The sequence below is a fragment of the Saccostrea cucullata genome, unplaced genomic scaffold (assembly GCF_032062105.1).
Source record: "Saccostrea cucullata isolate Sc308-1 unplaced genomic scaffold, CSIRO_AGI_Scuc_v1 ctg203, whole genome shotgun sequence".
NCBI classification, from domain to species: domain Eukaryota; kingdom Metazoa; phylum Mollusca; class Bivalvia; order Ostreida; family Ostreidae; genus Saccostrea; species Saccostrea cuccullata.
This window is the reverse complement of record NW_026925998.1, coordinates 417,493-554,267: the sequence shown is the minus strand read 5'-3', so window position 1 is coordinate 554,267 and position 136,775 is coordinate 417,493. Positions and strand designations below refer to the sequence as shown.

The window sequence follows — 136,775 nt, the reverse complement described above, 5'->3', positions numbered from 1 at the left end:
TGAAAAGTAGATGAAAATGTGAAAAGTTTACGACAACAACGACAGACAAATTTCGATCAAAATTTTAAGCTCACTTGAGCCTTTGGCTTAGGTGAGCTAAAAAGGCCGCTTCGTGAACCATAACCATCTTTCACTGAATAGAACCAGGTATTCAAAAGACAGCATTTAAAAAAAATAATCATATAGAAACTCATTAAATAAACAAAATCTTTCATAAATTTTGTCAATAAATATATAAATTTATAACCCTTGGTATAGTTTACATGTATACCGGCCACTTCTTACTGATATACTTTACTTGTGTACTTGTGCGCCAAGTCGCCCGCATGGCTTAATGGTTATAGAGCGTCTGCTCTAGAGTCGGGAAGTAAGGAGTTGATACTTATGTCGCGGGTTTGAATTCTACTGCGGGACGTGGAGACCGGTCCTTCGGATGAGACCATATAAAGCGAGGTCCTATGTCGCAGTAGACGCTGGCACGAAAAAGGTTCCTCCTGCTCAATGGACCTGAGTGACGAGTATCGGACAAAATTTGCATTTTGGGGGGGGGGGGGGGGGGGGGGTCTGAAATTCTTGAAAGATGGACGATTGTCATCTTAAATTATCCTATGTAAGTTCTGCCGGAAATTACCGGGGGTATATGCACACTAATTTTTAAAGTTCTATTATTTATGATTAATATGAAAATTTCAATTCTCCGACAACATTTAAGTTTGTTTTCATATATCAAATGCACTTTTCCAAATAAAATATTTCGACATTTTCCTGGTGTTTATTATGCAATGTTAAGAATATATCAAATTAAGATAACTTTGAAAAGAATCATCAACATGCATGGTTTCACATGTGGTCGATTATTATCATTACATAGACCATGCAATTAAATAATCAGAATGCACATGTTAACCGATTTCTGTAATACGTGCACAAAAGAGCTAAATATAAAAACATGAATGGTATATACAAATGTACAATAAAATTCCCTATTCATCGATCATCATCTCCAAGCAGTGGGTTGATTTTTGTTGACATTGTTGATTCATCATCTCAGATAATATTTTCACATCAAGAATTATAACTGACAAACAAATATTATTTTCGCGAGTTTCATCGATATTTTAATCATTTACGTATGAACACGTTCTATATAACCTTTAACAATTCTGGGTCAACTTATCCATTGAAAATTTAATTGCAAAACCTTAACCCATGTGAGCCATTTATTTGTGTAGCATTGCATTACAATACCATAATGTTAGTCAAATGGTAAATTAGTGAGCATTAATGCTTACTACGGGTAAGTCTTTTAGTAATTCTTGGAGGACTAGGTCTGGTCATATCTAAAAGTTCACTACAAAAAAAATTAACAATCTTAAACACAATCGGGCGTTATTCTTGGTGAGCTTACCCGAATTTACTAGGGGGAGGTAAATGCAATATTTACAAAGTGATCTAAAATTTTGCATTTACCTCCCCGGGGTAAGTTTCGGTGGTAAATTCGGTAGAATTATAACAAGGCAAATTAAGAAGAAGAAAAAAATATGTATATATATGAGCTGATGATATAATTTAAGTTTATATTTTAACATATATGACTGGCAATTATATTTAAGGAATCACTGTCTAGTTAGGAGGGTATGTCAGGGCATCAACAATAGAGATTGTTCTATCTGACGTATCCGTATCCGTAAACGTATCCGTATCCGTATCGAGATATGAAAGGCATCTCGATCCCGATGTCTCAACCATTTAATACAATTTCCATCTCTGTTTGTGGTTAAATAAGCCACAGTCATGCATTGGAAAATAGCAGATGGCAATTTTTCTATTAAAAATACTAAACTGCTGTAAACCTCTATCATTTCCTACAAAAATATGTATTAAAAAATAAAAGAAAATGAATTCAAGTATAAAATATTTCATTTTAATTATTTTGTTTTAGAATAAATTCATTTTGTTTCATAATATTTGTAGGAAATCCCCTTTCTCTTTTTCCTCTCGCTTAATATCAGGATATTTTATTGATATATTCTGTATTTTTCATATACCTTTACACGGTATAACGGTATACCCCCCCCCCCCCCCACACACACACTGAAATACAAAATACATTATCATCAACGCGATTGATAAAACACTGTAGCCGTTTTAAAAGAGACTTTTCAAACTGATTTCATAATTCGCTTCAGGACCGTTACAAGTATTGAGTATATGTATTGAAGAGCCTGTTCAACTCCCTCCTTTCCCCTCCCCTCACATTGGCGTCAGAAGTAGGTGGGGTGGGCTAATTGAAAGAGAAAAAATATAAGCCCTGAAAAACCCTGACATGCAAAAAAAGTACTTTAACACTTTTGTCTGTGTGTGTGTTGGGGGTGGGGTGGGGTGGGAGGGGGTCGAACTTTTTTCATTGCCATTTTTTTAACACTACCACTTACTCTTTTTTGACTGCAATACAACATGCCTGTTGAAAGTGGAAAGGGAGCTTATCCTACGCCTGCAGCCCCCCCCCCCCCCCTCAACAAGTTCCGGCATCTGTGCCTCACCATGTGCACACACGACATTTGATAACGTCTTTTGACTATCATTCATTATCATCATTTGTGGTTTGATATAAAAACTATTTCAGAATATGGTATTCAATAAATATTATCTCAACTCTCTTTTTTTGCTAAGATTAAAATAAATATGGCTCAAAATTTTCAAAATGATACATCTTATTTCGCTAAGTCTACTTGTCCATCGTACTAATTTTCTTCTCTTTTTTATCCAACTTTCTTTTTTATATATACAATTTGGCCGAGATCGAGATCATTGTGCACAAATTATAGGATAGAAGAGAAGAAACTGCTTCAATGTAGCCAAGAAAAAAATCATTCATTTAAAGAAAAATTACAGTGATGAAATACTTGTATCAAAGTTTTTCAGAGCTTGCTTTGTTCACTATAAACTCGATCATGTAACTTTCATAAAAAGAAGTTAATATGCAAATAGAATAGTTTAAGAAAGGAAGATCATCATAATCTAACATTTATTTTTCTCCCCCTTTATCGACAAGTGTTAAATCAATTGAGTACTACATATACTGCGTTTAATCGCAACACTGTCGGAAATTGTACATATTCAATTCTCAATCTCCTTGAAACCGTGGATAGGCATAGGCGTCAGAACGGGGGGCACTTTCTTGCAAAGATAGACATAATATAGGCATTTAAAAGTGGGGTTTACCTATTTTGTTGGTTCAGCCCCCCCCCCCTTTCAATTAACGCCTCCCACTATTTGCCTGCGCCGCCCATGATACGGCCATCGACCTACAATTTAGGGAGTGTATTCAAACCGCCCCAGAATTACCAGATATCCAATTTTTTTCTGGAGAACTATGACCATCAAATACGTGATAATGAATGGCATAGAAGATGATAAAAAGGAAAAGAGGTTGGACGTTTTCAATAAATCCCCCATACACATTTGTTTTGCAATATGGTTAAATCTTTCCCAGTTTATGTACAATTACATGTTTTTACAATCAATTTACAAGTTTGAGATAAAGAGGTTTAACTGTATATATAATTATATATTATTGGGATATGTCGTGTAAAATTCTTGTAAATGTTAATTTTAGAATGAAGAATGAATACCCTGAGAGAGAGAGAGAGAGAGAGAGAGAGAGAGAGAGATTTTCGTACAATTTTCTACACATTTAAATAATTAAAATCATGCTTGTTTTTCTAATTTTATTTTTAAACTTTTACCCCTCCCCCTCTCCCCCCAAAAACACGAACATAAGGCGTATACAGCAATCGGTATGTTTTTTATTAAAAATATCACACTACATATTATTTTTTAGTGAATGAGGCTAAAAATCAAACATAAAACGAATGAAATGTAACCAGATTGTTTAGACATCGGGATCGAGATGCCTTTCATATCTCGATACGGATACGGATACGTATACGGATACGGATACGTCAGATAGAACAATCTCTAATAGTGGGAAACATGGAATAATTTGCATAACGGGCGAAGCCCGTTATGCTTAAGGATGTACAACACACCTACCCCAAAAAATTCCTGTCGTTTAATTTTCGTTATTTTTGTATATTTAGTACATGACTACAATGAAGCGCATTGAAGTGGTAAAATTTCCCGTTTGAATGGAACGTTTTGAGCTATCTTTAGAACGTTGATTGTCATACAATGACACGCCCATTTCTTTACAAAAGAAAAATCGGTCAAATGATTCATTCGAATACCTGTAGAACAGGTATTCTATAAATATAATATCCAATCAAATTGACGGTTACATAAACATAGAGTAAGCACGTGTTCGACCAATACATGTATTATGGCGACTCCAGTAAGCATGGTAAATTCATAATTATGTAAATTTCGTTGCAATATATGTTTTACAGAAGCTGGAACTCTCTTAATCTCTCTTATAACTTTAAAAATCTCCATTTCAGTGAAACTCCTGTTGCTTGTCGCAATGAGTGGGGTGTAGCAATTCTTCCTAAAAATAAAAATACAACATTGTAAGGTCAAATGTCATTTTTCTTTATTCTATCTTCATACAATGGTATATTCAAAATAAAATTTGACTAAACACTTTCTAGATTTCATAAAATCAAGTGACAGATAGAGCCTACCTCAGACAGCGATGTGTGTCCCAAGGGAAAGATAAATTGTGAGTTAGGAAGGATAACTCCTATCTATAACCCGTTTCCTTGTATAAGTGTAGCATAACATAGAACATGAAAAAAGTGGGATGCATTTAAATTCAACGTATTCACTATATCACTATATTAGAATCATTCTTAAGCAAATGTTGTCATAATTTTACTTAATGAAACTACATAGAACATGCCTACCATGAAAATATATGACGTACGTAGAACAAAACTATAAACAACAGGGAGGTAATAAAACGTCTAAACATCACCACTTCAATATGCTTAAAAAATTGTTGGCAAAAAGTGCTGCCTCTGTTCAAACTGTAATTTTGCATAAAAATATCTAAACATATTTTGCACTTTTTAATTGATGGGTTGGCATAGGTTAGGCAGAAATACCTTTGTAAATAATTTTTTTTCTAGTTGACAAATTCATAACACGTGCGTTTAGAATGGTTTTTGTTAACATTTCAAGTTGTAACACAGGTACTTGTGGACAGGACCCCCCCCCCCCCCCCCGATATTCAACCCCGGGGCTTATTGGACATTTTTTTCACAAATTATATTTATTACACTTATTCATCATGTGTACAATATGAAAAAATCCTCAAAACCCCAAGATAATCGCTCCTCAAAAAAAAATACCCCACTATACATTATAAGAGAGAAAGGTATGCAACTCCCGTTTGTTTACGTTGTACCCCCACTGGTCTTTCTGGGTTTAAAACATGTATTTATTTTATTTCAACCTGAAATGTCGATTCACACCGTCTCTACATATATTTCTGTCATAGTCCATGCTATCGGATTGACTCTGCATCTCGTAAAAATCCCACAATATCTTATTAAACAGCATTCCAGTCAGAACGTTGAAATTTCCTTAGGTAATCGCAACGGAAGTGCATAGAGAATGTTTCACTTATTAGGATAACGTCCGAGAGAGTTTTGGCCTGACGTAATAATTCCTCTCGGGTGTTATCATATATTCTTTATGCACTTCCGTTGCTTTTACTAAGGGAAATTTCAACGTTCTGACTGTAATGCTGTCTAAGGAGATATTGTGGGATTTTTACGAGATGCAGAGTCAATCCGATAGCATGGACTATGACAGAAATATATGTAGAGACGGTGTGAATCGACATTTCAGGTTGAAATAAAATAAATACATGTTTTAAACCCAGAAAGACCAGTGGGGGTACAACGTAAACAAACGGGAGTTGCATACCTTTCTCTCTTATAATGTATAGTGGGGTATTTTTTTGAGGAGCGATTATCTTGGGGTTTTGAGGATTTTTTCATATTGTACACATGATGAATAAGTGTAATAAATATAATTTGTGAAAAAAATGTCCAATAAGCCCCGGGGTTGAATGGGGGGGGGGTCCTGTCCACAAGTACCTGTGGTTGTAACAGATAAAAACTGAGTAAGAATAGCTTGCTATGAACCTACAAAAATTATATTTACCTTGTTCAGACAATGTCATACGCCAGGGAAGTATTCCAAGTAGAACTCACTACCTGATGTTTTGTTTGTCTATTCAAGAGCACTATCAACAATTCAGAACTTGGGGTTATCGTTCTTTATCTCCCCCTAGCGGCCAGCAGAAATGCTATGGGGTGTCCTTAAACATTGCGACAAATATTTCTTGTTCGTTTCTAAAGAAATGGGCGTGCCATTCTGTAAAAATAGATGTTCAAAACATGACTCAGAACGTTTCATCCAAACGGAAAATTTTACCACTTCAATGCGCTTCATTGTATATCTACTGCATGTATGCACATTTTGGACAAAATCGTTCGAGTGGTTTTTGGACAGGAACTTCTAAAAGTTACCCCCCTTTAGTTGTTTACAAGGAGAGAAAATTTTTAATCAATGAACTACTTAACCTTGATTTTCAAAAAAGCCAGGTTAGATATAAATGTCAAATTTCATTGGCTTATTCCCTTATTACCATTTAACACAAAAACATAGTCATCTTTTTGATATACATATCATCAAAATAATTTTTAAAGACCTTAAACTGAAAAACTATGAATTATCTAAGCCTTGAAAATTGCGTATTTTTCAAATTCAAAATTTTTTTTGTGAAAAAACCTGTCGTTTAATTTTGGTAAAAAACTTTCTTTAGGTAGCTGGTAGTAAAAATAATCTTCATAATTTTTTGTATAATTTTTGTACGACCAGTTTTGATTTAATAGCGGAAAATTACCCCCTCCCCCCTTCTCAATAAATCACGTTCCCTCGCGTCTTTCAGACGGGGGTCGATCACTTTGTTATATGAATCTACAAATACATATTAAAAAAATTAAATTGGAATATTGCTTTTGCTTCAAAAATATATTAATTTACAAATTTAAAAGTTCTCATATGTAAAGCGTATTTAAATGTAGATTTTTAGGCAATTTTTGAATACCCCTATCACCCCCACCCCTTCCTATTTTGCGTCGCAGACCATTAGCGTTTGACGAAACGTCGTTTACAGTGCAAATATACTGGTATTTCGTCATTTGAATCCCGGAGGTATGCATTAGTTTTAAAATTCATGAATGCAGAATAAATATTTACTACTCTTTTTATATGTATCAGGAAAAAATTACTGAAGGATTTGTGTTTAGTCCATATATGTATGCGTTATGCATTCCATATCACATGAAACCTGGATACGAATGCAAGTTTTGTTGAACTTGAATATGTTGATTTTTAATTTTATTTCTTTAATTTTATTCATTAAAAAAAAGGTGTATGTTCGACTCTCCTGTGATATAAATTGAATAATTGTAGTTTCTTTCATGTCATTATTTCAAACGAGACAGTATGTGGCCGTGGGGGTACATCGACATTTGCAGACTGTGGACAAAAGTATCGGAACGATTTACGACGTCGTGTAATATTTGGAAAATATTTGATTGGATGCTCAAAATAGCCATATTACGTAACAACTAAGAAAAATAAATTACATCATTTGAAAGATGAGACAATTTTGCATTTACCTGACAAAAAATAAAGCTTATTTATTAAAACTTACCTTAATATTTTGTGATGTATCCTTTGGCCCTACGTACCGCGGCGATTCTTGAGGGGAGAGATCGATATAAATTTTGAATTGTTACGCAGTCAAAACTTGTCCAAATCGAAAATATTTTATTATATAATTGTTCCACAGAAGTAATTTCATGCATGGATTGTTCTATTCTTCTTTTAATCTTTAACCATAAATTTTCTATGATGTTAATATCGGGGCTTTGCGCTGGCCACTCCATTGTATTGATATGGCTGTTTTCCATAAAAGCTTTCGTTGCCCTAGAACGATGAACTGGCGCATTATCATCTTGAAAAACGTATCTATTGTCTGGAAAGTGTCTTGCTATCACTGGCCATAGATTGTCATCTATAATTCGAATATATTTATCTGAATTTATGTTTCCCTCCACACGTGTTAATGTCCCGACGCCATGATAGGTTATGCAACCCCAAACCATTACGGAAAGTTTTTTGTTTTTTATTGGTGAAATGCATTCTGGTCTAAATGCCTCATCACTTTTTCTCCAGATATAAACTTTATTGTCACTGCCAATAACAACTTGACTCTCGTCTGAAAAAATTACCTTTTTCCAGTCATCGTCTGTCCATGTTGATTTCGCACGACACCATGCTACTCTCCGCTGTCTGTTTACAGGGGATATCCTTATTTTTTTCTTACAGACACAGCGATGATATTTTTGATCCTTTAAAAAACGCCACACTGTCTTTTTAGACACATTTCTGTTTTCATTTTTGTTGAATGTTTCTGTCAAATCAGCCAGCGGAGTTTTCCTGTTACTTTTCACTTGTCGCAAAATTTTTCTCCCGTCACGATCGCTCAAACTTTTTTTCCTACCTGTTTTCGGGGCAGTTTTAACAGTTCCTCGTTCACAAAAATTTCTATAAATTCGGTGCACAGTTGTTTTAGACATATTAAGCATATCTGCAACTTTTTGAAAAGAATTTCCATTTTGAACTAATAAAACAACAGAATTTTTAAGACCATCCGATGCATAATGACGATTCTCAGCCATGATTTTTGTGGACAGATTTAACCTACTTTTAGATTGCAGACGATAAATAATGACGTAGTTAATGTAAACAGGAAGTAGTCATCAATCTAAAAATACCCAAGGTGTAACATCAAATCGTGTCTACACCGAAAATGCCAGCTATAAATAACGCGAACATTTGCATCAATATATAAACTAACGTAAATCGTTCCGATACTTTTGTCCACAGTCTGTAGATGTACACCCCTCACGATATTGTACGCATTTCTTTCAATGTCGTCGCTTCTAAAGTTAAAATGAAAATTCCGTATTCGTCCACATTAACTTCAAAATATCAAACACGAAACTCTTCATCTATTTCAATTTTTATCAAATCGCACTTTGATATTTTTAAAAATCTTACAGGCTACGTTTTGTTTTGACTCGAGGAAATGCGAACCGACATTGTTGACAGAAAGTCAAACGATTTGCGGCAATAGGATATTCATAAATGCAGATAATTTTAGTACAAATGAACAATGCTTTTCAATTCTATACTTACATTGTGTATATGAGGTCTATAGTATTCAATTCTTGGATTTTTCAGGTCTTGCTGTAAATGTATCTGATTCCGTGGAAAACCGTGAATAAAGGGAGGAAAATAAACATCTCCTACATTTTCAGAGTTGTTCCTCTTTGATCAGTAAGGGTCTGAGAACAACATCGATTTTACATTGTAAAAAAGTTTTTTTGTTTATTTATTGCTGTTTTATTTAATTAAAGAAGAAAAACAATATTTATATCGTAGATGCACAAATTGTAATGAAGACCATTAATCGGAATGCTATATAGCCAATTGTACATAATGAGAATTTCGGCAATGTAAAATAAAATTTTCAGAATAAAAAATATGCTGCGCTGCAAATGATCAAAAATACAATTTATTGTATATGAAATGAAATTAAATAAACATTAAGGGATGGTATTTTATGTCTTGCTTTTTACGGAGTTTAATCGGGTTAATTAAAAAATACTTATTGATTGAGTATGGTACGCACAATCACAGCCAAGCCCCATATCCCAATTTTCTTTCATGATTGATATACATCGGGATCGTTTTACTCGTCGTTTTGACGCTTTATTTTTGACGTTAAATTTGACGTCACGTCAAACGTTCAATTGAAATCGCAAGAGTTATCTCCCCCAGTGTGTTGAACGTCTTTAAATTATCCCATGTTTCCCACTATTGTTGATGTCCCTGACATACCCTCCTAACTAGACAGTGATTCCTTATATTTCCATTTCATTGTGAAATAAAATTGTAGATTTAGACTTTAAAAATGTAGAAAATTAGATTTAAATCACATGATGACTTCTATGCCAATTTCAATAGTCCTCGCCAACCGACGTCAAACACAAAGGCAGCCGCACGAGATTTACATGCATATTTTGCCTCTTTAGCGTCAGACACAGAGACAGATGCGCAAGAGAATTGCATGCGTATTAGGCCTCCTTAGCTCCCGACCTATCGACCTGCCTAATTTACATTCCGGCAGAATTATCAAGAAATAAACTACCCATAACTTTCAAAGAGTTATCACAGAGAAAAAAAATCAGAAATGGAAATATTAAGAATTAATAAGAAAACATAAATAGGCTTTGGTTCTGTGGTTTGACAATTGAAAAACAAGAGCAGATAAAATATCATGCAAATCACTTTGTAGTTGCAATAAATTCTTGAACAAGTTTAAATATTGCAATATTTTGGTTGTATGTAAGACTATTGTCTCCATTTAAAATACCTTTGACCTTGACCTTAGAGTTTGACCTGCTTTTTAAAAAATTTTTAACATTGGCAATAACATTTAAGGGTTAGGGCTAGGACTTCAATGTTTCACATATGTATTTTTTGTGGCATGACCTTTCATTGGATACCAATTCAATTGACCACACTTTTGACCTTAACCTTAGAGATTTCCGTACTTAGGAAAAAACTTTCACCTTGGCCATATCTTTTGAGGTCTAGTGATCTCATACTTTACATATATTATCCTTGTGAGAAGACCCTTCATTGGATACCAAGAACTTTGACCCTTTGACCCTGACCTTGGAGTTTGACCTACTTTTAAAAAGCAAACCTTGACCATAACTTATAGAGGGTTAGGGCTAGTGCTTTAATACATTATATATTTAATCCTTGTGACAAGACCTTTCATTAGGTAGCAAGTCCTTTGACCGTTTGACCTTGAAGTTTGACCTGCTTTTTAAAATTTTTAACATTGGCCATAACGTTTGAAGGGTTAGGGCTAGGGCTTCCATTCTTCACATAAGTATTTTTTGTGGCAAGACCTTTCATTGGATACAGTACCAATTAAATTGATCTTCTGACCTTGACCTTTTAGATTTCCGTGCTTATGAAAAAACTTTAACTTTGGCCTACTTTCATATTTCACAATTGTATTTCAAGTAAGAATACCCTACTTTTGGTACAAATATATTAAATTTGCATTTAAGAAAAGTTTAATCTGCGCTATGTTGCCATACGGGGGCATCTGTTTTTCACAAACACATCTTGGTTTTTTTTTTTTTTTTTTTTTTTTGAAGCGCATAGGGCATCCCCTGAATTTAATGTAAAAAATTTTCCACTATGAATTAGATTTTGAGAATTCCAATTGATGAAAACCATCAGGCGGATGTCGTTTCATCCTGTGCTAACAGGAAAAAACCTTTGAATGAACTATACAAGTCATGAATTGATAGCTTTGATTACTCATCAACTATTTTTCATTTCTTTGGTATTACGTGTGGGTTGCCTTGTGTTGATGTAGTCGATTTTTGGTCATTAGATTCCTTAATTGCAAAGCATTGATGACAATTATTGAATTAAGACAGGTTGTCTACGGAATCGAGGTCTTGCATCAGTTTTGTTAATAAGTTCTGGTCGAGCCTTTTCATGATAATGTTGGGTAAAGAGATTCAAATGATAATTCCTTGGAGGGGGGGACATGCTTAAGTCACAGATGACATAATTCAAACTTACAATGTAAAAGACAAATAAACTGCATGAACTTTAATAAATTTCAGAGCATTCTTTGTGTATATTAGCAATTAAGGAATGTTGAATAAAATGTCTACAATGCTAAAATTTACAAATTGCCTGGACATCGACTTATATTTTAAAAGCAAAATTATAAACAAGAAGAAAATGTTATTATAAAACCATTCTCTGGTGTCAGTATCTAAGGTATCTAATTAGAATTATTTACAAGTAGATGGCCAACGTTAAAACATTTTTCAAATAAATTCATACTGTGGAAAAAAAAAAAAAAAAACTTTGTTGAATGAAAATTGCTCGGTTATTAAGATGATGCTCCCATTTAACAAGTATTTAATGCGAACATACCAGAATTAAGCATTTGGTGGAAGTTTTAATTTTTTTTTCTGTCGTTATGAAGGCACGGTTTATCCCCACTTTGTTTTACTTATATGTTGAAGAATATTTAACGTCAAAACCATGTCTGCGTCTCTTCGTAACTTGATAATATTCAGATTAAGTATTTTTCTAGACATGCTTTTAAAGGGGCCTTCACAAAAAAAGAAGAGGTTTAATTTCTTATGGAATTTTCAGTTTAAAATCATGACTTGCGTTGCCAGAAAACTTTAAAGAAGAAACTTCTTTTATCTTTTTTAAAAATTACGAATCTCGGGACGCGTTTGATTGACATACATCCTTGCCTTATTTTGTTAACTTTTTTTTTTAAATATTAGTATGAAAAGTGAAAGATCTGTGTGTTTTAATGTAAAACACTAAATTACAATCTAGAAAAATCAGAGTAGAAATATGAGAGAGCAAAACCAACTCACCAGCATTGTCAGTCCGTGCTTTTTAATGTGTTCAGGGTAAACAAAGTAAACACACCCGGTTAAACATCAATATACACTCAAGAATGAGTTTTCTTTAGAAATTTGACGTGAACATTCCTCAAACCCTAGAGCATATCTCAATTAGTAAACCTAATTTTTGGAGAAAATTAAAGAAAGTAAACTTTTATAAATATATCATGTATCACTTGATGGGAGTGAAGGTCCTATATATTTGTGTAGAATTAGAAATTAAGGATACTTAACCTGATAACTACGTAAATTTATAAACTATCGATACAACGCCATTAAGTAATGATTATATGGATAGTATCTATAACAATATACTAATAAAAAAATCGGCCGATGAGCGAGTAACAGATGATGCTGTGTACATAATAATGTGTGTGAAGATGTTTGAATGCTTAACTAGACCCCCGGAGGTTGTTCAGACCATCAAGCTGTTGTAAGCTTATATTTCAGCTTCTGTTTGTTTAGCTAAAGCTGTTTGTGAAATCTATAATATCATGTTTAGATATAAATTTTATCGAGAAAAAAGATACGCTTTATTTGTCAAAATCAAACATAAGATCGAGATTATTGACGTGTTGTTGAAATATAAGTAAAGAAAGACAACCGCTACTTTGTGAAAACATCTTGGCTCGACTCTGTGATTTAGCCACATCTATACTATAACATTCGAGACAATACATATATCTAGATATAAACTCTCTATAAAAATCTATAAAACCCGCCTAAAAATCGCACAGATTCCTATTTAGATATGGCTAACTGTTTTATAGGTCAGTGGGTAATGTCTATAATTTCTAAGTGTCATTTTACAAATGACAATTACTAGTACTTCACTCATGGTTTGTTAATTGAATTCTGTGATGTCAATATCCCAATAGATTTCATTCCAGTGAAACTTAATTCTTATAATACAGATTAATTATGAGCTCAGTTATTTGGTTGAACTAAAAAATATGAGTGTCCGAGTGAGAAGATCCCCATTAGTTTGGGTAGAGTCTGTCTTCGGGTTTTTCTGTTTTCTGTACAGCTCAAAATAATGAGTAACAGTATGTTTCATTCAGGTCTCTCCTACCTACAAAGTGGCATAATATTGACAGTAACGTGATTGTATTTTGTCAGTCTCCAATGTTGTAGTTTAAAAAAAAATAATAAGTCAAAATTCACCTTAGTCAGAAAAAATAAAAACAAATTTTCAAACAAGTGTCACAGGGTGACAATTACTTGTTTTTATTTTATTTAGTATAATTATTTAGTACAGCTGGTATAGTAAGTCAGTATAGTAGATAGCTGTAGTAAATTCCTTCATTCATTCATTCATAACTGGTCATTCATTGTCATCGTGTTTGTATTGTATTCTGGTTTGTCCGGTGTTCCGTGTCACGTGAGTGTTTGGTTGTCACGTGATTGTCTTGTGGTTTATTTTTATCATAGGTGTGAGTTGTAAAACCAGTATGTATGGGGTGTGGTAGTTATGTACGCATGTGTGAGTCCTGGTATATATACTTATGCACGGACTATTCCTTTTGAATCTTGACGATACATTATAGATGTTCTCCTGCGAGAAATCTATGTTATATTAGCAGTTTACCTAAGAAATTCCTTACGGAACCTTAGTACCATGGTGTAACTGGTCACCTTCATTCGTTTGTTCGTTTATACTTCATCATCGTAATTGTCATCAAATAAATATATGAACCTTTATTGAGGAACTGTGTTTGCATTATTATTCCCTGAGATTGGGAGACCCGTGACAATGGCGCCCAACGCTGGTTTAACTTAGGAACCAGGCTGAATCCTAAGAAGAAGGTCTTTGAACTGTTAAAGGTGACCAGGCCATTTCTACAAGATTTTATACGAACTACAAGTAAGCGGTTTTCAGAGAACAAGTGAAGTGCTTTTGTGTTATGAAAATTTGTGAAAATTTATCTTCAGTGTGCATATATGAAACAGAGCTCTATGTAATATCCATTCAATCCTGAGAAATTCAGCGCTGGAAACACTGAACTCCCGTGTCGGCAGTTCCGAGCTACACAGGGACTACTTTTACACCGAGCGCTTCGAGTAAGCAGTGTGACGTCACAACTATTCATGGATACCTCATGTGGCCGAGACGAGCGATGTTTTGGTGGATTATCCATTTAATTAACATTCGTGCCAAGAACTGTGTGTGCTGGACGATTCCTGTTAACGGATAGACGCGGCCTATTCTTGGACTAACTGGAAATCGTGGTGGACTTTTCTATTTTGACTGCTGTTGACTGTGTGTGTCAGATGTTCTATTTTTAAACATTTCTATTTTCACTTTGTAGATTATTGTTATTTTGTATGTAATGTTTGTTTCATTTGTCATTTGATTGTATAATTCATTCATGTGAGTCAGCATAGCGAGATCGAGAGTGTGTAAAACAGCCTCAAAAGTTTAAAATTCCTAAATAATTGAAAAAAAGTCAAGGAAAGTAGGTAAATCAGTGGGATTTATAGTAAGACATAGTACAGAGACTTATCTTCTCTACTAACATTTTATTTGCACTTGGTATTAAATTTGTGTGAAAAAGCAGAGAGAAATAGTTGTGAGACAGAACCTTAATCTATTTTCGTTTCAGAATAATCAATTTGGTTTAAATTTACAAGTTTCAGGGTTGACAAGTTTTGTGTTCTGGAGGTTGTGTTGAGTGTCATCTTTGTGTTTCAGGATTCATCAAACTCATTATTTCATACCCCATCATTATTATAGATGTAGATTTAAGATTTATTAGTGTAGTTATTTAGAGCAAGATTTAGAGAATTTAGGCTCGATCTTTATCTAGAGAATTACAGGATTCGTGGGAAGTTATACTGATACTTGAAGTGTAAGTGACACTGTTAGAAAAATGTAGTGGTATTGATCATTAGTTTGAGATATAACTTTGTAGATTATTTTTTTTTACAGGGTTTATTACATTGAACTTGGTTGTATAATCTATGAAGATCTGCTTTACTTTTCTAGTCACAACAGTGTTTATTATAACAATGGCTACAGGTGGAAAGAAAGCATCAGATCATGAGTCCTGGGAAGAGGAGATTGAAAAGGGTGAACAAGATCAGGAAAAGCTCATACATGATGTAGGTAAGATTGACCCAAAATATAAAGTCATTACAAAAGAAGAGTACGATTATTTCATGGCTATGAAAACCAGTACACCTCTGACAGGTCCAGGAAAAGGTTTTCCATTTCCAAGTTCTCCAATACCAGGTAAATTTCAACCTGCATTAAACCCCTCATTCAATATGTCAACTTTGCAGAGTAATTTCAATACGACTCCAAAGCTTCCGACATTTAGTGGCAGTGAGGAACTTCAAAAAGGGGAAGTGACCTATGAAGTCTGGAGTTTCGAGGTAAGGTGCCTTAGAAATTCACAGGTGTTGCCTGATGCTGTATTACTTCAGACAATTAGAAATTCCCTCAAGGGAACTGCAAGGTCAATGCTGATTTCACTCGGTGAATCAGCTACAGCAAGTCAAATTTTGGAGAAATTAGAAGGGTTTTATGGAATGGTAAGTAGTAGTGAAACTCTAATGCAACAGTTCTATAACGACTGTCAGAAAGAAAATGAGAGTATTGTGGCTTTCGGTTCTAGGTTAGAATCTACGCTATGTAAAGCAATCAAACAGGGCCACATAGATGACATTGCAAAAGATACAATGCTATGTAGTAAATTTTGGACTGGATTGAGAAGTAAGTCATTAAGAAATTCTACTAGATATATCTATGCAAATATAACAGAATTTCAGGTTTTGCTCAGAGAAATCAGGAAAGTAGAGCAAGAAGAGATCAACATGGAGACTGTGAACGAAGATGCCAAGTCTGCAGCTCTCCATAGCAGATCAACAGAAGCTAGCAGAGATACAACAAATCAAGAACTTCTCAAAGCGATTAAAGGTATTGAGAGAAGACTGGAAAACTTGGAAAAGAAACAAGGTAATGTAAACAATTTTCAGTTTGTGGGGAGAGGAAGGTCCTCACAAAGAGGATTTTACAGAGGACAAAGTAGAGGTAGAGGTTGGTCTAACAGGGGTAAGTACACAGATCAATCAAATCAAGGTTACCCAAAAGAGTAGTCTCTTCTGTTGTGGGGCGAACGGGAGAGAGTACTGATTTATGCCCTAAAGAGTTACAGGATAGGATGATAGGTCCAACAAATGAAGCATATGTCAAAATTTGTGGGAAGGAGGTTTCAAGTCTGATAGATAGTGGTTCGATGGTTACAACCATTTCAGAGTCATTTTATAATTCTCTGGAGAACAAACCAAGTCTACATGAAATATCTGAATTTAAATTAGATGTTTATGGTGCAAATGGGGACAGTTTGCCCTATTTGGGATATGTAGAAGCGGAAATTGAAGTTCCATTCATGCAAGAACCATTATTTATTCCAGCATTGATAACTCGGGATTCAAGCTTCAATAGTAGAGTTCCGGTTATTATTGGGACAAATGTTATTAGACTTTGTGTAGATTTTACAGGTGAGTGTGAAGAAGCATGGCAAACGGCTATTAACACTATGTGTGTTAATTGCTGTGTACCTGTTAAGACAACTAATAAATATCCTATACATTTAGCTCCCAATGAAGTGAAATACATTAGAGGAATGGTAAGAAACATGGAAGGGACAGTGAAGTCCTTAATAACAGAACAACTGGAGAACAGTCAGGCCGGAGTGGTAGTGTGCCCTCGACTGGTTATGTCCAGTAGTACAGGGAAAAACAAAAGGGTCACAGTTAAGGTATGTAATATCTCGGCTAGTGCTGTTAAGATACCACCCAAGACGAACATCTGTAGTGTGAGTCAGGTAAGAGTAGTAGACACCTGGAATCCACAGCATGCAGAGACCAAACCAGTCAAGAAGAAGGATTCCACTACCAGATCATTAGCAGATTTAGGGGTGAAGGTCAACACTGACAAACTCTCTAAGGGGGAGGTAAGAGAAGCTTTGCATATGATTGGAAAATGGCAACACTTATTCTCTACATCTCCTACAGACCTAGGGAGGACAGATGTGGTCAAACATGAGATAAACCTAACCACAGAAATACCTTTCAAGGAACCATACAGACGCATTCCCCCTGGTATGATTGAGGAAGTTAGGCAGACATTGAAAGAGATGTTGGAGGCAGGGGCCATCAGGAAGTCAAACAGTCCCTACTGTTCTAACGTGGTTCTATGTAGAAAGTCAGACGGATCCTTGAGATTTTGTATAGACCTGAAGAAGCTTAACAACAGGACAATCAAGGATGCGTATACTCTACCCAGAATTGAGGACACTTTAGATAGATTAGACGGATCAAGGTATTTCAGTAAATTAGATTTAAAATCAGGCTACTGGCAGGTCGAGATTCGTGAGGAAGACAAGAAAAAGACGGCCTTTACGGTAGGTCCATTAGGGTTCTTTGAATGTAACAGGATGCCGTTTGGTCTCACCAATGCTCCTGCGACATTCCAAAGACTAATGGAAATGTGTATGGGTGATATGAACCTAAAAGAATGTTTACTTTTTCTCGATGATATTCTAATTTTCTCGAGTACATTTCAGGAACATCTGGTGAGGTTGGAATCAGTTTTTCAGAGATTACATGACTACAAGTTGAAATTGAATCCAAAGAAATGTGAATTCTTCAAAAGTCAAGTTCGCTATTTGGGTCATGTAGTTTCTGAGAAAGGGATTATGACTGATCCAGAGAAAACATCAGCTTTAGAAAATTGGCCTGTTCCATGTAATGTAAAGTCATTAAGATCTTTCTTAGGGTTTACAGGGTATTATCGCAGATTCATTAAAGACTATGCAAGGATTGTAAAGCCCTTGAATGATCTGCTGATTGGACAACCTACCAACAAAGCAGCAAAGAAAAACAGAAAGAGAAAGAAAGCTGAGTGGAAATGGGGTGAGTCAGAACAACAATCTTTTGAACTCATTATTCAGAAGCTTACACATCCTCCTATTCTTGCTTTTGCCAATTTCTCTAAGCCATTTATTTTGAACATAGATGCAAGTGTTAATGGTTTAGGGGCAGTTCTGTATCAAGAGCAGGATGGTAAGGAGCGTGTTATTGCATATGCAAGTAGGGGTTTACGGCAATCTGAGAAACATTATCCAGCACATAAGCTTGAATTTCTGTGTTTGAAATGGGCTGTTGTAGATAAATATCATGATTATTTGTATGGCAATCATTTTGATGTAAGGACAGACAATAATCCTCTTACGTATGTCACCACAACAGCCAAACTGGACGCAACATCACATCGCTGGTTGGCATCATTATCAGCATATGATTTTAAGATAACTTACAGATCAGGTAAGCTCAACAGAGACGCTGATGGGTTATCAAGAAATCCCCCTAAACAAAAACTGTTTTCAGATGTGGTTAAAGCTATTTCTCAGGCAGCATTGGTAAAGGTAAATCCCCTAGCAGAGAGTTGTGTTATTGGTAAGTCACTAGAGCCTGACAGTGCTGAGAGAGCTGAGACATCACAGAAACTAAGCACTGTGAATTGGGAACTGGAACAAGGTAACGATTCTGTTATAAGTAGGGTCAAGGATCTACTTCGAAGAGGAATCAAACCAACTGGAAAAGACCTACAAGAGGAATCAAATTCAGTCAAGTTACTCTTAAGGGAATGGAAGCAACTGGTGATTGACAGAGGAATCTTGTTTAGAAAAACTACTGTTGCTGGAGAGGAGATACGCCAGTTAGTTTTACCAAGTAAGTATAAAGACAGTGTACTCATAGGACTTCATGAGGATATGGGTCACCAAGGACGAGACCGAACGTACTGGTTGGTACAGCAGAGATTCTACTGGCCAAACATGTATACAGATGTAGTGGAAAAGGTAGAGAACTGTGACAGGTGTGTGAGGTTTAAGGCGAGAGAAGTACCAAGGACAGGATTGGTTTCCATTTTTACATCAAGACCTATGGAACTGGTTTGTATGGACTTTCTGACTCTTGAGAAGTCTAAAGGTGGGTATGAGAACATACTAGTCATTACTGACCACTTTACGAGGTATGCAGTGGCTGTTCCTACCAGGAACCAATTAGCATCTACTACGGCTAAGGTACTTTACGAACATTTCATCTGCCATTACAGTTTCCCTGAGCGTATACATTCGGACCAGGGTAGGAACTTTGAAAGTTCAGTTATCAAGGAACTCTGTAAGATTGCTGGAGTAAAGAAGAGCAGAACAACTCCATACCACCCTATGGGAAATGGGCAAGTTGAAAGGTTCAACCAGACATTGCTGAAGATGTTAGGGACATTAGACAGTGAACAGAAGCACGATTGGAAAACTTATGTTTTACCTTTAGTCAACGCCTACAACTCAACAAAGCACGAAACGACGGGATTTTCGCCTCATTACCTGATGTTTGGGTGGAACCCTAGATTAGCGATTGATGCATATCTTGGATTGGAAGAAACACCACAAAAGACCAGAAGTAGGGAGAATTATGCACAGAAGCTGAAGAAAAGACTAAACTATGCATACAAGATGGCCAGAGGTAACATTGGTAGAAACAATGCAAGGTATAAACAAGGTTATGACAGGCAGGTCCGTTTTGAAAAATTAGAAGTTGGAGATAGGGTTTTGGTGAGAACATTAGTATTTTCTGGTAGATCAAAATTAGCTGATAAGTGGGAGAGAGATCCCTACATGGTAATAGAACAGCCTGTTTCAAACATCCCAGTCTATAGAGTCAAAAATGAAATATCAGGAAAAATTAGAACATTACATAGGAATCTTTTATTACCTTTTATGTGCATTACAAAATCTTCGAATTTAGATCAACATTCAGATAACAGGGTCCCGAACGCAGTACCAGACCAGGAAGTTGCAGAATCAGAGACAGAGTCCGAATCTGAGGATGAGGAAGTTTTGGTAAGGCATAAAAGAGTCAAACCTAAACAGTATATATCTAGTGTTTCAGATAGGTCAAGGTCATCCAAGTCACTATCAAATAGAGAAGCATCGACTAGAGAAAATACAACACTGAACCGCACAGAGCCATCAACTAGGGAGACTTCAACAAGCGAAAGTATAAAGTTAACCCACATGGAACCATCTATTCCAGCTAATGTAGTAGCAGAGCCCCGCAGGTCTGCCAGAATCAAGAAAGTACCAGATAGGTATGGTTCCTGGGTGTCTCCCATAGAGACACAAGTGTGGTATGTATAAATGGGGAGAACGTCACAGGTAATCAGGATGTGTGTATATGGATTTAATATGTTGTTTTTATGTTATGTTTTTATTTCATCTTGGATAGAACTACTATGATTTAACTTAAGATTTCACTTACAGTGACTTAGTTAATTATGTATGGTGTATATTGTAGTTCATAATTTTATGATTAGTCATTAAGTCTTATTATTTGATAGTTACTTAGTGTTGATAAGACTTAAGTTAGTGTAGATAAGTTTAGTAGTAGAGTATTCTCTTTAAGAAATGTCAGGAGACATTTTATTAAAGAGGGGGAGAATGTCACAGGGTGACAATTACTTGTTTTTATTTTATTTAGTATAATTATTTAGTACAGCTGGTATAGTAAGTCAGTATAGTAGATAGCTGTAGTAAATTCCTTCATTCATTCATTCATAACTGGTCATTCATTGTCATCGTGTTTGTATTGTATTCTGATTTGTCCGGTGTTCCGTGTCACGTGAGTGTTTGGTTGTCACGTGATTGTCTTGTGGTTTATTTTTATCATAGGTGTGAGTTGTAAAACCAGTATGTATGGGGTGTGGTAGTTATGTACGCATGTGTGAGTCCTGGTATATATACTTATGCACGGACTATTCCTTTTGAATCTTGACGATACATTATAGATGTTCTCCTGCGAGAAATCTATGTTATATTAGCAGTTTACCTAAGAAATTCCTTACGGAACCTTAGTACCATGGTGTAACTGGTCACCTTCATTCGTTTGTTCGTTTATACTTCATCATCGTAATTGTCATCAAATAAATATATGAACCTTTATTGAGGAACTGTGTTTGCATTATTATTCCCTGAGATTGGGAGACCCGTGACACAAGAATAAAAAGATTCACATATATATGAAATAGACTAAGTATACATGAATTTTTACTATCAGGGGGAAAGTGAAATCATTGCAAAATCAGAAATAATTAAGAAAAAAAATCTTGAAAGTTGTAACAATATTTAATTCCAATATAAAATACATGTTAATGTCAGTTTTTAAACAAAAATAAATAAAGGAATCATAAGAATATCACAGACACTAGGAGAGTGTGTCCACATTGTTAGTCTGTCTGTCTGTCGTACGGGTGATGGTCCATCAGAGCTATTCCTCACATGCAGTCTATTCACAGTTTTTTGTAGGTAACAGCCTCCGGGGAATCTGATTTCAGTAACTGACCAGGCTGGTGAATTAAATCCACCAAAAAGCAACAGGGTGGAAATTTCTGTCCTCCAGGCTAAAATAATTCAAAAACAGAGTTAGATTCCCAACAACTGGATGGAATATTATTCCTCTATCTAAATTAATTAAGAAATTAAAAATATGACCCTCGAGATAAAACTCTATCCCCCGCCTATACTGACCTGTTCTTGGGTCTCGGGTAACATGACCTCATTCCAAGCTCTGTTGTAATCTCCTCTCGTCAGGGAACAAGGGAGAGCAATCCTGTCTGCCAGGGCCTGTAGAGGTAAAGGTGTTTATAATTACTGTACTTATCTAATTCTTTCAGTCTGAAGAATTTTTTTATATATTGTGACAGACAATTGATGAAATGGATTTCTTTAATTAGAAGTCAAAAATTTTTGTTTTAAATTGTCAACCATAATTTGACCAAGTAAATAATATGTATTATCCCATGTTTAACCCTTTATCCCGTTGATATAGCTCATGTGATATCATTTTTGTATCACACAGTTGTGACGTCACAATGAATTTTGCGATAGAGTGATGAAGTAAAATGAAGTGGAGTCCTATTTAAAAACAGTGCTAAACATCGTTTGTGGTGTAAAAAACATGGGATAAAAAGAATCTCACATGATTTGTAGTTAGATATGATTTTTATCCAACGAGTTGTGTGTTTTTCCCCTCGCCAAGGCTCGGGGATAAAATCCACACAACTCGTTGGATAAAAATCATATCTAACTACAAATCATGTGAGATCCTAGATTCACCACAACTTCCAAAAATGTTGCATAAGCAACTAAAAAATAATCAAAGCCTCTTTATTTTGAATAAGGCAATTTTCTTTTGTCTCATACCTTGAATAACAGAGCTCTGTGGACATGAATTCCAGCTTTGATTTTTCCAATAGGGACAACATTAGATTTCAACTCAAACTTCACTTGACTAAGAGGAAGTTCCCAGCTGAAGTTTGGCAGTTGTCCTTTCTCAATAGGTCCTCCCATTTTGTCAGCAACAAATCTAAAAATAAACACATTTAAACTTAAAAATAACATTCTGCACATTTAATATCTCAGAAAAAATAATATACAGTCAAAAGCTATATCAAGGCAAATTACTGTTTACTAAATCTTTAACTTTGTAGCTTTGAGTGTGAACTGTTCACATTAATTTTCTCAGACCTTACTTCAGTGTTAATAGCTGAGTGTTGACTTATTTTGAAGTTATCTATGACTAACTTAGCCTTGACTTGTATCTGAGCTGCTGACAACTTACTGAGCAGAGAGCTTGACTTGTATTTGAAGTAGATATATTTTCAACTAAGTGAGCTTGAGCTTGACTTGTACATGAACTTCTGATTACTTCCTAAGCTAGAGCCTTGACTTGAACTGCTGTCGACTTACTTAGCTTAAGTCTCAAATGTTACATGAACCATTGACAATTTACTTATTTAGAACTGCTGATAACTTTCTGAGCTAGATCATTGACTTTAACACTGAAGCTTACTGAGCTAGCACCTTTACTTGTATCTGCACCATTGACAACTAACTGAGCTAGTGCCTTGACTTGTATCTGAACCACTGACAACTTAATGAGCTAGCACCTTTATTTGTATCTGAACCACTGACAACTTAATGAGCTAGCACCTTTATTTGTATCTGAACCACTGACAACTTACTGAGTAGCGCCTTGACTTGTATCTAAATTATGCTGGGTATTGGCCGAAGATTTCGTATTGCGATATATCTAACTGCATTGCGATATGTATTGCAATATTTTAAACGTTATAAAAATAGCATTTTTGTATAATATTAACTTTAATTTACATGCAAAATGTACATAACTATGATAAGTAAGCAAAATGGGAAAAAATCTTGTTGATTTTATTAGATTTCTGCTTTGAAATGCACCCGTAAAACAGCTTCTGCCTTACAGTTTGACTTAATAACAACCGTTCATACATTTATTTTTATAATTGGTGATAAAATTCCTTAGTCTAAGCATTTTGCCAATATATTGATATTTCAAAAATGTATTGCAATATGATATTTTTATCACTGTATTGCAATATACCAAAATATCAATATTTTTGCCCAGCCCTATATCTAAACCACTGACAACTTACTGAGCTAGCGCCTTGACTTGTATCTAAACCACTGACAACTTACTGAGCTAGTGCCATGACTTGTATCTGAACCACTGACAAATTACAGAGCTAGCACCTTGATTTGTGCCACAGACATCTAACTGTCTTTAAGCCTTGACTTGAACCACTGACAACTTACTGAGCTAGATCCTTGACTTGAACCACTGACAACTTACTGAACTAGAGCCTTGACTTGAACCACTGACAACTTACTGAGTTAGTGCCTTGACTTGTATCTGAACCACTGACAACTTACTGAGCTAGCAGCTTGATTTGTACCACAGACAACTAACTGACATTGAGCCTTGACTTGAACCACTGACAACTTACTGAGCTAGAGCCTTGGCTTGAACCACTGACAACTTACTGAGCTAGAGCCTTGACTTGAACACTGACAACTTACTGAGCTAGAGCCTTGACCAGAACCACTGACAACTTTCTGAGCTTGAGTCTTGATTCGATCCACTGACAACTTACTGAGCTAGCACCTTGATCTGAACCACTGACAACTTACTGAGCTTGAGCCTTGACTTGAACCACTGACAACTTACTGAGCTTGAGCCTTGACTTGAACCACTGACAACTTACAGAGATAGTGCCCTTACTTGAACCACTGACAACTTACTGAGCTAGTGCCTTGACTTGAACCACTGACAACTTACTAAGCTAGAGCCTTGACTTTGACCACTGACTATTTACTAATCTAGTGCCTTATTGTATCTGAACCACTGGCAACTTACAGAGCTAGAGCCTTGACTTGTATCAGAACCACTGACAGCTTACTGAGTTAGTGCCTTGACTTGAACCACTGATGACTTACTGAGCTAGTGCCTTGACTTGTACCTGAAGACTTGACATGTACCTGAACCACCGATAACTTACTGAGCTAGAGCCTAGACAAGTATCTGAACCACTGAGGACTTACTGAGCTAACGCCTTGATTTGATCCACTGATAACTTAATAAGCTAGCACCTTGACTTGTATCTGAACCACTGATGACTTACTGAGCTAGTGCCTTGACTTGTACCCGAACCACCGATAACTTAATGAGCTAGACCTTGATTTGTGTCTAACCCTCTGAAGACTTACTGAGCTAGTGCCTTCACTTGATCAGTAGCTGTAGCCAGAGGGAGAATTCTTTCTGTCACCTCCTCTATGTATTTCACCAGGTTAGAGTCAGTAGGTGGGTTGACTGGCTGGTTCTCTGAGTTAGCTAGTGCCTCAGCCTCTTTCTGAAGCTGAGCCTGGAGTTCTTCCTCTTTCTGTTTCTCTTCCTTTTCTTTTTGTTTAGATTTCCTTAAATTAAAATATTGTACAGAAATTGACAAACTGATCATGATTCATCTCTATGACATTTAGTTAGGGTTGGCAAATTAAGCGTATCAATTTGAATTTGCTGAAACTAAAAACATATCAAAAATTTTAATAAATTGACTTCAATTCTAAAATCATTCCAAGCTTGTATATTGACAAGGTTTGAACTGGCATGCTCATGCATAAAACTCTTTGAAAATAAATCATTATACAAATATTTCAAACAATAATACTTTAATTTATTTTTTGTTAGAATGCATGCAATACTTAAAAATGAAAAAAAAAAATTCGAAGAAGAAAAGGGAAGATTTACGGGGTACTTGTTTTGCCATTACGATAGAGGAAATAAATCTATTAAAATGTTTACATTGAATACATAAATTGAACAGAAGATATCATCTGAAAGGAAGTTAGTTATTGACAGTTTTTGTAAGTGGAGAAGAAAATTATCTTTTATACAGATTAATTAATTTATGATGTTAATCATAAAATACTCGAGGGAATCTACCAGTACCTCATGCCTATCATAAAAAATCAAATTTCTAGCATTCTATATGAGCTTAATAGTAACAATTATACAGATAAATTCCATCCCCATATTGTGCAGTATATACTCACTTTGAGTTACAATACTTGTATCATTTTACATAGGCCTATATATTATGATCATATAAACTACAAAATAGCACATGTAATCTGAAAACTGTAGATTTTTTTTTACAAGATTACTTTGATATGTATCAAAGATTTGGCACTTATTTATACATTATATACATTATAATTCAGCAATAAATAATAATTTGTTTTATTTTATTAATCACTTTCTGAACCATAATTCTGTATATCCATCACAGTGCTGTAATAAATCAATGTAATGATATTGTAGAACAGGCAAAAATAAAACAACAGTGCTACAAAGGACCACTGAAGCAGCTAAACAAGCAATGACTACACCCAGTTACCATGGCGACACAATCGTGTCTGGATAACTGACCTATCAACATCATCTGGAATCATGGAGGCTCGACGTCTACCCCTAGAAACAAAGTCTAGAACTAAGTCTGGAATCATGCTGGACAATATGTTACAGTACAACTAGTACACGTCCAGGACTCAGAAAGAGAGTACATCTAAGGTTTTATTTAGAATAAATACTTATCCAGGACAAAAAGAAACGAGGCAAATGAGGAACTGATGGCTTACAGGACAATAAAGAATAAAATCATACATGCTAGGGCCTACATCAGTCAAGACCAAATAAAGTTTGCATGCACATCAATGGGAATAGGAAGTTATATTAAGATTTAAGAACAATAGGCCCATGGGCCATGTTTGACAGGTATAACATTGGTCCAGTGGATCACAGAATTTGAAAATATGACAATTTTAAACAACACATACTATAATCATAAAAGTTCACTGAAGTCTTGGACTAAGCAAAGTATCTCCGAGTTAACTAAAGTGCTTATTACATTTATGTTTAAAAGAAATTAAATATGTAGAATTAACTTTTGAGAAAAAAAAAAACAAAACTTTTTCATAGGTACAATATAAGTTAAAAAAAATTACTCTTACATGTTTTGTAATCACAAAACATATTTGATGATTGTTGGATTAACTTTAGTTTGAATGAACAGTACAGTGAATAAATAATCAAACAAATACCTTTACCAGTTAATGTAATCCCTACCACACCCACAAAGAATGTCAAATGTGTTCCAAGACACAAAAAATACAAAATGGTTGCAAAATGCAGCCATGTTTGTTGTGAAACTATACTACTGCACATAAATCTAGACTTCATTTTTAGTGTACACATAACACATTTCTATACATGCATTGTGAACAATGCAATGACTTTAGAAACCAAACTAAGTTTCTCCTTTAGCTAGACTTTTCTATAAAAAAAAAAAATCAAATTTTACAATTTTTAAAATCATGCTCAGACACCAGAAATTGAAAATGAGACAGCATGCTCTACACTATATTACATCTTTGATTATTAATACCCAATATTGTTAATGCCAGCTTTTGTGGGTAAGACTAAACTAGATTTTTAAATATTTTTTTTTTGTCTGCATGTTCAATGAATTTAAAACAAAAATGAATCAGTGTCAGATAATTGGGCATTGCTGACCTTCTCAATAAAATATCCTACGAAATCAATGGTCACAATACATGCTTTTTTGGTAAAAACACTTGTCTTGTAAATAAAACATGCACAAAACTTAAATTCAAACTGTGTGATTGTGAAAATTAAACTTTTGCCCTGATTAAATCAATATGAACTCAGTGCTACTTACGGTGAGGTAGGACTAGAGAGGGAAAACACAGGAAGGTTTTATATCAATGAGTGTGCTGGTAAACATATTAACAGAATTATCTCAGAAACCCAGGAATGGTTCATCAAAGAAAGGGTTAGTAAAGACTGAGGATTTGTGCTATTTTATGTGCAGGGATTATTAAGTTTTAGTGAAATCAAAGTTTCATATACAAAGAATTTGAAATGTTTAATGCTATCATATTTTACTGTTAAAGCTTTCCAGTAATACTTCACACTTACAAATGACTTTTCCTGTTAATTATCAATTACTTTAAATATATTCAGCTTACAATGCATAAGTAACTGCCTTTAGATAAATACTTCTTACGCACAGTTATAGTCAAATCTGAGTAGTTTTTGAATCATCTGCTGTAATGTCTGAAATGAATTGTACACAAACAACGATGCTGGGGAGAAGGACACGGAGTTACCTACCCTTTTCCCTCCCGTCCTGTTCGTGAGGATTTTCCGGACACATTCGTCTTAGAATTCTCCTTTGCCTCCATCTCGGGATTTGATGTAGACTGTGTGGTTACAGGGCTGAAATTCACAAGTTAACTTCAAAATCTTGGGAATGTGCAGCATGTATTGGTAAATGAATCTGTATCTGGTGTGTTGAAAATCCCCATTATCCATTACTGTTTCATATATACTAAATGTGTAATTCATATCTGGTTATTTATGTGTAGATAGTGTGCAAATTTTATAATAACACTATAAACAGGACTCCCTTTCAAAAGACAGGAATTTCAGGAACTGTTTTGCAGATTTTTGCATGTTATTTTAGCAAAAAGTGACCTACTCAGCCTTGGCATTTATAAAAAGAACTGGCCGCTTGTCATTTAACTCCTGTTTGCAGTAATCTTCTATTGACATAAACTTTGTGTTGGGTCGGATTTGTCCAGCATCATAAAAACCATCCTCTATTAGATTTGTAGAACCTGAAAAAGTAAAAGTACCTCAACTATATTTCAGTGAAATAAGCCCTTAACATGGCTGTGCACCTCAAACTGGGAGAAGTTTTATTTTATTCAAAATTTTATGCAAACTGTGGTGATGTGATTTACAAAAGTTGAAGCAATTCAGCTTCATTTTTAAGAAAACAACTGTAATTGATATATGAGAGCATACTTAGTTGTCCAGTCAGTGCATATTTAGCAGACAGGTTTGCGTCCAGCAATCTTTCAAGGGCAACCTCTGCAAATGGATTTTTTCTGGTGCCTGATACCTGGATTTCTTGTAGAAGATCCATTCCACTACAATACCAAAGACAAACATATATATACAGTAACAGAATTTCAGTGCAGCTTTATGATTCAATAATGGATCGAAATATTTTTTACAATCACATTGTTAAGTAGCCTTACCCTAGTTTACAGATCTCAACGGCAGTAGGTTCATCTACTGCACAAACTGCCAAGGCCCAGGCTGCATTACGCCTCACCTCATCATTCCCAGAATGCAACAGCTGGATCAAACTCTCCAGGCCTCCCGCATTCCTGAACTGGAAGTAGAAACAGAAAAGTAATGTACTCCTGTACAGTGTACAATTTAAAGAAACACAACTTCCAAATTACCATTCTACTTCTTTTAGATAACATCCATTCATTTCATTTACCTCTGATCTGGAATCAGCATCACACACATAAGCAGCCACTGCCAAAGATGATTTAGCCTGAACTCTTGTGTTCCTGAAACAGTAAAAGATTCAATAGAAATTTATGCTTAAAATTTTGAAAAATTTACTGAATTTATATGTAAAAATTTACTGAATTTATATGTAAAAATACCCAACAAATTAGAAATCAATTGCAAAATAAGCATCAATTAACAAAGATTCAGTATGTACAAGACAGTTTGTATTTTACACTGACTGTGATTTGAGAGGTTCCAGGAGGGCTGTGACGATTCCTTTCCCCTGGGCCTCAGTCCTCAGTGCCTCCTCTGTAGCCATGTTTGTCAGAACACAACAAGTGTTGGCCACTGCCTCATCTCGGGGGTCAGCCAGTAGGTGGATCAAGGTCTCCACCCCATTCAAGTTACTAACCTCCCTAAACAGAACAAAGGGGAGGATCTCACACAGGTGTATGCGATGATCAAAAACTATAACAAATGTTTTTCTTCTAATATCTGCTATTCATTTAAGTAGAAATAAAAGTCTGCATATTCTGTCGCTTATGGATCTGTAGATTCTTTCATTTTAAAATTGACAACAATCCATGTATGTTTGTAGCTGTCACTTACTGGCAGTTAGTGGAGTTTCCGGTGGTAAGGTTGGCCAAGGCTAAGGTAACAGCCTCCTTAACATCTCCATTATCAGAGTTACACAGCTTTATCAGGGGCTGCATGCCTTCTGTTCATAAAAAATAACACTAAATTCATCAAATGTTCTTTGCAATAAATCAAAATATAAAAATGCTTGCCACATTTGCATCAGATGAAATCCATCTTTGTACAACAAGGTAATTATTTGACCTATAGTTATGTTTTTTTCAATTTAATTAGACTTACCCCACTCCCTGATGGAGTCCTTGCTGAGCAGGTTCTCGGACATGATCCCCAGGGCCTGGGCCGCGGCTGTCTGGACGTCCGTCGACTCGTGACTCAGAAGGTGAATCAACATCTTCTCTGCCTCCTGCTCATGCAGGATTTTTCTGTTCTCAGCTACCAGGTAAAAAGCACATGTGTTATCACAAACAGTGTACATATTATTGTCAAATTTTTGAAGATCTGCATTGATTTTACTCCTATGTTTACATGTGTTTGGATTATGATTTACATGTGATATGTTTTGTTTGGATTTGATTTTCATGTGTTTGTATATGATTTACATGTGTTTGGATATGATTTATATGTTTTTTGATATCATTTATATGTATTGTATGGATATGATATAAAAATTACCACTTCTGGCTGATCTTGCGATGGCCTTAGCAGCACTCATCTTGACGTCAGGGAGGGTGGGGATGATGGCTTCTCCCGGGGGTGGTTCTTCTTTCTCAGACTCCTCTTTCTTACCTGAGGAAGAATGAATTAGTATCATTTTAATAGGTATTGCACAATTTAATGCCTATTAATATAGCATGAATACTTTTAATGTGTAATAACTCAAAGACTAGAGATTGTAGGAATATATAGAATTCACTTGTTGACTGTTGATTTAGAGTTTTTAGATGAAGATCAGTAATATTAAAATAAATGAAGTTTTTATTATGTGAGTGTTTCTCTTCCCAAATGTATGCAATTTTTGAATTCCTGGCTTATGTTTAGGAATTTATAACTTTTTAAAAAGATGTGAAAACTGCAACCAGAAATCTGGCATTCAACACCAATAACCAAAGCAATTATAAATTAACAAAAAAAAAGCCAGTGTTCATGCAAATCCATCAAAATCTTTGAATTTCATGCATTTCATTTCTTACCTTGAAACCAAACAGTATTGTTAGTATTTAAAACACACAAACAACATTCACCTGACTTACTTCCCTTGGCGGATTTTTTGGCCGCGCGTGACCCCGCCTTCTTCTCCCCCTTCCCTGTGCCAGCTTTAGGCTCCTCCTCAGGAGGGACCTGGTCTGTTATTAATGCTACAAGACGTTTCAGGCCCCCTGTCTCCTTCACAAGCTATAATTCATCATGTATTTTAATTAATGAGATCATGGCAAAATACATGTACCAGCAACATGTTATAACGTACAGTGATGTAAAGATTGTAACAATGACTTATAACACAGATTATTTTTTTGTATGACCTTTCTCTCTGGTAAACTGAATCACATACCTCTAAGCTCTCTAGATCTTCCAGGAGGTTGGAGAGGACCATAACAGCCATAACATGGAGATCATTCCATTCAGGATGTGCCACAAAGTCCACCAGTTTTGTCATGGCTTCTAATTCACGCAGTGCAGATCTATTCTCAGCTGCCAGGAAATTTACATTATAATTATTCACCCAAAAAGATTTTAAAAATTTCTAAATCTGTATTACATCTAACAAATGTGGACTGAATTAAACAATATCTTACAATCTTGTGAGGCTCTATCCAAGGCCAGAAGAGAGAGTTTCTGTATGATAGCAAACTCAGACTTGAGCAATTCTAGCAATGGGTTTAGTCCATCAGCATCACGAATGGCAGCCCGGGATTGATAGTCCTAGAAAATAAAATAATCATATAAAGTTATAAAATACTACTCATTTTACATAAAGTAAAAAAACTAAACATACATACAGCATTATTTGTTTTATATTTAGTTTGATGTTAACTTACAAGCAGTAGTTGTGCCAGAGCCTCTACACTGTTTTTCTGGACATCAGGGTCACTAGAACCTAGACATTTTACAAGGGCATCAACTCCTCCAGACTCAAATATTGTTGCCTTACTGCTGAACTCTGTAGCCATATTGGATAAACCAAGGCCTGCAAACTCATGTACAACCGTATCCTCTGAAAAAAGTTATAGCAAAAGCATAACAAAGACAAAATCAAGTGAATTACTCTACGAAAGATGGATTTGTGCATCTTTAGTCTGTATATTATTGAGAAACCCTGCAGGACATCTGACTTATGATATTGCTCACCTTCTGGTGCTAGTAGTTGGATAAATGCAGGTATTGACTCTTCCCTTTTCCTGAGGAACTTTCTAACATCAGCTGAAGAGATATAAATTAATCTTCATTACTCAAAACAATAGTTTTCTTTTTAAATTTAATAATGAAGCAAAATAAGAAATGGAATTTTAACACTGTAAAACCTACGGTTGGCGGTCATGACACCTAGCGCCATGCAGGCATTTCTTCTGACTATGCGGTCCTCACTCTGCATCAACTTTAACAAAGCTTCTCCAGCACCCAGATCCAGCAGCTGCTTCTTGTTCTCATCACCTACAATAGTTTCAGTTTAAAGGTATTACAATTCCCAAATCTTCATCAAAACAAGAAGAATATTTTTTTCAAGGCTTATAATTAAATAGATAAACTTGAAAATGTGAATATTTTATGCAAATTTTTAAAGGAATCTTTACATACTATAAATGTAGAAATTCTTTGGGAGCTGCTTTTTCGAATAATAAAAAAAAACAAAGTACACTAACATTTGTCAACAAATTTGTAGATTGCCTCGCAGGCTTTAGACTGGACATCTTCCTCTGGGCTGCTCAGCATCAGTACCACAGTCCCAGCCTGTCTGCTCTCCACAGAGAGGGTGTCAAACTAAAACATTCAGACATGTGATGTATTTGTATTGATTGACTTTGCAGTACTTATAACAATAACATTTCAAAATATTAGAATATTACCTAGTCCCATTGATTGAAAAAAAAAGAATTTAACTCAGATAAATTATTTATCTATTCACTTTTATTTACTTATTGTGATATATAGGTCAAGAAAAAGAAATACTGACCACATCATCTGGAGGTGGTTTCTTGTCTTCCTTGACTTTCTTTCCCATTTTTATATCTAAATAGTGAAACACATCATTTTATGAATTCATCCATTCATTTTTTTACCCTTAATATTTAAAAGTTAAATGTTTTGGGCGTGGATATAGGCCTGGGTAGCTCAGTCAGTAGAGCACCTGACTAGTGATGCAGGGGTCCCGGGTTCGGTTCTAGGTCCAGCCGAACATTTTCTCCTTTCCTGTTACAGATTTGGTACCATCTTGCATGTGAAAGTCCTGCTAGGGGCTAAAAAGGACTTGAATTGTGTCTTTGAGGGCAAAGATAAACAAAGGAAATAAGAATGCAATGGTTTGGGCCTTGGATATCACTCATATCAGTCTGGGTAGCTCAGTCCGTAGAGCACTGCACCTAGCTGTTACTAGTGATGCAGGGTTGTGGGTTCGATTCTAGATCCAACCATACATTTAATTCCTCCTTCCCTGTTACAGGTGCTTATATATTTCAAAGTTTTTTTGTTCTTGATCCCATCAAGATAACGATTTTGACTACATTTCAAATACACGATTACAGCAATTGCTGCAAATGCAGTGTACATAATCAAATTATTACAATGACATCCAGTTATCTGCTTAAATTCATGTTAAAACTTGGTAAGTAAATGACATGCTATTCAATTTGTTAAATACTTAACAATTCAGTCACTTTGTTTTAAAATGGACTTTTATAGAGGAAATCCGTTGCAAACAACATGAACAAGTAGGCCTATAATTTCTATTATCAAAAAACGTCTGTAGTTGACTGTTGCTGTCTCTGTAAAAACAAAGAGACATGGAAGAATAATTCTGAAGAATATAAGGGAATGAGTTGTGGTGAAAAAAAAATCACAGAAAACGTTATTTGTGATATCTAGCGAATGCTCAAAAGGAATGATTTCAACAATTTACACAGATTTTTAAGATGTTTTAACTATAATAAATATATCCTTGTGAATAAATCACAACAAAATTTACGATATGTATATTCTAACCTTTGTATTATCGTTAAAACAGCTGCTGTATGATTATTTTGCTAGGCCTCGATTTACATGTCCACCATTGTGCTTTTGTGTTGTTGCTAATTGACGTCACGGTTTTCTGTGTACAATTCGAGCTGACATTTGGCGGGCAAGTTGTACGTGGTTGGGATCCCTATGGAATGGCTAATCACTTGAATCTTGATGATGTAAATTTTACAGTTGTGTGAAAATTACTAGTGTGAATCTGTGTAAAATTTTTCTTTGAAATGAAACGTTTTGGACATTATTTGCAATGATGCAAAGTTTTACAAGTACAAGTATCAAGAGAGATTGGTCGAGACTCGGAACCTAAAAGTCAGCTATGATCAGTAACTTTTACATTGTTATCTCGTCACAGTCGACGAATCTCCCTGAGATTATTTTACAGAGAACTTCACGACATATATTCTAAATGAAACATCAAAAGTTATATAACAGCTCTGACATACATCTAGCTCAGCTCATTCTCTTGATTTAATACAACTAGCTTTTATGATAATAACACTTTATGTAAGTTTATGTACTGATAATACAGAGTGAAAGATTTACTTTACCATGTTTACGTAATGTTTTTTTTCTGCTCAGCATGCCCCAGCAATGGCAACCCTTGTTGTTTTTGTCCACCTCAGAAATTGTTTGATATGGAAGAAAGTAATTTCTCTCTAGTGTAAATTAAATGAGTTATCTTTCTTAGTTTATGTTGGGACGTGAATGAGAGTAGATAGAATGAAGGCAAAAGTAAAACAAACCTTCCTGCATCATTGGAAACCCATGGTCATGCAGTCTCGCATAACAGTGACATTGACCATGGGTTTCAGATGATAACCTTTGATCTTGCAGACAAAAAAGCACAAAAAAGAAATATGGTCTAATTTACAGGATTAGCTATTAAGTTTCACAAGCATTTGGGTTATTTTTTTCCAAAAAAACAAAAATGACTATGAAAACATTTAATATTTGACACATTTGGATATGGTTATATGACACACATGTCAGAAATTAATTAAAACTGAATTTATTTACACTATAACTTTGGTTTTGCTTTGTTCACAGCATGATGGGAACTTGTTGTACAACTTGGAAACATTTTTATTTGGCACTTTTCTCAAGCTAATTTCCACTTTGAAGTCTGTTTTTGAGTAATTAAGCATTTGGTAAAAATATGCTGCTGTGGTTATAACTGTACCATGGCATTTGATATCAGCCACACAGAAACATTGATTTAACACATAAAGCTAACTGTACTGTCGCTTTTATGCTTTAGGTATATAGAGTAGAATGATAATGTAAAAAATTTTAAAAAGTTTTTTTTTTTAACTAAAAATGTGCCAAAGTCAGTGACTGTGTGGTCTTATGTAAAGCTGCAATTAGTATGCATAAAATCTGTATGTGTAAAAGTTGCTCCCTAATATGAAATATTACTGTAAAATTATTGCTGTCAAATTTTATTTAATTGTCTTGCACCCTTAAAATCCTATCAATGCAGCATGTTTAGAAAAATATACAAGTGTTAAATATGAGTTACTATTATAATCCTTAAAAAAGTATTCCTTTAATATTTTGTGTCTGTTTTGAACAGTTGAAACAAAATTATTTAAAACTACTTTGTGCAATATTGATAAGTGCTTCTTTCTTCTTACAGGAATCAGATAAATGACCAAATGAAAGTACAGCATTTTCAAGTTTTATCGGATCATTAGAAGAAAAGAATGGCAATGACTGGTTTGTATGTTATGTATGGTATGTTGGGTATTGTACTTGTAATTTGACACAATACCAGTGATGTCATTTGAAAATAATAAATGGATAGAAAACCCATTTACACATTTTAATGGGAGTAAGGAAGAGGGTAGTTACTTGTAAACATGAAACATACAGAATCAGTGGGTGGGCTATAATCAATATGTGCATGGTCACTTTTAATTTTGGGGTTTTTTTCGTTACTTTTTTAAAAAATATGTTAATCTTTGAGTTGCTTATATTGAATTTAAAGAATGAATATAAAACTAAAGACTTCTTATCATGAATCCAACCTTGAAAATGATATTTAAACTTTAAAGGTCACAGATTCTCCTAAAGATTCATAAATTATTGTGTCATCTTCTCCCCTTTAAGTATGTCTGTCTCCCTTATTTCAAGTTAAATTCTGTGCCATCATGAATTTAATATTTTACATTCATATTTTTTGGCTTCCATTCATGCTTAGCCTTTTGAATAATTGTTTTGACCTGGACCAGACAGTAACAAGATAATATGTGGGAGGGGATGTTTAATAGTCTAAGAGGATTTTGAAGTTTTATCAGAATCTATAAAGGATTCTTGACATCTAAGGCATCGCTGTCATATTTTTCTTTTTAATGTGTAGCATATGATATCATATATATACAATCTTAAAATTGTCTTCTACCTATCTGTCTGTCATTAATTTAAGAGTTACAAGAGCTCCTGAGCCAAAACCAGTGTCAATTAAAGTATTGTGTCTGTGCTACTAGATTTAGAATCCGGTATTTGTTAGGACTTCTCTGCACTTTGAGGTATAGAAACTTGGAACCCCAGTTATCATTAGAGGCAATCTGAGAGGGTATTTACTTAATCTTTCGAATGTTTACATCAGTTTAATAGGATTTGCTCATCTCATTGGCAATATGGCATAATGAAGATTTACAGCAGCTCTGTGTTTATATATAACACAATTTAGTCCCCCAGCACCCCCTCCTTCACCCCTAGCCACTTGATGTTGGCGACAGAGTGATTTTGTCCTCGGGTCAGTTGCCTTGTGACACAAGATTAGTAACATATGGTGCACTTGATCTTGCTCTATAATTCGCTGACAAAAAGTGCAATAAAGATTTCATTCAGTAATAAATCTTGAAATAATATTTTGTTATTTAACAGGTAAATTAATTAGTATAACCACCTTCTCCTTTATCCTGTGTGTAATGCTGAACTAGAGAAGGAGGAAAATCACACAATGAAGCATAACTTACAGGTAAATGTCAAAGGTCATACTGATAGCTTTGTGAATAAAGCCCTCTATAATTTATAAAATGGAGCATTGGTCATGTACTATTATTATTTAATTAGTATATATTACAAGACCTTGACATTTAAAAGACTGAGTTTACTTCATATATAATTTAAAAATTTACTCCAGACCTTCTTATTCATTACAAACTTGTACCGGTAGATGATATTAGATTTGAATATAGTTGACATCAACATTCATAAATATATTTCATTCATATTTACTAGATATTCTGAGTGTAAAAATACATCATGGGTGATGTATTTTTAGAGAAGCTAGTATAAACAGATATACATAAAAAAAATCTACCAGGATAAAAAAAAATTGTGGTTTCTTTATCTGAACATCTTTCACCTTGCACAGTTGGAAACTTGTCTGATATTGGATGAAAATGAAGATTAAAAAAATCTTCCCAATCTCCTCCAAATATTCCAGCAGCAACAGATTGCAGCCATAAAATGATTGGCAGAGATTGGGGATTTGTTTGGTCAAGTGCTTTATGATATATATCCTGGTTCTGAGAAGCAGGTGCCCCCACTGTAAGCAATGGTGAAGCATCGGCTCTCCAAATGAAAAACTTAGTCTGGCATGAAGTTTGTGCTGAAGCAATAAGCAGCTGTATGGTTTTGTCTAATTTGAGGCTGTAGTTGGTGGTGTTTTATGAGATAAGGAGGGTAAGGTTAGAAGCTTGGGATCAGTAGGTGGTGATTGACACATTGTCAAGTAGCACCACTTCCCTGTCTTCTGTGTACCAAGAACAGGTGTGTTAATCTAATAGTGGATCTTGTGTGGCACTTTTTTGCAATTGAACAGCTTGTGAATCAGGATTATTAAGAATTTTAGAGTGAGGAGTTGAATTTGAACAACAGACTACTACATACATCTTAAAAAGCTGCTGGACTAAATGAAGAGGTCATTGATGGTGCTGCCTGAGTTTATCTAATAGGTATGCCACTAGAATGATAGGATGAGTCCTTTCTGATATATACATAATGTGTTTGAGTGTGTTGGGAGGGGGGGATATGAGGTAATAAAGTATTGAGAAAATCTGTCAATTCTTCCAAAAATAATAATGTGTATAAATCCAGTGACAAACTGGCTTGAGTAATTTACTAATACTGTGAAATCACTAAATTTCATGGGAGTTTAATTTTCGTTGTTTTTGAGGTATGGAGGGACCCACCAATTTATGACCACCATGAACTGTAAAGTCCATATGCATTATTGCTAAACAGTTTCCAACCACGATTTTAAAATCCCCACAAACCAAATTTTTTCCTCAAACCTCGAAAATTTGACCCCACAAAAATATATAATTTTACAGTATGATTGTACATGACCTACAACATATTTTACTAAATGGCTGATTATGTCTTTTAATATTTGAATTTATTTCTTCATGATATATATAGAACTTTTATATTTTTCTCAATTTATCAATTATTCAATTTGTGAATTAATTATTTGTTTAATTTTTCATTTGAATCTGACATGGGTACATGAAAGATCTATAAATACATAGAATTCTTTGATTATTGTACTGGTAATGTAGCTTTAGTGTTGTTTATTGAATTTTTTTTGTGTCTAATGTGTCTCAGTAGTTTTGCTGTATTAACAAGGATTGAATCTGATAACTTAATATAAACTAATGCCAAGTAAAACATATTGAATTTTTGTGCCTCACTAATGGTTTCTTTCATTCAGTTTATGTTAATCAATTATTAAGCATTAGCCAGAGAAAAGAATCAGGTAGTTTGCTAGTTGATGATCTATGCTGAATGTATTTTTTGTAAAGTTAATGCATCAATTTATTGCTTAGTTGCCTCACAGTGGCACTATAGAAAGATAAAGATCTTTAGGAGTTTTGTTTTACAGAGTCAAGGAAAAAATGTTAAATGCATGGCTGTTCTGTCTTATAGAGAGATTTCATGACAGTCAGTTTATCTCTCTAATCTTTTTGAAGTTTTTTTAAGTGACTTTAAATGATTTCCTTCCCAGGGGTTAAATAATTTCAGTTTCATTGTCTTTTCTAGGTCCCATCAGATATTGCAGTATGTAGATTTTGGGAAAGAAAAAAGATCGTGTCTGCATTGAGGAGGTAAATTCTAAGAATATTTGTAAACAAAATATATGATTTGTAAATTTGATTTCAAAGACTGGTAGGAAATAAAATGAAGATTGGCTTTTTAAAAGGATATATCACCCTGTGTGAATAATCAGTATATTTGGAGGTAATGCCAGAGTTGTAGGAAATAGTCCTCAGAGGTGCCGCGGGCCTGATATCTACCAGGCAGTGTTGGCGTCCCTCTTTGGATTGTTTGTACTGTTTTAATCATTTAATTCCCAATACTGATAAGTTAGACAGTGGACAATCAAACTGACCTTTACTATTTCTCAGAGAGAGGATTCCATGGTGATATGATTTGTGGGTAAAATTGTTCTCTTTCTTAACATCTGACTTACGGATTACTGTGCTCGTTACACAAATTTACCTGGAAAGTAAGTAACACGTAAGTGTGTGCTTTTTGGAAATACTCTCCCATGGATACACTTCTGTAGTGTTAAAGAACAAGGTCAGATTCTAATTTAATTAGGCTGTTTTTCAAATATGTGTAAAGGTAGGTATATGCCTAATTATCCCCGTTCCTTAGCATCTGTGAAGTGTTGGAAGCCTTGGAGCGTATTGATCAGTTGCAGGGAAAAAAACCTTCAAACTTGATCAAGCCGTGCTGTGTTTGACAAGCACTTCTTCTTCTGAGGGGAGTTATTTTATAGAAATTAGAAGAAAATTGATTTTCAAGTGTGGCCTTTGCTAGGACAGGAACATCTGTCTTTGTTGTGGCAAGTGTCCATTATAACCATTGTCCAGCCAATGATGGCCTTATTAACTTCTAACTAGGCTGCGGGTCTTACTGTCAACATATAGGTACAGTGTCAGGCCTGGTCAGTGCATGTTATGTAATGCAGTGGCAGAGATACATTTTGATGTAGCCCAATGTAAACATGACTTAGGTGGAGTCAATTTTGTTTAAATTGCAGAAATGATTGGAGTTCTTGAAATCAATTGCACAGACTGTTTACTGTGTAGAATCAAGTTTGTAAAGTTTTTAATGAAATTCTATCTCTTTCTGCAGGTGCCCTTCAACCAATATGGATTAATCAACCAAGAAGAACTTTGTGCTTTTAATTTTTTTGTGCTGTTGAACTCTGTAACTGGACTAAGTTGGATTTGCTGAAGAAAAGTACACAGGTTAGAAGTTGGCATGATTTCATAAAAATTTCAAAATTAAAATAAGTGTTTAAATTTTCCCCAGCATTGAATTGATGAGAACAGTATGTTAAATTTCTGGAAATCATTGAAAGAAATTATGTACAAGAAATAATGAATGTTTCAACTTGAATTTTCCCATCTATAATATGTATTTCATGACAATTTTCATTAGATTTCTTTCATCTTAGATTTACATTATTCTTGTAAGATGAATTCAGTAGATATACTTATGGGAAGTGATCTAATTGGTCATTTCCTGACTTGTATCAAGTGTGTAGTCAGGTTTTGATAATAACTGTAGCAAGTGCAGGTCTCTCTATTTCAATCTGCATGTCGTTTGATCAAAATCGCTAATACAAACAAGGCAGCATTCATTCTGATAGCCCCGTTATGAGAGTTCCCAGGACTTTGGAAACATTTTTGGAATTTTCATTTCCAGATGTGAAAACTCTTGACTTAAAGAGCATCTAATTTTTTGTCCTTGAAAAAGCATTACCAGTATTTAATTATGTAAGCCTCCTAGCCCATGTACTTAATTAAGGGATGTAGTACAACAAGTAGTTATACATCATTTGATATCAATAGTGGAAAAATACTAGCAGATTTTGCAAGAGAATAATTTTTTCTCATTTTTGAATAACGTTCATAATTAATTTGAAAAAAATATTTGCCCGTTTAAAGATGGTATAAAAGTTAGACTGTTACTTTGTGAATGTGCACTTAATTTTTTAATCTTCGGACTTAGGAAGTTGTCCAATGGAATTAAATTTTTCTTTGACGAAGGCAGGTGAAGCAGACACCTGTAATCCCTGGTGGTTCCATATGGTTCTGTCATAAAGCCAGCAAAGTACTTAATATTGCATGCCAAAACAACTGTTCCTCTCTATTATAGGTTCATGTGTGAAAGAAAGCAATTATAAACTTGGCGTATGTAAGAAAATGAATCACAGGTATTTAGAACAGGTTAATCAACCTTCAGTAAGAGGGGGTTTCTGTTTCCAGCCACATCTCTTTGATTTAATTTGAGTGACCATGCAGGTAGGTGAAAGGGGGTCAGACTCCAGTTAACACCTGTAATTAAGGTAACAGATCAGGTGAAAACTGTGTGGATTTAGGCTGCTGGTACAGGTAGATTTATTTGATACATGACGTGTCATATTTCCCATTTCATGTGACATTTGTCGTTAGTATTTTTCCTTTACTTTTATAACCACTTATGATGAAATATAGCTGTACTCCCAGCTGTTGGTAAACAGCTAGAAATTAAGACTTAATTAATGGCCATTAGTTTCATGCTGCTTTATGGAGCGACTGACCATTACAATGCATTATCAGTGAGAAATGATAATGTATGTTGGATTCTCTGCTTCCTTAACAATTAAGACAAATTGAGATGGACATTCCTTTGTTTGGCAGCTCTGACTAAAAGTAAGTACAGTATTGTCTAGCATAAGGTAAAAACAGTATCAATCTTCACTTTAGATCTGGTCAAGGCAAGAAAAGTCAATGTTTTCCAATAAACAGTTAGGCGACACTTTCTATATAAAGGTCTTGTGTGGTGGGCATTTAAGTCTTGGACATTTATCTGATCATTAAACTTGAATGACCACACGATGTCAAACGTAAACTATCTCAGATTGGGTCTTAATGGAGGCAGAATGCTGTTTGTCTGATAAACATTCTTACACCTCAAGTTTGATAAATATCTGATAGCTGTGGACATTTTGTCTGAGTCTGTGACTAAGCTTTTACTAGGTGTCCATTCTATTGAGTAAATACATGGATATCTGGAAACTGGCCATTATAAAGTCTGCATTTAGTTGATTGGTGTCGTAAAACCATTGGTCTTTATCACCAATTTTGTAAATATACATGTAAGTAAGAAACCTATAAGGTCAAGGCCATTCAGGTAGATAAAGGGGGCCCTAAAGTCAGGATTTGATGTAATTAATTTGTGCTGACCCAGTGCCTATAGCTTGGTGATCCATTGTCAACAGTGTACCTTAGGGACCTCCTAGTCAAGAAATGGATTAAACATTTTCTATTCCATGCTCTGTAAGTATCTAACTCTATTACAGTACAGTATCATAGTATTTAGAGGAGACACTGTTTTGGAGAACATTGAACATTACACTTATATGTATAAAGAAGGATAATATTTCTTTTTCTCAATGAAGAAGGCAAGCTTATGCACTCTTCCTTTACTGACAGATGAACTTGATAGTTTTGTATGTGCATGTGGGTTGCATTTCAGTTAACCTTCAGTTCAGTGATCGAGTTGTCAAAATTAGCCAAGGGCAATACTGGCATGGAACATACTGCATTTATTTGTTATACTTGAGCTGAAGGTCTGGTTAGAATTGTTTTCTTTTGAAATGTTAAATTGAACTATTTGGTATAATTTTGCTATTTGGGTCATTTTCAAAAAAAGTCTATTTTTTGAATGACATATTTTTGAAAAATGAAAGTGGTTTTACTATAATTTTTTCAACTTTATTTGAATAATATAGTAGTAAACTCCTAAAATCCACTGCATTGCATAAAAGAAAATATTTCTTTTTAAAAATATTGACATTTTATCTTAGTCACTTAAATTTTAATGTCCTTCCTGTTACTTTCATAAAAAGAGCTGTAAAACTCTATTTCAAAATTTTTATCAAATAATCTTTTGTATATCATTAAAAAATAAAAAAAAATATCATTAAATGCCAAGATGTTTGACATTCATCTAATATATGAGCGTTTAAAAGCATGTCAAACTACCATATACCAAACAGAAGCAAAATATATGGGTTTTTCTTCATGAAAAGCCTTATGGTGAATATCTATATGCTATAGTTGAAAAAAAACATTCTTGTACATTATTTTTGTGATTAGAATAAACAGTTACATAAAGTTATTTAAACAGGTGCTCTGCCAAAGCAATTTAACCTAGGAAAATATACTGGTAACAGTAAGGACTCGGGTAACAGGAAGGACAAAACAGTAACAGGATGGACAAATCAGTGTAACAGGATGGACAATGAAATCTACATTTTAAATAAAAATTGACTTTTTTTAACTTTATTGTTTAGGGAAAGAGAAATAAATGTAGAATAAAAAACATGATTTTGTCAAATCTGGCACTAAAAGACATTTATGTCCATCCTGTTACGAAATTTAATTGTAGAGTGCTATTAAAATATTTATCACTTCAATTTTTGTTTTTTAAAGGTAATGCTGTTGCAAAACTAAAAATTTTTCATAATTTTAAGAAAAACAAATGATAAAACTTAAAATCGTATATAATAATTTGTCCCTCCTGTTACAATCTCTGTCCATTCTGTTACAAGAGTGCATGTTTAAGTAGTAATGGCACTATTTGAAGCACTTACATATTTCAATATGATTTACGAAGTTTTTTAACATGTGTTATTAAACTTTTATTACTTAGAAAAATAAAAGTAATTGTTTTTATTGTTAAAACTCAAGATATGAAGTCCAGTTTTCCTTACTGTTACCATATTAATGGTGTGTTTGTATCTGTGTGCATCATCGAGACATTGAAACAATTTCTTTGTAGCTTAGTAAATCTAATTGTTTTAGCAGAATAAACAATTTAAAGAGTACTTGCATATTAAGAAGGTAACAGATAGGACATATTTTTATTATACTCTACCAATAAGACAAACGTATCGACCTTTGAACCCTTTCTTTACTCACTTTCAAATCATGGCGGTCATAAACTTGAGACAACAGAAAATGATGATATATTGTGGATCATGAAAACAGTTCCTAGGAAAGTGAGATAACTTTTATTTTAACATTTTTTTCTGGTAACAGGAATGACATCAACTGGAGGGACATGTCACTTCCTGAATGTTAAATGCACAATACTAGCATTTAGTGGGCGGCATAAGTAAAACAATCATATTAAATTAATCTGTAAATAAATTCAATTAATATGAGGCGCAAAATTTGTACATATCTTCACATGGTAATATTTTCCCTATCATTTAAATTAGCACGTTATAAAATTTTTGTTAATGTGACATGGTTTTACTGTTAAATTTTACTCAGAATGCATATAATATTTTTTATAAAACACCTGGGAGATGATCATAAAATAACTTATAAGCTGTATGACCATGTATATTAACCAACGGGAAAAAAACTTTCCCTCTAAAAAATGTTTTTCCTAGTTTTCTGATCGAAAGACAAAAAAGTAGACTTTTTTTGAAAATGGCCCATTTAAGCTTGACATCTGTGGGATTCTTGGCAGGTGTTTCTGTGTGCATGCAGACATGCAAATGTTATATAGGTGCTAAGTACATCTATACATGTCTTGCTTACTATCTCATGAGAGATAAATCCACGACAAGTCTAAGTATGCCATAAACTGGTCGTTAATGCACATAAAACAGATAATCTTTTCATTGATCTAGCATATTTTTCTGTGATTTTGTCATGTATACTTTCAATACATTGTAAATGCTGCGAAGCTGGGTTGTAGATAGAAATTAGCCTGAATACCAATTATACAAGAACTAGTTGCTGGTTTGAAGAAACCAATTTTCTGATGGCTGCCAGTTCACTACGTATGGATAAGGGCAATTACACCAGGTCTTGTTTACACATTTTTCCACCATAGAACTACTTTACCTTGAAATTGAAAAAAAGGCTGAGAGTTGTTTTTACAGGGGGCAGAATCAATTAATAGAGGAAAGTTGTAAGAATTCCTGAATCTTTTCATTGAGCATTAGCAGTTCTTCCCATGAATTGAAAATTTCCTCATAGTGTGAATCAATTAATTTAATGTAATGTTTTCTTTGTACTTGAAATAATTTCAAGAGAATCCAAACTTCAGAACATTAAGGAAATATTTTAGAAGAGTATCTATTAACTTTAAACATAAGATCACTTTTGCTTTTTTGTGGACCTAGAAGTGAATCAATATATGCTAGTTATAAGACATATGAAATCTTTCTCTCGTTTTTCCTGCTGTTGGGTTTAAGGAAATAATGTTTTTCTGAAATACTACACAGAATCCTTGAATTACCATTCATATGGCAGAAAATCACCTGGTCCTGACAGGAACTGGCTCCAAATTGACAAACATGAGGAAATTACACAAGTTAAAGATTTCTCTGGAGATACTGTCTTGGTTTTTACCTCTTGTCTGAAACAGAGGAATATAGGAAGCCTTAGGACCACCTCCGTTGTGGTAGGTGTCAATGTCTTATCAGGAAAAACTTCTCATTAGTGGCAATTCCACACTGATATAGTAACAAGAAGTCATAATTTCTCCACATTATCGGGAACTTTTAGAATAAAATTAGAATAGTTAAGCATTGCAAATTATTAGTTGGAAAAAAGTCTTTATTTGTGTTAAGAATCTTTACTGCTTAGATTACTGACATAATTGATAAATTTTGGGAATTATCAGTAAAAGTTGACCTGGCAGTAGCAGAGGGCATCAGTGATCTATTGTTAAGATAGGCAGATAATGTGAATGAATGAAAGTGGCTGCTGATCCGGACCGATAGGCCCAATCTGATTGGCTGATTGGCTGTAGACTGACCAGAAGGTGAAGAGCCTGGGAATCAGTTAGACAGCCAGACACCTTACAACACCAGATTTACAGGGAAGTCTTGGAGGAACATGTTGTTTCACCATGGGGTACCTGTCAACAGTCATGTTCCCAGGATTCTCTGTAGAGGTTATTGATAGAAGGAGTCGATTTTGAGGTCAGACCCCATGAAGTCTCTATGATGAGGCAGGCAGACAGAGAGGAGATGGAATTATAATTTGTTGCTGTACTGGAATTCTGATACCATATTGTCCACTCGGACCAGTGTCATTTATTGTATCCCTGACTCATCCCCCTTCACTTGCAGTCACTTTAGAGTGTATTTTATGGTGATTTTCTCCTATAATTTGTATTAATGATAGTCTAGAACCACAATCTCATCCGTCATGATGGACAGATGACCAATAGTCAGGGAAGTATTAGCATAAAGTCTGAATTTGATGCAGTTAAGTGCAGTAGATTTGGATGGTCTGAGATGATTTGATTATCTAGTCTTTTCCTGGGAGACTTAATCATCACTGATCAGGAGAAGGGGTTGCTTGTAATTCTTTTCTTCATCAAGTCAAACAATAGTACAATACCATATATTTATTGTATAAATATCAAATATATCCTATGAAGTAGGCATGTATATAAATGGAAATAGGAAAGCAAGTAGAATCTTGGGCTGTCATTGAGTGAAAATAAAAATTTGGACAGTAAACAAGACTTTGGGATAATGTTATCAACCGGAAATGGAATATGAGGGACACTCATTAGTTTGCATTCCAGTGTTTCTCAGAAATCCTTATAAAATTCTCAGTTTCATGTGTCAGCGTGCAATGAAAAATACTGTCATACATATAATATCATCTCGTCCTATATCAAGGTGTAAATCATATATGGCTGTGAGAAAAAAATATAATAGATATTGAGAGATCTATTTTAAAATTAATTCTCAAAATATTTAAAAGAAAATAATCAGGCATGAAGAATGTAAATATACGAGGGCCGTTCAAAAATTACGCGGACTTGTTGCACAGAAGTAATATTTGACGACATAATAGGGCAAAATTTCACAAATAATATAAAAGAATCTTTTCTTATATGGTCTTCAAAATTTCATATCAAAATGTTGTAAATTGGTATCAATTTTGAGTGATTTTTCAGGACATACCATTAAGTCACGGCGCAGCAAAATCTTCGACGTCACAAGCATTATAAATAATATGTGATTGAGCTTTCATTTTCTCAACATTTTCCCTTGAGTACCTGTATAGTTTGAGTTACCTTATCTACTCAGCGTCAAAACACCATTTCTTGTCAAGCTTAAAAGCTATTAAACAAGTAAAGAATATTCTTTTTTTTGTTTTAAATCCAAACACTACTTATGAGATATAGTGTGATATTGGTGACTCTCAATCACGTTCTTTACAGTCCGGATAAAGTTAACTTTTCGTCTATATCTTCTTCCCGTCCTCCCGTATAGCCTTTTTACAGAGGTATAACTGTCTAAATTTCAATTTGCTATTTGTGGGCGAATGTCACGAGTAGCCTAGCTTACTACATGTTTTATTATGCATGTTTTGGATCTATGTTGCCGATATCTCGAGCATTACACATATTTTAACAATGGTAATTCAGGAGACGTCATTTTAACAGTCGTTTTCAAATCGCATCATCACTGTATTTCTGGTAGTACTCCAAATATAATCTAAATACATAATAATAGAACAATTCAAAGGTACATTTGAGAAAATTGTTGAAAAATATCTCGAATTTTAGAAAATAAATAAATGAGTTAATTTTTTGAATCCGCATGCTTTTCCTTCCGTTTTTTTGTCGTGCGCCGTACCTCTCCATCAGCGATATCAACATACCGAAAATTTTAGTAGAATTTTTTTAAAATACAGAAATTTTGCCCAAAATTTATTGGAATCTTTAAGATACATATTTCTGTGAAATTTTATAACTATATGACGTATGTAAGAGTAAATAATAGCACAGTCCGCGTAATTTTTGAACGGCCCTCGTATAAGCATCAAATGAAGAAATTAATGCACACATTCAAGCCCCTGTAAATATGACAAGTGCAGTGCAATACAATTCATTGTGTCTTGCTTTTACTAATAGCCGTAAACCTATGGTGTCTTACACTGTTATGGTTACCCATTTATATTTTTCATTCATTCATCACAGACTCATCAGTTGCCAGAGATGCTTAGAGTAATGACATCAGTAGATTTTTTTACTGATTTGTTGGTACTAAGATCGGAAGTTCCTACAGATTTCGGGTCATTCTTTATCATGTTATCAGACAAAAAACTTGAAATGATCTCCCTTTGATGCCTTTAATCACTCACAAACTCAGTGTGAGCATGTCACTATAACCCAGATCATTGGTAGACCATGGTGTGAAGGTCTGTTTTAATTGACCCTAGCTTATTCTAGATCTATAATTTTTTTGTAAATAATAAATTTCATTGAAAAATATGTACTAGCTACCCTCCTGTACGAAATGTTCCGCCTGGAATATAGGGGGAATTGAGGCGTACTTGGAGAGGCGTCAATTTGTCTCTCTACATGTATGGTGATACACAGGTTCCGGGCGTAACTTAGGCGGAAACCAAGCGTAAATGGGCAGGAATTTGAGGCGAAAAATGCAAGAGCTACGCCCAGAAAAATAAATGACGCCCGTAAAAAAAATTACGCCTGGAAACTAAAATGACCCTGGAATAGAATTACGCCTTGTCCTTATTATTATATAATACACACATGTACTATGTGACCTAAAAACCTATATATTTACCATGTTAACAAAGAAAAACATTCAGATTATGATTTACAATGTTAAAGCTAAAAATTTTGCTTTTTGAACTGTAAGAAAACATAATGACAGGTCATTAACATAATACATTAACAAGTATAGATAACATGAATTTTGTGTATTAGGGACACTGATTGAGTATGTATTTAGAATTAAACTTTTTTACAATACCTGTACATTTTATCACTTCAATAATTATATTGAAACATTTTAGTTTAACTGACTGAATACAATTCTTCATTTACTCAGCAGTTTACAGTTAGATTCTCACTGCAGCCTCTATCAGACTGATATTTCTTAGAATGTGTGCAAGGACAAACTCAAATATCTAAAGTAATTTTAGGGTCAACCAGTTATAACTATCATTGTACATAATCATAATCAAATTTACTCAAATAGGTACTACATATTCATGATCACACCTACCAGCAGAAGTGTAAAAGCCTTAACATTGAGATATCTGCATTTCCTGTTTCACTCACACTAAACTGCCTCCTTCATGATCAAATTCAAACTTAACCTCCTATCTGAAATGACCCTTAATTGATAATTAAATTGACCAATCAGAGGCTTTTACTTCTCCTGAAAGTTCCAGGCGTAATTTTTGTTTCTATTTTCCTGCCATTTTACGCCCGGAAAATCTGAACTTGCCAATTGACGCCCGTAAATTACAAATGACGCCTGTAAGACGTCTCTTCTACTGAGGCGTAACTCTTTGAAAATTCCATCTCCGCCTCAAGTACGCCCGGAATTTGCCAATTCCTGCTCAATTCCACCCAAATTCCAGGCAGAATCCGCCTTTAAAATTCATACAGGCTATATTGTATTTTATCAATTCTTTTGTACAAATTGCATGTTTTAAGCATGTAATGGAGAAAAATGCACTCAAATAGGAAATACCTTTCAGGTATATTAAATAGCATTGAAAACCAATTTTCTATTGGTAAGTTATTTTTCCAGGTGCAAACCACAAATGAAAATTGACCAAAGGTTTAATTACCTGTATGTATCATAACACTTTTTATGACTTTATGACTAACGCCATGGTTGTGTTTTGTTCAGCTGATACCTCAACATTTTCAGTTCAATTATCTCAAATGACAAATGACTTTTTAATGTAAAGGGCCAAAAGTTTCAAATTTTCAACTTGCATAGCAGTATAAATACTTAATTTAAATTATTAAGAATTTGATATTTTAGCACCTGCCTTTTGCCAATGCTTCCTTAACCTCCAGAACTTGATGCCAGTTTCCATAACCTTCAATAACTTAAAGACTATCATGGTATTTTTTCACACAATGATTTCTTAAGGTAAAGCTCTCTGATACAATTTACATGGATTTGCACCAGCAGGTAGGCATCTTTGAAACATGTACAGCATCTGTGTTCAATTTCTATCCAGCTAGAAAAATAGAAAAGTGGAAATTGCCCAGTGGTGAATCCCCCTATTCTTGTCTAAAAATGCAATGGAGCTTATTTTCAATAATTGAGGGTTACTCATTTCCTGCAATTCATTGATTCCATGTCTCTAAGTTAGCCAGAGGGAAGTTTAATTATTTCTAACATGGAATAAGACAAACCCACATGCACATCTCTCGTTTAGGGATACTTGTTTCCTGCTCTTGACTTTTAATGGCTATGATGCATTAGGACCTTAGGTAATTTTATAACCCCAGAAAAGGTACTCTGATCAAAGTTTAATCCCTATCAATTTCCTTACGTCATTTACCAAGCATAAATCTTTGCCGATGCCTCAGTCAATTTGCATGATAAAAAGATAAATTTTTGTTTCATTACCAATTCATGACAAATTTGAGTGCTATTATATGTGGTAGGGTTTATTTTGATCCATGTTAATTGTGTATTTAATTTTGCATTCATTGATCCTTTGTCACATCATCTATTAAGGTTTAATGGTAATAATAGCAGACATGCTGATATGGAAGTCTTCATAAAGTTTGTGTTTTAGTTGATCCCCTGAAATCTCAGAACTCCCTAGTAATTTGAATCTCTGATTCTGCATTAGCTGTTAAATCCTTGCATGAAACCAGTCATTGAATAAATAATGGTCTGTGATCATCGAGATGTTCTTTATATGAACTTGTGAGGCATTCTGCACAAGGCATTATCATAGGGCATCAGACGTGGCTACTTGTTCATGAGCACAGAGACAGGTGTTAGTTACTGTAAGTAAAACAGACAGTTAAGTTGGAGGTTATCTACCTGGGAAAGCTCCCATTGATAATTTACCCATAATGGCTGATTAAAAAAGTCTTGTGAAATTGTCAAAGATCAGTTTTCATTGGGGGCCCTATGACACAAAGAAGGCATTGCGTGATCAAGTTTACTTGTTGTCCAATAAGGTGACATTCTTCAGGGAGTTTAAGTTGAATAATTACAGATACTATGTGAGATAATAAATGTTAGCACGTGTAAATGAGTGCCCACAGACAATAACTGCTGCTGAAAGAAAACATTTATGGGTATAAACTAGGGGCTTATTATGACAGAAATCTGAAATGTGACCCCACTGTTTGTGTACAAGGATAGTTTAATGGGCTTATTTTTTTTTTTTTTTTCAAAGAATAAAGTGTTTTTAAGTAGAAAAATACAGTATGTGTTACATTAATTTTATTAACTGCATTTGCCAGACCTACAGGCTTGGCAATCATTCTTTAAACGGAAGCTCTATGATGTATAGTCATTTTTGCATTTTCAGGAAAAAAATATTTTCACTTAATTCAAATTTTTGGCATCTTTTGAGTGTATTATCCTTTAGATAAAATCCTGTGAAAGTACATGTATATATTGTTTATCATTTTATGCATTTTTGAGAATATCTTTTTCATTTTTACAGACTTGTGTCTGAGATGAGTGAGCTCTGATGGAAGCCTGACTGAGAACAATGTCATGGGAAGCCAGACCATAGAGGATTATGCTGCTTTTGAGTTGTATCTACAACAGGCACAGGTATTCATAAAATCTATAACAGGCACAGGTATACATAAAATCTACAACAGGCACAGGTATACATAAAATCTACAAAAGGCACAGGTATTCATAAAATCTACAACAGACACAGGTATTCATAAAATCTACAACAGGCACAGGTATACATAAAATCTATAACAGGCACAGGTATTCATAAAATCTATAACAGGCACAGGTATTCATAAAATCTACAACAGGCACAGGTATACATAAAATCTATAACAGGCACAGGTATACATAAAAATCTACAACAGGCACAGGTATACATAAAATCTATAACAGGCACAGGTATTCATAAAATCTACAACAGGTACAGGTAAAAGCAGGCATAGGTAACATATATAGCATTTTAAGGTATACAGCAAAACTCGTTTAGTATGAACACGGACATTGCGAATTTACGGATAAAGCGAAGTCATTTTGGATCCTCAGCTATATAATTTTAATGAAATTCTTATACGGTTTTAATGAATTACGGGTATAGCGAATTAATTTCATTGGTCCCCGTTACTTCTTTATAAATGAGTTTTGCTGTATGCATGTATATAATCTAGCAGTAACACTCATCTGAGTTACCTTGGCCTTGCTGTTCAATAAGCAATATTCATTTTTCTTTTAAAAATTTTGGAACAGCAGGGCCAATGTAACTCAAGTGAGTATTGTGGTCTAATGGCCTCTTGTTCCTAAACTATATAAATTTAAATTGAAAAAGTAAAGATATTACATCACACAATGTTTAACATACTGGCCAAGATTGGTTCTCAATTTACCATATCTATCTGAGATACTTATAGCATTCTGTATCCCCTGTCACTGGTTTGTAGGAGGATATTGGACTGTGCCTCAGTGGGACCACAACCCCTGTGACCCCAACAGGAGATGACAACTGCTTCCTGCCCAGTGACTATATCAACAATGACTCCTGTGATGGTAGACTGACTCCAGAACTGGGGGATGGAGACCCCACCCCTGTCAACAGTCCCTGCAGGGGTGATGAGGAGGGGAAGGGGTGTGTTCAGGTAAAGAAAAGAACCCAATATCTGTTACAAATATTACAAATCAAATTAAATATGAAAAATACTGTGACTGTGTGTTCACAACCTCATACAATCAATATACCTGTGACCGTGATGAGAACCTTTGCTGAAGGAATCTCAAGTGGAAATGAAATCATAGTTTTATGATTTATAATGGTCATAATTCTACCTGGTATTAATGTGATGCTGAAAGGTGTAATTTATTTGCCTTGGCCAGCTGTGCAATCCATTGATTAATTGCAATGCTTATACTTCTGTTTTATTTTATGGTCTAGATCAAGTTTCTAAAATATTCTTATTTTGTCATGAATTATTAAGTAAATTATCAGGATTTCACAGAGATCAGCAAGCGCGTTTGTTCTCAATTAAGATATTGTAAAAGAAGGTACAGGTATATGCTTGCGGGTTGGTTTTGTAGTCAGTGAGTTTGTCCACTTTCTTGGTTTCCACAGAGACTTTGGTGAATGGTTAGGTATATTATTCTGAGTGTTGATTTCTGAAGACAGGTCTCTAGGGAACAGATTCTAATGAGTTTATCTGATACCACTAACAACATGCAGCACCTGCAGCCTGGGTAATTTGATAAGTCTTCTTGTCCACTAATTAGCGATCGATACAGTCCTTATTGGCTCCTTGGTTTCAGAGTCTGACCAATAAGTCACGGGATCAAAGTCTTACACTGTAGTAGCTTTATCTTAATCATTGCTGACAACTTTTCCAGCTACACCAGTATCATTGTCCATTTTGAGTTATGGGTGTACTGGCTTAAGCCTACATTAAGCCTACATTATTATCCTTCTTTATGGATAAAAACAACCAGTTTGGGCAAGTTAGATTTAAGTTATTTGACAGGAAGTATTATTTATTGGTCAAAGGCTTTGTTATTTAGTCAATGCTGTCTTGCAGCTCTCAGCAAATTAGTTTTTCATTAAAAAAATCTTTGCCAATGGACTTAAAAGAAAAACATTGGTATACATAATGGACACGTGCTAAAAGTGCTCTTGTATCTCCTCTAGTTAGGAATTAGTGTAGAGTAAATCAGGCCCCTGTAGTCTTAAGGGATTAGTTTTGGTCTAAATTTGTTAGCATAATTCACCCCACCTACCCTAATTTTAAGATTACCTATAGTGATTTGGGTCAGTTATGTAAAGAAATGCATTCTTTTCTAGGGGACCTGTTACCTGCATTGGAAAATGTGCTTTGTGATCTGGCAATAAAAATATCAGATTACTATAGTATCAGAGAAGACAAAACTTGATCCCCAATCAGCCTTTAAAGTTGTGAAAAATGTAGCTGAATTGAGTTTTGATAAGATATTGATTATAGGGTAGCTGGATTTTGGACGGTAAAGTGATTCTAAATTTAGCAAATTCAGAATTTAGTTGGAATGAAAACTTTTATTAGACGAGGAAATGTGACCTACTTCTAAGATTTGATATCTCCCCCGTAATCTAAGGTTAGATAACTTTATATGAATTTGTAATAAGGAGATTTGGCCCAAAGTCTCAGAGATGGACAGTTTGTCTGCTTATGTGTAATAATTGGTACCAAGTACCTAGGGCTTACACTTCCATCCAGATTGCTCTTGTTTGGTTTTCTTTTAATTCCTTGTTTATGCTAAATTCATCCCTATCAACCTATTATAAAACTTTCAGAACAGACCTTAGAGTTTATGGTGCACAAATACATGCATCTGTGTAATCAAAATGCATAGAATTATATTTTGCGTCTTGGTTTCACAGCTATCTGTAAAATTAATAATTAAGTATTTAGAAAAAAAATTAAATTGATAAAAAATTTTAAATGCATTCATTATACAGACAATTAAGCAAGATGTATTGATTTAGAGTTCTGCAAGAATTTTGATGCTTGGGGTCAAGATCATTCAATTGATCATTTGACAAATGTCAAAGTTTTACTTTAGATTAAACTGTTTAAAAAAATGTTTTAGGTTACTACATGTAAAATTTTTGCCTCATTTCCATTGAAAATGGTACACAGGAGGACTTCATCGAGACTTATTTCTTACAAACAAATTTTGAATTCAACAGTTATTTGTATTACCATGGCATCTGAAACTTGTCTTACTTGGTAAATTCAATAAGGATGCTTTTTTGAAAGGTTAAGATTACTATTAAAAGTAAAATAAGCAGCTAAATATATTTTAATGGTTTTCCTGTTACAATTTTTCATGTAATTTTAGACTTAGTACAATAATGGACACTCTCTAGGTTTAAAGCATGATTATGGGATTTAATGAACAAAATTGCAATACTTAATTAGAATAGAAGTTCTGTTAAAGTGTTAAGCTACTATATTTGTTACAGTTTTCCCTGAAATTAGGTGCAAGTTGACAATATCAAAATACTTAATTTTGTGAATTATGGTATGAAGGTGTATCTATGAAAGGATAGGTGTCGTACGTAATAAACCATTGAAAGGATTTTACAGGTATTTATCTTGTTATGGCTTTTCAAAAGGATTTATTGTTGACATGAGAAAAACTAAATGTTCAATAATAACAGAGAAGATTTAAATTTCCAATCCAATTTCAGAAGTGTAATCTTATTAGGCCTTTTTTCCATCAATAGAAATCTATTGGGTTGATGTAATGCATATATTTAAGGGGGTCTTGGCTTTAAATTATGTAACTACGACATTTGATAAATGGATATTTATCTTGAGCACTTCATGAGAATTACAAGGTAAATTAAGATTTTAATTTTCTATCATATTTTACATGTTATAAAGAGCTATAATTTTATTCTTTTTTTCATGTGAAGCAGTATTCTTTTTTTCATGTGAAGCAGTTGATTAATGTGTAGAATTTCATGTACAGTTGAGAAATGTATTGATTTTTAGCTCACCTGAGCCGAAGGCTCAAGTGAGCTTTTCTGATCAAAATTTGTCCGTCGTCTGTCGTCGTTGTCGTCGTCGTTGTAAACTTTTCTTATTTTCATCTTCTTCTCAAGAACCACTGGGCCAATTTCAACCAAACTTGTTACAAAGTATCCTTGGGTAAAGGGGATAAATTTGGAAGGGCCACGCTCTCTTCCAAGGGGAGATAATTTAAAGCAGAAAAATTAATGGCATTTTTTAAAAATCTTCAAAATTAGGCTAGGAAACTTAATGTGGAATCAAAAGTGCAGATTAAAGTTCAAATCATGTTGGGGCCAAAATGGCCAATCAAAGTTGACTATATCTTTAAAAATCTTTTTCCCTGAAATTGGGCCAGGAAAGATGAAATATGTGGAATACTTCATTTTGTGAATTAAGTTTGTTATCATGAAGGTGTAGGGTGGGGCCAAAATGGCCAATCAAAGTTGAACATAGGAATATATAAAAAATCTTTAAAAATTTTACCACTGGTATCATGTGGAATCATCCTCAGGTAGTGTTAAGTTTGCTTTTCAAAAGGCCATTTAAAGTTTTGACATAGGAATATATAGAAAAATCTTTAAAAATCTTCAATAATAACCACTGGGCCAGAAAGATTTATGGAATTTCCTCAGGTAGTCCAATTTGTTCAAATATACCAAAACATAAAAGATTTACATAGGAATATATAGGAGAAATCTTTAAAAATTTTCTTCTCATCACAGGGCCAGAAATCTATGTGGTTGATGTAATGCATATATTTATGGGGGTAGGGTGGGGCCACAATGGCCGATTTTTAAAGGAATATATAGTAAAAGTCTTCTTCTCAAGAACCATTTGATAAATGGTGGATATTTATGTAGATTCACTTTGTTAAAATCATACAAGGTAAATTAAGATTTTAATTTTCTTTTATATTTTACATGTTATAAAGAGCTATAATTTTATTCTTTTTTTTCATGTAAAACTGTTAATTAATGTCCCCCCCCCCCCCCCCCCCCCCCCCCCATAAATTTCATGTGACTGAAATGTGAGCCAATTGCTATGTTGATTTTTTTTCTTCAATTTGAGTCTTCATTCTAGGTTAGTTTTTTGCTGTTTGCTTTTAATTGTGTTAGACATGGCAGTATTTTGTTTCTTTGGATAATAGACAAGACAAGGTCCTAATAAGTTCAGATTTTATGTTTTGGTGCACTTATGTGCCCTGCACATTGAACATGGTTTAGCTTAAAATTCTCTTCAAGGGTTTAAGAACCACGTACAATATTTAACACAAGTAATCCATCAAGTGGGCTTTCATTCAAATATAGTTTGTATATTTTTGAATGAAATGTAAATTTGGTCAAGACATGAATGACATTTTTCTTTGAAACACACAGCAGAGAGAGAAAAAAATACAAGAAATGTATTACTCTAGACTAGTCTACTTAAGTTCTAAAGTCTGACAGTTATTGTGTAAAATTAAATAAAAAGTTGGAGTATATAGGATTAAACTTTTTAATCTGAGGGTTCAAAAGGTGATTTCAGGTTAAACTTTGGACCTTATAGTGATTTATATTTTTTTTCTTCTTTAAACATGCAGTTGTGATATTTGTTCTGAACATGTGAAAAAGATTTCTCTTTTGTGGAGGAATGTTTAGATCAGTGATAGAAAATTTTACCTATACATGTATTAACTATTGGGAGAGTTTAAATTAGGTCATATCTAGTAATTGAAGTTCTTTGACCTAGAGGCATGCTAATCAAGTCCCTGGTTGTGACTTAAGTCAAACCTTAGTGTACCTAGCTGGAACAAACAAAAAAACTTGGGAGTTGCATGATTATGTGAAATGTTTTAAAAACCTGTAGACTTTATGTTCTGCCTTGAGGGATGTAGTCACTGGTTTAAAAAGGATGTTATGAAAATGGATCAAGGCCCGCTCTATGTGCAAAATACCTGTTGACAGAACACCTGAAAAAAAAATCTGAATGAGGCTCAGCTTACAACACAGTGGACTTCAATGTTCCTATTCTCAGCAATTTTTCAGGACACTCTGAGGAAATGCGTCCCCCAGTGTAAATATTATCATAATACCAATGCTGACCAAATAGAGGGGGAAGTCTTCAAAGTATCAAAAAGCAACTCTCTAAATGGTGCTAAATATTTTCTTTTGAGATCATTATAGCTGTTTGATTGGGTCAAGGTGGGAGTTTACGAGACTGCTGCCTTAGAACACCTTGATTTACCTGTGCATGCTTGGATGATACTGTCAGACAAATTCACTAGATGTGCTTTATATGGAGTGAATCTGACAAAAACCTGGAATTTTAAACACAGTGAGAGACAGGAAAGTAAGGGGATGATTTTTTTCTATTCAGTGAGAGATTAATGTTTTTCCATCTTTTCCGAACAGTGTGTGGATTTAAATAAGTTGATTTGTGTTCTTTCGTTAAGTTTTCTTCTTTATATTGAAAAGTGACACTGACTGGACTTTATATGGTGAAGATTGTCAGTTCATGGTTGTGTATCATAGTCAGTTGGTAAAGGAAATTCAATGATAGTAGTTTTAATGTGATATTGCTGATTACAACATGTGTATGGGGCTGACACACCTGTGAAGGTAACTGGAGGATAGGGACAGGGAACAGACATCGCCAGCATCAGGTGAAATGATCTGTCAGAAAACGAGGACCTCTCCTTTTATATGACACACTCGCGGGATCAAATTAACATATTTAACTGTGTGTGTTTTAAATGTGGTATAGAAAAATCCATCTTCACAATAAAAGTATCATTTTTCATGCCCTTTCTTGCAAAGAGAGGGTTAATGTGAATCTGCATATAGGAATACCTGTGTGAAAAAAACATATTTTTTGAGACTGTGGCTATATAAAGTTTGACCTACATCCACTTGACTAGAAGTTTGGACAGTCTAAGAGTCGGGTTATTATCACTAAATTGGACTGCTATAAATAATTCATGAGCTTCGTTCTTAGGCCGTTAAGTTAGAGGAAGTGCACACTGTGTCTTGTTAGTACTTGACAATTCTAAATTGTAGTGTATTATACACCTAAGGTAGATAAGAGGCCAGGACCTGAGATACACACATGCTGAGAAGAGGGAGGTAGAGTTTTTCAACAGGTATAATAACACAGTGATTATGTGTTGGTGTCATACAACTGTATTTGGAGGAACATTTCCGTGAATGGGTGACTAAACAGTTTCATAATTTGTAATGACATTGGAGTAAATATAACTACTATGGACCTCTACATGACAGATTTTTTCAGTTGCTGCAGAATTGTGTACCAGCGATTTTGGATGACTAGTGTAAAAGTCTATGCAGGGTTTTCATTAATTGGGTCCCTGTCTGCTCCATCTGCTTCATTTAAAGGTATATTGGAGAGGAGACAAGGGATTGATTCCCTGTAACTGATCTATTATATTGATCCTCATTACCAGTTGTAAATCCACCAGAAGACCATTGACTTACAGGCTAGGGTTTCAGCAGCGGTCCAGGCGATAGATAAAGTATTGATGAGAGGTATTTTATAATGAAACAGAACTACCTTGTGTAATAAAAGCCATTACTCCAATCAATTTGTTCAATGATTGATGAAGGGAAAACCTTATATGTGTTCAATGTGATTGTTTGAGAAGCCAGGAAAGAGGTGCTTCCATTTCACCAGGGCCACTGTCCTCCCAACACATGTAGCCAGACAGCGGGAAACCTCGAATGTATTTCTAAATATTCTCTTCTGTTTCATCCGTGGATTAAATTGAAAACTGTTTGGTTTCCATATTTCATATCCGGCAACTTTTCAGTGTTTGCATCTGTCACTCCTTTTGAATTCTTCAAATAATTTCATGACCAGAAAAAAGAGTTGTATGGAAATTCTGCATACCAATGGCTTGAATTAGCATATATGAGCTGAAGTAAGCCAAATGGTGTAAATATATGTCCAAACTGGAGTCATTTGCATATTATGCATAATATTGTCTTCAGTCTCTATTGTGTAACATTATATCTGTATTCTGTGTAAGTGCCCATTGCGGATTTAACTCTGGATTTCCTTACGTTGTGCACATTGACAATGACAAGAGATTTCGCATCATTAGACTTGCGGTTACAGATGGACTAAACTATTTCTGCTCCGTTAAACTTTACACTAAGTGAACACTTTTCCCGTCTTTATAGAAGAATGTTGTGATGGTTTACAAGCTGTCTTTATAAGGATGTGATATATTGAACATTTAAGTGGATCCTACATTACTGTGTTTTCATAGTGTTTAGTCTTACAGGAGCATTATGGATTGGTCAAATTGTAAGGTGCGATATCGCGACACCTCTCGACTGGTGTTTCAGGAGTTACAGGAGAGACACCTGGTGGGGAGAAATTCCATGGTAGGTGTCCGCAGTCAATTGGTAACGGAAATCTTGTATACAATAATCGGGCTTGAATTAAGCATAATATTACTTATTGGGAGTTATCTTTAGGTTTGGCCAGTGTTACATGTAAGAATTGATCATCTACAATGTTGGACAAAATGTGCTTAGTTACAGTAAATCGGAGTTTTATCAAAAGGTTTGGGGAAAGAACCCCACTTCATACCTGTATTATAAATTGTATTAGGATCTATTTTGGACCTCAAGCATTCCATTCCAAATTAAGGAATAAATATTTACAGGGTTCAACAACTTTTTAAGATAAATGCTAACATTAAGAAATTCTCAGTTTGCCTTATGAATGACATTCAAGTGCTATTTAAAGAAACGAAACCCTAATAAGTGTACAACAAGATTTTTTCTTAAATAGTGCATTTGTCTTGTAGAAAATTAACATTCACAAAAATAAGCTTGGCAGACAATGAAATATCATGTGACAGATTTATGACTTGACTGCTTCTCCAGGATTTAATATTCATTGAGATTTCATATTTACACTGAACAGCTTAGATTACTGTCTCTGCAGCTAGATACGAAGGTTAATTGTTGTATGTGTACAAGTCTGAACATAGTCTTTCTACATTGACATTTTTTTTATAAATGACTATAGGTTTACTCGAAATTTGGTGCAGATAATTAATAACCCTTGTTATAATTGACAAACATTGTGCATCCTTCTAGACTGAAGTGACATAATCCATTACGTAAATCCCACATAACTGATTTCCTATCAGGACCTGGGTCTGCTGATCATAAGACAAGATTGATTCTAGAGACATTTATATCACAGCTGACATTGATACCTTCAATGAACAAATCAATAACTCTGTAAGAATCTTCACACAGACACCTGCTAGACAAAACAAAGCCAAATTCCTGCTTACTGCTATACTTCACAGAGTGTCAGACTTATATACAGTATATGTAATATTGAGGAGGGGCACCTGCTGAGGATAGATTCTCTGGTCAATGCCTGCTATCTTGACACATGGCTACTGAGTTTTTGGAGGGGGTGATTTTTTGGGGGGTATTAAGCTGTCAGTGGTAGGAAGCTGCAGGTGTTTTACAGATACACATCTCCTGAAATCATTAAAAGGTGTTGATGGAATTATTCAAGGGAGCCTTCACGTAATGGAGGTATTGTATCGATAATGATCGTCTTTAACTTAAAAAACCTTGAAAAATTGCCACTGTTTCTGCAGCATGGCGTCATAGTGAGAAAATTTGTTCTACCTGAAGCACAAGGCCTCATAAGATTTTAGTGTATTAAAAGGATCTTGATCTTAGATTAAGTGTCACATTGTCAACTTCGCTTTCTTCAGAAGGAGAACAAAGGTTGTATAGTCAGTGGTTGAGAACTATAGCTGGCTTAATTTGATAAAATTTTCCTCCATTATTTGCTATGATGCCCTCTGGCCGCTCTGTAAAGGCTAGTTTTCACCTGAGACAAATTGACCACACTTGTTCTTGTTGACGCTCTCAGTAGGGGACGAGCCATTTCTCTATTGTTTGTTCTAACTTTACTCATCATGGCTCTATAATGGTGAGCTGGAGATGCTATACAGTGCTAGCAGGGGAGAGTCAGGAAATTTAAATGGTCTGTGGTTAATTCTTGTTCAGGGTAGCAGTGTTTTTAATGCAGTGCTGGGTGGGACATTTACTGCCTTAATTACACACTTCAGTTCTTGTGGTCAAGATTTCAGATATCAAACCTGTCATCACACGAAAAATCAAGCATTTATTGATTAACTGTGTTATTTTGTAACCTTCAAGGCCTCCAAGTCAAAAAGGACAAATGTTGTAAAGCATGATATGCTTTAAAATGAGGATAATATGAAGATTATGAAGTTTATTTCCTATTTCATTTTGCAATTGATGGCCGATTGGGTTGAAAATTCTTGACCTGTCAGAATAATATTAATAATCATAGTATCATAACCTCTATGACAGAAAGACTTACTCATTTTAAATTTTGACATTCTTCATTTAGAAATTCTCAAAGGATGTGATACTTAATTTAGAACCCCCTACTTTGGGGTTAGGAAGAAGTACACTTGTATAGATACATGTATATCTCCTGGTTATTGACCAGCAGCCAGCTGCTTCAGTTTAACTTGAGATTCTGAAATTAGAAAGCTGAGTGTAAATGTGAACTCTTATGTTGACCTGTTAGGGACAAATACAAACATTTATCATAGGTTTAATCCTTTGATGATAGATCTACATGTATGTCTTCATTTAATACAGGGGGTCCCTCATCTCTCTGTTAAAGCTCTCCTACAAGCCACAAGTGGACACATTAAAGTCCTTGAAGGAGACAGTACATTGTGCTGGCTTAATAATATTTAGGTAGGGGGTCGTGTGAGAACCTTGTGATAGGGTTTATTTCTTATTTGTATATACTCTACGGTAAACACTGAACATTGGAGTGAATCAGTGTGAAAATATTGTGTTTTGGGTCATTTACTGTCAAAGAATTCACCAAACATAACAAGATTAGAATACTACTGAAGAAAATAAGAAAAAAACATTTTTGGAATGTTTGTAAGGGTTTTTTGGTTCATTTCTTTGTATGTTAAAATAAATTGTTAAACATTTGAAGTAGGGACGATAATCATTTACTATAGTCATTGGATAAATGGCCAGAAGAGAGAGAGAGAGTAAATGTTTACAGAATTTTGGGGTATCTACATTCTGTTTTCTTTATGAATGTCTGGTCTTTACACATAAATTTTAATACTAAAGATATGTGGCCTTGGGGGTCACAGAAAAAAATCTTCATTCCTCTATGCCTACCACACACTGTCAATATATCTTAAAGCTTGAAATTTTTGGTTTTCAATCTAATTGGATATAGGATTGACTTTTTCTTAGCCTTAATTATTGGTCGTTTGAAGACAAATTTTGGGAAACTACTCAGATTGTGCATTTCAAGGATCTTAAAATTTGACTGAATTAGGTACCTGCAGGTAAATAAATCTATAAATATAAATAAATCCTTCTACCTCTTAGGAAGTTGAACTACTAGCTGTCTTCTTAATTAATTGATGGGTTATGCAATCTTTATCTTATTAATCTAAGTATTATACATTTATTAGGAAGTATTACTGGCTGTGAGATTAAATATTGTACATTTTTTTGCTTTTGGCATTTGTTGCAGCCAAATACAGTTCTTACTTTCCCTAACTGGCCTTTTCTGATAGACTTGGCTTTTTTGTTTCACGATCTTCCCATTTTTTTAGTTTTTTTTTCTTTGCTTTTTAAGATAGATCAATCAAGACTTTTATTTTGGACAAAATGAGATTAAAAAGATTATCACAACACTTTGTCAGATGTGGATTATTATAAAGGTCAGATAAATATAGGATAAACATAAATTGACTTCTTCAAATACATCTGTTGAAGTTGTTTTATCAAAAGTCAATTTTCCTAATTTATTTACTATTAAAATATTTAAGACTTTCAAGTCTGTTACTTGTAAATCTAAATTCTTAAAAAAAAGTGAATGATTTATATTTAAAGTCCTCTCTTTATAGATATGCCAATTCATGACACTAAATCTTAGGAAAGGGGTACACATAGAATTGGACCCAAGTTTACTTGCTGGTGTTTAGGTATTTTCAATATTTAGTCAATGGCAATTTTCCGGTGACATATAAATTTGTCTAGACTTGGTGATAATTCCTTTTTATCACTAGTTCATTGCCTGTTAATTATGTACATGTATTAGACTGGTAGCCAATGCCCTTGCTTGATTAACTACCGTTAAGAGTTTTATATCTAAAGCATCATTAAATCAGGTTTAAACAGATTAAAGAAAACATGTAATGTTATATGCTTGATACACTTTAAAACATACAGAATTTTGTGTGAATTCTTTTACTGTTTTGTCAACATCAGAGTATCTTGTTTTTTCTTTACCAATATTGAAAATATTTTTATATTGAATTTTTATATTGAATTTTATAGATATAACATTTTCTTCTGTTTAAGAGAAAATGTGCATATTTCTGTTAAAAAATAAAAAAATGTATTTACATCAATACAAGTAAACCTTAGGAGTAATTTCTCAACAAATATAACCTAAAGGGTTGAATAACATTTAATTCTCTCAAAACCTGTTTCTGAAGTATTGGCATAATGACATGGGAATTAATACTTATGCCATTAGCAATGACAAAATTGAGCATTATGCTGCTGATACAGTGCATGTTGTCATTCAGTTTGATACTTTGTATGTAGTTCAGTTAGTACAGTTACCTGACCCCTGGTACAGTGAGTACATTTATATTGTGAAGTACACACCAAACAGGTGAGTTACATCACAGAATCCCCCAATAATGGAAAACTAATCCCCCTCCTGCAGGTAGGATTTGACAGTAAAGATTCTGTTATAACAGATATATAAATATCACACCATAATCTTATTTAGGCCAAATAAAACCTGTCTTGTAGCAGGTAATGTGTATCTCTGAGGTCTGATTTTATCATTGTGGTCACTTCTCTGTGGTCCCTGTGGAATCTGTCCAGTCATTGGATGACCACCTGTCTAGTACAGGAAAAAAGCACTACAGGGCTGTTTTCTTTTCATTGATGAGGTCTGATTTAGTCCTGATTTACACAAATAATGGGGCATTGATCGTGTCCATCTGTCCGGCCCTGCTACTGGTCTAGAAGTCTGATCTGCCCTGACCGTACACTGTCTGTCCACAGTTATTGACCGACGATCATCGTCAGTGGAGAGTATCTCTACATTAATGTGTTCGTTCCGAGGTGAAGGATTTTTTAATTAAAGACACAAAGACAATCAATGTCATTTATTTTTACCTTGTTCAAGGTTCACTGTATGAACTTTTCACAATCCATCAATCACTGTTCTCTAGCATCAGGTTGTTTGTCTACTTTTGTCAGTTATTTGTCAGGCAAAGCAATGAAATCATGGAGCAGAAAAAGGTTCTCATGTGAATTAGAATCAAAAAGGTTAACAAAATGAACCCCCCCCCCCCCCCCTTTTAATAAACATTAAAATAAATGTATGGTGACATTTTGAAAAGATGCGATTGAAGGGAAATTCCATGATATGTATTTGTCTGTGTAGACACGTATCTAAAATTGGAATTCTGATTTACTAAATATGCTAACTGTTATTGTTAAAATAAGCTAATCAGATCTATGCAAAGGTGATAATTAAATTTACACCATGTAAGGTTTATTAAGCACAGATTGGACATTGATACAGTGTAGTGTACCTCTTTTTACTTTTACTTATCCTAGACAGTGTTATAACGTTTATTAACTTGTGTTATTTATAACTACCTGTCGGCCGGCTGCACTTTGCCGCTGATTAGAATTTATAAACAGATTCTGGGTATGGGCTGCTGTAGGATCAAGGCCAATACATATTTTACTGTATTCAGTTTATGCAAACCATTCATTTTAGATTGTTTGTTTAGTAATATTCATCTGCTGGCTTCTATTGTTATGTCTATTACCTTGTGATAATGTAAAAAGGGAGGAAAGAGAGTATTCAAAGGAGTTGATCAAAAATTAATTTAAGGGAAGCAAGATTCTTACTAACATGTAAACAGAGGTAAATACCTGAAGGACCAGTAAGGTCTGGTGGAATGTCATGGCCCTAGTGCTCTGTTTCCAGGTAAAAATGAAGTTCTGGTCTTTGATTTGTTGATAAAGTTGTTTTTCATATGGTGGTTTGTTGACTTGTCTTTATTGAAAAAACACTTTGGCAGCAGTGATTGTTTTATTGTTCTTGGAGAGTCAACACTGGGGTCCATCATTGGGTCATTAGTATCAGGAAATTGGAGTCAGCGGGAGAAAGTTAAGACATTCCTGTAGTGTAGTTCAGATTCCAAGGGGCGATTTATCAGCCACCTCAATGTTATGTTCAGGTGTATAAAAAAAAACATGTGACTTGACTTAGATTTATAGGGACATTTTATATGGAGAAAGGTTATGGAGTTGAACGTTGTTCCCCTAAAAAAATTGATACTGTCAAAAAGGTACAGTCAGGAAGGTTTTTTCAGTAAATATTGTACCTCATGGATCTTTATTTTATATGTCCCCCTTCCAAGAAGGGAGGGTATATTGCTTTGCTGAGAGACTAGCAATTTTCCACAAAAAAGTTCTGTTTTAAAGGTTGCACATATTTGAAATGAAATTTGGTATGTACATATTTATCATGAGAACACAAATCAATTCTTTATTTTATTTATTTATACAAAAGTAATTTATATTACAGTCAAGAAGATTTTTTTCGGTGAACATTGTACCTGATTGATGTTTATTTTTTTTTAAATATAATGATATTGGATTCTAAGCAGGTGGTATATATCCACTCTCTGATCTGCAATGATGTAAATGGGTCATTCAATTTTTATAGCACTCCACTAAGTGACACATTTTGTCCTTTTTAATGCTATATTTTCCTTGTAAGTACAGCCCATTAAAGTAAACATTTTTGTTGTAAGGTGTAACATGACAGTTTAGATTAGATATTGATATGGTGTATTTGAGTTGGTTATCAGTTACTTCTATCACCTTGTTATTTCTGCTTGGATCAACAAGGCCACGATTATTATAGCATAGAGGTGATATGTTAAAAATGCACTCTTGTTATGAAAACACAGGTTAATGAAACCAAAATAACTTGTACTCATTACGAGTAACATACACTAATATAGCAAATATAAATAGCCTGTTCCATATATAGTAATTAACCAAAAGTATTCAGTAGGAAGAGCACAGTAAGAGTTGCTGCCCTTTGAATGTTAAAAATGTGACAATTTTAAATCTGTTTTTAATACTGTTCTATTTTTATTTTTTCAGAAGTTTTTTGAGTTTGAGCTCCAGCCTGCTGCCTCTGAGAGTGATGACAGAACCAGCTATAACTCCAACAAGGACCTAGTGGACAGTACCCCCACCACCCTAGATCCTCTCCCACAGGTAAACAGGGAGGACTGTGTCCCTACCACTCCGAGCTTCCTCCCGCCCGTGGACAGGAGTGAACATCTGATTCAGCAGACTCTCAAGGAACACAAGGCTCTTCACAGGTCTAACACGACCCCAGATCTACCACAGCATCATCTCAAGATACAGCGCAGTGTTAGTGTCGGGGGGTATTATCCCGAGGAAAACTATAACTTCTACAATGAGAATAATAGTTTTAATCCAAGAAATGAAAATGTGAATGCCAGTCAGACGTTAAACAAATCGTTAGCAAAGTCAACCCCTAGTCCTCGTCATAGACGAAGCTTGTCAACCACAGCTGTTCAGACTTCATTTGATGAAAACAGTAACCCTTTTGAAGATAATATTCCAGTGCCAAGCAGGTCTAGTAAACATGTTACACAGGGAACTAACACCACAGATTCCTTAGAAAGACCAAGGAAACGAAACAAAAGCAGTGGAGATGTGGCCAGCAAAGCCCCAGCTAAGAAACCCACAAACTTCCCACAGAAGTTAGTCAGAGGGAAAAAGATGGGGACCTATATCTATGATCAGTCGCCAGAAATGCAGGTGTTGGTTGCCTCCACCAGTCCTGTTTTGTTTCGCAGGAAACCTTCCGCTAAAGGTAGAAATCGCCCCCGATTGCCAGCCAATGAGATTTATTGTAACAATACGCAGAACATGATCAACAACATGGATACTGTTGAAATGGAGATGGAATTAAAAAGGCAGGAAGAAGCATTTCTGAAAAAGGATGTGTCACAAACATGGCATGGATCAACTGCTAATAAATGGAAGATTTTGTATGCCCCAGTTGCAGAGCAACTTAATAACAGACATAATGAAAATGGTTATCAAACACTTCCTTCTAAAACATCACTTCTAGATGAGATGCACAAGAAATACTGTGCTTATCAGTACAAGAATAAGAACTTCATCAATGTTGATATGAATGGAACTCTTCCTCTGAAGTTCCAGTCCAGCCCCCCACCCCCTGATCGTATGAAGTCCCGCTCCTGGCTCCTCCAGCATTACACGATCCCCCTCCCCGTGTCCTCTTCCTCATCCTCCCCCGACAGTCCCGAGGAAAATAAAAAGTTAGGGAACAAGCAAGAAGGCTAGTACTTCCCCTAAAGAACAAGTCACTAGTAGTGAGACTGAAGGACAGGTATCCAGTCCTAGTGAAGAGGAAAAAGAGGGCCAGGAACCAGACAAACAGCCAGATGAACCAGTCCAGATGAGGAAAAAGACTCCTGTGACGGTAGGTCTTGTAACATTCATGGAATTTATTCAAAATTTATCAATCAGCTTTAAAAAAAATTAGAAAAATATTTTGCATTGAATTCTATGTATTATTTGATTCATACACCAATAATAGCTTCCTTTAAGAGAGATTTTTTAAGTAGAATGGAGCTTATGATACATATTCACCCAAAGCCAGCAGCATTGCTTTTAGCATCTAAAAAAGTATTTTAAGCAGCTCAAGTTCTCATGGCCTGCATACAGTGTTTTTTTATAAGGAGAAGGAAAAGCAACTCTTACGTGCCACTTGCAAGCCAAGAAAAGTGCTTGCAAAGGGAGATAAATACCCTTTTTAACAAAGTTCCAAATATTCTTATGATTAGCAGAATATTATTACAGGAATGGAAATTTGATATAGCATCCAAATGAATTGGTATTTATCCCATTAGTTATCACTTTGATCAAATGATATGATTCTTGATAACCTTTGATTAAATTTCTGACTTGTACTTTTTATAACATGGCATGTCACAGCTGTAGTACGATGTTTTTTATTTAATATTTTTGGAGGAATTTGGAATGCCTGTGGTCTAACATAAGAATGAATCAGCTGATATTCTAAACTGGTTTACTGGCGAGAAGTTAAACACTGTCTATTATTCTTTGTTTTTGATGTCGGTTTTTCTGCAGCATTTGTTTGCATGTTAAAGTGCTCTTTTATTTGAAGTGGGTGTTAATGGTCACATTTGTAATCTTGTGTGATTTTTAAGGGAGGTATCATGTATTAGAAGAAGAATTGTGAATGGAAGTCTTAGGACCCCACACAGTATGCGATTTACAAAAACATCAGTTTTGTAGTGAGACTGTTTAATGCTAGAGAGAACAAGGGAAGACCTATCCGTATCTAATTCGTGTTAAATGTAGCTATTTTAAAAAGCTAATTTTGATATTTTTGGTTGATAAGAAGTAAATTTACCCACAATTTAAACTGTAAAGGTTAAATTATATGATAAATTGCATGCACTGATGTATATCTTGTATTCAGATTTTTGTAGAAGAGCAGTTACCCTTGTGCATTAAGAAAACAGTTTTGTAGGATTACTGGTAATCTTTTTTTTTTTTTTTTTTTTTTTGAAAATAACATTTTAGCTTGGGAATTTTAAAGGGGATAAAATACTAAGAGTTTGAGGTTGTGCAGTACATGATAGGATTAAATTGGGGATATGTTTTACGGAGGTTAAAGGTTGTGCAGTTTATACTAGGATTAAATCATTAACAAGTTGTATAAGTGGCTCCTTTATAATTCTCTAATCTCATAATATATAAATAATCAGAGAAATTTTACTGTGAGATAATGTGTAAGCAATAGTGTATTAAATGATTAAATTTTCTAGATTATTTTTCCAAAGCTGGTTTAATTTGAAGATTTTGAGTTTTGGAAATAGAAAGCCGAGTAGTCTAATACTGACTAAAGGACAAAAGGCCAAAACAACGCATTATTAGGGTATTGTTACATAGTGAACTGCTTAGACCCAGGTGATTTAAAAGATTAGCAGTTTAAAATATCTGTGTGCCTGATAGACAAAGCTTTGTGGTGTTTAATCAGGAGACGCAGGCTGATTTCAGTGGTGTGTGGTCACTGACTCCTCAGTTAAAACCATTTAAACCAATCAGGGCACTGCACATCTGATTGAGATATAAGGCCTTATCTCTACATACACATAATTGGCAAATTTAGTTTCTTGTGAAAACAGTGAATAGCATAAGCAAATATTCACTCTGCAGAATTTGGCAGAATATTCCACTTTGTTTTTGCTTCAATCAGCAGAACAGTATTGACATATCATAGATATTTCATTGACCTAAGAATTTTTACAATGGGTCAACAACAAGTTCTGTTTTAGAGGGTCCAGATAGATTTTGGCCCCTGATCGTGGAGGAGTAGGAATTTATCAATTATATATTCGGGTACAGTACACAGAATGAAAGGGAAGCCATCCCCTATTTACCCGTGTTATCATGCGATATGAAAGCCCTTTTAACTTGGACAGATTGTGAATTGTGAATCAAGCATTTAAGAGGACTAATCGCTTAGAATGGCAGAACTTTGTTACTTTTTCAAATCTCTGACCATGCTTTATGAACCCGCTCGCAAGAAATTCCAGGTAAGGCAGAAAAATTAGGTATTCAAGTACTATGTACTGTATACTGCATTTGTATATATAAATGTGAGCATTTTCTATTAGAATTCTGTCTATTATTTTTAAGAGGTATTTTTAAACAAATATTGATTGCAGTGCAGAGGTTTCGTGAGAAATAACAATTTCCCAGATCGCAGTTTGGTAATCGTTATAAAAATAAGGCTAATTTTATTAGTTTTAGAGTGCAGATGTGAAATAAAGTAATTTTTCAGTATGATAAAATCAACCTCATCAAAGACAACATCCTGTTTTATTAAATAAATCCTGTTTTACTAAATAATTATATTAATGTTCCATTGGCAGACTCAAACACTCTTTAAATTATCATGATAAAGCACTTTGTTTTCACTTTCAAAGTAGACCATTAGTTGCAATATAGTCACTTTGGTAAATGATGTATTAAATATAATGGTTAAAACACCAAAAGTACATTGCCACTGATTTAATAATCATCCAATTTTTTTTTCATCCACATTTTATTTTGAGGATTTTGTATGCTAATGAAGGTGCACCTTTATCTGTTAAAACTATAAACCCAGGTCTTGTTTGTGGTTTATTGTATTCTGTTATGTTAGTACCACTCCAAGACAGGTAGTTGACCCTGATGTTTTGAAATGTAAGAGTCAAGATCAACACGTTACATACAAACAGAATGTAACAGTAACACCCCACTGTATGTAAATCTGTCAAAAGCTGGCTCTGTATTCAGGGGAGACAAGCACTTCATAGAACTGGACCTCGATAACAAAAAAAAAAAAACTCTCTCTTAGACTCTCTCCCTCCAATTGTGTTGGAAGACTAGTAACATTCCTTAGTTATTAACGTTGAAAGCGCTTATTTAAAAGTGAAGAGATGTGAAAATAACTCCCAAATTATGGGTCAAGAATAAGTACTTGTGTCTTAATTGACACAACAATGCCACGATTAGGGGGGTGTTTTAACCTTATGTAGAGGGGTAAATATTTAACTAAAGCATTGTCAGGGTTTGTAGGGGGTGGACATATGTATGAAAAAAAAGTATATCACATGTATTTGTTAACTTTTTATCATATTCAAAACTTTAAATAGATTTTTATAGTCCAAAAATCTCGTATTTGAGTATATATATGCATGGTAGAATTTAATTTTTCTTTCATAAAGATTAAAAGCATAATTCATAATCCAATTTGAGAAGCAAATATAGCTGTCTGAAGGCTTAATTAAGGATACAAGGACACATTTTTATTGGAAATTTTGTGGATTTTCAAAGAGCATTTCAAATAGATCAATTCAATACCAAAAATGTGGACCACGGGTAAACGGAAATGTCCAGTCATCGCTTTGTTGACACAGCTCCTGATACGTAAACTGATATTGTTTGTGAGCTAAGATTAGGTCCGGGGCTTCCAAATTCCATTTTAATGCAATGTTTGAAAGTGATCTAAGGAAACTCTCACCCTTCTTTTGATTACTAAGTTTGCTTGGATTATTTTTTGAAAGCAAGTCATGAAGTTATTTCAAACTCTGCCACTAAGTAGCATTATGTAATGAAGTTGAAATTTGTTTTGCCCATGTGTTTGCTTTTTAGATTTGTACAAGTTTGTATGTATGTGAAGCAATTAGATAAACCCTTTTGGTAGGATATGGCACTACTACAATACAATGCTTTGAAAACCTTAAGTTGCTGTGCATGCAATTTAAAACCATAGCATTTTTTTATATTTAGTATTTTTTCTGGCAAGGAAAAAAAATTATTGATTTAAGTTTTATTGTTTTAAGTTCCATCAAGAATTTTTCACTCATCTGAATTTCACTGAGATGCCACAATTTGCCGGTGGAAGAAGGGCTGGTAATTCAAACCTATACTCAGCTCTTGCAGCCTCTGAGCAGGGAAGGATCTTTTTTATGCCAGCTAGTACTCTATAATATTTCTATCATAATATACACATGCATACAAATTTATGTTTATCTTAAATTGAATTTAAGACCAAATCATGTTTAATTATTTATTTCTTTAATCTTAATTTATTTACCAGTATGTAGGTGATTTGTTGATTTAAACAATGGTAAGATTTTTATGTTGAACTTTGCGAAACATATTACGTACCTTTACCTAAATAAACAGGCATTGTTTTACGCAGACATTGTTCTTATATGACACTGAAACTTGAACTCTGCCAGAAATACCAAAGATTTTTAAAGTTGGTTACCCTTAAAAAATCTGAGTGACACTTTAAAACAATGAAGGCAAGGGGTAACAGGTGGTTGGTTTTCCGACAGGAAGAGATTTAGGAGAAAGATTATCTGCAACTTATACATGGTGTATGCACAATATACCTATAAATGTTATTTTCAAAACCAGTTTTTTGTTCATAGTGAATTTAGAAGCTGGGGATTATTTTCAAGAGTATGTTTATTTGAGAAAATATGATACTCGCGATGATCACAAAATTTGCACTGGTAAGTAGATAATGAAAAGTCATGGTGAAAGTGAACGTCTCAGCCAAACACCCAGGGAGTCTGATAAAAAAGAAACGTTATTTGTTCTTGACTTTATTTGGTCAGAGTAAAGCACATTTGATCCCTTTAGTTTTCTCCGGCTTATATGAGATTGAAAATGTGTCACAGGAATTCGGTCTTTCTTTTTTACCTCTTTGATCATGTCTTAGACCAATGCTAAAAGAAACTAAGAAAATGATGAATTCTATTAAGTTATATTTAATTTCAAAGGGGATTATTTTGAGTTATATGTAATTTTATTCAACAATGGGGATTAAACAATGACAGGACATTTTTAGTACATGTATGTAGATGTACTTTATAAATGGAATCTGTATTCAAACTGGCAGTCTACGTGAAAGTTTAAAATTTTTACAGGACAAAATGTCTGGTAAAAATAAAATTTTTACCAGACCGAACAATTTCATACCAGACCGACTTTTTTTGCCTTTAAAATATATATATGATACTAAGATTAAGAGGTGGGATGGGGTTAATTTTCACTGTGAAATTTAAGCATAAATAAATCTTAAATAAATACAGAGTGAAATAGGAAAGTTATCTACTTATAATTTTCCTTTGTAAAAGATATCTATTTATACAATTGCATGCATTTTTTTTCTTCATATTTGACTTATATACAACATACGCTGTATCAAAGATTTTCTTAAATTTAATATGCACTTTCAATGCATATTTATTTTTCCTGAAACAATTCATTATGGTTACTCAAGTCAATAATCATTTGAAAATAATTTCCAAATCGAATCTACGTATGAGCTATCTAAATATTTTCCCATCTACGTATGAATCAAAGATCTCTAATCCTTGACAGAGGAAATTCGAATTAGAATAAAAACGATTTTGTAATACATAAAAATTAATCAGGTATTACTGCAAAATTGGTCAAATAAAGGATATTTGTGGGGATTTTGACCTTGTGTACCTATTAATTTAGATTTACTTGGCCTTATTTTTTATCGGACATTTGGTCCTGTATACTGAAATTTTTTACCGACCCGACCTAAATTTTACAAACCGATTTCCGGTGACTTTCGCATAGACTGAACTGGTTATTTCCTCAATATTTTATTCTCACAAGAATTTGTGGCTGATTAGAGATGGAATTTGTTATTGATTTTCTTTCACTGTTGGATTTTGATGATTGGCCATTCTAATCCCCCTTCCACCTACTTTAACTCATATGGACAAGATCCAAAATGGTCATATCAGCAATAATAAAAGTTAGAGCAGTCCAAAGTCCAACTTGATTTTATTTTTTCACACAGCAGTTTTATTTGTTTCTTTATTCAATTTGTTAAAATTGAACTGTCCACATTATTTTCTCTCCAATTTCATCAATTGTCAATATTTCATGTACCAGTATTGTATAAATAAATATGCCCCCCCCCCCCCCCCCGTTTAAGAACTAATCAACCCTTAGATTGGAAATTGATTGTTTTTCACCTTTTTTCATTCCGATGCAGAATCTGCCCATCATAGTAATTAATATTTTGTAATAAACTGTCAGTTCCTTATTCCATGTTAGGGGTTTCATAATTTTGCTTGAGCATCAATTACGGTTCACAATAACCATTTTACATATATAGTTTTCTCATACTGTCAGAATAAATGAAATGCTTGGCATTGTAAATTTTTGTAAAAACCTCTAACAACACATTTATTTCATTTAAACTGCTTGTAAATAGTGCAGTGCTCTTAATTTTACACCTTCTAACGAATTGTGATTATAGGCCATTACATGCAAAAGGTAAAACAGACTTATCTCTCAAGTTTCACAAACCTATAGACCAGAGAAGCAGCCAAGCAACAATACATGGCCAATCCATTGTGCTAGGTGTCAGTGCCAAGATACAAATGGGGGAAGTAACAAATAGATCCCCTTGTTTTTTACACAGTTATCTACTTCTAGTTCTTTTTTTCCTTCTTTTTTTTTCTTGGAGAAGACAGCTGACTTGAGAAAGTTAAAGACAAAAATTTACCTACCAGAATCGAGAAAATAAATATTCTCAGGATTAAAAAAAAGGGTTGCAGACCTTAAATAAAAAAAACAAACATATGTACATGATATTCAATCTAGCTTTATTGCTGTATGGATTTCAACATAATTGTGCAATATTGTTAATTATGCACCTGATATGGTTAATCTCCTTCATTTGAGAACCCGAGTTCTCTGCAGTTTTTGTCCTTACAGGTGGCATAAGCTTACATGCCTGTAGTTTGTATTTCATTATTAAAGAGTTTGTTCTGTGTCAAATGAATGGCACTTGTAACAGAAGATTTTGAAAATGAAGAATTTATCCCCAGATGTATTCTAAAGCAACCACTCTTGTCTTGAGAGTTATGAAGTGTGGACATTTTCCCCAAATGGTACACAGGTTTAGGTTTTGCACTTGTGCTGTTAAATTATGGATCTTTACTTGTATCACAGCAAAACAAATTTGTAAATCTTTAGAGCAAATGTTTGAATATGTAAAAAAAAAAAATGTGGACTATTTTGGGGTGAAAATTTGAGCATGCTAGGCCATTGTGGTGTCAACCACTGCATGTCATTTGAAGGGTGCTAGAGATTCCACTCCTTGAGAATTTATTTGAAATCTTCATTGATTTATTCTTTTTACTTGTAGAATGTACAGAGGGCAAAGTCAGAAGAGGGTAAGTTGTACTCTTATCTTCTAACTTCCAAATTTGGACAAATATAATATTTTTTTTAAAGAAAATATATAATTGATGATCAGTACAAAGGTAATTAATATTATCTCCCTTGATCATAGATTTTCATAGCATTTGTCTCCAAATTTGATTTGCTTATGTAAATATGAATATCAGAGAAGTTTTGGATGAGGAAAGCAGCTTTCAGAAGAAGGTCCTACATTTACAATAAAAAGTTAGTTATAAGGATTGCATTTCCTAATGAGACCAGACATTGGCCTTGAAGGTAAGTTGGAAAGTTTTCAGGTGCTCAACTTCTACGTTTAATGTACATGTCCCTCAAATAATGCAAACTGCCACTTAATGCAATATGCCTGGTTGTGTAAGCCAAGAAGAATATAGTTTTACATGCAGAAGATCGTGACAGAGTGGTGGGTTTGCTGGATAAAACAAATATTTATCAGACATCACTGCCAGATACAATGCTCCTTTACTATCCGTCTAAACAACTGTGATGCTGATGGCTTCTAAAGATGTCTTCATTTTCTAAACAACCACCATGCTGATGTGTTGTGAAGTGGGCCTGTGCTCGTTTTCTGTATTCAATATCAGGACAAGGCTGAAAAATCCTGGACCAAAGGAGCACATGTTGTGGAATGTGTCAGAGAAAGGTAGGGAAGGAGTTATCTCTCTTGGAGACCACATGGTGTTTGAAGCATTAATCAAATGATCATTAAGAAATTTTAATTACATCATTAGTCCAGTCTGGGTGAATAATATCTCGCCTATCAAGTGGGGACTCCTTTTAGAGTCAGGAAATCCCCACCGAGTAATGGGGGACATGAAACAAAAAGTATTTCTTTACGTAGATAAACAGGTTAGTCTGTGTCAATATTGAGTTTGTTCTGTGTCACTCTGATTAGAGAGAAAGTGGCTTTTTGTAGAGTTTTGGCATTCCGAACACTGTCCTAAATAACCTGATCAAGAGTGTTTGTCAACTAGAGCTGGAATACATGCCGGTGGAGTGTAGCCTTCAGTTTACCTAATTTACAGACAGAATATTTCTTTTTCACAAACTCAGTGTTAATTCCAGAAATCTTTTAGTACTTTTTGACCTGATTTAAAAAAGCATAGTCATGCTGGTAATCCGACTTACAAATTAAATGTGATTAAAGTAGATTACACTCCTGGTAAATGAAGGACATAAATATTTGCTTGAACTCTCCAAAGTTTTGTTTTTCTTCATTAAAGGAGATCTGTATCTTATCGTTGAAGTACTTTCCTGGCATTCACTGTGTAGGATATGGGACAGGGTTTCTTTTTCTGGACTGCTGCAGATCAAAGAAGGTGTAATAGGTTAAGATACCTGTGTTTACCTGCATGAGACATGCTACAAACATGATAACACAGGTTCATGGATATCACAAGAAATATGATTATGCAGCATTAGATATTACCCCCTTGGTTGTGTACAGGAGATTAAAGATCTCCAGTGTTTATGAATGACCTTGACCTCATAGTGACCTTTAGATCAATTTTGATTGAAAATCCAAGCTTATCCCTGTCCAATCCATAAACTGTATTGGATCTGCCGACAGGGGTACTAAAGTGTATACCTAAGTAAATTTATTGCCAAAAATTTTAAGGATATGTCCTAGCAGATTTATTTTAAAGTACTGGTTAAGAAGGTTGGGTTCAAAACTGTGACATTCCATGAGGCATCTAGAATCAAACTCTGCAAATTGGCAATTTATTTATACAGCGAAAGGGAAAACAGAATGTAAGTTAAAGAAAATGGATATTCCACTAGGAATTTAAAAATTATATCATCCATTAAAAAATAAAAAATTGTATAAGTTGCTTTTTTGTAATCAGCACATATTGAGTTATCAGAGAAAGCAGAGAGAAAGAGAGATGTCTTCCAGAGGAAACCATTGTTCTGGGAAGTGGTTTTAGTTGGACTTGTAGATTAAATGTTTCCTGCTTGAACAGCAATGACTATAAAACCAGTTAGCTGTTTCATCCTTAATCAGGCCAGTGATATCCTGATGATAAGAAATCACAGGTTTCATATAAGATGTAGGAGATAACACGCAGACAATGGCCCATCATTACAGGAAGTAGATTATCTGAAAGTTAAGGGGAGATTACTCCATCAGGGTATGAAGTTGTATTGTTTTATGACATTTGTGGCAGTTTTACGCTGTGTGCATTTTTTAAAGGCAATTAATTTTTTATAAAATTTAATCTGGCCCTACCACATTGAATGTTGTTTCATAGTTTTGGCCTGTCTCTTTAACATTAATAGCCATGTACAGTGTACTTCAATACTGGTATTGACTTATTATTTTAATTCATAAAGTTTAGCTTAGACTCTAGATTCCATTAATTCACTTCAAAGAAGAAAAGAAAATTTACTTAATGATTGTTTTTACAACCAGAGTCTGAAATTTTGCAATATTTATACACATGTTGCTTGCTTAAGTGACGTTAGCTTTAATATTTTGCTTTGTCATTTATTCATCAACTTAACATTCTTAATTTTGATAAAACATTTAGACTTGTTTGATACTCAGGACTTGTTATAACCATGCATGGGGGTATCACATTCTAAGATACACACTTGATGGCTGTTACATAAGTAACTAAACAGTGGGATATTTCTTTCTCAAGCAGGTGGCCATGTTGACAATTTTTCTTTGTTAATAATCCAAATTATACTTGTAGCAAATATTTGAGAGAAAAGCACCTAAAAAGTCAATAAAATTGAGATTCAACTTGACCTGCAGTTGCTTTTCAAGCATTTCGACATTTATTGAGTGAAGTATTGCTTATGTAATATCGTGGATTATATCAGATTTACTCAATGTCTCAAGTGCATCAGCCAGCAAATCGTAACTTTCCGGAGGTAACTTATTTTAGATTTAATGTTTCACAATACTTTGGGCATCTATTTTATACACCATAAATCTGTTATATTACTTCAAATGATAACTGCTTATTTGCTCCCCCATTTGGTAAATCATTGGCCCTACACGAAATCGCTCCTATGCAATACAGTTGGTGCCCAGTGTACTATTTGTTACAATTTTCCATCAATAAAGTACAAAATTCTGGAAATTCATAGCTGTTCTAGTTGAGTGATTTTATTTGATGTATAATTTGCATTTTCTTTGCCTTTGAAAGCCTAATTTGTATACAAACAAAGGCAATATTTACATACATATAAGAGGCCCCAGAAAGATCCCGAGTTCAACATTGCAGCAAACACCTGTTGTAAGTGGCCCCCTCTCCTCACAAATTGTTTTGTATGTAGATAGCATAATTAACCTTCTAACACACCAAAAGGAACCTGTTATATTCAGAAGCCTCTTTGATACATTTTTCTGATTCTGGAAACACTTAAAAGAAGAAAGCTGGAGAGCCCCAGAGCCATTAATATGATACATTTGCTCATTTGATCTAACCTTGTATATAAAGGATTATTAAGAGGTTAAAATGATGTAATCATAATTGAGAGTTTATCATCAAAGTCCTGTGTTTATCTGAGTAGAGGAGAACCAGCCCTTGTATTGGGTGAGTTCCGCTGAGAAACGGTCTTTTTCTCACAGACTGTAGGATCTCATTGCCAGAGCCTGGTGATTATCTGTAGATAAATATGGCCACTTACTAGAATCATTTAATAACAGGATTATATGGACAGCTATAGGACTAGTCAAAACAAGAACTAGTGGATGGGAACTAGTAGTACAGTGTATCTAGTTATCTCCCCTGGTGAGGTGGCCAATGTCAAACAGGTGTGATATAGGTATATAGATATGTACAATGTGCAATCAACAGGTGGATTTCACCTATTTCTGCAGACAATAGAGCTTCCTCTATATTATGGGACGGTCTTGGATGGATTTTCCTGGTCAGTACTGGAAGGTTTGCTGTAGATTTTATAGTCTGTGACTGTTACATCTGTTACTGTGTGTACAGACAGACCGCTGGATGGTTTTATGGCTTCTGGAGAGAGTTACTGATATAATTTGTAACAGGTGCTGTGTCCAGGACAAGTGATGGAGAGAGAGTGTGGGACTTGTATGTGTGATTATAATTACACACCTCAGTAAGCGGAGAATATTTTAATACACAGACAATTGAAATATATGTCACGGTCAGTTAAGACTTGTTCAGGATACAGGTTGAAGATGGACAATATGGAGGGAGTATCACCTTCTCCGATTTCATTCCTCAGCCTCACAGTAATACAATATCGACTGTAAACAATGGCATGTGGAAATCACAAGTGGACACGTAGCTTTAGTGAAAAAATTCAAGGATTTAGGCGTACCAGCTTAGAAGAGCTCTTGGGTTTGCAACGGAACAGAAAGATAGCAGGTATTGTTTGTGAATATTCATAAAGGCGTATTTAGACATGCGATGGAATTTTAAATGGCAGGGTATGATTAATTGCTGCTTAATTTACTGTTAAGTCCAAAACAAAGAGCTCCACCCAGATCAAATTGAGATATCAAGTGATGTAGTCTCAAATTGTTTCCAAATATGAACCAAAACAATGGGGGCTTAGGGAGTATAATTGAAGTGTGTGCTTTTAAGAAAAAAATTAATGTACGGAAAACATTCCAGAAATGGCAGCCGTTATCTGGATTTCTTTGTAAATCCTGGTACCTTATTCTTTTTGGGAATTGAAATTCCTGAAGGTATGAAAATCGGTCTGATTTACGATGTTATAAATATCTTGGAGAGAACTTGACTTTTTAATGTGTTTGTGTGTCTAAGGAAAAAATATCACTTGTTTGACCACTGTGGTCTGGTTATAGATAGATAACCAACATTGTAACAGGAGATTAATAAAGGCTTGAGCCCCGATATGGAGCCATTGTGTTTTACATCAAGTCTTTTAATGTTTATCTTCCTCATATAAATTGTTTTATTGACCTCTCATAAAAAGCAGAAAATAGTTGTGGGTCAAGTAGCTGGTGAATAGAACAAAAGGGGCCAAATTCTTTTTTCACCTTTTGGGGGAGGCCATGATGAAGACAAAGGAATGTGCTGATAAGTCGCTAAGTTTAGGGCCGTGTTATGTAAGACTGTATAAAGTGGGAACAGGACAAGATAGTGAAATATTTTCTGATATTCTCTTCTCCCACTCTTGATAGATAAGCACTTTTTCCCTCCTATTGAAGAGTGCACAATTGTGTTGGTCATGTTCTAGGAATACTTAGTTGTATTGATTCAGCATCTTGAAATTTGATAAATTGTTGGCTGTCCTTGGGTGTGTTTACAAGGTAGATATATTTTACAAGTCTTTATTTCTAGCCTCCAAAGTGAGTCAGGGTTAATTTAATACATGCATGCTAAAGAATTTAATATGACTTTGTGGTTAACCTTGATAGCAGTGAGTCTCTTATAATGCTTTGTTGATGGTGTTGGCCACCATTGAAAAAAAGTGAAATATCATTCCCCTCTATATTACATTACAGTAGCATTCGTGGTGACATTAATATGCTCTGAATGCACTCGTAAATCATACCTAATACAGGAAAATTGGGAGGAATTCAATTACCAGGAATTTCTGACAGACATAACCACTATAAAGCAGATTAAACATTAGAGCCCTAATATAAACCTAATTGATTACAATGGGTTGTTTTAATGTGATAAACCAAAGTGTTCTGGTTTTGAAGTGCTGGAGTCTGGAAGCTTCCCTGTGGAGTTCTATCATTATACAGCACTCTGTGGGAGATACACACAGTAGCTTCTGTCTAGTGTGACAGGGCTGATGTTTCTACTGTGTATCATCAGCATCACCTCTACATCACTGTTACAACAACCACCTGCCAACAGGCGCTCTCTCTCATCCCTGCCAGACTAATCAGGGCCTGATTTATTATTAAGTAAAAAGTTTATGCAAGTGTGAAAGTAATGGAAAGGGGTGATAGCAACAATAAGCATTGGTAGATGAGGTATTAAACTTTTATGGTTAAGAAAATATAATGTTTCTTGCTCCTAGCTGTTACTTTGTGGTTATGTCTATCAAAGAAAAACAGATTTTTTTTCTGCTTCATTTGCGGAGAATGCATTCATTTGAGAATAAGAAAATTAATGGACTTTCATCTTGTGAAATATTTTTGGAAACTGTTTTCATAATAGACCCTGAACTTTTAATTTTATCCCAAAGGCCATTGCTGAGTACCCGCTTGTAAATGTGGAGAAATGTCACCAGATTATATCTGATTGGTGACAAGATAGAGTTTTTTATTTATGTAAGATGATCACAATATGGAGATGATAGTATCTGTACTCCGACACTGTCGGCCCTGTTTTTATTATTTCTGGGTCCACAGATGAAATATATGGAATTTACAGAACACAGCCCGCCAATGATGTCTTTCAGTCATGCAGTTGGGTGTAAAATTGTGGGGGATCTTTTTTCAAAGTGTTGTAAGAACTGGCACCCTGCAGTGTTTCAATATGTACTTCCATTAAATTGAAATGAAATCTTTTTTTAAAGTTTGCTAATTGCAGGGTTTAGATTCAGTTTTGGGATCAAGGATATACCTAGGAACATGAAGCTCTTAGCCTCAACAGGTGCGGGGATGCACTCCCTTCACAAATGAAGATAAATTGTGTTTCTTTTCCAATTAGATCACAGGAGGGGCCATAAATTGTGACCCTCCTTTCATCAGTTCCACTTTAATGTCCCCCTCATAATCTCTGTTTTGTACCCTCCTCACCCTCCCATCAAGTGGGAGGACAATAACCATGGAAGCATTACCACGGCAGTAGGGAGGAAAATTGGGCATTTTCTGAACATCTAAACAAGCAATTTATACATACAGACCAATGTGCTTGTTGTATGATACTGTTTCATGTTTTTCGTATTTTAAGAGAGTATATATATTTTTCATTTCATGTCACCTCCTTGGACTTATCATATTGTCTTGGTAACGTGAACAAGATTTGTCAATCCTGTACAGGTCTTATTTTGACAGTGTGTAATTTCACCCACAAATGGATCTAAATGGACATTCTTGAGGTGTGTAATTCCATGTGCTTGACATTCAAATTCAAAATACCAACACAGCATACATTTCATTCAGCTTTATAAAAAATAGATCAGATACGATCAGAAAATATTTCTCTCTAATGCTCATAAGATACTTGGGAAGGCACCAAAAGCATAAACATTTATAAAAGACAGAGTGTATGAAAAATGAAAATTAAACACAGCTATGAACACAATGTTCATTAAATTGATGTTTAAGTTGGTTTTAACATAATATTTATTATAAACACAGCCTATATAGATGTATTATTTCTAAATGAGGGTGTATGAGGTTTATGGTATCATGCTATCCTCCAAAGTGGTGCCAGCTCACTAGGCTCTGGTCAATCCCTTAATGTGATTAAATAGATAAACAGTTAATCTGTGTGGGTCATCTTGGCAAAACAAAATGAGGATCCTCCATAGAAAGAAGTAATTGAATTGGTCAGTTTTCTTGACCCTGATGACATAACACAGAATTAGGTTTAAATTTGATACCATAGTGGGAGAGTTTACTCAGAAAATCAAGATTTGATGGCCTGCTCTGATGAACTGACTTAATTGTCTGTGGGCATTATAGGGGTATGGCACACAGCCAGGTGAAACATAGAGAAAGTGTCAGGAACTGTCCACAGATACAGCTGACCAATTAGGACATCCAGGTGAATACAGAAATATACAGGGCACCTGTCTGCAGGTTTCAGTAAAAAGTTACCTGTTTGAAGTGAGAAGTGTTCAGAGTGTTAATCGGGACTATAAGTGACTTCATTAGAGAGGAATATATGGGAAGAATCTCCTCCAAAACCTGTAGGAAGTGTTTTCTCTCTATTCTTGGACAGACCTTAGTTACAGTACCTTAATCTTAATCCAGGGGATCATAATTCAAAAGAATCACAATTTCTGATCATTTTGCAGGTAGAAAAATTATGTGATTTCCTTAATTGCCAAATTAAATGCATTTTAAGTATGTGTTGACAATTTTTTGCTGTAAAGTTATGACCACATACATAGCAGAAATTAATCCCAAGCCTAAAAAAACATACTGTACAGTTATCTATTTGAATAGTCAGGTTTTAGTAGCTATACACTTTTCTGTATCCTCTCTACTATGTTTGGTCAATATATCATCAAATATTAATGAAAAGACTTATCTGTCTTAAAAAGACAGATGAAAGAAAATTATTCAATAACAATGAGATAGATCACAATAATTTAAAAGGAAATAGAATCCCAACTTTAGAACTGGTTTATTCATTGATCGATTATGAAAGACTTCCAATGAATGAATGCCAATCATATATGCAGTATGTGGTATAAAATGTCCCACTGAATGATCTCTCGTTTGGTAGTAAATGTGTGTGAATATATTCGTTATCATATTCTGCAGAGCACACAGCTCCCATCATTTAAATCATAATTTGATATGGTGGTTTTTCTGTATGAATGGTGCTCATTGAAGGATGAACCTTTCTCCTTCACGTTTACAATTTCACTTTGATGTGTATAACAAGAGGACAGACCTTTTTCTTACATAGCATGTGGTACACAGTTCCTGTCCGTGGGCTGTAGATTTGTGGGGGTGAACCTAACTACATTTTCCCTCCAATTTGTGAGTGATGTGACATAGAAGGATATAAATTTGATCCTTTGTGATCCGGGGTTTCTCCTGAATAGTTTTTCTAACAGCTGTTCTCTTACTACTAATGTGTCTGTAGTTTATGGGGTGTTACATCATTTTGTCACTGGCTCCAAGTTGTAATTCCAGCTGTTGAATGATTTTGGAGGGAAACTTATTAAATGGTTTCTGAAGACTTCCAAGATATATAATTGAAAGTGATGATTTAAAAACTTCCCTGTTGAATATTTTTCGGAGGTCTGGAAATATATGAGTGATAATAAGTGCCTATATACTTTACACATGCTGTATGGTCACAAAAGAGTTATCTTCCCTTGTTTGTTTTCTGGGATGAGTAGTTACACTTCTCGTGTCAACTGGACATGAAATAATGGGTGATTAAGTGGTGTCCGCTGAGGATGGATGAAGACACCATCAGCAGGGCCATGGAGGTGGCCCTCAGGACTCTGTCTGGTAAGATACAGGTTTTTATTACAGGGTGGCTGCTATGTTACCCGGGAATACACAATAGTTTGTCTAAATATCCTCAGGACTTTGCTCTGATATAATGAATAGATATAAGTCATCAAGATGATTGGCCGTGGCCTATTTATGTGTGTAGTTTGATTGTGACAATTACTGATGTTTTTATGCACAACATCTAGGCATACCAGAGAAAATAGCACATGGAAAAAGTGATTACACACAATATAATGACATTTGTGACTTTCAAGTTCTCTTAAATATGAATGTAATAGGAACAACTTTAGATGATTTATATTTTATCTATAAACATATGAAAAACAACATGCTTGTTTTTTTATTGGTTTAAAGTGTATGAAAAGTGTTTTTTGATATTGTATTTCAATTTGTTAAACATCAAACACTGGTTGTACGTGTGTTAATCCCCTTTGTGAAAATGATTGATGGCCGGAGTATTCAGACCAAGGCAGAAAACAAAATGGAGATGTTGAATGAAATTAAAACTTTGTAAAAGCTAGAACACCTTGACACAAAAGTTGAATGTTTGCAAAAATTCTCTCTGCAAGGTTGGTTTCATTGCTTAGGTGTGTCATATATTGTGGCATCCACCATTCATTACAAACCCACAGAAATACATATTTTAGTCTCGTGTTACATGGTTTCAAGCTTAAGAGCTCTACATTTACTGTATATTTAACTATATCATTTTACTAGATTTGTTCAGCAAAAGAAATCTCTGATTAACATATTTTTGAATATCGGAAAAGTTCCATGGCTTCTTTTATTTTTCTCAATTGTAGGGAAATAAGTTTTCTGGTTTACCATAGGCAAAATTCTGCATATATAACAATCAGAATTCAAGAGATAACAAATTAATTAGAAAGTTATTTTGATTTATTTGTATAGATTGATGACGGAAATAATTTTTTCAAAGTGTGAAGTCATCCCATTAATCATAAAAATTAATTTGATAGATTGGAAGGAGCTGAGCTTCACATTTGTAAATCTTTAATGCAGATTTTTATTTATCATCATTTTTGTCGTTTTCTTTGTTTTACGTGATTCCTGGTACAGTTTGACACCAATGTTTGTACTTAATGGAGGAAATAATACAGTCGTGTGTCATCAAACATATATAATCTCTAGTCTCACCAACACTTGTGAGTGTATCATAGAACTACATGTACTTAAGAGTCTAAACGAAACGGAACATAATAATGTCCTAAACACATTTGCGATAAGTGGACGCATATCGGCCTACATCAATACATGTACCTTTCAAATTTCCTCTATCTGATGATAAAAATGTGAAGGGGGAGAGTAGATTAGAACTGCTATTTCCTTTGTTCTTTCGTGAAGTTTTAGAGGATTTGGTATCACATTCAGGTCTTCTTTAATCTTTCCGAGTCTCTTGGTGGTCCCAGAGGAATAATGTTCGTTTTCATTCCATTTAACAATTGTTGTTGTTTTTTTTTTAAGTGTGTGGTATTTGTCCAGGAGCATGACAGTGCCTTTCTTTGATACCTAGGTCTTCACAAGGGAACGGAGATTCTGTCATAAAAATGCTAATTTGTCGGACCTTTTGTCCTTTCTGCTAGGGGGTGTTATTACTCTGGGAAATCAAATGTTAACTGGTGTAAAATCATAAGTCATGTTTTCTTAAAATATAAAGTTTCAAAAATAAAACAATTTTCATCATGTCCATACAGATTTCCTGTAGAAAGTTCCACTTGTACAATTTGATTCATTTTGCAGATTTTTGCTATATTTTATCAGGTTTAAAAAAAAAAACAACATAACAAAAATATTATGATGTGTGGGACTTTTTTTTTCTTAAATTAGTTTTTGCAGCACAGAATGCCGAGATTGATTTCCTTTAATTGACTTCCTGAAGAGTTAAGTCAACACTTGAACCAGTTGTGAAACGGAGGAAAATTTAATACCAGAATTTGATAGTATCAGACTTAGGGCACTGTATAATCCTCCAGAAAATATCTAACAAGAAGTTGATTTTCAATGGCATGCATGTAATAGCAGTGAAAATCAATCTCGATTCAATCTGTAGCAGGCTTCATTACTCAACCTTGTTATTGTGGTAAAATCTGGGGTCAGAGGTCAATGAGTGAGTTCGCATTTATCAATTTAGAAGTAAGCCTAAATGGGTATATTTTACAAAGATCATTATTTCTGCCTTGTTGCATTGTTATTGTACCTAATATACAAATAATTCATATTCCAATACCCTATAATTTTGGAATAAGAGCATTAATTGCAGATTTCATTACAGACTTTGCCTCTTTTGTAATTGTGGGTATAGAGGTTTTCCTTTGCATCTGTCACGGATTACATGTGATTACAGAATAACAAACAATTTTCTTTTTATTATTTTCTTTGAACATATGGTTATAGAAATGGTTAGATGCTTGACTAGGTTCTGAGTCCAGCATCTCTTTGTTTGTTATCCAGTAAATTTAGGGGGGTGTTGAGGAACTTCACGGCATGGGTGGAGATTACACTGTAAAGCTGTGCTTTATCTGGCCTTAAAAAAGAAGAAGGAACATGATTTAATCCACCATCTGCAGTCAATAAATAATCAAGTTTAATCTGTTTGAAGGTCATTGGCTTCATTAACCTCCAGGCTGTTGTTGAAGATGTTTACAACTTTATGAGTTCCCTCCTTCCAAGAGTTCAAAGATTTAATCAATATTTTAAAAAAAAATTGTAAGATTCACCCTTTGTTACCCTGCTTTGACATTTTGAAGTGTTTATTTGTTTTTACTCATTCAGCAAAGTGTCCACACTAAAACGCTCTACATTTACAAAAATCGCCTTTCAGGATCAAACATTACTAATGTCATCAAAGAATATCAAATAAACACTGTATTTACATGGCCTAATATAGCTCTTTGTCAAAGCTAAGTGCATTGTTTTTAATGCTCTCTCAATTTCATATCAAGTTGATATTTATTAGCATCTCTGATTCACTCAGGGGTGATATCTTAAAACGGAGTCCATTGATTTTGCCGCAGAAGGACTTTTAGGAGTTGTAATAATTTGTAGATGTTATGATACCTTGCCTGCTGCCCCGGCCCACACCTTCAGAGTTGTAAATATACTTGTTGTGGGGATATCCTAAGGCCCCTATCCAATTATCTCCTGTTTCCTGGTGGATCATCCCTGCAGACCGGCTGATTTATTGAGAACCTGCAGCAGACTTTAGGTCACACAGAGTTATACACCAGGAGGAAGACTTGCTATTAATTAACTCTATAAAGTGGTGTGTCAGTCACACCACACAAATCAGGCAACCTTATAACCTCTTCTGTCCTAAATGACCGGTTCCTGAAGTGTATAGAGTTGTCTTAGTACAGGTTATATATATCTCCTTTCAGTTTTTAGGAGTTCTTCACAAAAAGAATTGTTGTTAATGACCATTTTCTGTTTTTACAAAGACAAGAAAAGTTGTTTTATAGCAGTCTTAATTATAGTGCTATACATTCAAGCCTTTGATTTTTGTTGATCCTATGAAAAATTCTTTGTATAGGCAGTAAATAGAAATTTAATAGCAGTTTTAACATTAAAATTGTTCTTTATATGCAAATGGAAATATTTTTAGGTCAATATCTTTTTATGTGGACAAAAATTAGAGTGAAAAATGGCTATGTCAACCATTGACCATAAAAAGCATTAGACAACTCACAGCTGGCTTTCATTTCTTTCATTTTTATCTACTCTGACATACTTAACAAACCATGTGTGTTCTTTCTACTGATGGTGTTGCCCTGATTTATGTGATGGTGTAAGTAAATAATAATAAAGGACACAATAGAGCTCCTTGTTTGATCCCTGACTCCAGAAATGAAGGTGTTAACCATCCTGTGGTTTTATAGCTTTATCTGAGACATGTTAAGGGGACTGAACAACACTGCAGTTAAATATAACTCCCTGATAAGATCAATTGATTTCTCCTATTCATTAACATAAATATAGTCCTGTTCCCTTGGGTGAAGTGAATTTGTGTGGACTAACAGCCAACAACTGTATCTAACATGGCTTTATCACCAAGAAAATGATACTCTCTGAGCCATTGAAAGTCAGTTGACCAGGTCAGCTTACATAAGAAACTTTAACGGATGATAACAGGGTAATAGATATTTTATTTTAACTTTATGGCTTTTGCCAGTCAACACCCCAAAAGTGAACAGCTATCATAGTCTATTATTGATGAGGAGTTCAAGCAAAGAAAAACTGACCGGTTTGCTTCCCTGCTAAGAGTCATCATTTAGCTCTATGGGTTGCTGGTTCACTGCCCTGATGCCTGTAAACTATTGGACAATTTTAAATTCCTGTCTGGGAGAAATCGTGTGCTTTACACTAAACTGATCAGATAGAGCCGAAACCCATAGAGACTGATCCTTTGAAAAGGGAAATGCATCCACTTAGGAGGAATTTACCATGTCCTCCCACAGTGGTACTGTTCAGATTGAGTCTAATTAAAGTGGACAGTGGTGACAATGGCTCCTCACGTTTAATTACTGGAGTAATGCTGACAGCATCACAGATATTGATCAGTTTCATCTGACGATTTTATAAACAAGGATTATTGATTTCTGAGAGATGAGCAGGGTGTTGCATGTTTCTTCTCATTGTGCAGAAAAAGATCAGTGGTCCGAGAGAAAACAGGTGGAAAGTGTTTTCTGTTGGCTACAGAAGAAAGAGCACTTTGCTGAGTGATTTTGAATTGCTGATCCTGTCATATGAAAACCATTTGGCGGGTTATTCTTCCAGCCAGTGGTTAAACAGTTCAGAAACTTGAGAGAGAGAAACTTCATTTACAAGTGTTTTGTGAAATTGCTAGCTTTTTCCCATCATGTTTCATTTCCTGAATGTGATGTCTATGAATAGGATCATATAGGAAGAGCCATGTTGAGCCATGTGCTCTAATTAGATTATGCAATCATACGGGGAAATCACAGAGACATCTATAAACTCTGAAACATTGGAAATTTCTCTGATATGTTTTGTTTAGACGGTTTCAGATGAAAAAGAAAATGCCGACGCTCTGGAAGTCTTTGAATTGCTGGAGTTGTAAATCAGAAAGGAGCAAAAAAATCAAGAAATTGATGCCTTTGGTTAATCCGTCACCTGCATTTTTACAGACTTGGAAAGTTGTATCATACTGGCAACAGCAATATCATCCAGGGTTCATCTCTAAACAATGGAAATCTAAGTGTGAAAGGAATCAAATTTCTAATGATTCGCAAAAACAAGTCGGTAAGTATATCATGTTTTAGGGTAATTGGTAAAATGATTCAGCGTAGAAAGATTTTGGTTTTTAATTATCTGTTGTCGGTTCCTGGCCGTTGTATGCAGGGTGAAAGGGAACAGATGTGGCCATCAAGGGTCACCACACAATGACAAGTGACATCTTGAAATGTGTGATCTGTGAAGGAGATGGCGAAAATGGATCAAGGTTGTAATTGGTGTAACAGAAACTCGATCCCTATAGAAAGAGACAGTGAGATGTTTCTCTCACCTTGAGGGATGTAAAGACACCTTACTTTTTATAGGAATTAGATTTTTACGGGGTTTGTAATTAATTTGTTTTGTAAGCTGACATGCAGGTATTGCACTGTTGTCACGCTGATTTAAAGGTTGATAAATGATGCAACAGGAACCTGTGAAAACTTGTGTGCAGATTTAAGACGTTTCTAATCTTCTTTAATCTTGAATTAAGCAATTAACCTCTGTAATCTGGAGCGATTTACACTGTATGTTTTGGCTAACGATTGCGTCATAATGGATCAGTGCAAATTCTTTCTGTACTCTTTAAAGTGACAACCTGCCAAGCTCCAGTCTTAAATAAAACTGTTCAATATTTTTTTGTCTATATATGTTTGAGAATCTGGCTCACCTGATGGAAAAAAGTCTTGAGGGAGTAATAAATGCGGCTTTTTGTGTCAATACAGCTAAATTGATATATTTGGGTGTGAATTAAGGGTAGTAAATTATTTTCCAGTATACACAACCCCCTTCGTGGCTGCTCAACTAATATTAGTGCCAGAAGTTAGAATTTCTTGTTGACTTAAACTTTCCTCTATCATATTCTTCTACCTGGATTGAGCTTAGGTATTGTACAGCAATTTATAAGTTTTGAAATACAGAGTTTTTCATAAAAAAAAAAAAAAAGATTGAGACCGTTTTACTCACATCTCTTGGTATTTGCATGATACAAAGGAATTGGCGAGGCAGCACACAATGTTATATGACAATCAATATCGGATCTGATGGAATGCAGTTATCTTTTTATTCTTCCAATTAAGACCTAAAATACAAGATGTCATTATCTGTTCTAAAGGAAGATGTCCAAAGATATAGGGAATTAGGGAATAAACGGCAATGACACGTTCATGTATAAATATTCCCCATTGAAACTAAGGGCCTTGTCAATAGAGTATGGCAGGTCAGAGTGTTTTATTGAAGTGATCTAGCAAAAACAAAACCAGAAATTGAACCTCCAATAATTTACAATCTTATTGATATAGTGTCCCCCTTTGCTGCTGGCTGACTCAACACTTTGTCATTTCATTTCTGTCCGAGTTCTTGTCTTTACCCCACTTTGCCTTCCTCGGTTTGTCTTTAGGCTCTTGAATACAGAGCAATCAATGTGCCTGCAGCATTTGTTATCAGAATTGCCATCTCTTCAAGCACATGAGAAATTTTGAAGTTTTGATAATTTGTGCTGGGTGGGGTAGTCTTAAACTGCAGTATGCCCATGTGCAGTTGGAAAATTGAAAAAAGATGCCACTTATCCCACCAATTAAGAGGCAAGGAGTATCACCGTGTGAAATTGACTGTTTGACTTCAAATTCATTTTGGACTCTAAATGTTATATTTAATTTTTGTTTTAATGTGATATTTGGTATTCTAAAATTATTGTGTTTTCAAATTTGCATTTTACCATTCTTTCTCATGTTAAATTACTATTTGTTCATTTAATTATTGAGGGGCAGAGTGTTTATGCCCAAGGACATTTTAATCACTTTTACAAACAACATGTAATTAATTAATTATCGGGGTTCTTTATGTCCATGCCATCAAAGTATTTCATTAATTGTTCACTGTATCATTTTTACTCATTGTCAACACCTGCCATTTTTAACTCATTGTCCATTTTCCCATAAATACCATTGTCAAATTTTACTTATCAGTTCGGAGGCCGGGTGTCCTACCGGCCACACGCCCGACTCGTTCCCCCATCATGCTGTAACTATTTCTGCTTTTAACAGTTTGGAGGCTATGGCCATATCCAACTGGTCATTGTTATTATTGTTAATTGTTGTTCCATGTAAGTCATTTCCATCGTTGGGACTTTATAATAAATTCGGAAACCATACTTATTCCTCGTTACTTTGGACTTTTAATATGTGTCATCGGGAAGAGTCCTTGGAATACGGCTCTACTACTTCCGGCCAACGACGCCACTCACTTCCCTTGCCAACATTCCCTCTTGCCCGATCGACGACACATCTTTTAGACCCAAACTACGTGGTAATATTTGGTGGAGAATCCTAAGGGTAACATCAACGCCCGGGGCTGCTGCATATATTTTGCAGTAGTCAGATCCCGAACCTTTTCAGCTAGCGAGTTACCCCGTGACATATTCGACCAACCAGTTCAACATGCTCAACGATGGAAGCAACTTCGCTGCAACAGCCATGGACAACTGGACTTGATTTACCATACCTAATGCCTGAATACAAACCAGATTAATTTTCGTGACAGAATTCCATGACTATTCCACTTTTTACCATCAAAGCATTTCTACGGAAAATCGAGAACTTGTTTCAAACTTTATGTGCAGTGATTTTTCTTTCAAAACACGAGGACGTGTTTTTTCCGGAGCGGTGGGAAACTATCACCGTGTGAAATTGACTGTTTGACTTCAAATTCATTTTGGACTCTAAATGTTATATTTAATTTTTGTTTTAATGTGATATTTGGTATTCTAAAATTATTGTGTTTTCAAATTTGCATTTTACCATTCTTTCTCATGTTAAATTACTATTTGTTCATTTAATTATTGAGTGATACTTATCGGACACCAAAGGGGCAGAGTGTTTATGCCCAAGGACATTTTAATCACTTTTACAAACAACATGTAATTAATTAATTATCGGGGTTCTTTATGTCCATGCCATCAAAGTATTTCATTAATTGTTCACTGTATCATTTTTACTCATTGTCAACACCTGCCATTTTTAACTCATTGTCCATTTTCCCATAAATACCATTGTCAAATTTTACTTATCAGTTCGGAGGCCAGGTGTACTAACGGCCACACGTCCGACTCGTTCCCCTACCATCATGTTTTAACTATTTTAACATTTAACAGTTTGGAGGCTACGCCATATCCAGCTGGTTACTGTTTATTGTTGTATCATGTAGCCATTTCCATCGTTGGGACTTATTGTTAATAAATTCGGAAACTATACTTATTCCTCGTCATTTGGACTTTTATATGTGTCAACGGGAAGAGTCCTTGGAATACGGCTCTTCTTGGCCAACGACGCCACTCACTTCCCCTGCCAACATTCCCTCTTGCCCGATCAACGACACATCTTCTAGACCCAAACTACGCGGTCATATTTTATAACCACGTAGTTTGGGTCTAAAAGATGTGTAGTTGATCGGGCAAGAGGGAATGTTGGCAGGGGAAGTGAGTGGCGTCGTTGGCCGGAAGTAGTAGAGCCGTATTCCAAGGACTCTTCCCGATAACACATATAAAGGTCCAAAGTAACGAGTAATCTGGTTTCCGAGTTTATTAATAAGTGCATATAATTAAAATGATGGACAACAATTTTAAGAATCAAGAAATACAAACGGGGAACACAGACGGAAGTGGCCAGTAATGCGTCGGGCCTCCGAACTGACAAATACAATTTAGATACTGGTATATAAAAGAATTCTTTGGAACAATTAGCAAATTGAGTGACAAAATGACATGTGTTGAGTGAATTATACAATCTGTGAAAAGTTTTGATAAGATGAACATGAAAGAAAGATTAATGGAATAATTACATGTTTGTTTTTATAAGGCATTAGAGATTAATGACGGTTAACACTCTGTCTCTTTGTAGTTCTCAACAATTGTCACTATGTAATTAAGTAAAAATTGGGTGTTTCATAGTCCAACAGTAAATAAAGATTTAAAAATGAAAAAATAAGTTCAATGAAAATGATAGATGAAAAATATTAAAGTTCAAAATAAAAGTCCAAAAGATGTGTTGTAAAATGGGTCAATTTTGCACGGTGATAGTTTCCCTCCGCTCCGGGAAAAACACGTCCTCGTGTTTGGAATGGACTCGGGTCACCGGTAGTAACGTCGGTCCCTGTTCTGGTTGCGTCTGTGGTGTCTGCTGCAATTCGGATAGAGTTCATTGCGTAAGTCATCGATAACTTCTTCACGCTGTCTTATGACATGTTCTAAATCACAAGTTTGCTGTCGTAGGTCTTCAATTTCTTCTTTTTGGTGTTTTATTTTTCGGACATGTCGATGATTAGCATCACGTAAGTCGTCTATAACCTCGCAATGATTGGACCTGGCATATTCCAAAGCAGAATTTCGAGAACTTAAAGCAGTATTTTCTTCTTTTTGTTCTTGATTTATTTTCACTAGGTGAATATTTTCACGAGTTAAGTCTTGTATCCGTTCCGAGGCCATTTTGATAATTTGATCGGATCCGTTCAGTTGACTCTGCAGGTCTTCGACTTGGTGTTTCAAACGATTTTCTTGGGTATTTGTTTTCAGTTTAGATTGAAGTTCTGAGATTTTCTGTTGGGATGTTTCTTGTAGGACGGAATTTTGATTTTTGGTCAACTTTAATTCACTTTCTGTTTTCCTAAGTTTTGAAATTAATTCTAGCAGTTGATTTCGGGAGTCTTTTACAGTTTGTTTGGTTTTGGTAAGCTCGTGTTTCAAAACAGATGAAAAGTCCATAAAATTACGCAGTGCCGAATTTCTAATGTTGTAAAATGGAAGTTCCTTAAGAAGCTGTTTTTGTCCGAAGTATTCTTGAATTCTGTGTCGGTCACGAACCTGATGCGACTTTGACTTCTGAGAGCTGTGAAAGTTGCAGTCCTTGGCGAAGTGTCCAGGTCTGTGACATCTAAAGCACTTAGTGAAACGGTGTGGATGTTTTTCACTATTCGTTGTGGGGAAAGTCCGTGACGTCCAAGATGGTCGAAGTTGGAAGTTGTCCATCATCATGCTGAGAAGTCCACATAACGTAGAGAAACTCGCTTGTTTTAGGTACACGGGATCAAACTACTGCAAAATATATGCAGCAGTCCCGGGCGTTGATTTACCCGGATTCTCCACCAATTATAACCACGTAGTTTGGGTCTAAAAGATGTGTAGTTGATCGGGCAAGAGGGAATGTTGGCAGGGGAAGTGAGTGGCGTCGTTGGCCGGAAGTAGTAGAGCCGTATTCCAAGGACTCTTCCCGATAACACATATAAAGGTCCAAAGTATAACGAGTAATCTGGTTTCCGAGTTTATTAATAAGTGCATATAATTAAAATGATGGACAACAATTTTAAGAATCAAGAAATACAAACGGGGAACACAGACGGAAGTGGCCAGTAATGCGTCGGGCCTCCGAACTGACAAATACAATTTAGATACTGGTATATAAAAGAATTCTTTGGAACAATTAGCAAATTGAGTGACAAAATGACATGTGTTGAGTGAATTATACAATCTGTGAAAAGTTTTGATAAGATGAACATGAAAGAAAGATTAATGGAATAATTACATGTTTGTTTTTATAAGGCATTAGAGATTAATGACGGTTAACACTCTGTCTCTTTGTAGTTCTCAACAATTGTCACTATGTAATTAAGTAAAAATTGGGTGTTTCATAGTCCAACAGTAAATAAAGATTTAAAAATGAAAAAATAAGTTCAATGAAAATGATAGATGAAAAATATTAAAGTTCAAAATAAAAGTCCAAAAGATGTGTTGTAAAATGGGTCAATTTTGCACGGTGATAGGAGCATGTGTTGTAATAAAAATATTTGCAGAAGTGATGACGCCCTGCACTTTGCTTGAGGTGGGAGGGACAACATTAGTGTGTACAAAATAGTGGTCAGTGTTTGTACACGACTATTGGCTTAAATTTTGGCCTGAATTTAGCTGATAAGTGGGTGGGGTCCTATGTTTGTCCTGTAAAGGCCGCTTGTTTTATATCCAAAGGCTTAGCAAACATTGGGTTAGGATATCTAGCTCTGTTAAAGTGCAAAATAAATTTCCTGTGTATGTGTAGGTCAACGGAAGAATAATGTTGCATTTTTTATCATGTTCATTAGAAATTCATCGAATTTAAATTTAAAAGATGCAAAGATTTTTACAAATTTATTCCTGTAAGAAAGTTTTGTTTTCTAAAGCTTAAAATAACTGAAAAATGCATGGAAAATGGACAAATTATAAATTGTCTGAATCAGGAATATGAATAAAGAATAGACACAAATGCAGTTTGTTAAGAAATTAAATGCTGTTTGACCACCCTGTTTGTGCAAAAGATCACCTTATCTCTTTGCTTAGCATACATTTACTCTGGCACTCTAGGTAGAAACAAGAAATTGTTGACCTTTGGCCTGGATTGATAAATGTTTGGTATTGGTCCTTAGCGAGATCAAGGTAGAAACACTTCAATCTGGCCATATTTATTTGAAATGTTCTTTGATGTCAAACACAGTTGGATCTTAATTTGAAACTTGAATAAAACCCGAATTTCATTAGATGGGATATATTATACAATGTTATCAATGAGTTGCGGCATGTAATTTTCTGGTTAGGCCATCAGGAACTTCTCACGGATTTTTCTGTCAGACCGCGGGGTTTTGACATGCGGAGACATACTGTGTAGATGCGTTTTCTGTGACTTGTTTTTTGCTCCACAGATTAGTTTTTTAAGTGGTGTTATTTGCCAAGGATATTTGAACTCTTATGTTAGGTCACAGGTAAAGGGAAAAAAAATCCTGAATCAATAAGTAAACTCTGTGATTGTTAGAAGGCTGTATACAGGTATTGTGGAGAGGAGAAAGGGGAGCATTTACTCGCGGTGACAGAGTGAGAGAGGAGGTGTTCCTCTCCAAAACTATGTGGAGCTTCAGATCGCTCCAGTCAGAGGGACAGTAAACTGTGACAAGATTCTGCTTTGTATTAAAGATTTCTGTCAAGTCATTCACAATAATGGAGCTAACTAGAATGGCCGCTATCCGACTTTTGTCCGATTGTGTTCATCAGAAACTAACTTGTGCAGAAAAGGAACAAGCGACAAAAGTTGGGGCTAACAAGGCCGTGCAGAAAACGTGCCTCAAATCATGTATTGGTAAAAAATCAATGGAAATTAAAGCTCTTGGTAAGAGTTTCCTAGCCAGAATTTATTTTACTTATTTTTTTGTTTAAAAAAAAAATTGAGAAAAATACAGAAAAATTTTTATTTTACTTTTATTTTATTTTATACAGAAAAAATATTTATGAACTAAATAATTAAGGTAATTTTGAATTTTTAAACAATCGTGCCTTTAGGCATTTTTATCTGGAAAGTGTATTCACTAAGCAAATTTTAATAATTTTTATATGTAGTTTAGTAATTTTTACATGATTTATTAAATTATTTTGTCCATGTAAATATCAGACAAATTATTACATGCGAGCCAATATCCTGTGGTACCAGTTGGTGCACTGCTTTGAATCCATTACTAGGAAATTAATCCCTTTAAAACCAGATTAATGACAACTCTATTGATTTATAAAGCTTTATAAAAGCAAGTGATCAAGAGTTTATTAGGTTCAATTGAATATTCTAAATATTTTCGGGAAATATCAAAATATGAATCAGATCAAAATGAAACAAGTTTCTGTCAATTTGTCAGGTCAAGAGTTGATTAAAGCCATTTATATGCATTTTGAAGTGTATCTATTCAATGTTTCTATATACATGTATATTAATTAATTGTTTTAACATTAGATTTGCTTTTTAAAAAAAAAAAACACTTCAACAATCCAAAAAATTTTGACTGCATTTTAATGAAGAATGCACAGCATATTTGAGTGACAGGAGCGAGCGACATCAAATTGGGAATGAAAGTGGGGTCAGCCTAACATAAAGTCGTCCCAAAGTATGAAATCCCCAGCCGAGAGCAAATTCATTCCAAAATCTCCGGCTCCTTAGAAATCGTTACAAAGATTGTCAACATATTAGATATGATAGCCAGAGAACTGATACACTGTATCAATGCAAGTGGGGCCCCAATTTTGACGGATTACGTCAATCCAGCAAAATGAGGAATTATTCTAACGTTTGTATATCATATCTGACAGCATTTGATTGGGACTTGTAAATAGAGAGTTTCACAGTTATGTATCGCAGATATCTTGGTTTTGGGTTCTGCTGACCAAATTTTCTTTAATCAGGTTTCAATCGTATCTTGTATACCTGGGTATTATGTGCATTTAATCGACATAGCAGGATCACCACATAAATATAATTCGGTTATTTATTGGACCAAATATTTCTTGTTTTTATGAATCGTCAAGAGATGAATGCAGTTGCACTTTAATAATTTCTGAAATTCCTGATCAAGGATAAAAATTAGACTAATGTATATATTTACTTTTGTAGAGATTATTAATTAAACACCCCCCTCCCCAACATAAAAGATAAATAAGCATTGGGTAGGTTTATAATGGTGAGAAATTTGGAGACAAATGCTTTGATGATCTTGATATCAAGGGGCGTGCTAATGACATAATGTTGTTAATTAAATGTTGGAATCTTTTAATTAATTTTTCCTCTACTCTTTGTAGAAATAGAAGCAGTTGAAGCATGCAGGTGGTTGAAGGAGGCAGGGTTTCCACAGTATGCTCAGATGTATGATGGTAGGTACAGTGTTTAAATAATAAATGTTTGATTTATATAGAATAGATTATAAACAAAAAAAAATTGATATCTTAAAAATTGGCCATTGAAAGATTTTTAATCTTGAACCATCCTTGTCCAACTCTGCTTGGGGGTATTTTACTAAATCTAAGTAAACACAATTAAATTAAAGTTAGCTTTAGGAATTTCCTGTTCAGATTAACTTTTAAAGCCTGGCCCTGACCCTGGGGTCACATTTCCTGTGTGGACATTCAAGATAATAGCTGTACCATAATTATTGAATCTTTCCCCTCAGAATGATATTAAACCTACTTGTTATCTATAAAATGCAGCATGCTTATAAATATTTTTCTAAAAATATTTCATGTTTTTAACATTTTAACTTTTTAACAAGAATTTGTAATGTTTGATTCTTATTTTAACTTTAATAAGTTAAATTTATACAGATTTGTAACTTGTAGAAAATAATTATAAGATGAGCTAAATGTGCATTTTGGAAGCATAAGTAGTTATATACATGTATGTTGAGGTAAGAAATATCATAAGAGAGAGCATGCCAGTTTATGAACACCTTCATTGTTCACATTCTGATGTGAACATCTTCCTTGTTCACAGATTAAGTTGTCCATCTGCTGTTAGTTCTCCTTAGTAACTTTATATCAAAGACAGGTAGGGATTATAGCACATTAAGCCTCCCTCCCTACACAAGTATCAGTGTTAGATTCAGGGGCTCTCCAGGTCTTCTGAATGTTTAACTTCATGACAGAACACCCAGTACCTGGAGAATTCTATCACACCCCCTCCAACACTTTGACATCACAGCAGTGGGTGTTATATACTGAACACACAACCTGTTAAAGTGTGATAAAATTATGTCATCCAAGCAAAAAAAATTAGGATTAGAAATAATTCCTGTGTAATTATGATTTCTAAGTCCTGACTGTGTTTTTGTAGACTGCCAGTTTCCTATAGATATTTCAAGTGTGGAGAAAGATCATGATTTTTTGGACAGAGATTCGATGCAGCCACTGGTCAGGTAAGTCATGAGTTGTCTTCCCTTCCCACCAAAAATGTACTGCTAGATGGCAGGAGAATCTACCCCTTTCTCTCTTTTGAAGATATGTCTAATCTAAGTACAAAAACTTACAGACTTGAGGACAATACCATTTAGTTTTTACATTTTTTCAATACAACAATATATTTTCCCCTCACATGGTTGGTTTATTGATGATTTTATAAGCAATATGACAATGATTGGGATAGCTTAATCCTCTTTGTTTTGTTCATCGTGGATTCATTTGTTTCCGAGTCTCGATCAGTTCTTTGGAGGATGTTTACAGTTTGTCAATAGGTTTGACGCAGTCCTTGTTTTGGTGACAAGCCAACAAGTAAACAGTTAATCTCTCTCACAACATAGGTGTCCTATAGATCTATCCCTTTGTCACACCTGTGTTGATTGGACAGAATAAATATTTCAGGTCAAGTCTTTCCTCAAGAGCTTTTAATATTTCCATATTTTTATCGCTGTGTTTAGTTCATTTGGTATACTCTGAAGAGAGTGTTTGTTGGTTTGTGTAACTTGCTATTAAATTAAGTTCATGGCCATACATCAAAATTACCTTGCGACAAATTGTATCGTCATATAGGTGCGAGGTTTTGATATTAACATTTTTTTCTATAGCTTGATCTTTTAGAAGTGACAGTTCAGAGAGACATTTATGACAGCCTCGGAAAGTTTTACTTTGACAGTCATATTTCGCAAATGAATTTTTTTCTTTTAAAAATTGACATGCAAGAAGAAAAGGCCTCATCAAATGTAAATAATTGTCCGCAGTGAAATCGATCTACAGATTCACTTATCCTTATAAAATAGCTCAGTAGCTTTCCTTAATTGATTTTGTTCAATTAATTGATAAGATCAACCTGTCTACTTTACAAACCATAAAGGTTATATAGATATTAAAGTACAATATCAGGTCAAATAATTTAGAATTATACCTAGATATACCAAATCAGATATAAATATGATAAGCCCCTCTTTTTGACCTAACACCAGATCGGCACCAAGGTATTATAGGCATCGACAGACTGCAGGGCCTGTTACAATCACGTATTTAGTGTTTATGAAATCTTATCGGTCTTTAGTTCTTCTGTTTCACCAATAGGCGATTAATTTCCACACGAATAGCCCCTTCTTTACATGTAGATTCTAATTGCATGCCTCTGCATACAGTGTACTTGGTAGACATACATGGAGCGCTGCTTTGCTTGGTACAGCTCGGGAACCTCGGATAATTGCATTACGTTTCTTTATTGTGTGACAAACAAATTTTTTTGTGTAGATGCTGGGCCAAGTCGCTGAGTGCGAGCTTTTAGGGATTTTAATATATGCAGTTTCTTCTGCTATAATTATAGGATGTGATTGAAGGCACTGACAATCAACAGTAAATAACTATATTGACAGAGCCCCAATTGAAATCTTAATTCAAATTAAAATCTGTCTTCGAGGCCAGATTCAAAAAGAATTTCATGTACCTTTAGATCATTTTAAATTGCTAGAAGAAAAATGGAAGATAAGAATGCATAATTCATGAGCTTCATTCATACTTTGACAACACCTACATCTACATATTCCATAAAAAATGTGATTTATGTAAGCAGTAATAAATAGCTAGAGAGAAGAGAAAAAAATCTGAGGTCAATGATCTAACCCAGCACTTGGTCACCATACGTAGAAGTCACATCAACAGGTTAGACCTCTCAGTGACAGCGGACTATTGGTAGGTGGGAGAAATGATGTAATGGACTTGTTCTTACTTATATCCAACACTGCTGTAATTGAGAGGTTATTGAAAGGTTTATATATATTAGCTTGCTTTTTGGCCTTTGGATACTTTGTTTGAGCGAGCTGGTTCCAAGAGGTGATCCTACAGTCTTTTTGACCATATTTTAAAAAGTTTGCCGAGCTTTTCTACCACTCTGGTCACAGATGTTCTTTGTACTGAATGTAGGATACAAGATGTTGCATTCAGGGGTGTGGACTTGTCTCTACTTTTACATATTGGAGTCTGCTATTTTCTCCTTGATATTGGAGTTGTATGAAGTTTTTATGTGAAAACACGAATTTACAGTGATTAAAACGCAGATGTGTTATATTGCATTGTAAAGATGAAGGAGTATTCATTTAGTGGGTGAGTTCATTGTTGAAGCAACAAAGAGAATCATTTTAAATTTACTGATTAATAAAAATTACACTGGAACTTCATGTAGTAGAACTTTTAGGCTTATTTCTTTTTGTAAAAATCTTGATGGAGGACTTGAAACTTTTATTGTTGGAATCAAATCTGTTACTTGCTTTTGTTGATCAAAAGTTCGCATTTAGTCCTTGTCATTACAAATTAACATTTGAGAAAATTGGCAGTTGTTTGTGAAAGTAGACTGAGAAAGTTGAAAAGTTTAAAGTGTACAGATTGATTGAATGTATGGAGAACATCAAAGGTTTAACACTCAGCAGATTTATTGACTAGTAGATGGAGCAAATTGCGCTTCAAAAGTTTATGCATGGAATCGATTTTCTGTTTAAATGGGCAAAAAATGACCTAAGGCAGGGTTTATTTTCTGATATGCATACTGTATATTGACAGCTGGTTTCATATTTTAATAACAAATAGAGATTTATTAAAATAATATAAAGTAACAATAGGATTGTGAAATTCAAAGAGAAACAGAAAAACAATCTAAATCTGTGTGCAGTTGTGTAAATATTCAATTAAATTGGTATTAAATCAGCCTTAATCTAGTTGACTGACCTGTTGTGTAATTCTACAAGAAATATATAGGAGAGAAGACGTGATAAATTGAGACTGCGCGGACAATCACCCTGTACTCTGCAGTGAATTCTGCTGATTCTGTCTATATATAAGTCCTAAGCCATCAGCAGCAGGTGTGAGGGGTGGTCAATGGCTTCTACATAGGATATCACACCCAGAGTATTGGATACTTTTGTATAGCAGATTGTAAGCTGATATCAATATTAAAAATAGAATTGGATCTGCAAAAGGGAAAAAAAAACATACCAATTTCTTCCTCATAAGAATTTCCTTGAGGAAGATTTACCATTGTACAGGGAGGTACCAGATACATAAATTATATATAACCCCAGCAGAGAGACCCCCTTGTATAATTGGTAAATCTATTTCCCTGAACACCCATTAAAATACTATTAGCAGGGTCTATATTAGGGTCTAACAATCAATTCTGTAGTTCTGGTACAGGCTGTTTACCAAGTCCAGTGTGATTTATAGCAATCTCTTATATACAAAAACTGCCACTTATTAAACAGATAATTAATTATCCTGTGTTAATGTGCTTGTATCAAACAGTTAGTCTGTGGAAATAATTCACTTAGGTATGTTGTAATGGTTCAGTTAGTGGTGTATGGATGTTTCTTGGGGCCTTGTATCTAATGTCTTGTAATATCTTCAGTACACTAGTTAGGAAGTGATGTATTGTACAAGATTATCATTCAGGCCCCTGGGGTAAGGTCAGCTCCACTTAGCCAGCCAAGCTCATTATGAAGTGTTGATAAGCCTGCAATCACAGCTATCATTTGAAACATCACAATTAGCCAGTCACCTGTCACAGTCATTAATTGACCAATCAGGGACTGCCTCAAACTTCAGGGGTTCACTTCAGATAAAGAAGTCTTACTAGAGTGTGTTTGAATAGTCTCTCATTTACCCCTGTCATAGATTCACAGCTTGTACTCCCCACAATTATAGGGAGTAAAACATGAAATGGCACTCCATACATTAAAAGTAGTCAGTCTACATGTGGATCAGATATTATTTTTGATACATGGACATTGCTTGATTTCATCATAGAAAAAAAATTAGATATGCTTGTTGATAAAATAAGATCCAAACTACAGAGGTAATTCAAGGAACTATTTTGTTAATCATGTGTATGTAATACAGTTTCCCTTATATATTAATTATTTTGAAGCAATTTTTTACTTCTCTCTTTCTGAATTTTCATATATGCAATGTTTTATACTTTACTCTCTCAGTATGACACCATAAGTAGAGACTATTTTTATAAAACAAAACTTTATAATTCAATTTAAAAAAATGATGTATAGAAACAGCTTTAAGGAAATACCATGCAGAAATGAATCATATGTAAAAATTGTACTTGAGTGCTACACACACACATTGTATTATGTACTTTACATGTAATTTCCAGCAGTACATTATATCCACACTTAGGAAATAAGAATCGTAGGCCGTAAGAATGTTGCTGGTGACGGTTTTTGAGGAAATTTATGTACTGATTCACGTCTTTGTGTTTATTTACAGGAGGCTCAGTACCCTCAACAAATGTGCTGTCATGAGGATAGGGACCCCCACCAAAAAACTGGTAAGTACAATTCTCTAGTGACCTTCAGATCAGGGACAACAGATAAAGACTAGGTACTTAATAACGGGGACAAGTTCTTAAAGACATAAGCAGATTTTCTGTTTTATTATTAATATTTAATAAATCTGTTTATTTTGATAATGTGTCTCCATTGCAGATTTTCTGGCATGGATATATGTCATTCATATTTAAGAAATTTAATGGGCCTATTTTTATGTTTACGCTTCACCAAATTATTTACATTGAAGCATGTTTTCATGAGCCTTTATCATAACAAAGGAGGATTCCCATTCTGTTATAAAATGTGAAGGATAAGGGTAAATCAGGTGTGTTTGGAAGTTTTTAATTCCTATCCCAGGTTGTAATCATGTTATTACATTGTCTGTGGATCCCATCTAGAAAATGCGTTTTTATTTACTCAGTTAAATCTACCATACTAAGACTTGTCAGCCATACAAAATAAGCCTGAAAATATGAATGTGGATAATCATCTTGAGCAAGATATTAAAATGTATGAAGAGGGATAGTGCTGGCTGCGCTCGAATGAGCCGGTAATGAGGTGGGACAATATAAATTCACAAGTGACCTACATTGTATTATTAGACCTTAACCAGAGCAGAGGGGCACCTGTCATACAAAGTGTCCAGTGCTTAGAACTTCACAATAAGAAATGGGAACAATTAATATAGCTAAGGAGTCTACATATAAATAGTCTCCAGTAGTTATTTTAGTCAGGAACAGTCAATTTTTAGACTAAAGAGGAATAGTGTGATCGTGCATGTGACAGACAGACATGTGTGAGCCAGCAGGGATCATTGTAGATAATTAACTACTGTGTCGCGAGGTAACTTCATCACTTAGTCTGTATATAGCTGCCGTTTATCTGTTTGCCGTATAAGGAGACTTCTGAAGCTTGTTTTTCGTTTTTCCTTATAAAGCGGGTCTTTGTGAGGATTTTACTTAGATCAAGTGAGTTTTATTAAGTGAAAGGGCCTGGTTTATCCTTGAGAGTTAAAATACAGAAAGAAGTGTTTTGTGACATCAAATGTAGTGTTGTTAAGAAGAGATACAGTGAACTTCCTTGAAAGAATATTAATAAGGAGGACAGATCTTTACTGTTAGGACTAATTTACATGTAGGGGCTGGGAATTTCCTTCTATCTGCTGTTAAAGATGAAATGCATCTTTAATTTATGGATATTATATATGCATATATATGGTTTTATCTGCAAAATCAATATAACACAAGGCAGTTGACAACACGATTTCTAGGGCTATTAAATGCGTGTCTTGACATTATACAGGCAGGAAACCTCTGAATTTTGTAAATGTTCAAAGATAATGATGTAGAAGGCAAGCATTTATGTAATATGTTGAATAAAACTTAAAAACAAATGATGTAAAAGGGAGATTTTTTTCCTGCTTACGTAAGTTGATTTCTTCCCACAGGGTGATGAATCAGACGATGAAGATCAGTGTGCTCTCAGTGACAAGTGGAAGTATCAACACAACATCCGTCGCTGGTCCCGCAAGGATTTGAACAGCCCGTCTTCCGATGGGCAGCCTTTGTCCCCTACCGTTAAATCAAGTTCAAGTAACGATAGTCTACTAACAGATCAGAACTCGAGCAGTGAAACCGGAGACAGTCCAATTCTGGATTCCAAAATGCATCATGAAAAGAATATGGCTAATGATGACTATTTTGGGGTAAAGACTTCTACTCCTCAAGATCATCTCAATCCCTCCATGAGGGCTCTGAGTCCTAGACTCAGGAGGGCTGCAAGTGAAAGAATTAAAGGAGCCAAGAATTTCCTGAAAAGGATGGAAAGTTTTAAAAGTCGAAAAAATCGTCGAATTCAGAGGAATGGAAATGTGGAGATCAGTGGTCCTGTTGTGATGGATACTGATGGAATGCAGGCTAAGATTAGGCATCTGAACTGTAAAGAGCTGAGTCCTTCTAGTGAGGTACCCCCATCTCTTCCAACAGAAGAAAACAAAACCGATTCAACAGAACCCTGGTCAGACAGTGCTACCAATTACAATAAGGACCCCCAACAGACATCTGCTTCCCAGCAGGAGGCTAGTGACCCAAGTAGTGCTTTAATCTCTACCCTGAAGTTCCTAGAGGATGCGACTCAATCCTCTACAGATCTTCATACCTCAGTGAAAACCCCCTCCCCACTCTCAGGGCATGTACATCTCAGAAAACCCAACTTAGCTTGGAAAAATATAAGTGACTCGGAACTGTTTTCTACAGAGTCTTCTCCGTCAGTGTCGTTTAAGCTGCCTGATGACTACACCCCCGGGACATTTCCGCGAGTGTTACCCACGGGTTACGTACAGACAGAGAGGGGACACGGCATTAACACCAGGACGGGCAGTATTAGTCTGGGTAGTGATAGAACAGAGGACAGTGTATCTAGTGGTGCCTCCGTCGAAAGGCGGGGCTCTGCGGGGCCGCGATTAGACTCCTACAGAATCAGTGTCTACGACAATGTGGAGCCAGAGGAGGATTTAGAAAGTGCCCAACAAGAACTGGACTTGATTCTTAGTAAAGTGTTCGAGGATATTAACGTTCTCAATAAAGCCATCTATGGTGAAGATGCAGGTAAGAGTTAATCCCCTTTGATAGATATGTACTTTTTTCAATCTTTGATTTCTGCAGTGTTTTTAGTTTATTGAAAAATCATTTCTTCATTTTTTAGGGATAAATGACGTTTAAAAAAGTATAAGATGTAAGATAGACGCATGTGTCATTGATATTGTTAAAGTTAGGGTTGAATTAAATAAATTGTTTTATTTTGTTCTACAAATTTATACACATGTACTTTTAAATTTATAGCATGATTTGATTTTTGGTTTAGTTTATTTAACTTTTATTTATTTTTCTATAATTATTTTTAAGTTACAGAATATAACATTTTTTGTTTTTGTGTACTATTACTTTTGATTTGTTATTGTCGGAAGTGTACAGATTTGTCAACAAAATATTTTTTCGATACATGCAAGACTTCATTTCTAATCTTCATTATTCCTGGTTATAATCAGAGCAGTTAGAGCTCATTGTATGACTGACTGCATGAGTGCCGTCCCCTAGTTAGTTAGTTCAGACTGAAGTCGATATCTAATGACGTCCATTCAATTCCTCCTCTCTATACAAGTTGTTCAAGTCTGTATAAAGGCAAGCTATCTTGTCTAATAAAGTTAACATGCATACTATACTGCTCTAGGTATCTTCTGAATGGAACATGTAATTTAAAATTCCTATAGGAGAAAGCTATCATATGTCATACAATTCAGTGAATGCATGTTCGTTAACAAGTTATTTAATTTTTGCTTTATAAAGTATATTGAGAGTTCGGCTTCAGTGATTATTAACATTTAATAACGACTTTGAACAAGTGCATCTGATTTTAATGATATTGATATCACCCATTTTAATTTTTACAGAAACATTACAGCCCCCTCCGTCTTCTCACAATTCAACAGTAAATAAATCGGATGATGAGAGTCAGCTATCTCTGAAGAACTTGAGTGCACTCGAGACAGATGACAGTTTGAATGGAGACCAGGATGTAACAAGTCGGACCAATTCCTCCCCAGAAACAAGTGATCATGACATCACTACCGGAGAACTGTCACATGATGACTCCACAGAGAATATAGAGACCCGCGAGAGACGAGATTCGGGTGTCGGGTCTTCACTCACTCGAGCTCCAAGGTACACATATTAATGAATCATACACAACAATTTGTTTACAATGTTACTGGTGAAAAGAATTTGTTAAATCCCTTGATATATCTTTAAGAGGAGAAAATCAGTTAATAAATAAATCATGAACATAATGATTTGTAATCTGCTGATTATGAAAAAAAGGAAATACATGTAAATCAAAATATTAAAGAAGGATTTCTTTTATTATTATTTTACAACCTTTTTGATACTTTGTTTCACCTCCTATTTGAGGAATACTTTATTAGGGTATGTTCTGTATACAAGTTTTATTTTCTTTATAGTGACAGAAGAAGACAGAGAATTCGCTGGCATAGTTTCCAGAAATCACACAGACCAAGTGTGAGCGGCAGAAATACTCACATCAGCAGTCTGTCCGTGTGTCAACTCATGGTGCTACAAAAACTCTCCTTGTGTCGTTTGACAGGCCTCATAGAAAAATACTCACCCAATCGCTCAGGATGGAACTGGAGCATGCCCGGCTTCATGAAACGCCACAAGACCCCTAACTACAATGACCGTAATGTGTTTGGTGTCCCTCTCCTTGTGACCCTACAGAGGACGGGCCAGCCCCTCCCCCAGTGTATGCTTAGTGCTATGCGGTATCTCAGGAAAACAGCCAAGGAAGCTGTGGGAATCTTCCGGAAATCTGGTGTCAGGACCAGAATTCAGAAACTGAAGAATGAAGTGGAAGCTAATCCAGGTTGGTGTAGTAATTACATTGTAAAGATAAGTCGCAGTTTACTGTCAAGTTTAACTTTAATGGTGATAAACAAGTGTATGAAACTAGTTATTAAGAGGTATTTAAAATGCAAATGGAACAACTTTAATGGTTTCCATTTTTATACCATTGAACATGAAAATTGTCACTCAAAGAGAGATAACTCTTGAATAAAATATGACTCTCTCTTGCAGATTCAGTGAACTTCCAAGAACTTCAGGCCTACGATGTGGCAGACTTGCTCAAGCAATACTTTCGTGAATTACCAGAGTGCTTGTTAACCAATAAGCTCTCAGAAGTCTTCATCAATATCTTCATCTGTAAGTTCTTTAATCAAGTTTCTTTTTCCAAAAGACAAAAATTAGCAAGGAAAACTAAAATCAGAGAAATGATTAATTGCAGTGCCAGGTATTGAATATATCAATGAATGATTTGGTATTTATCTTTATATATTGTTCTGTTGTAGATTTGCCGAGTGAGCAGCGTCTAGAAGCCCTACAGTCGGCTGTCATCCTCCTTCCTGATGAGAACCGAGAAGTTCTTCAGTCCCTTCTTTTCTTCCTGTACGACATTTCGATGCAGGCTGAGGAACATCAGATGACAGCCAGTAATCTCGCCGTGTGCTTCGCTCCCTCTCTGTTCAACATGAGCGGGACAAAGAGCGCCACTCAGAGTCCGAGTCCACGCAGACCCAGGAAGAATCTCGGGGTACCGGACGCTCGAGAGCTTCAGGAACAGAAGGCGGCCCACGAGTGTCTGACAACTCTGATCCAGGAGTGCAAAAAACTCTTCAATGTAAGTGGGCTAACAATTCCTGAAATTTGCAGTTTGAGATTCTTCAGAATATTTACTTGAAAATTTCTGAGATATTTGCAATATTTTCAATGACTTTTGAAAAATTTCAGATTCCAACAGCAATGATGAGCAAGTGCCGATTCTCCTACATTGAGCAAGGAGATCCGGTTTCCTTGGAGGAGTTCAACAGGCGCAGTTCTCAGGACGATCAGCTGGAGTATCAGGCTTACGTGGACACAGCCATCCAGGGGCTTCTGAAGGAATCCAGGGACAAGTTTAAGGGCTGGGTGTCGGTCAATTCTGTCCCAACAGACGTGGACTTGTCCTACAAAAAGGTGACCGATGGTCATCCACTCAGACTGTGGAGATGTTCAGCTGAAGTGGAGGCTCCACCATACGTGGCACTGGACTGCGTCAAGGACGAGAGGTGAGTTGTCTATACTTCTAGATAAATTATTAAGTTTCAGTAAAAAATCTGTTGATACCCTTGTTGAATTAAATTAAAGCAAGTTTTCTGAATCGGAAGTAAAGATGATAACATTGAAGTTGGAATGATTCATTTAGTTTTGATATTATGATGGGGCACCTTAAACAAATTTCTAGATTTCATTGAATGATTTTTTTCCTTATAGACATACTTGGGATGAGGACCTCATTAAATGGAGATCTATAGAGAGGCTGGATTCCCAGACAGAGGTCTTCCAGTATACCCAGAGTTCAATGGCACCACATCCTGCCAGGGATTTCTGTGTCCTCAGGTAGATATCACTTTGGAGTCTTAACAAGAAATTCGCATCTTAAAAACTTCTGATGTTAATATTAGAAAAAAATTAACATTGAAAAGAGTTTGTATCAATAATAATGATTTATCAATTTAACTTTTTAAAATGGATGATGATTTTTCAGAAATTTTAAATTTTCATAATTTTTTTCTCTACAGGTCCTGGAGATCAGATCTCCCCAAGGGATCATGTGCCCTGGTTTCCACATCCATTGATCACCCTCAGGCTGAGCTGAACGGGGCCATACAGGGGGTGGTTTTAGCGTCTCACTACTTGATAGAGCCCTGTGGGTCAGGGAAATCACGAGTCACCCTCATAAGCCGCATAGACATGAGGTACGGTTTTTCCAAAAGTCCATGGTTTTAATAGTTGATACCTTGTTTTATAAAGTTTGTGCTCATATTTTTGAATTCTTATAAAAATATTTCAGAAATTGATCTTTTGCCTTTTGTTTTGTAGGGGAAGAACACCAGAGTGGTATAAGAAGGTGTACAGTTACAGCTGTGTGAATCAGATGGAGAGAATCCGGGACTCCCTGAAACAGAGTACAGAGGGACCCGAGTCCACAGTGTGAAGTCTAGCTTCTGATTCTGATGAAAAATCTCCTAGTAACAGGGGCCTGTCCCTACACCAGAAAGGTGTCTCAACGTGGCACCAAACTGCTGAAGTCCATGGAGGGTGAAGCATGGAGTCATTGACAGAGAATCTACTTCTGTTACACGATACACAAAACCATAGACACTGACGTCAGTGCTGGACAAAACCCTAATCCAATAGAGAACAATAGATAGTCTGTGACAGATGTGGGCGCTATCCACATGACAATCTAGTGCTGTAATATAGAACATTCCGTATAGATGATAGAGGAGGGCAACATGTGTTCATTTTATTAGCATTACTGTTGAATTTTGTAGAAGGGGACCTAGGTTCACTAATGAGTAGCATTTAAAACAAACAGAATGGTGGGCAGTCCCCACTGTTGCCATAGGGAAGGCAGCATTATGTCTGTTGGTAACCATAGGAACCATGCTAGTCATGTGACCTGATATTATTCCTTGGGAGTAGAGAACCTGCAATATTACTAAATGCATTTACTTGTTGTATTGTGCCATGTCTTGTGTATATTCTGTTGTAAATATTGTCCAACCTTTTAAATGTACAATGTACAAAAGTCATTGAGATACGAGTTTAGTAATACATACATGTTATAAGTTATGATAGATATCAGTTACTGGCATTGAGTGAGTTTTGAATGTAAGAATGGCTGAATTTTACTTGAAAGTGTATGTGAGCAAGGTACATTCTGTAAGAGAGAGACTTTTAATGTATATGCTGATGTTCTCTTTGGCCAGACTCTGTCGTAATAATCAAACCAATGCATACCTCATTTTAGCCGGTCAAGCGGTTAAGTTATTTATCCTGTACACTAATGCTCCCCTGAAGTCTGGTCAGACTGACCAGTATATATGTAGAAGTCTGGTCAAATTGACCAGTATTTATGTGTGTTACAAATACAGTGGTTGTGATGCATTTGGTCAAGATAGTTATAAAATATTCATCATTGATATTCCTAAATTAAACAACAGTACAATCATTAAGGAAAACACATTACATATATCTAATAAACTACAGAAATCCACAGTACCTGTAACATTGTATAAAGGTGTAGTCATTCAGTAGCTATTATCAAGTGTATTTTAAACACCATACCTTGTTTATTTTGGACAAGTTAACATCAGTCACAGATTTTACTTTCACTTTTTTACATCAGGAGATGGTAAAGTCACACAACAGTGTACAGCGTCATTAATGATATTGTCATCTCTGTTACCTCAGACCATATATATCATAATTCCATTGTATGTGTATCTTGTTATGATATTTGTTATTATAATGAAATCATAAAATATTTAAATAAAATATAAAATTTAAAATATATAAGATTTGTCTTTCTTGCAAGAGACGTAGAGATTTAATGTAGAAGAAAAAGTTGAATGTCTGTTACAATCAGTTATCTCTCTTACCAGAGAGTCACGTATTGGCTTTTCTGAATAGATGTCAAAGTCATATGCAACGTACATGTACACCTATGATATCTTATAATGTTCAATTCCCACTGATAAGTGTTTTAGATATTCTTGATTTACAATCATAGTACACTCAGATGCTTAGTCAAAAACCAGTATCTTTTCCAGGATTTTTAAAAAATATGAAAAAATCCTTGTGTTATTCAAAGAAAAAATTAACAAAATTAGTTTTAGCTCAGAGTATGTCTCTCTGGTTTTAGCTGGTATTTCTTTAAAAATTGATTGAGAAGAGGTGGGCACTATATCATTTAAGATTTTTAAAGTCGCAATATAGTTCTTCGATAACTATCATAACTATTAGGATATATAGAGAACAAGTAAATAAAAAAGCTTAATACTACGTTGCGTACATTTATCGCCTCTTGAATGGCTCTGCAGTTTTGAAAAATCATAAATGATAATGTGCAAACCAAATAATAACGCATTCAAGAACACTGTTGATCATCGGTATTTGTTCGAGACCATTGCACGATATACTTGAGTTTCAATCGAATTCTAATTCTGTTTTTAAAATATGTACAATTGTACATGTACTTGTCCCGTCGTGAGGGGAGGGTGGGAGTATGTTTTGTAACATTGCTGAAAGAATATATAATTTTAAGAATATAAACAGAATCTCTTGTTATGATAATACACCTGTTATAAATATGTAGTTTGCAATATAAGAGATTAATGTATGGCTGGACCGGAAATCGAACGGCACCCCTGCATCCCTGGTCAGGTGCTCTTTCGAGTGAGCAACTCAGGCCAATATCCACGCCCCAAACCATCACATTCCTCCCTCCTTATTTTGTTTTCACCTTAAGTTCCTAACAGGACTTTCACCTGCAAGTCCACGCGTGGTCAACGACATCAAATCTGTGAGAAAATGTATGACTGACCCTACTCATGCATGCTAGAGCTAGGTTCACAGCGAGATACTTTTGACTTGGCGCCGCTTATCCGAGGTATATAAGGAGCGAAGGGATGTTAACTGAGGCTCTTACTTATAGGAGAAGGCTGGTCCGGGAATCGAACCTGGAACCCCTGCATCACTAGTCAGGTGCTCTACCGATTATACTATCCAGGCCGATATCCACGGTCCAAACCATTACATATGAACTTGAGAAAATAAAGGGTTTCTGTCTCAAAGCACATCCCTATCGTAACCCCTGCCCTTAAATAAAATGAAATAACCAAAGTGCTGCCATTCCTGTTGCATGACATTAAATAATAAGTGTTCAAAGTTAATTACATAATGCATTCGTTGTCTAGGTAAAGCAATCCTCTTTTTAAATATTACACCCTATTTGTATTTGTAATTTATCCATCTCTGTTGATGTTTTCTTCTGGAAAAAAGATTGATTTGAAATTAATCGGTGAATCAATAATCTATAAAAATAGATTTTGTTGACGTCAAATCTTTTGTCAGTCAGACCGCAAAGTGCTTCCTAGACATTAAATTCTTAATCAAACCTCTGAATAGAGACGGAGGTAAATCCGAAAAAATGAAGTCATCCTGGAAGTGCAGTTATATGCAACGATGACTTCACCCATGACAAAACACTTTTAATGTAAATAAATCCCCAGAGAGAAAAGGTTAAATTGACTGACTTATGACAGTAGTTCCTGATTTTTATATGTTTACGTAAGTTAATGCAAAGTAAATGAAAGAAAATGTCAGTTCTGTATTTATAAATTAAAAAATACTGTTAACAAAATAACAAAATATGCGTTTCAATGAATAAAATAAATTCATAACGAAACATTGAAATGTCAAAATAAAATAATTACAAAAATGCAAAGGTTGACGGTCATCATGTAAAATCAACAGTCACAAAAAATGATAATTTAAAATAAAATACATACAATACAGGATACATGTATAATGTGCAAACGCATCCTTCATGATTTTCTTTATAAACTTGATATATATTATGCATCGGAAGCATTTGCTTTATTTTTAACAGCTGACATATCAATGATACATATAATTTTTAAAGCATCCTCATAACTGGGTAAATCCTGGTCGCGTGATTTATCTGCTGCAACCACAGATTCATATGACGGGGGAGCATAGTTAACGTCGTAAAATCCACGATTAATTTCACCTATCGTTGCTATGGTGATAGCGTTAGTTTCCCTGGTATCACATACACACACCCTTTCTTTGACCCACGCACACTGGCAAAGTGACCTGAGGCACCTGGTCAATATTTCAAATGCTTCTTTTAATGGCGCTGGTCCATGATTTTTCAGGCAAAATACTACACAACAGAGAATCATCAGAAAGGCGAATGTCAAGAAAAATAAAGCAGTGGCATCCATTGCAGTTAAGATCCTCGGGTAAAGTCCCAGTCACAAAGATATATGTTGAAATAACTCACCTATAAAGAAATAAATAAAATACATTATAGTATTGAAACAAAAAAAAATGAAATAATATATTTTACTCTAAATATTTCAAAAATAAAATATTTATTTCAAAAAATTTGATTGAATATCTTATTATTTAGTATAACAATTTTGTTTTATACATGTACAATAGGTTTTCGTATAATAAACCAATTCTTATATTACACTAAATTAATCTTTGATGATAATCTTTCTATAATAAATAAATAAAACTACCTCCTCTTGTACTCCTTCCTGTTGTAGAGAATCATAACTTGTTCTATATTCTCACTGGAAAAACAGTCTAGTATATTATCTACAACCTGATTCTTCGTTCTTTACTATTTATGACAGTCTACGCTTCATGGGAAATCCTTATGACTAAATTTAAACACCTGCCCACTTCATAACAAAATGCAATTCAAATGACGTCACTGTTAAAGGTGTAAATATTTAAAAGATAAGCAACATATTTTTGTTCGGCACGTTGTTCATTGTTGACTTATTATTAAACAAAAATCAAGCCATGAAGTCAATGATTCGTTTCAATTAATTGCTTTTTGAAGAACACATAACAATTAATCATATTGAAATACCTTTTATGTTAACGAACCTTTTGACAGATGAAAAAACCTTGAATTATTGAGAATCCAGTTATTTCCAGTTAAATGTTGCTAGAATTTAGCCAAGCTATAACATTTCAAACAAAGGTGATAAAAATTTACACAGAGTATAAATCTATTCCATTTTTGGTATATTACTGCGTTTGCTTGTTTGCTCTGTTCAAAATTTTTAAAGAATCTCTCTTGGAACCTATACAGACCTTTACTCCTTTACTGAGATATGTGTATATATGTCGATTTATAAACACAATATTGAAAGAATACCAAAGCACTATCTGTTAGAAACCAGAAAAGAATTCTACTGGTCCCAACTGACAAAGCGGGTAGCAGTCTACACTGTCTTGTTCGTAAGGCTCCTTATTATTTCTAAGGAATTCTTCAAAATCATATGCCAGTTTTGAATATTTTTGATATCCCTGAGAACCTAAATGAATTTGAATTACCATATCTATTTTGGATTCCGAAACTTCATAAAAATTTACAAAGATACATCGCGGATTCCAGTAAATGTTCAAATAAGACTCTTTCTTTTCTTCTCACTAAGATATTATCAGTAGTGTAGGAGAAACTTCAAGATTACTGTGCAGCAATATATTCGAGAAGTTCATGGTGTAAATCCGTAGTGGATACTTAAAAATTCCAAGGAACTTTCGGACAACTTTGAAATCTACAAGATTTTACCAAAATCAACAGCTTAAAAACGTACGACTTTTCAACTTTATACACAACTATTCCCAGTGAAAAATTAAAATCCATGCTTTTGATATCATTGACAGTTGCATTTTCAATAAAAATGGAACTCGAAAATTTATTTACCTTGCCATTGGTCATTTGCAGAATTATTTTGTTAAAAACATTTTTATTGTAAAAACAAGTACTCTGAAGTTGACATCAAAAGATGTTTGAGTTTCTGATTGACAATATCTATATTATTTTTGAAGACCATGTCATCCAGCAATCTATTGGAATTCCCATGGGTACCAATTGCACCCTTTTATTGGCAGACCTATTTTTGTATTCATATGGCACCTGATCCCACCTCTGATGTTTAAGAGGTTCCTGTGTGCTGATTTGTATTGTTTGACTTATGAGATTGAATACTGTTCGATATCTTCATATATCACTTTACTGGTTAACTTTCTAAAAATAAAAGAATGCTAAAATAAAAAAAAATAATTTCATCTTGTCCAATATGGTATGGATGTAGTGATTGATGATGTAAGATATTTGTTTTCTCAAATTTGAATTTATAATTTTTGTGTGTGAATTTCATAAAAAAGTGAAATCATAGATCAACGCCACAGAGCTGCCGTATTTGCTAATAAAATAAGGGTTTTGATTTGACAAATCAATTTATTATCCTATTATCCGTAATAAAGCAATGGGAGAAAAAGTATTCAAACTCAAAAGTCCATTCCAACAATACAAATCAGGAACAGAGGGAATTTGGACCCCTAAGATAAGTGGAATCAAATGCCATGTAGGAGTAAGCATCCCCTGCCGACCGGTCAAATCCGCCATGCTTTCTTTGACATGATCGGGAAATAATGGAAAAATCTGTCAACAATTCAATGAGTGAATAACAGCCCAACAACTAATATGATAAAAATCAGTCGAACTTTGACCTTAGTTAGATTATATTGGCTATCAAATTCATGGCATAGACCATACAACGAAATGATGACTTGAAACGAGACAACTGATGTACCTTTGTTTCATCAACTTGTTTGTCAACAACAATCTTCGTTTTAGAAATTGTTCATATGTTCTTTGTTTATACGAATCAACTTAGAGATATAAATCTTGTATGCAGGTGATATATGTTAGAAGGGTATAATACTGCATAATTACAATTAAGGTAATCACGTTAATCATAATGCACATGTATAAGCTTTGTTGTTACGTTACTATTAACGTCTTGTATTAAAATATAAAACATATAATTATGCTAAACTCCATACAAACAATATAAATTTGGGGCCGAGCAAATAGGAATAAAAATTTTCTTGACTATCTTCAAACGAAATATAACATTGAAATTTTAATTGAAATCTATTCATAATTTATGGTTTTAAATAACCTTACTACTTTTCCCTCCCCCCTTTTTTAAATCTGCGATCGTCTCACATTTTCCTGTGCACGTTTTCAAATGCATGCGTACTTTTTGCATTGTTGCAACTGACCATCCCCATATTTATAAACAAGAAATTCTAATTGATTTAATTGCCTTTACTCAATCAAAATGATATACAAGTACATTCTTCATCTGGTTAATAACATATAATGAACAAAAACGCAGATTTATCATTCTTAATTATGATTCATTCCCGAGAATAATCATCATAATGAAGTACAAATTACATAAATATGTTCCGATCTATGTGAAAGAAGCGTGAATTATATTCTGTTATATTCGTACATCTAAAGGAAGATGATACTAAAGTAGTCAAAAAATATATTTTGCTAGAATATTTGTGCATCAGTTCAGATTCTCAGGTTTGTTTGGATACATCACATCGATTTTAATTTAAGCACATATAGATGTTTAAAAATCAATTCTTCATGAAATATGCATGTATTAAACTTTAATTTTACGTATGTGTACAATAATTTCCATTTACTGCATTTAAATGAAATCAGTTTTACTTGTTATATAAGCTAACTACTAAAATAATACATGTATATAATCCTAATTTCTCTAATGATAATTATTTCACCTTGTAGAAATGGAAAAAAGAACACAGTGGCCAGCCCACCATCAAACTTATACGAGGGCTGTTCAGTAGATAATATCCTGAGCTCTATGACATACAATGTAGTAATCATATGTAATTAAGCTTGACTTTCTCTCATGATTTAGTCTTTAATGGATTTATTGAAGTTTATTTGACCTATTTTCATCACATAGTTTCATTGTGAGAAGATGGAAAACAAGGGCTATTTGAGACACTGCATTCTAAATGAATGGTAAAGAATTAGATAACAAAAGTGAAATTAAACGCGTCATGAAAGCTGCTGTTAAACTCGTTAGGAATCCCAAAGAAATATTTACTGAAATATGTGATATTAACAGCAACCAATGTTTGTTTTATTGACACATGAGCAGGTGAATTTCAATCAACAAAATTGGTATAATGGGCATCAAAAACTGGGTACCGTCCTCGGCGACAAAGACTTACAACAACCAATGTACTGTTTGCCAAAACTCAACAAACATCACTGATGATGTTTGACTGCCCGAAAGACACGTAGCAAAATTGATAGACATTTTGGGGGTAGTTTACACTGTTTTAAAGAAATATTTAACAGTAAAAAGGCTTAATACTTAATGACCACCCTACATTTTGAAAAAAGAGTGAAAACGACAGCGTATAAGAATATCTTACCAATTATTTAAAAAAAAAATCAAAAATTGTAATTATCCACGTTTGTCTGAAATTCAAACAGATAATGAAACTTGAATCCATTGCTTTAGTCTTTACAATAGAATTTAAAATAAGATACATGTGACAAAAACATCCAAGGTCTGAGAAAACCCAAGAATTACAAGGGCCCAAAAACAGTTTTGGATGCCATTTTCTTAAATATTATTGGTCTTGTTGTTCAACTTCTTATTTGGGGAGACAGTTCAATTTCTGGAGTAGTCTAGAAAGCAAACTTTTTGCAAAAAAATCGAAAGGTTTATGAGAGGAAGCAACCAGAACCACTACATTTAATTTATTCATGACAGCATCCAAACCCACATGTCCTGAAGAATAAAGGAGTTTAAGAAAGTTAATGGTTTGTCACACCAACTATATTCGCCAGATTAGTCATCATTTGACTTGTTTCACTTTCAAACTTAAAAAAAAAACATCTTTCAGAAAGAAGAAACAAGTCCAAGAAATCATAGGATCTGTCATATTCCAGTATACAAAGGGCCATACTCAAATAGGTGTTCTAAAACAATCAGAAAGTGGATAAAAATGTTTAAGACATGTGTTTTAATTAAAAGAGAATATTGATGTAAAATCATTAAAACTAGATCATTGAAAAGCCTTTTTTGTTTCTTTCCGAGCACCGAGGACATTATTTATTGAACAGCCCTCGTAGTTATTGATCAGTGAAAGATGTATGTTTCACAGAAATGCTGAGTGCTTGTAAGTATCAAAAATATTCTTTTTCAAATGATTTTGATTAACTAGGTTTTAGAAATGTACATTAAGCATGGACCATCTTTACTCCTCTTTTTTTTTATTCATTACCCATTGCTTTGTAATACCCGAGAAAGTAGTATTATTTCCCCACGTTGTGATGGAGAAAATGTTGACCAATTTGAATGTGCATTTTTTTTTTTTATATTTACAATCAGAATACTGTTTTGTTTATCTTTTTAGAGTTTATTATATGCCATTGTCATCCTTCTCTTCTTGTCATGATAAAAAAAAATATGGAGATATCGAACAGAATTCAAGCTCAAAAATCCATTAAACAATGCAAAATAGGAGCAGAGTAAACATTGATCTCCAGAACATCGAAAGTTGGATCGGGTACCATGGAGGAGTGAGTATCCTTAGCCGACCGGTCACACCCGCCGTGTGCTCCTTGTCATGACCGGGAAATAACGGAAAATCCGTTAAATCCAGTGTGTAAACTAGAAACGATCTCGTTGCGAGCAACGAGAGGTCTTCCGTCCGATTCTGGAAAAAAAACTCGTAAAGTCGAGCTGAGAAAGGATTAAAAATTTTGGTCACAAACTGAATCCAGGTCGCCAGCGTGAAAATCCCATCCGCTTTTTTCCCCTTTTATCCCCAACGCGCTAACCATTACGCTATTGGGAGTACTGCTCTAAATGTACTTGTGTATACTTTTGCTACAGTACACCTGTCTAAGAATTATAAAAGACGGGCCATTATTCATAATTTCGCGCCAAACGCCACGTTAAATCTTCGCGCCTTTTCTTTGGACTGATCTATTAAACAGGTGTGATAGCTTCAATGAAATTAAGAAAAAAGAACGTTCTCATAGCCTACATTTCGAGGTTTAGAAAATTTATTTAACACATTGTACACATTCTATAGAAAAGTAACACAAAAGCAGTGAAATGACTTTATAATTTAATTTTTTTTATTTCCCGTCTCAGAAGTGAATTATGCCGATTAGTTACACTTTCTAAAAAAGGTTAAAATGTTTCGCCGAAAAACATGCCTCGCTCTACGACAGTCAAGCAATCAGATACCATTTATGTTCAATAACTTGATTCAGATATTTGAGAAAAGAATGTTAATATAAACTCCATTAGACGATCTTATAAAAATGTTTTTCTTATTTTTGTCTTTTCTATTCGTTTAATATCACACAAGTGTGCGTGGGAAAAACAGTGGTTATACGTTTTATACTTACTATATACATGCATCAATATTGTTTCTTGAAAAACTATAACTTATAACTATGATTTAAGATCTGTTTTTCCGTCTTGCAAAACAAATGATAATAGGTATCTCTCATTTGCACATTTAGTCTTTTCTTTTTCTACTTTAAGAACCAACCAAAACCAGTTACAGAAGACGTTTGAGAAGACCCTGGAATAAATCTTTAGTTTGACACAGAATTGTAACGTAATTACTACGTGATCTATTAACGCGCAAACCATTAAGCTATTGGGAGCACTGCTCTAAATATACTTGTGTATACATTTGCAACAGGACACCTGTCTAAGAATTATAAAAGGCGGGCCACTATTAATAATTTCGCGCCAAACGCCACGAGTAAATATTTGCGCCTTTTCTTTGGACTGATCTATTAAATTGGTGTGATAGCTTCAATGAAATTAAATAAATAAAACGTTCTTATCGCCTTTATTTTATTTCGACATTAAGAAGGTATTTTTAACACATTGTACACATTACATATCGTATCTAGCCCAGTTAAACTAAAGCAGTGAAACGGAAATTAAGTTTTAAGATTGAAACGTAATAACAATGTACTACTACGTGAAAGTCCAAGTAGTTTTTTACATTTCATCTATCCTTATGTCAGAATGGTTTAATCAAACGCTCAGCTGCCTCCATAAACCCCTACTCGCGAAATGGCGGAGTTGACAGAGGCAGACACCATCTTGGACCCGCTTCAGATTTTCAAATATTAATATCTAGAGTTCAGATTAACCAATATTCAAACAACTTATATAGTAAGCATCAATAGAAGGTTCTCTATTAATATTCCAAAAGTGAAAAAAAAATATTGAAAAACAAACTTAGAAAATACGATTTTTTCAATTCGCTTCTCCTAACGACAGGAAGTACCGACGACTAACAAAAAGTCGCGTCCTGGATAGTATATATCACGATCTATAATCCCCGAAAGTTTCATGTTGATATCTTTTACCGTTTTTGAGTTTAATCGTGGACAAAATGTCATTTTAATTTCAGAATATTGTCCGTAACTTCGCACTGAAAGTGAACTTCAAAATTTTCTCTCGGATATTATAAATTCATGTTACAACACATCTGTCCTGAAAATTTCATGTAATTTCATCCAGTAGTTTTCGAGAAATCGCGTGCACAAAATTAGAAAGTCAGAAAAATAAGAATAACTAGATACGATCTCGTTGCGAGCAACGAGTGGGTCTTCCGTCCGATTCTTGATGAGATGAGATAAGATTTTGGTTGAGATTTTCATTCTAAAGTAATGACTTTCCATAATCTGTAAAAGACATTGAACATTAAAGACTTAAAAAATCGACTTTTGGCCCCTCACGGCCCCTAACTTTAAGAATCAGCCCTTTTTATTCATATCATTTTAAAGCTCTAAGGAATTTGATCACTTTTTGTTCAACAACTATTAAGAGATTCTTTTTCGTTTTCGAGTTATTTGCATGAGTTTCGTTTTCGAGTTATTTGCATGAGAAATATTTAGGGACCAACCCTTCAACTCCTTAATGGGGACGTTTAGCAAAAAATGAAAGCTTGCATATTGTTCAGAACATGATTTTGAACATCTTTTTTTCAATAATACTTATAAATTTATTTCTCACTTACAAGATATAAAGAGTCAAAGAATAAGCAATCTGTCCCCTCGTAGCCCCTAATTATGTACATGTAATATAAGACATAACAAGAGGCCCACGGGCCTTATAGGTCACCTGAGCATTCTGCAACAACTTTCCAGTTATTGAATTTGATTCATGTTTAAGCCAGATGCTATATGGCATTCACAATTTTGAAAGATGCACCATTGATCATCATAACAATACACTTAGCAGTTGCTTAGCTTGGTTTATTGATTTAAATATGCCCAATAATAAGTTCATAGGATCTTCATGAACGTTTCATGAACATTTCATGAATAAAATTCATGAAAAATTCAAGGTAATTCATGAATTATTCATGATCACCTCCCAGGGGTACTGAATACCCATACGCAAGGTAGGGGGAAAAATGCATTCCAACTAATCAGTAATATTCAGCAATAATCAGTAATGCCCCTAACACTGTGAAATAAACCCCTGACCCTAGGTCCACACATTGCACAAATTTTAAAAAGGCACCGTTAAAATTGCCTATCAAAAAATAAATAAATGTTTTATAAATACAAAGGAGCAGATTTCAAACAATTAATTCATTTTCAGTATATAAGTAGAGCCCCACATCCACCCCTGACCCTGGGGCCTTGAAATTCAAAATTTTGCAAGATTAGGGCCCTTGCTCATCATAACTATTTAGGTAGTTCATCTGCTTCATACCCAGAGACAGAGAAGAAAATTTTCAAAGATTTAATGTATATTCACTATATAATCAATAGAGCCCCCCCCCCCACCCCCACACACCATAACCCCTGACCCTGGGACCATAAAATTCACATTTTGGTAGAGGCACTCTTGCTCATCATAACTATGTACTTAGTTAGTTTATTTAATACCTAGGAGCAGAGAAGAAGATTTCAAAGAATTTATGTATTTTTACTATATAATCAATAGAGCCCCACCCTAACACCAGAACCCCTGACCCTGGGACCATAAAATTCACAATTTTGGTAAAAGCACTCTTGTTTATCTTAACTATGCACTTCGTTAGTTTATTTAATACCTAGGAGCAGAGAAGAAGATTTTCAAAGAATTCATGTATTTTTACAATATAATCTATAGAGCCCCCCCCCCAACACCAGAAGCCTTGACCCAGGGACCATAAAATTATTCACAATTTTGGTAGAGGCACTCTTGCTCATCATAACTATGCACTTAGTTAGTTTATTTAATACCTAGGAGCATAGAAGGAGATTTTCAAAGAATTTGTGTATTTTCACTATATAATCAATAGAGCCCCCCTAACACCAGAACTCTTGGCCCTGGGGCCATAAAATTCACAATTTTGGTAGAGGCACTCATGCTCATCATAACTATGCACTTAGTTAGTTTATTTAATACCTAGGAGCATAGAAGGAGATTTTCAAAGAATTTGTGTATTTTCACTATATAATCAATAGAGTCCCCCCCCCTAACACCAGAACTCTTGGCCCTGGGGCCATAAAATTCACAATTTTGGTAGAGGCACTCATGCTCATCATAACTATGCACTTAGTTAATTTATTTATATCTAGGAGCAGAGAAGAAGATTTTCAAAGAATTCATGTATTTTTACTATGTATAATCTAAAGAGCCCCGCCGTAACACCAGAACCCGTGACCCTGGGGCCATAAAATTCACAATTTTGGTAGAGGCATTCATGCTCATCATAACTATGCACTTAGTTAATTTATTTAGTATCTAGGAGCAGAGAAGAAGATTTTCAAAGAATTCATGTATTTTTACTATATAATCTATAAAGCCCCCCCCCCCTACCAAAACCCCTGACCCTGGGGCCATAAAATTCACAATTTTGATAAAGGCACTCTTGCTCATCATAACTATGCACTTAGTTAGTTTATTTAATACCCAGGGGCAGAGAAGAAGATTTTCAAAGAAATCATGTATTTTCAATGTATATAATCAAGAGAGCCCCGCCCTAACACCAGAACCCCTGACCCTGGGACCATAAAATTCACAATTTTGGTAGAAGCACTCTTGCTCATCATAACTAACTACTTAGTTGGTTTATTTAATACCCAGGAGCAGAGAAGAAGATTTTCAAAGAAATAATGCATTATCACTACCTACTTATTTAGCCCTGCCCTAGCACTAGAACCCCTGACCCCAGGGCCATGAATTTCACAATTTTGGTAGAGGACTCAATGCTGATTACAATCATGCAAACAGTTTGACTGCTTGATGTCCAGGAGTAAAGAAGAAGATTTTCAAAGATTGCATTAATTTTAGTGGTTTTGGCCCCACCCCTCAGGCCCCAGGGGGGCAGGGATCATGAAATTCACAATTTTTGTTCCCTTTCACCCATAGATGCTTTGTGCCAAATTTGGTTGAAATTGGTTCAGTGGTTGCAGAGAAGAAGCTGAAAATGTTCAAAAGTTTACGAACGACGTACGACGTACGACGAACGACGACGGACGAAAACAGATAGCAATAGGTCACCTGAGTTTACTCAGGTGACCTAAAAATCATAATATTTAGTTGTAAATGGTTGAGATAAACATCTTTGCTTCAATAATGTATTACAAAATATTAACTGATAAAGAGTAATCGATTAAAGACTTTTGGCCCCTTATTTGAGTATTCAGCCCCTTTTCTTGATTTCATCTTAAAGCTCTTATGATTTTGAGAACTTTTTGTTCAACAACTATTCAGAGATTCTGTTTCGTTTTCGAGTTATTTGCAAAAGAAATATTTAAGAGCCAACCCTTCAACTTCCTAACGGGGACGTTTAGCGAAAAATGGAAGATTGCTTTTTGTTCAGAACATTATTTTGAACATTTTTTGTTCAATATTACTTATCAAAATATTTCTCTCGTTCGAGATATAAAGCGTCGAAGATTTAGCATTCTGGCCCCTCGTGGCCCCTAATTATGTACCATACAACATAAAAATCATGATATATAGTTGTAAATGGTTGAGATAAAGATTTTTGCTTCAGTAATGTATTAAAAAATATTAACTGATAAAGAGTTATCAATTAAAGACTTTTGGCCCCTCTTGGCCCCTTATTTGAGTGCCCAGCCCCTTTTTTCCTGATTTTGTTTTAAAGCTCTTATGATTTTGAACACTTTTCGTTTAACAACTATTCAGAGATTCTTTTTCGTTTTCGAGTTATTTGCAAAAGAAATATCTAGGGGCCAACCCTTCAACTCCCTAACGGGGACGTTTAGCGAAAAATGGAAGATTGTTTTTTGTTCAGAACATTATTTTGAACATTTTTTGTTCAATATTACTTATCAAAATATTTCTCTCTTTCGAGATATAAAGCGTCGAAGATTTAGCATTCTGGCCCCTCGTGGCCCCTAATTATGTACCATACAACATAAAAATCATGATATATAGTTGTAAATGGTTGAGATTAAGATTTTTGCTTCAGTAATGTATTAAAAAATATTAATTGATAAAGAGTTATCAATTAAAGACTTTTGGCCCCTCTTGGCCCCTTATTTGAGTGCCAAACCCCTTTTTCTTGATTTCGTTTTAAAGATCTTATGATTTTGAACACTTTTCGTTCAACAACTGTTCAGAGATTCTTTTTCGTTTTCGAGTTATTTGCAAAAGAAATATTTAGGGGCCAACCCTTCAACTCCCTAACGGGACGTTTAGCGAAAAATGAAAGGTTGCATATTGTTCAGAACATTATTTTGAACATCTTTTGTTCAATATTACTTATCAAAATATTTCTCTCTTTCGAGATATAAAGCGTCAAAGATTTAGCATTCTAGCCCCTTTTGGCCCCTAATTATGTACCATACGACATAAAAATTAGAAATTATAGTTGTAGATTATTAAGATAAACATTTTTGCTACAGTAATGTATTTCAAAATACTGACTGTTAAAAAGTTATGGGATAAAGATTTTTGGCCCCTATTTGCCCTTAATGTGATGAGTCAGCACTTTTTTCTTGATTTCATATGAAAGATCTTATAGTTCTGCACAAATATTGTTCAGTATGTTTTAACAAAATAATTATACTTTAAAAGATACAATTCAAAATGTCTCAAAAAATCAGTCATGATTCGTGTCCTAAATTTTGACCCCTACCGAGCTTCCATACTAAGCACTTCCGGAAAATATCCTGACCCAGGTGCAATATGGCAACATGTCCTCTATCATCCCTGAAAATTTCAGCTTTCTAGCTTGAGCCGTTTTTGAGTTCCATCACAGACAAGGAGGTCCCCTAAATTTTGATTAAAGGGCGATAACTTCCGACCGGAAGTGAATATCCCTAAAATATTATGCCGGAATTAACTTCAGATGTAAACACATCTACCATGAAAATTTGATGCAAATCGGACGAGACATCTCTGAGAAATCTCCTGCACAAATTTTGTAAAGAAAAAAAAAGGTAGAATAATAAGAAAAGTGAAAAAAAAAAAGAATAATAGAAGGGTCTTCCGCTGAAGACGGAAGACCCTAATAATAATAATAAGAAGAAACAGTAGAATCACTATAAGGTCTTCCGTGAAGACGGAAGACCTTAATAATTGACAAACAATTGGTATGAAAAACGTCATTCAGCATTCGACTCAATGATAAATTATATTTGCTGAAAAGGTCATTGTACCGACATAGAACTTACAAATGATGACTTTAAAACGAGATTGCGGATTATTCTTGTTTCACCATCTAGTTTGTCGATAATTCACCTCGTTTAAGAAATTGTCCACATGTAGAGCATGCACTAGGAATAATTATATGAATATCATTAATCTTTTTGCCCAGACATATAAATTTTTCCTGTTGCTGCAATTTTGAAGATGCTTTTCCCATAAAATTCGGTATAACGTCTTTTTTTTTATCCCATTTGAACAAGGATCGTGACTTAAATCTACAATATTGGCACACTGTTAGTACAGTCATGTAGAACTAATTAACAGCTAGAATAAACCATATAATTATGTATATAAAACTTTGGGCCCACATCTGAGACCTTTTCCCTTCAACTGAAAACATGGTATGAACAGACAGAAATCTTCTAATTTTTTGTTATGGTATGCTGAAAATTATGCTTTACAATTTAAGACCCTTTTTCTTGTAAGAAGATTTTTCAAGTGTTTATTCCCAAGTATTCCTAGTGTAACTTAATTGTGACTCACGTGCCCTAAGTAAATGGATACTTCTTGAAGAGATACAAAAACATTTGTGATCAATGAAGTTTGATTCCTACTTAAGCGGGTTCCAGTAAATGTTCAACCAAGCCTGTTTTTACTCCTCACAAAGATATTAACAGTTGTTAAGGAGAAACTTCAAGAGTATTATGCAACAATATTTTTAAGAAGTGGTGTTAATCAGATGTGGATACTTAAAAATTCCAAGGAACTTTTGTTCAATTTGAAATCACAAGATTTCACCTAAATTCAACAGCTTAAAACTTCAACTTTATACACTACCATTCCCCAACGATAAATTAAAGTCCAGGGTTTTTTTTTTATATCATTGACAGTTGCTTTTTCAGTAAAAATGGAACTTGTAAATTTTCTTCCCTTGTCATTGGTCATTTGCAATTTTTTTTTTGTTTAAAAAACATTCTTATTGTACACACAAGTACTCTGAATTTGACATCAAAAAGATGCTTGAGTCTCTGATTGACGATATCTATGTCGTTTTTGAAGACCAGGTCTTCCAACAATTTGTTGGAATTCCCATGGTTACCAATTTCCCTTAGTTTTTAGCAGACCTATTTTTGTATTCATTTGAAGCAGATTTTGTCCAAAACCTTATGTGTGAAAAGAAGAAAACACTTGCTGTGGCCTTCAACTCGGCATTTAGATAGATCGACGACGTATTGCCAATTAATAATGGTAATTTCCATTCTTATATCGATACAATAAATCCAGGTGAGCTTGAGATAAAATATACTATGGAGTCTGACAATATGTTTTATACTTGGATTTTTTACTTGAAAAAGACTTTAATGGTAATCTCAAAACCAAGCTCTTTGATACAAGTGATGACTTTAACTTTTCTATCGTCAACTTTCTTTACTTATGCAGCAACATACCTTCATCACCTGCACCTGTACATCACCTTATTTACCTAGTGCTTCTCAGTTGATTCGACGCGCAAGAGCATGCTCTACGTATGAAACGACGTAAAACGACAGACAACTTGATGAAACAAAAATATCAGCAGTCTCGTTCAAGGTCATCAATTCGTTAAGTTATTTGGTTGATACAGTGACCTTGTCTGCAAATACAATTTATCATTGAGTCAAATTCTGACTGACGTGCTTTATTCTGTTTATTATATTATCTAAACATTGAATTGCATGACGGATTTCCCCGTTATTTCCCGATCATGACAAGGAACACACGGCTGGTGTGTACGGTCGGCAATGGATGCTCACTCCTTCATGGCACCTGATCCCACCTCCAAAGTTTTGGAGGTCTGTGTTTGCTCTGCTCCTATTTTGCATTGTTTAATGTACTTTTGATCTTGAATACTGTTCGTTCTCTCCATTTGTTTCATTGACAACACATTTTGCCATGGAGAAAAACCTTATGAAATTGATTTTTAGTGTTATAATAGCATAACATATCTTCACTTATTGCAATGTTGTATTCATGCTTCTTTGAAACTTGTATGATGTAAAATGCATATTTCAACAATTTATTGCAATTCACATAAACACGCACTCAACCTCACAAACACGCACATAACAACACCCAGACACTGAAATCATGCTTTGTTTTCACTACGTAAATCATTAACACGAGATATTGCCTCTTCATAAGTGGGTAAATCGGGGTCTCTGTTGTCAGATATCACAGAATCATAGGACGGGGGGTCAAAGCTAACGTTATAAATTCCCGGATTTTCTTCCCCAACTGTACTGACATCTTGTCTATTAGTCCTCATTTCACCACTGGATCTTCTCAACACTGAAGAGAACCTTTGTCTGCACCATGTACAGTCTCCAAGCGACAGGAAACACTCGCAATAAATTGTACAACAGTCCTTGAGTTTCTCTTTATTGCACCTCAAAAAGTAAATGGACGCCAGTAAAATCAGTAAAATTCCAAAGGCTAACAGAAAAATTTCACCCTGACGCATGTTTTATTTCCCTATTCTTTTTCTTTAGATGGCCATTCAACCTGCTAAAGAGGAAAAAAATATGCAAGCTTTGCAGAATATTTAAATCTAGTCTGAAAAGACACATAACTCAGTACAGATAAACTAAAGGAATCAGGCAAATTGTGCATAAAGCTTGCAGATAATAATAAACGATATAAAATGAATTTGAACCCATTAATATCAATGATAAATTTAATTTTGAATTTGAACCCATTAATATAAATGATAAATTTACTCTGAACCCCTCTCACTTTCTCTGTCTTTGCTTGACTACTTTTGGATTGTCCTGGGGACTTCATCAAAGAATCATAGGTCCGCCCCCGGATCAGTAAAATTATATAACTTTATCAAGATTGGGGGTACGTGAAATGGCTAATGGAGAATAACGACATTTACTTGAAGTGTAATAATCTCTGATATACTTTGTCGAACTATTTTTTTTTCATTTCAAGATGCTGTGTTGATCTTATAAACGAGATATACTTACCTCGGTTTTGGAGGTGGTCGCCATTTTTTGTGCATAATTTCCATTCATACTATGAAGTCATAGGATTGAACTGTTTACTTTTCATGTCGTAAAAATTTCACAGGTACCTCGTTTTCTCCGTTCGCAGTGTACTAGAAAATCCCCCTTTTCGATTGATAAACGACCTTATCACACAATGTTTAATCATGGTTACCTTGTTTGAACGTATCTGAATTTTGCTGAAACAGTGCAAATAAGTATTATATTATATTTTCTTAAAGTTGATAATAATACAAAAAATAAAATGCAATTTTATGTTATCGCCACGATTTAATTCTTGTTTTATTAATGTTAAAGAATTTATTAATATGTTAAAGAAAATTTTGTTTTAAATGGTTCTAAATGGTATATTTTCCAGCATTTTTTGGGTACTTTTTGTGTCTTTTTTTAAAGACCGATCATCGCAATTTTTAATAAAATGTTAACAATTTTAGGAAAACAAACAGAGTGACTTCAAGCTGTCTTCACTTTAAATGTACCTTCAATTAATTAAGTCGTATGTCTAGCGGACTTCCAAGATACAAATGATGTGCAATTTTAAACTCTTAAAAATTAAATTCTTTTAAGAATCACTAACTTGTGCTTTTCAACTAACTTGAGTATACTGTCAATATCATTTGGAATATAAACACACATGTACAATTAATTAATGATATTTTAAACTGAAGAAAAAAAATATTATTACATAAACTGGAGAATCTGTCAAAACTAGAGGGGTTTGCTAAGCCAACCAGATTTTGTAAAAAAAAAAAAAAAAAAAATTGTACTTATTTAATTTTTAAAACGGTAAAAAAAACCCTGAATAATAGTTTATTCGCATAGTTAAAACATGTATTATCAGCAAAAAATATTACAGATCAGCACCGTAACCATGCAGTTTTCTGTTGTTGGTACCAGATTACATTGTACTGTGATCTTGTGACTTCACTATAGATGCACGGACTATTGATCTCTGAGGCACTCTCTCTGTTGATTACCTGTGTATAGTGTGCGTTCAAGCGGAAAGTGATTTCCTGTTACGTAGTTCATGAATATTACACAATTGTAAAGAAAGGTTCATGTTTATTAGAGTCTTATCAATGCAACAAAATAATAAAATGACACGTAAAAAAATTAATGAGTGGGGGGGGGTTGTTTCCCGACACCCCCCCCCCCCGTGTCTTAATTCATGACCTTGAATTTTGGTAAGAGTTATCTCCCCTTTTTTAATTAAAAACGAATTGATTTTACCGTTCGTAATCTTAATTAGTGTTTATTTCTTTTTGTATCGCTAGGAAAATTAAATAAATGTTCACACTTGTTTCTGTTATTATAATTTTTTTACGCCGATAAAACTTCTATATAATAGGATAGAAAAAATACAGAAAAAATGTCTCTGTGTTCACATGACATCCGGTTCCGGTTATGGATGCACGGTTGATGAAAATATAGCCAGCGTTGTTGTCCCTTTCTATGGAATAGAAGTGTATGAATATAGATTGGCACAAAGGTATACAGATATTTTAGGCTGCAAATTAATTTACAAACAGTACATTGAAGTATAGAAAATGGGTGAAAGTGACAAATCTATAAACAATATCGATGACAGGGATGGCGCCAAAGTCAAAATGGCGGAGGTAGTGAGTTTACCATTCAAAATAGATCTAACGAAGGTGGATTTGTCAGTGAGTGTAATTTACAAGGAATACCCTCAAGAGTGCTTACCTGATAACTTCAAAAACCCATCAGGGCCTAAAGCAAAGAAACTAGAAATTGAAAAGATCGACAACTCGTTATATGATCAGGCGGCTCACATGGTAGCATTTCGTATCACTAGGGAGAGATTAGAAGCATGGATACGAGCTCTGGGAATATTCTATTATGAACATTATGGGAATTTAGAGGCCTTATCGTATCTAGTAGACTGGTATGACGAACCGAATGACTGGGTGGCTGAAGGTAACAAAGCAATTTGTATTGGTTTAGTGAAGGACACACAACTTATGTACAAGGTCACCCTATTTATTACAACTGGAGTGATACAAGCACAAGGGTTGCATCACGACATTTTCGCAAGAAATGATTTCCCAATCCTTTTATCCCTTGTGAATGCCATTTGTCATTATGAAAAATCTGAGATATCAAACGAAGAAGCAGAGGACCCTGATCATGAAACCTTATTAAAAACTCTTGAACATGAACATATACCGAAAGATCAGATAGAAGATTTGTCACAACCAGAAAATACTGACACCTGTAGTCCCCAAGTGACTTACAAAGATTTCGATAAATTACAATCTATTTTCGTCGAATCTTTGACCAAGTTAACTGAAACACAAGGAACACTTATGTCAAAAATTGAGAAAAACTTGTCCGACGCCTTACAGAAAGTGTCCAGATCCGTAAATAATTTGCAGACAGAGTTAGATACAATTAAGTCTCTGAAGTTGAAGGATCAAACAGTAGAAATCGCAAGATTGGAATCTCAGCTAAAAACAGAAAAAGCAAAAAACAACACAACAGATGAGACACTGAGAAGAGAACTCAAGAATTTGAAACATGAAAACGAATACCTGTCAGAAAAGCTTAACACAAAAAATGAAGAAAATGATCAGCTCACGGATGACAATAGATCACTCAGAAAAAAAACTGATGAACAATTCAATGAGATTTTGTCCCTAAAATCACAGCTATCCAGCATGTTCATAAGCAGCAGAAACAATACCAAGGATGAGACGGGGAGAAAACTCAAGAATTTGGAGCATGAAAATGAACACCTATCAGAAAAGTTAAGCATGAAAAATGAAGAAAATGATCAGCTCAAGGATGATAATAGATCACTCAGAAAAAAAGCTGACGACTACTGCAATGAAATTTTGTCCCTAAAATCGCAGCTCTCCAGAATGTTCACAAGCAGCGAAAAGGACATTGAAATCAGCAGGGCGAAAGATTTGGAAACCAATGCCGAGAGGAATGGAAAACCAATGGCGTTATTGATAGGTACTTCCAATGTGAATGGCATTAAAGAAGATAAACTTACGTCTGATGTAAACGTTACAAAAGTTACAGCATATACTCTCGATGAAACAAAGGATGTTATTATGAATTCTTCTTGCATACCTGATGTAGTAGTCCTCCACCCTTTAACAAACGATGTTAGGAATGTTAGTCCCGAAGAATGCGCTGAGAAACTGAAGAGTGTGGTTGAGGTCATTAAAAAGAAGTGGAAAGATGTCAACACCATCATATCTCTAACCACTCCAAGAGAAGACAACTCCTTGCACAAGGTAAACTGTGAGATTCTGGATGGAATCATTAAGAGGGACTACATGGAGTGTCCTGGAGTTCATATTTCTGACAACGAAAACATGTGGCACGGATATCTACCCACAATTCAGTTACTGAATCCCAAAGACAAATTTCACCTGTCTCCAAAGGGAACATCCATACTAGCGTCCAACATGAAGAGAGCAATTCACACCGTATTAAAGATAAGCACCGTCTCTAAGGGACATGCGAATAAATATCAAAACAGATTCAACTACAACCAGGAAAAGCATTTCCAGTCGAATAACGGGGACCATTACTACAAGTCAAATAACGGGGACCATTACTACAAGTCAAATAACGGGGACCATTACTACAAGTCAAATAACGGGGACCATTACTACAAGGGCAACCCGGGCTGGAATTATGGATACCAGGGCAATAGTTATAGCCGCAAATTTAAACAAAGTCCAAACTATTTTCGCTGAACATAGAAAGGGCCATCAACACAATGGTGATAAATATTTGAAATTGTAAATCAAAACTTGTTTTACATCTGAAACTAAAGAATCTTAGAATTTATATAACTTAGATGATTTTCTTTATTTGTATAATTCTTTATTGAGTAGTATACAATTAAGAATCCAATATGGACAAGTATATGTACAAACACAGCATAAAAATTTGTTACTGGAATGTTGGAGGAATTTTTACACAAGGTGAGAATAAGCTAAATGATGAATTATTTTTGAAGGAGGTAAAAAACTATGATCTCATTATATTAGGTGAAACACATGTTGGGTATAATACAAATCTTTTTATTGATGGTTTTTCATACTTCCCTGTATGTAGGGACATGTCTGCAAATGGAAGATTTTATGGGGGAATTGGCATTTTTCGTAGAAATTGTATTAAGGAACATATCAAGTTGTTACCAGGTACCCAGAAAGATTTTCAATGGATAAAAATTGAAAAACAGTTTTTTAATCTTCAACAGGACATTTATCTTTGTGCATGTTATATTCCACCCTCAAATTCAACCTACTTTCAGAAGTTAAATTATGATGTTATTGATATTATTGAGAAAGATGTTCACAAGTTTAAGACTAAGGGGGAAATAATGATCTGTGGGGATATGAATGCACGCACTGCTGCATCAGATGATTTTATTGTACATGATGATGTAAGGTACCTTCCTCTGTATAAAACTTACAAGGTTGATAATGATTTTTGTAAACGTAGTAACCGTGATGTCATTTTAAATGAAAGAGGAAAAGAATTGATTGATTTTTGTATTAGTAATCAGATGAGAATTATAAATGGTAGATGCATTGGGGATTTTTTTGGTGATTACACATGTTTTAACACGCATGGTCAAAGCACAGTAGACTACCTTGTTGCAAGTGAAAACTTAGTTAAACAAATTTTATATTTCAGGGTATCTAGTTTTATTCCTACTCTTTCTGATTGTCACTGTAAAATATCATGGGAAGTTCTAGCAAAGTTTCAGGAGAGTTCAAATGTTACTAATACCAAATCCTTGCACCCTGCCCCTCAAAATTTTAAATGGAATGATGATTCTCCTATTAAATTTCAATTAGCTCTAAGTTCAGATAAGATACAAGAAAAAATCAAGTCTTTTTTAGATTCCTTTATTACAGAAGCTACATCTACTGATATTGAGAATAAGGCTGAAGAATTCAATGATATAATCATAACTGCTGCTAACATGTCATTAAATAGGACAAGTCATAACAGAAAGAATGTTAAAAAGCAAAAAAATAAAAAGTGGTTTGATTCAGACTTGCAAACAATGCGCTGTAGACTGATTGCACATGGAAAAATTTATAGCATGTTTCCTAAGGATCCACTTGTTAAGAATCATCACTATAAACTTTATAGAGAGTACAATAAATTAAGAAAATTTAAGCGTAAAAATTTCCAAAACTCTATTCTAAATCAACTTGAAGCACTTCAAAATAAACAACCAAAACAATATTGGAAATTAATCAATGACCTAAAGGATGATAATAAAGATAATTCTGCAGCAAACATAGATCCTGAAGCATGGGTTAATCATTTTCGCAATCTCCACTCTGTGTGTGATAACTCTTTTAATTCTAGGATACAAGAGATAGATTTAATTTTGGCTGACATGGAGAATAACCCATCCTTTAATGAATTAGATTATGTGATTACAAATAAAGAAATTGTTGATGCAATAGCAAATTTAAAATATGGAAAAGCCAAGGGACTTGATTTGATATCTAATGAAATGTTAAAGCATAGTCAATCTTATTTACTTCCCTGTATACATAAACTTTTTAATAGCTGTTTCACTTATGGTTTTTATCCTCAAGTTTGGAGTAATGGGTACATAAGTCCAATTTTTAAGTCTGATGATCCAAACAATCCTTCAAATTATAGGGGTATCACAATTACCAGCACTCTTGGCAAGTTATTCAACAGTGTTTTGAACTTTAGACTAGATAAATTTCTTCAAGAACATAATTTAATTCATCAATCTCAAATGGGCTTTACCAAAAATGCACGAACATCTGATCACCTATTTGTTCTAAAATGTCTAATTGACAAATACTGTAGCACAAAAGAAGGAAGACTCTATGCATGTTTTGTTGACTTTCATAAAGCTTTTGACAGTGTTATACATACAGGATTAAAGCTAAAATTACTTAACATGAATGTTGGATCTAAATTTTATAATATCATTAGTAATATATATAAGAATAGTCAAGCATGTGTGAAAATTGGGAGATTCTTCTCAGATCCATTTCAAATAGCTATAGGCGTCCGTCAAGGGGATAATTTGAGCCCCTCCTTATTTAAAATATTTATCAATGACTTTCCTTCATATTTAGATTCATGTATTGATGAAGTATCGCTTCAGACACAAACTGTTAATTGTTTAATGTATGCAGATGACATTGTTATTTTATCCTCATCAGCTAAAGGTATACAAGCAAGACTCGCTAAACTTGAAAAGTATTGCTCTGATTGGTGTTTAAAGGTAAACATTCAAAAAACAAAAGTCATGATCTTTAATAAGGCTGGTCGTAATATTACACAAAAACTAATATTTCAAAATAATATGATAGAATGTGTGCCCAGCTACAAATATCTTGGAGTCCACCTGAGTGTATCTGGAAGCTTTCATGTAGCAAGATTAGAGCTTTATAAAAAAGCATTAAAAGCATATTATAAATTAAGAAAGGATTTTATTGATTTGAACCCTGGGATTAAAACCAGTATACATGTATTTGACTCTACCATTAAACCAATTCTTTTGTATAATGCAGAGGTGTGGGGTGCAAGTAATATAAATACTAAAAAATTCCTAAACAGTCAAAATTTAACAGTTGAAGATTGCTTTAAAAATCTACCCTGTGAAAGAATACACCTTAAATTCTGTAAATATATTCTAGGCGT

The 136,775-nt window shown here is 34.6% G+C and overlaps 3 protein-coding genes and 1 long non-coding RNA gene across 18 annotated transcripts; 2 read left to right on the top strand and 2 right to left on the bottom strand.

Moving 5' to 3' along the window:
* Positions 1-21,747: 21,747 nt before the first annotated feature.
* Positions 21,748-34,361, bottom strand: LOC134270347 (armadillo repeat-containing protein 3-like). 3 transcript variants are annotated; one of them, XM_062752579.1, is made up of 23 exons: positions 34,197-34,361; positions 33,172-33,227; positions 32,861-32,978; positions 32,526-32,651; positions 32,349-32,420; positions 32,039-32,214; positions 31,796-31,922; positions 31,552-31,691; positions 31,244-31,394; positions 30,675-30,788; positions 30,282-30,434; positions 30,015-30,123; positions 29,645-29,821; positions 29,389-29,461; positions 29,138-29,274; positions 28,902-29,026; positions 28,573-28,711; positions 28,206-28,310; positions 26,442-26,483; positions 25,223-25,429; positions 22,844-23,006; positions 22,169-22,264; positions 21,748-22,041 (listed from the first exon to the last, which is right to left on the bottom strand). In XM_062752579.1, exons 2-23 carry the CDS (start codon positions 33,217-33,219, stop codon positions 21,931-21,933), a joined length of 2,709 nt encoding a protein of 902 aa, XP_062608563.1. In that variant the 5' UTR covers positions 33,220-33,227; positions 34,197-34,361; the 3' UTR covers positions 21,748-21,930. The 3 variants fall into 3 exon arrangements, with proteins under 3 accessions (XP_062608563.1, XP_062608564.1, XP_062608565.1); XM_062752580.1 differs by having other exon boundaries at positions 31,253-31,394; XM_062752581.1 differs by lacking the exon at positions 26,442-26,483 and having other exon boundaries at positions 34,197-34,360.
* Positions 34,362-39,278: 4,917 nt separating this feature from the next.
* LOC134270345 (uncharacterized) lies at positions 39,279-68,311 on the top strand. 3 transcript variants are annotated; one of them, XM_062752577.1, is made up of 5 exons: positions 39,279-39,346; positions 40,383-40,498; positions 51,752-51,864; positions 52,710-52,904; positions 67,070-68,311. In XM_062752577.1, exons 3-5 carry the CDS (start codon positions 51,805-51,807, stop codon positions 68,309-68,311), a joined length of 1,497 nt encoding a protein of 498 aa, XP_062608561.1. In that variant the 5' UTR covers positions 39,279-39,346; positions 40,383-40,498; positions 51,752-51,804. The 3 variants fall into 3 exon arrangements, with proteins under 3 accessions (XP_062608561.1, XP_062608560.1, XP_062608562.1); XM_062752576.1 differs by lacking the exon at positions 39,279-39,346 and having other exon boundaries at positions 40,299-40,498; XM_062752578.1 differs by lacking the exons at positions 39,279-39,346; positions 40,383-40,498; positions 51,752-51,864; positions 52,710-52,904 and adding an exon at positions 59,105-60,184.
* On the top strand, positions 68,306-112,225 carry LOC134270344 (stAR-related lipid transfer protein 13-like). 11 transcript variants are annotated; one of them, XM_062752572.1, is made up of 14 exons: positions 68,306-68,450; positions 75,759-75,786; positions 98,812-98,883; positions 99,839-99,920; positions 104,242-104,302; positions 105,751-106,909; positions 107,752-108,022; positions 108,319-108,737; positions 108,950-109,075; positions 109,222-109,550; positions 109,661-109,977; positions 110,183-110,308; positions 110,491-110,667; positions 110,792-112,225. In XM_062752572.1, the coding sequence occupies exons 1-14, from the start codon at positions 68,427-68,429 to the stop codon at positions 110,904-110,906; spliced, it is 3,306 nt and encodes a 1,101-aa protein (XP_062608556.1). In that variant the 5' UTR covers positions 68,306-68,426; the 3' UTR covers positions 110,907-112,225. The 11 variants fall into 11 exon arrangements, with proteins under 11 accessions (XP_062608556.1, XP_062608552.1, XP_062608554.1 ...); XM_062752568.1 differs by lacking the exon at positions 68,306-68,450 and adding an exon at positions 70,485-70,596; XM_062752570.1 differs by lacking the exon at positions 68,306-68,450 and adding an exon at positions 75,460-75,501.
* A 16,796-nt stretch (positions 112,226-129,021) lies between these two features.
* LOC134270311 (uncharacterized) lies at positions 129,022-130,182 on the bottom strand. Its single transcript, XR_009992777.1, has 2 exons — positions 130,044-130,182; positions 129,022-129,579 (listed from the first exon to the last, which is right to left on the bottom strand). It is a non-coding gene; the product is annotated as an uncharacterized LOC134270311 (long non-coding RNA).
* Positions 130,183-136,775: the final 6,593 nt, after the last annotated feature.

Coding starts and splice junctions, on each gene's coding strand:
- LOC134270347 (XM_062752579.1), bottom strand. CDS start 33,219: ATGGGAAAGAAAGTCAAGGAAGACAAGAAACCACCTCCAGATGATGTG. Junction 26,484..28,205: donor ACAGGACGGGAGGGAAAAGG/GTAGGTAACTCC, acceptor CTTTGTTTCTAG/GGGTAGACGTCGAGCCTCCA. Junction 22,042..22,168: donor TACCCGAGACCCAAGAACAG/GTCAGTATAGGC, acceptor GAATTATTTTAG/CCTGGAGGACAGAAATTTCC.
- LOC134270345 (XM_062752577.1), top strand. CDS start 51,805: ATGGGAAGCCAGACCATAGAGGATTATGCTGCTTTTGAGTTGTATCTA. Junction 51,865..52,709: donor TGTATCTACAACAGGCACAG/GTATTCATAAAA, acceptor ACTGGTTTGTAG/GAGGATATTGGACTGTGCCT. Junction 52,905..67,069: donor AGGGGAAGGGGTGTGTTCAG/GTAAAGAAAAGA, acceptor TTATTTTTTCAG/AAGTTTTTTGAGTTTGAGCT.
- LOC134270344 (XM_062752564.1), top strand. CDS start 89,975: ATGAAAAAGAAAATGCCGACGCTCTGGAAGTCTTTGAATTGCTGGAGT. Junction 108,023..108,318: donor TCACTCACTCGAGCTCCAAG/GTACACATATTA, acceptor TTTTCTTTATAG/TGACAGAAGAAGACAGAGAA. Junction 110,309..110,490: donor AGGGATTTCTGTGTCCTCAG/GTAGATATCACT, acceptor TTTTCTCTACAG/GTCCTGGAGATCAGATCTCC.